Here is a 130,750-nt window from a genome sequence, read left to right as displayed (position 1 = left end):
CTATCTAAAAATTTATCTTTTCTTTCTGAATCTGAATTGTTTGAGGATAATTTTGATTTGTTACCGAAACTTATAATTAGACTGATTAGATGTGAAATTTTTGTTAACTTTCCTGTAATTTTTAGAAATGCTTCTCCTGAATTTTTTTTTTTTGAATTGATGCAGGGTCTGTGAGTTGAAGAAGGCAATGGAGAACAATATAAATGGAAGTCAGTTTTTTTTGGAGTTGAACATTGAACAAATGCAAACATTAGTACCTTCTGATTTAATGTCAGAAATTTAATTTTCCTTTTTTTTTGGCTTTGGTAACTTGTTGTAGTAGGTTGTTTTTTGTGATGAGTACTCTACTTGCAACTTCTCGAACTTGAGTACCTTTTGTGCAACTTTCTCCAAACTTCAGTACTCTCAATTTGTATTAACTCTATATACTTCAATCAAGGCTCAAATATCTAAAGTGGAACAATCAAAAGTTCAAAACCTAATAAGATGTTCGTGGTACCATCGGTACCACCAAGGCTAACGTTAATGACTTAATGTACTCATTTTCTATTTGTTGCTCTACCAAATGTGGAAATAGGCCAATAGGGTAAGAAATAGTAATTTAAATTATATCTTTACGCAAATGGTATAATTTGTTGTACTATACAGTATAATTTGTCCAAATTGAGGTACTTGAAGCAAGGTCTATTATATAGAACCTCAAATACTAAAATACCCAAAATAAATAACTTTGTAAACTGAACTCACAATATAAAATAATTAATTAGAATACCCAAAATAGATATATACATATTACATAGTTCCAAATAACCATTATACGGAGTAAATCGTTTTGTAAATCTCTCAGACTCAAAGTAAAATTATCAAAACTTGAAGTACATAATCTAGAATTATGCCAAGATTGAATCAGAAACTCAGATGCACCCAAATGAAACCTAAACCTAATTACCTAATGGTGGGCTCGGATTGCCCCTATCTCAAAATTAAACAACTTTTGTTAGTGTAAATTTTGACTTGGATTACTAGTCAAAAAAAAAAAAAAAAAAAAAATAAATAAAATTTTGACTTGGATTAATTCTGCTCGCTCCGACCATATCCCACCAAGTCTGTGATTCTGTGAAGTTTGTTATGCTTTAAATTTACAAAATTAAAATAAGACCTATTTTATATGAGTATATCATATTTATGAGTATTCTCATTTCATACTAAGGGCCTGTTCACATTTATTTAATTTCAGTTCAGTTCAGTTCAGTTCAGCTCAAATCAGTTCAGTTCAGTTCAGTTCCAATCAGTTCAGTTCAGCTCTTAATTTCCCTCTCACATAAAATATTCATTTCAGCTCAATTCAGTTCAGTTCAGTTCAGTTCCAATCAGTTCAGTTCAACTCAGCTCCAATCAGTTCAGTTCAGTTCTGTTCAGCTCAATTCAGTAAATATGAACAGGCCCTAACTGACACGTGTTAACTTGACAGTTGACACACTTGCTAATGACTAATTTGATCATTTATATACAAGTATATAACTAAAAGCTGAAATGTTACTCCATCCGTTTTATAATGTTAGTCCCGTTTAGAATCTTTTGACTACAAAAAAATTAGAGGTAATCTTTTAAATTCCTGTTTATAGATAAAAGCAAACATATCCTGATATTCATATGAGATATAGTTTTAATTTTTATAATCTAATATATATATATATATATATATATATATATATATATATATATATATATATATATATATATATATATATATAAGGGCGTTTTTTCCCGAGTTTTTAGAGAGCCACTTAGGATCTAATTTTCTCAGCGCGCCATGTAGGATTATAAATGTTAGTAGTAGCCAATTAAATAAGAGATTATTAATTTCTTTTAGAATTAAATAATTCAAATGTCACGTAAGCAAAATTGGCGAATGAGATTTTTAAGTTTAAATTAATTAAATATTATCTTTTAATATTAGGGATTTCACGGTTTGTTTGAATTTTCTAAAATATATTTTTTCTTGTATTTATGTGCTAAAATTTGTTGCATATTTAGATAAAATTCTTAATATCAAAAGATAATATTTTATATTTAACTAATTTAAACTTAAAAATATCATTTGTCAATTTTGCTTACGTGGCATTTGAATTATTTGATTGTAAAATAAATTAATAATCTCTTTTTAATTGGCTACAACTAAACTTTATAATCCTACGTGGCGCTAAGAAAATTAAATCCTACGTGGCTCTCTAAAAACTCGGGAAAAAACTCCCCTATATATATATATATATATATTAGATTTTATCTCATAAACACAAAAAAAAAAAAAAAAAAAACAAACAAATCGTACATCGCATGGGCTTAATCTAGTTTTTACTAAAGTGAAATTAAAGATACTTGCGACCAAAGATTTACATCGATATACGTAAATGAGACTAACATTATGAAACGGATGGTTCATAAAGCCAATTGATAATTGATATTATATTGTAAACTTTATACTGATACTTATTTTCCTGTATTAAAAAAAAAAACCCTATTTTCTTCACACATGCTAATACCTACTTGTATCACAAAACTATTATATAAAGGCAAAATGTTTTAATTATTTTGAATCGAAGGGATTACTTTGATCCAACTTGTATTTGTACGAGGAACATATAAAGCTATGTATGCATAAGGAAATTTGTCATTAAATTTTTCTTGATCTTTTTTATTATAGGGAATAACTGAATAAGCCTTTTAATAATGCATGACGAGAGTATTAATTGGGAGGATTTACAATCCTGTTATTATCATGAACAAGTAAATACCAACATATGCTATCAACTTATCAAGTATCAACTAGGGTTAACAAATAACAACAACTGGAGTACTGTTAAGAGTTAATTAATTTAGTCAAGGTGTGAATGTCCACACTCCAATTTCTTCATTACATTTAATGTAGTAGCCAATCCTAATTGCCACCCTCTAAGGTTATAGCCCACAATGTAATAGTGGTTTTTACTACTATAAATAGCCATGTAATTTCACTTGTATGACACACAAAATATTACCAAGAGTAATACATAAAAGAAGTAATACTTCTCTTATTACCTCCTTCTCATAATCCTCTAATTTCTATATATTTCATAACACGTTATCAGCACGATCTTCAATCAGGTATACTTATACCGATTATCCAATTTTTACAAAGATTCAATTTCCTTCACGAAATATATTTTGAGGAGTATGCTCTATAGTTGCCCATATGGGATCCTCTATACCAGAAACTCACAATATATTTCTCCACAAAATTACTCCACATAATTAGCCATGTTGATTAAAAATGAGGATATCAATACATACCTTATTTATGATATTTAGTTTGGTAACTCTCATGCATGGTTATAGAAAGTAATATATAATTACTTTTGCATGTGGAAATATTTGTTGTATGCATGTTAATAGAGTAAATTTCATGGTCACACAAATCATGTTTATACTTACTTACTTGTGCATAATTACTGAAATGAAAAAAAATGATGCAGCCTTTATATTTATTTAATTTTTAGATTACACACTTTTATGTTTCTTTCAGTTTTCGAACCCTTGACCTCATGAATAGATTAGGGTTCTCGGACCACTACGGCTTGCATCCCAGTGTGATACTTATTTACGTTTGTAAATATTTATAGTTTGATTACGATTATTTTACCAGTCTACTAGAACATTGTATGATATTTTTACAGTAGTGTAAAGCTGAAACGGATAATTTACCCCCCTATAAAAGGCGGATTACACCCCCTTATTTCACCATACAAACCTTATCCCCTCCTTAAACTTTACCCAAATTATCTCCTCTTCTTCCTCCTCCATTTACACCGGTCACACACCATGTTCCCCGTCGACAACCGACAACCACCACACCCCTTTACCTTTGAAGAAGATTTAAGGAAATTAAAACTATATTTAGTTTTAATTATGGCCCTAGTAGTTTTATTAATGGCAATGATGATTTTCATCATTTTACATAAGTAGCGCTCGGTTTTTCGACAAAGGGAATTCATGCATGTAATCTCCGTAGTACTTCAAGTTTTTTTGTCTTCTAGGTAGATTATAAGTGCATTTTGTTATAATAAATGTTTCTTTTGTCTTATCATTAATGTATGTCATTAATATTATTATTATTATTATTATTATTATTATTATTATTATTATTGTTGTTGTCGTTGTCGGTGATGTAGTAATAGTAGTAGTATTTATTGTTATTGTTATTATTATCATTGTTATTGTTATTATTGTTGTTGTCGTTACTAACGTAATTATCATGTTTAATTTTAGCTTAACTTTATGTACATCATAATAATAACCCAAGGGGGAGAAGCAAATATGTTTTAAATGGATTATTATTATGATTACAATTTGATTACTTTAATTATCACTTGCTTAATTGGCTTAATAATAATTACCTATTTGATTGTAGTTAAAATGGGAGACTTGATGAAAAGACAATTTGACGTATTAGACTTGTCCGGACATAATTATCTTGAATGGACAGTTGATGCCCAAATGAATTTGAAGGCTCAGGGATTGGAACATACAATCAAAGAAATTACCATCCCAGGAAACGAAAAAGATGCCCCTGCTCAAGTTAAAGTTCCAACTGATCAAGAGAAAGCAAAAGCTATAGTTCTCTTAAGGCATCATTTACATAACAGTTTGAAAACTGAGTATTTAATGGTGGAAAATCCCAGAGAACTATGGGATAGCCTGAAAGGAAGATATGACCACCATAAAAGGGTACTCCTTCCTTCAGCACAATTTGAGTGGACAAACCTGAGATTTCAGGACTTTAAATCTGTCAGTGATTATAATTCATCACTATATAAAATCGTATCAATATTGAGATATTGTGATCAACCAGTCACTGAAGTGCAAATGATAGAGAAAACACTCTCTACATTCCATGCTAACAACATTGTATTGCAACAGCAATACCGTGAAAGAGGCTTTGCAAAATATTCTGAGCTTATTTCTACATTATTGGTTGCTGAAAAGAATAATGATCTTCTGTTGAAGAATCACAACCTAAGACCAACTGGGTCTCAAGCATTCAATGAAACAAATGCTGTAGAAAGCTCAAATCCACCTGAGACAAATGTTGCTCATAGAGGTGGACGTGGAAAATATAATAACCGTGGCAGAGGTCGTGGAAATTTCCGTGGACGTGGCCGTGGACGTGGTTATGGCCGTGGTAGAGGCCAATTTCCCCTTAGAAACAACACTCAAAGGGGGCATCAACAAGGAACCAAAAATCAAGCCACCACAAAAGGAAAAGACACATGTTATAGATGTGGCATGACTGGACATTGGGGACGTACTTGTCGTACGGCCAAACATCTGGTAGAACTATACCAGGCTTCCATTAAAGGGAAAGAAAAACATGCCGAAACAAATTATGTTAATGAAGAAAATGTCCCTGGAATTAGCCTTGATGTGTCTGATTTCCACATAGACAATGGTGAAGCTGGTGGTGAATTTATCTTTGGAGAGAATAATCATGTTTAGATAATTCATCAATTACTATGATATGTATTATGTTTTCATTATGTACTTTTCTTGTATGTTTTTTTTTCATGTTCAAGTTATGTACTTTTAATTTTTCATCATTAATAAAGTAAGTCCAGTTTAATTATCTTAAACTAATCTTATACTTATTATTTTATGAAGATATGGATCTGCCCGAAGTTGGTTCCAAATTTCAATGCCTTTTGGACAGTGGAACAACACACACTATTCTGAAGGATAGAAAATATTTTTTAAAGTTAAAATTATTTCAAGCAAATGTTAATACCATTTCTGGGTCAGCCAAGCTAATAGAAGGTTCTGGAAAAGCTTGCATAATACTCCCAAATGGAACAAAATTAATCATTAATGACGCTTTATATTCGAGTAAATCTCGAAGAAATCTTATAAGTTTTAAAGATGTGCGTCAAAATGGTTTTCATTTAGAAACAATGATAGTGGATCAAAAGGAATATTTATGCCTCACGGCAGAAAAACATGGCAAGAAACATGTGTATGAGAAATTGCCAGCATATTCTTCAGGGTTATATCATATAGATATACGACCAGTTGAAATAAATTCGATATCTAACCAGAAGTTAGATAATAAGAATCTGCTAAATTTATGGCATGATCGTTTGGGTCATCCTGGTACAGGAATGATGCACAAGATTATAGCAAATTCAGTAGGACATTCAATTAGGAATGTTAAAATCCCTCGATCAGATGAATTAACATGCTCTGCATGTTCACTTGGCAAATTAATAATAAGACCATCTATGAACAAAATTGCTACTGAATCTCCAACATTTTTAGAGAGGATTCAAGGAGACATTTGTGGACCAATTAATCCTGCATGTGGACCATTCCGATATTTTATGGTATTAATTGATGCCTCAACTCGATGGTCACATGTAAGTCTCTTATCCAGTAGAAATGTTGCTTTTGCAAAACTCCTTGCTCAAATTATTAAACTAAGAGCACAATTTCCAGACCATACAATAAAAAGAATAAGGCTTGACAATGCAGGGGAATTTACATCCCAAACTTTTAATGATTATTGTATGTCGATTGGAATTGTTGTAGAACATCCAGTAGCTCATGTTCATACACAAAATGGACTTGCTGAGTCATTAATTAAGAGACTACAATTGATTGCAAGGCCATTATTGATGAGATCAAAATTGCCTTCATCTGCTTGGGGTCATGCCATAATACATGCGGCAACTCTAATTAGGTTGAGACCAACTGCTTATCATAAGTTCTCACCACTACAGTTAGTTTTTGGTCGAGAACCTAATGTCTCACATCTAAAAATTTTTGGTTGTGCGGTGTATGTTCCTATTGCTCCACCCCAACGAACAAAGATGGGTCCACAAAGAAGGCTGGGAATTTATGTTGGGTTTGAATCACCCTCCATAATTAAATATCTTGAACCAATGACCGGTGATTTATTTACGGCCAGATTTGCCGACTGTCATTTCAATGAGACAGTATTCCCAGCCTTAGGGGGAGAGAAAGTGGACCCACGAAAGAAAGAAATAGAAATCATTTGGAATGCAACACAATTGTCAATGTTTGATCCACGAACAAATATGTGTGAACAAGAAGTTCAGAAAATTGTTCATTTACAAAGCATTGCAAATCAGCTGCCTGATGCATTTATAGATGCAAAGAAAGTGACAAAATCACATATACCAGCTGAAAATGCCCCTGCACGAATTGAAATTCCTTCTGGTGATAAGATCATTGAAAATGAATCTCTAGCACGCCGAAAGCGTGGAAGACCACTTGGTTCAAAAGACTCTAAACCAAGAAAATTAAAAAGACCTGATGAGATCGACAATATTCCCCTTACAGAAGGTCAAGAAAGACAAAGTACAGATAAGAATAGAGAAAAAGATGATAATCCGAAAGGGGATGAACAAGATGACCATAACATCGATAACAATGAAACTTCAATAAACTTTGTTTCTACCAGGAATTATTGGAATAGAAATGATGTTATCGTAAATGAAATATTTGCATATTCCATTGCAATTGAAATGGCATCTGACGAAAATGATAGTGAACCAAGAACAGTGGAAGAATGTCGTTGCAGGCATGATTGGCCAAAATGGAAAGAGGCAATGCAGACAGAGTTAAAGTCACTCGAAAAACGAGAAGTGTTTGGAAAAATAACCCTTACACCAGAAGGTGTAAAGCCAGTTGGATACAAGTGGGTATTTGTGAGAAAACGAAATGAGAAAAATGAAATTGTTAGATACAAGGCAAGACTTGTAGCCCAAGGTTTTTCTCAAATTCCAGGGATTAATTATGAGGAGACATATTCTCCCGTAGTTGATGCAACTACGTTAAGATTTCTGGTAAGCTTGACAGTCTCAGAAGGACTAAAGATGCGATTAATGGATGTAGTAACCGCATATTTATATGGGTCACTCGATACAGATATTTATATGAAAGTCCCAGATGGACTAAAATTACCAGTAAACCACAAGCCTAGACATTTACTTTCCATAAAATTAAAAAGGTCACTTTATGGATTAAAACAGTCTGGGAGGATGTGGTATAATCGTCTTAGTGAATACCTTATGAAAGAAGGGTTCAAGAATAATCAAATCAGTCCTTGTGTTTTCATTAAGAGATCACAATCAGGGTTTGCAATTGTTGCAGTTTATGTTGATGACTTGAATATCATTGGAACCCCAAATGAACTTGAAATAACTGCAAAATACTTGATGAAAGAATTTGAGATGAAAGACCTTGGACAAACTAAATTTTGCCTTGGATTGCAAATTGAGCACTTAAATAATGGTATTTTCGTCCATCAGTCCAACTACACCGAAAGAGTGTTAAAACGTTTTTTCATGGACAAAGCGACCCCAACAAACACCCCGATGATTGTTCGGTCTTTGACTATGAAATATGATCCATTTAGACCTCGAGAGGAAAACGAGGATGTCCTTGGTCCTGAAGTACCATATCTAAGTGCAATTGGGGCTCTAATGTATCTAGCTAACAATACTAGACCAGACATAGCTTTTTCTGTGAATTTGTTAGCCAGGTTTAGCAACGCACCAACGAAGAGACACTGGAAAGGAGTAAGACACTTACTACGATATCTACGAGGAACAAAAGATCTTGGTTTGTTTTATCAATCAAGGCAAGATGCCACCCTCATCGGATATGCAGATGCTGGATATCTATCAGACCCACAAAACGCCAAGTCACAAACTGGATATCTGTTCACCTATGGTGGAACTGCAATTTCTTGGAAATCAACAAAGCAAACCTTAACTACGACATCATCAAATCATGCTGAGTTGATTGCCCTTTATGAAGCAGGACGTGAGTGTGTATGGCTAAGGTCAATGATCGGCAATATCCAAGAAGAATGTGGGATGAAAGAAGTAACTGAAAGTCCAACCACCATTTATGAAGATAATACTGCATGTATCGCACAAGTAACTGAAGGATATATTAAAGGTGATAGGACTAAACATATATCCCCAAAACTGTTCTTTACACACGATTTGCAGAAGGAAGGGAAGATAAATGTCCAACAGATCCAATCATCTGATAATCTTGCAGACTTGTTTACAAAGTCCCTACCTTCGAAGAGTGTTGAGCGGTTGGTCCACAAGATTGGGATGCGTCGTCTTCATAAACTATGTTAAAATCAGGGGGAGCATTATATGCACTGCACCCTTTTTCCCTTCGATCAGGTTTTTATCCCAATGGGTTTTTCCTGACAAGGTTTTTAATGAGGCAGTACACTAAAGCATATAGTAATATATTGTTGTACTCTTTTCCCTTAGCTATGGCTTTTATCCTAAAGGGTTTTACCTAGCAAGGTTTTAACGAGGCAACATATACCCTATTCTGTATGGACATTCAAGGGGGAGTGTTAAGAGTTAATTAATTTAGTCAAGGTGTGAATGTCCACACTCCAATTTCTTCATTACATTTAATGTAGTAGCCAACCCTAATTGCCACCCTCTAAGGTTATAGCCCACAATGTAATAGTGGTTTTTACTACTATAAATAGCCATGTAATTTCACTTGTATGACACACAAAATATTACCAAGAGTAATACATAAAAGAAGTAATACTTCTCTTATTACCTCCTTCTCATAATCCTCTAATTTCTATATATTTCATAACAAGTACAAAGTATTACCAAAACATTAATTGTCACAATGTGGATGCACCATTATTTTCAACAATCAACAGAAGTTGAAATCGGTCTTTTGCTTGCAATTGGGAACAAAATATTGTCTAATAAAGTCAATAACAATATGATAATTAACCACTTCTTTATAGTTTTCTCTTTAATTTATAAAAACTTTGGGATTAATGGAACACTAATCATGTTATTAATGGACAAAGGCAACTGGAACAATCCTGGAATTCACATGCCATACCTTACCACGTTTCTCTTTTTTAATTTTTTTTTCACACATGCTTGTAATTATTGATTTTATTTTAATTTTTAATGGTAATTGGTAACTATATCTAAGTTATAAATTTTACTGGTACGTATTTTTTGGTGTTACATAACTTTATCTTTTTATAATTTTATACTCGTACTATATACTTTGCTTTTTATGTTTTTGTTACTCTATATAATATACCCGTATAATATAAATATTTCGTATAATAAATACTTCCACAAAAATAATTTGTACCGTGAGCTGTAGGCTGTGTGATCTTCATCTTCTTCTTCTCTCAGATTTGTATCTTCAAATCCATCCAAATTTGTTTTTGTTATCTAATAAACCCTAAATAACCCAGGCAAAAGATATAAATTACAAATCCCTTATTTTTATCTTTTACCAAAAAGAATAAAATTTCAATCATATGATTAAATTAGACAACATCTCGTGATTGATTGGTCAATTGGAGTACAAAATTTCTCTCTCCTGGTTGTTTTTTCAAGTGGGTTCTTACTCAATTTCAACTCACATTCATTGATCCAAAATACCCACTTCAATATTTTTCCTAGTTTAATAAAAGATTTAGAAATCGATTGTTTCTATATTTGGTTGTGCAGAAAAATTGAGTGAGATCTCAAATTGGCATTAAAGTTTGGAACTTTGGACTATAATTTGAGTTGGGTTTGATTGATTGTTGATTTTTTTGGGGTTTTCGGATTGATTGAAGCAAATTTGGAGGTGGGTTTTTGATTTTGAGAGATAAAAAGAGGAGAGAATAAAGGGCGATGAGAAGTGAGCCTGAATATTGGAAGAAGAAGACACAATGAGTGCAGGCTCATTGGGTCTGGGTTTGCGTTCCGCAAGTTATGGATCATTGCAACAATTGCACAATAATTTGTTACCAAATCAATCTCCTTCGCCGCCGCCACCTCCGCCTTTCCTGCCCCGTAAACCAGTGAAGATGATGAAGGAAAAGGAGAGGATGTTACATTGGCTTTACAAAACTGTTGGCCGGAAAAAGGTTGGCATGCTCTTTCTTTGTATGGTTTCTGCGGCGGTTTTTGTTTGGGTTCTATATGTCGGCAAAGGTTTGAATTTCTCACCTTGGTTTTTATTTTAATGTGTTTTTTCTTGATCCTGCATTGTGTAGAATTGTTGTTTATTGCTGATTGATTAATTGATTTGAGTTTGTTTGATTATGTTTGATGTTTGTGTATAATTTTGATTGTGAGATTGGATTATAATTTGATTGGAAGTGGATTGACTTTGCTTTGTGAAATGGTGATGATCATGCATTGATTGATCCTTTAGGGCTTGTATATCAAGTAGTTAAAGATGTGTAATCGGGGTATTCGAACTTTCGAAGGCGATTATGTTTAGGATGCTTGATGATTTTGGGTATTATTGATTCTGGATCATGATGCATCAGATATATGTGCAATTGTGCAGTGCTAGAGTTAACAGCCTTATGAACCAGCTTTGAATTTTCTATCATGATCACTAGATTTTTACTAGAGCTACATCATACATATTGTGTATGGCTGAAATCAGGTATAATAGGTTTGTTCGCATTGAAGAATTTATTGATGGTGCCGTGTGAAAAGGGTCTTATAGTTTCTTGATCTTATGGATGATATGTGATGAGAATATAGCTCTTGGTTGGGTAACAGCCGTATTGGGATTCTAACTTCTTAACCTGTTTTTTGTTCCTGATAATGGCAAGATCAAAGTATTTCTGTCGAGGCTTTTGTTTACTGACCTTGGAGTTTGAGTGGCACTTATTAAACAGTGATATGTAAAATCAACTAATATACTGAACATGGTGGTTTTCCAGGCGAAGATTCCAGAGGGAATGAAGGTCCTGCTAGTATTACATTTAATAACAGAACGTCTGTAAGTCGTGCACGACAAACATACACTCTTCCAAGTAACAGCACACCAGCAAGTATTGAACCCTTGCTAGGTACTGCGGTGCAAGCTATTCGATATTTCACAGGATATACACTCCCTCCCGGGAATCCTTGTGAACACTTTGCATTGCCACCTCCACCATCTGATAAGAAACGAACTGGGCCCCGGCGTAAGTTTGATTTCCTTGGGATATTTTTGTGTCATTGTCGTTCCTTCCGACTATGTAGTCTTGGTATTGTTGTGGAAACCAAACTGTTAGATTTGTAACTTATAGCTCTATTTTTCTATCTCAGCTTGTCCAGTTTGCTACCTTGATCAGAAGCAAGCCATAGAATTAATGCCGGATGCACCATCATTTTCCCCAGTCCTCAATTTAACATATGTGTATGAAGAGAAATCATATAAAACAGAGTTTGGAGGCTCTGAGTTTGGTGGCTATCCTTCTCTGAAGCAAAGAAATGATTCTTATGATATAAGGGAATCTATGCATGTGCACTGCGGGTACATATTCTTCTTTCCATTCTGGTTTACTTAACTGCCCTAATATTTCTGTGTGCCTCCTTGCTTAGTTGTAATTTACACATGAGTGATTCTTGTGCATCATATATCTGTAGTTTTATTAAAGGACAAAAACCAGGTCGAGGGACTGGTTTTGACATTGATGATGCTGGTCTTGCTGATATGGAACAGTGCAATGGGATAGTTGTCGCCTCAGCAATATTTGGTACTGCTGTGTTTTGTATGTTTTCAATCGCCTGTTGCATATAATAGGTCTTGCTGTTTAAGTACATGTATTTTGTCAGGGAACTATGATATACTACAGCAGCCCAAAAATACCAGTGAAGATGCCAAAAGAAATGTTTGTTTCTTCATGTTTTTGGATGAGGAAACTGAAGCAGCTATGAAGAATGCTAGTGTTCTTGATGGAAGCAAGAGGGTTGGATTATGGAGAATAGTTGTTGTTCATAATCTTCCATACACAGATCCAAGGCGTAATGGGAAGGTAATTGATGTTTAGGTTCATACTTGTCCTTTAACTAATCGTGTGTTGCTAAGCTTCAAATGTCCATATTATTTGAATTTCCTCACCATTGATGCAGAAATTGCAAACCCGTTTCGAACATCATACTAGCAAACACTGGCTATAACACTGTGTGTATGACATTTACATTTGTGTTATTATTGTCATGTCTTGCAAATTGGTTGATTACCACTACAATGCAATGCTTTAGAGAATTTACGTTAACCTTAGCTTTAGACTTTCTGGTAGTATGTAGATGATTGACATTTGGTCCCATCTTATTAGCGACTGAAACTGAATTCACGTAGAGTAGGCTGAATTAGATGCCAAGAGGAATCTCTATGATTCGGAAATGAAATTCTGTACTTAGTCAACATGTTGTTTCTGTAAGGATGATTTAACTGTTGTATCAAGAGCAGGAGCAACAATGACAATGACAATGACAATGCAGTATTAGTGCTGCCTTTGGTGGGGGTATGCCATATGGCGTATGGGTATATCTAGCTGTTGCAAGGTTATCTCTAATTAATTTTCCGTCTATGTATATACTTGGGTTCTATCTATTTTATGGCTTTCAATATGACATGTATCACCACACCTCTACTTGATGCTCTGAGAACATATAATCCGCTTTGAGAAACCGAGATTTTATAGAAGTCTCAATTACAATTTATTTGATATTATAAGACGGATTGTTGTTATTGTTTTTCCCCAGTGCATAACGCTTGGCCTGTATGCAGACGTTCCAGTATTCTAGCTCATCTTGAAGATTGTTGTGCTTGTTATTTTGTCTATTGTTGACCAACCTTTTGATACTATCCTCACTTATCAGTGACAAGTGTGATTAGGTTTCTGACATCATTCTCTTCCTTGATAGATTCCAAAGCTTCTGCTGCACAGAATGTTTCCTAATGTTCGGTATTCCATATGGGTGGATGGAAAACTTGAACTCGTAGAGGACCCGTATCGAATTCTTGAAAGGTGAGTGCTATATTTTCAGATGACAGTATACATCCAATCTATTATAACTATTCAATTTAGATGAATCAGGTTGTGTTACAGTGTTGCACAAGTGAGTTATACTGATGAATTGTTTTCATCAAGTTGCTTGTTTGCTGCATCTTTTGTGAACTTTAATTCTGTTCTTTACTTTTTAATATCTTTTTCTCACTGCACCCCTTCCCCACCCTCAACTCCTCTTTTTTTCTGGTTTGAATGGTAAGGACTAAGGACAGGTAGGATTAGTTGAAAACACCTACTTACACTTCAGCATTCTTTGATCTTCATTCTCCTGTGGTCAGGGTCCAGTACAGAGTTTATTTTTGAAATCCAAGCTTTCATCTACACTTGTTATTCTTATCTTGTTAAGCCTACCTTAATTTATAAACCTGGTAGTTATTCGGAGAATGATCTATTTATTGTTTTTGTCTATTGTAATGGTTCCTGTTCTTGGTCACCTGATCCTTCGCATCCTTGATGATGAAAGTATCTTTTGTTATAAATTGTGGTTAAATTCCATTTGGTGGATGATTTGACTCACTGAGTACCTGTCTGTGGAAGTCTCCACAATGCTATGGAAGATTGGTTGTGACAAGCTAAGCTTGCTGTTGGTGATGAGTGAATCGATTAGAGACTTTGGAATTTTAAAAAGGAAAGTCATGTATGTCCAAACTAGGGGTGTTAATGAGCTTTGTTGGCTTGCTAACTATTCGAGTTTGCCTTTTAAAGCCGAGCACAATTAAGCTTGACTCGAAAAGCTCATTAGCAAACTCAAAGTACCATTAACTATTGTATTTTAGATATTATAATAGAAGAAGTATGAACGAAAGTTGATAGTAATGATATGTACATTATTGTTGAGAAACTCAAAAGCAATAATAACAAAAACGTAGTTACTCACTCCGTCCCTAAATATTAGTTCTATTTGCCCTTTACACAAGTTTTTAGGAAAATGAACAAAATAATAAGATATTGGGGTTTTAGTTTTCTTAGCATGTTCTTCATTATTTTGTTCATTTTCCTAAATTATGAAAAATAAAATGAACAAAATATTGCAGAACATGCTAAGAAAGTAAGAATATGATTAACTGGTGTAAGGCTTATGTGGGCAGGGTTAATCCAATATTCTTTCAGAATTGCTGCTTTATTGTATTGACCGCCAACTTTCATTTTTGAATTAGCTGATACTATAGTTTTGAATATCATGTCTTAATTTCATTGTAGGTTTTTGTGGAGACAGAATGCCTCTTTTGCAATATCCAGACATTATAAACGGTTTGATGTATTTGAGGAAGCTGAAGCGAACAAAGCTGCTGCAAAGTATGACAATGCCTCCATTGATTTCCAGATTAATTTTTACAAAAATGAAGGATTGACGCCCTATACTTTGGCTAAGCTTCCCATCACCAGCGGTAAGGCTAAGAGTGGTGTCCTTTTTTAGTTTTTTATTATATTTTTATTTTTATTTTCACTCTTTTCCTTATATGCATTTACAGAACTTTTATATCTTTAAGTTTATCAAAATGACACTTTGAGGTGTTTTTGATTTGTTCACTTAGGGATAACTGTGAGTTTATGTACTTAGGATGACTCAAAATACAGCCCTTACTTCTTCACAAGAATTTAATGAACAATCTTCCTCTATTGTATCCTCTATAAGAATATGTCTTGTCCCTTTTTCTTCATCTTCCTTGAAATTGAATGAAATTTAGTTCCAGTATTTCTGTATGATTTTATATTACCTCCATTCCTTTGAGTTTGTTATGGTTACTATTTGCACAATGATCGGACAGGGTAGGAAAAAGTGTAGCAAGTGGGTCATTTCTAAGAATATATAGGAAAGCTTGCACTATGTAAGAATTAGGCTAGGAAGTGTTGCATATGTGGCCGGGACTTGGTAGTGGTAAAAGTGTAAACAATGGATGAGAGAGGAAGTATGATCAACTCAAAGGAATAAAAGAAATTGGAACTTAGGAACAGAGGTGATATATGATTAATTATGTATGGAGTATTTAAGTAGGCACCCTTTTATATATTATATACCATCCCAACCAAAATACACTTTTTTCTATGTGTAAGTTGAAAGGAGAACAATCTTACTTCTTTTGACAGTATAGAATGGACAAGTAGTTTTTTGTTGAAAAATACTTATAACTTATCCTATAGCCTCTACCTACTCTTGAATATGGGGCGTCTCCTCTTGAACAAGGTCGTGTCAATATATTATTAAAATATTTACTTTTTGAAAGTTATGATATATCTAGTATTAAACATAAATATGCGCAGGGACATTTTAGATTAATTTTAGTAAGTTTGATAGTAGGCTTTTGAAATTTTGAGGGTTCACAAAAATTTAGGGTAACTATTGTGAAATTTCTGTTGATCCTCAGACTTCTGGTTTGAAAAACTTTATATGTAGTACTTGAACGCTGATGCATTTTCAATCATCATATATGTTTCACAGATGTTCCTGAAGGATGTGTTATATTACGGGAGCATGTCCCAATATCCGATCTTTTCAGTTGTCTATGGTTCAATGAGGTTGATCGATTTACTTCCAGAGACCAAATTAGTTTCTCAACTGTTAGGGATAAAATTAGAAAGAAGGTGGATTGGACTGTCAGCATGTTCTTGGACTGTGAAAGGCGCAATTTTGTTGTCCAAGTAAGCTCTTCTTTACAGCTTCAACCTCAATTTTGCTAGGGAACCACTATTATCCTGTTTTTTGCTTTTAACTTTGGATTATTGCTCTACTTGTATTTGTTAATACCTACCTCTAAATTGAGTTGCAATCATCAGGGTTACCATATGGACGTGTTAAAGCAAAAGCAAGCAGCAGCATTAGGTGCTCGACGTCATATTCCAGCTGCTATCCCCCCTCCTCTTCCCTTGCTGCCTCCCCCATCTCCTTTGTTGCCTCCCCCACCTCCAGCAACTCGAGCTGAAAGTTCTTCTAATCGACGGAGAGGAAGAGGTCGAAGACGGAATCGCAAGGTTGATGTTGGAGCTACTGGAATAAGCAAAGTCACAGGCACAGGCACAGATTGAGGTCAAAATTTTGTTTAGGCAAACAAAGTATACAGATAGTATGGTTTCGCCTTCCCTGCATTAGAGGAGAAAACACTCCGTTGCGCAGGGCTTGGTCCAGTTCAAGAAACATGTTGTACTTTTACCATCTTCATTTACACAGCTGTTACTGTTATTTTTTCTCCCAAAGAAAAGAAGATCTAAGAAACAAAAGGGAATTGTTATTCAATTTTTTTGTATATATAAGATACCACATTTTTTGTTTAATAAATTTGTCATTTATGTTTCCACATTTACCTATACCAAAGTATGATCTTATACTCCTGCTGTCTTCGTCTGCAGATTGTGAAAAGCGCGAAATTGATCATCTGACCATATTTACAGGAGAATGCCCATTTGGTTAGGAGATAGATATACCCTCTTCAGTATTCTCGTGTTTGTAATGACTAATTATTTGGCCTTCGCGTCGTTTATGTTAAATCAAATCTGTATTTGCACTGAATTATTATTATTATTATTATTATTATTATTATTATTATTATTATTATTATTTTTCGGTGCATAAGAGAGGCACAGCTTGAAAACACAATAGACTAATTAGAAATAAAACGCGGCAAAGTTACTCCATCAATATCAACAAGCTAAAATAGTTTAATGTATTACTTACTCAATTAGCATCTTTATTAAGTCATAAACTATTTGATAACATTATGGAATAAATGTTCAGGACTTGAGGTTAGCAATGTAATTAATTAGACCACGTTGAATTGATTGTTAATTAATATCTCGCTGCACTATTGTCAGGTCGCATAGACGTACAATCAAATAGCTGATTTTTTTGCTTAAAAACATTACAAAATGCTCAACTTAGCAACTTACGTACAATCAAATAGCCTGTAAAATAATATTAATGTTATTATTGCCATGATCTGGCGCAGCCAACTTGAGTCATTGGATCTGGAGATGTGCATTTCAGATTATATATACTAAAATATTATATTCAATAAAAGTTTGTAAGGATTAATACATTTGTATGTGCAATTGTGCATTGCTCCATGTGTACATGTAATAAATTCTTGCATTTCCCATTGCTTTTATTTATTGAGTTTCAATATTGGAAAGCTCAAAATTTTCCAAATTTATTAACAGCATATACCAGACAGTATGACGGTCAGACTAGGTATTAGTTACACATAAAACATGACTCCGTACGTATAAGCTAAGTAATACGTTAAAGGCTATCAAAATCTAAATGACAAAGAAAAGATTTTTCAAGTTTATTAGACTAGGGAGATTGATTGGTTCGGCTTTGATGATATACACAAAACTGTTTACACGAGTTTATAATTATATATGCAAGGGAGACTGATTCGTTTGGCTTTGATGATATTCGATCACAAGATTATACATTTAAACCCAAGCATAAAATAGGGATTAATATATACAAGTAGTACATAGTCCATGATTATACATGCGTACTAAGTAATTAACTTAAAGACTTGAAACATAAAAGAACACTAACCTAAAGAAAGTGCATGGATTTAGCTAGGAGTATTTTAGTGTGTGCAATCATCTCGCAACTCAATTCTAACATGCAGATCCCAAACTACTCCGTAAAATACTAAATTGGTTCCTTTTCTACCATTGAAACCCTAAGCCATTAGATGTTAGATTATATAAAACTTCTTAGTTCAGTGTATAGACTATAACACTTGATCTGATGACATGTATGAGAACATTTAAGCTCTAAATGACAAAATAATACAGTATATATTGTGAAGTTGTATGGATAATGATCTAAACTGTAAGACGTCTAAACACTCATATTACTAATAACGGCCAATGTCTATTATAAGTTTATAACTAGAAATAAGTACTTCAATAAATAAATTACTCCAACATAGGGCCTATTTTGTTTAGCTTAATTTTAGTTCAGTTCACTTCAGCTCCAATTAATTCAGCTCAATTCAGTTAAGTTGTTTTCAATAAATCGGAACATACCCTTAATTACTTCCTCTGTTTAATTTTGAATACTTGCAAGTTGCAACATAGCCTTGTGTGCCTGTGGCACATACTTTGAGATTGAGGTTATTTAATAATGCATGGTACCTAACCCTACTATAATCCTAGTGTTAAAATTATTTGGAAAAAACATCTATCACTAATCACCTCTTAACTACGTACCTAAAGGTTGTATTAAAAACAGAGGAAGTATAAGATAGGTAACACAAGACAGATGAGGGTAAAATCATATTATATGCATAGTAATTTTAATAAAATGCTCGATTGCTCAGTTATAATATTTCACTAGTGTGTGGTCCGGGCTAACACTTATTAAATTTTTAAAGTGCGTAAATAAGAATACAATGACAACAATTATTAGAACATGAATTAACTCTAGCGAAGATGGTAATACATGTGGTAACCAATTAATGAGCGGTTCAAATCTCTAAAATCATTAGCATGATGCTAAACATTGTTGAATGATAATATGGCACAAATACACAAAATTATAAACGCCTTTTAATATATAGTATAGATTTTCGGCACCAAGAAACATGCTCATTTATAAAATACTCCACACACGCACACAAAAAGATTGCCTACAATTCTTAAAGGGCTAAAGAGGCTAAGAGCACCACAACCCTGACCTGTCACGTGGGCAATTGACATGAAAATTAGTGGGCCTTGCTAAGGCCCAAACCATTACCGCGTAGCCATTGACTAGTCCGCACAATCTGTGGAAACACGACGTACGTCCATACCATGGCTGGAATTAGGGTTGTTAGTTCGGATAATCGGATCGGGTCTGATATGGTCGGGTTGGGTCGGGTAAATTTTTTAAATTGAGTTGTACTAAGTTATTATATTCACGCGAGTCTAAATCTAAATCGGATATTTTTCGGGTCGATTTCGGATTGGGTCGGGTCGGATGTGCTTTTGACACCTCTAGCTGGAATGCCCAAAGTATGCAGCCTCGCAATATAGAAGATGCACTAAACTTGGCTTACGGTCAACAATAGTTTGTACATTTGGAGACAATTAATCTTTTCGTTTTAAAGACAATGTAAGTTGAATTATCACGCATGTCAACGTATATTTTTAACGATTAATAACTTCAATTATCAACATTGTAAATTATAAAAAGTGGATATTAATAAAATATATATAAAGACAATTCATACAAGATTTCACATGATTATATTTTATCGTATCTATAAATCATAAAAGCGAGTTAAAGTGTAGTATATGAATAGTGTAAAAGTCAAACGGTGTCAACTGTAAAAATGGACGAAGTAATTATAGAACCCACAAATAGTACATGTACTATATAAGAGAAATCAACGACTGAGATGATGAAAATCTACTACAATCATCTATCTTGACAATGATGGCCACAAATTTAACACCACACAAATTTCTCGAGTAGTCCCCCTTTAGGCCTTTAATAATTTAAACGTTTATTCACACAATGGCCACCTTTTAAAATTTCAATAGTTAAACTTTAAACGTTTATCAAGCACATACAGTTTACAGTTATACAATTTCGATTCCATTCAAAATTTATCACACAATATAATATGTAACGAAAGTAGTACTAGTAATTATGTTGTTTAATGTGTCTATAAGTATTGATAATTTAATACGAGTATATAGTAGGTCAAAGATTTGCAATGACATGTATGTACAGGCGAAATGAAGCACTTATTAAAACAAACGGAAGGAGTAAATAGTTACTTCCAAATATAAGACATATTTCGCCTATAAATATTAACTGAACAATTCTTGACTATAAGCTATGCATGCAAAGAGCAGCGAAAACATGAGAGCAACAACTTTTAATATGCCAATTTTAATTACCTCAACAAAAGTAGATAATCAAGCAAAACACATGGTAAAATTTGAGCGAACTAGTGGTGAACTTTTTTTGAGCTCAAGATTATTTGGCGATTGTTGTAAGAGAAGACTACATGTAAAGATGAGAAGACGAACACCGAATGCAAGTGCAGCTCTAGTGTTTAATAACGACGATGAGGCTGTCGCGACGACCAAAGTGGCTGCGTTTCCGGCTATTGCAGAAGTAACAGTAAGGAAGAGTAAGATGGATCATTTGAGAGAGGTCGGGTTAAGTTGGATGAATGCCATGGTATATGATAAACGATCCACGAAAGTTGACGGGGGTGTCACTCTCCAGCTAGTCAGTATGGAAACTGATTCAGGTAAATAAAACCACCTAGTTTGCTTTAGCGATAGAGTATATAACATATTTGATATAGTATATAAAACGATACTGGGCTTTAACCATTAGTTTAAACTTTTGGTTGAGTTGATCATTTAACAATATTTCTAAGCTTCAAACATCAGCTTAAAAAGCTAATGATTGATGAGGCTCAGGAATACTCTATCAAGTATAAAACCATTTAAGAACTTCAATTATTTATTCAAGTAGATTTTTGTTGAGTTGGTCATCACTTGTATGTTATCAGAGCGAGCGTGACAAGAAGGTAAGTCATGGGCTCAAGTCTACAAGCTATTTTTACATTTCCTTGCTAATCTAATTAATTTACAGAAAACATAATGGACGCAAAAGTAAGCAAGGAAACTGTGTTACAGTGGCAAGATTCGAGCGTACGTGGTGAAGGAAAAAAGTTGTCACACAGAGTAACGTTCATGTTGGATGCCAATTTTGGTGTGCCTGGAGCAATTTTAGTCAGTAACAACTACGAAAAAGAGTTCTTCTTGGAAAGCATTAAGTTTGAAGGACTTGTTCACTTTAAATGCAATTCTTGGGTTCAGCCTCAGAAGATTTACCCAAAAAGACGCATTTTCTTCTCTGATAAGGTATGGAGTATTCTAGATTAACTTTTAGATCATTTTCGACTCAAATAACCAATATAACCATGCACTAGCTAATATTAACAAGCTAATAAGTGATTGATTAATCAACAATAGATGATTGCCAAACAATATAATGCATTTGTTTAGATAGGAGGGAAGAAAATCCATTTGTTGGAAACCTTAAGAACCAAGTTGCTCACCATAGTATGCAAATTAAAACATGTATCTGAACTTGGCACATGTGATGCACGATTTGGCATGTGATTATTTGTGGAAAAGATGTTCACCGTAACACATGTGCTGACATTGGCACGCTAGTCATAGGACTCATAGCACATCCATGCTAAGGGTCTAGTGTAGTATATGGTCTAAATATATGTACTCGGGTCTAGTGTAGTATATGGTCTTAATATATGCATTGGAGTATTAGACTAGAGTCTAATTTAAGAAACCCTATATGTGATGTGAAATCAATTATAGGGGAAATAATAGTAACTTTCAACTCTATAAACTTGGTTGAGCAGGCATTTTTACCAAATAAGACACCAAGAGGACTTCAATTACTGCGAGAAAAAGAACTAATGGAACTAAGAGGAGATGGAAGCGGAACGAGAAGACTATCAGATAGAGTTTACGACTACGATACTTACAATGATTTAGGGGATCCAGACAAAGGAATGGAACATGCTAGGCCTACCCTCGGTGGAGAAAACAACCCACATCCTAGAAGGTGCCGAACCGGCCGCCCTCCAACCAAGATTGGTATGCTACATATTCATTACTATCATTTTTATAGTGATTTGAAATATGACTAACATAATATTTTACGTTACATTACCTAACAACGTGACATAGTGTGCTCTTTTTTTTTTTTTATCATCGTAGATTCAAATGCAGAGAGTCCGGTGAGTGCGCGTTTTCCAATGTACGTTCCAAGAGATGAACAATTTAGTGAGTCTAAGAAAATGGCTCTAGAGATGCGGCAGACCAAGGGGAGAGTGCGTAATATAATTCCACAATTGGTTCGTATGATATCTGAAGAAAGTGGGGATACTTTCGAAGGGTACTCGGATATCAACTCTTTATACAAACAACAACACTTGAAATTTCATAACAATTCTCGGGAAAAACCATCATTGCCACTCTTCAAAGCCTTGAAGAACTCTAAAGAGCTCCTAGATGATAACTTCAAATTCGATCCTCCAAAGGTTATTCCGAGTAAGTGTAATTGAATTAGACATCTCAAATAGGAGGTACTATTATTCTAGATTTCTTATAATCCGATCACTATACATATATTGATAATTTGATATATACGTGAAATTAGTAAATGTGGCAAATAAGTCGTTCAGAAAGAATATAACTTCATTAATTAAGATCAATTAAGTTTGACTCAAGTTCATCAATTTTTTTGGGTGATATTATTAAAATTGTCTTCATAACCTCGATTCATTCTTTGGTTCTTTATAGGGGACACTTTTGTATTGAGGGATGATGAATTTGGGCGTCAACCAATTGCAGGCATGAATTCCCTCAATATAGAGAAGCTTAAGGTGGCAAAACACCCTCTAGCTTTCTACTTTTATGTTTATATTTTCACTACAATGAACGAAGTTAGAAGCAAACTTTGGTAAATTGGTACTCTCTCCGTCCCTAAATTACATTCCTACTTTTAACATTTATTCCTCACATAATACAGAGAAGTAAGAATGTAAGTTAAAGACGGAGGGAGTAGTACCTAGTACTATTTATAATAGTTATTTTTAATCACGGAGGTAGTACACTATGGGCATAACTTTGGTAGCTAATAAAAGTGTTGTATCGAAGATGTTATTTATATTTATGTTTTTCGTATTTCAGGTGTATCCACCGATAAGCAAACTTGATCCTTCCATATATGGGCCTCTAGAATCAGCGCTCACAGAAGAACATATCATAAGCAATCTCAATGGATTTTCTGTGCAGCAGGTTGGATAAACATTAGTGATATACATAATTGTTAAAATCTAGAAGTTAAACCTTCAAAATTAAAATAGAAAAGTTAAAACTTTTTAATAAATACTTACTGCAGTTTTTATATTATTAGATGCATTACTTTCAATTCACGAACTTAGTCAATTTTTGGAGATGAAAGAGATAGAGAGAAAGAAAAAAGTGAACCCATGTCACAGGAAAGAAATAGTGATAATTTATTAATCAAAAAGGAAAGTGATCGATTATCTAAACTAAAACTTCTAAATATAGATAGAAAGTGATGCATCTGGGAAAAAAAAAAAAAAAGTTAGTACTTGAAACTAATAACAATTCACGTTGCCATCCTTTTCATTAAGCTGCATAATATATATGTCACGTACCTTTAAATAATAATGAAACAATTCACTCCATCCTCAACATTTTGAAAAGCAATATTTCAACACAAAACAATTTTTAACAGTATGCTAAGACATGTATGTATGTATTATATAACTATGTATGTATTAAATCAAGCTAGATGCTTAGGTATATTTTATCGGTAATTTAGTTAAAATCCATAAAAGTCAAATCTGGCTTGTAATTGTAAGATGGAAGTTGCTAGTAACAACAAAGTTATTAATGTGTAATGACCATATATATTGTGATAAATACAGGCAATAGATGAGAACAAATTGTTCATACTTGACTATCATGATACATTCCGCCCCTTTCTTGATGAGATCAATAGCCAAAGTGGGAGAAAAGCACATGCAACTCGAACCATCTTCTTTCTAACAGAGATGGGGACATTGAAGCCCATTGCTATCGAGTTAAGTCGAACACAGGGTGGTTCAACGACTAAGCAAGTTCTTACTCCTCCTGTTGACGCCACCACCAATTGGCTTTGGCAGCTCGCAAAAGCCCATGTTTGTGCTAATGATGCTGGTGTTCATCAACTAGTCAACCATTGGTATGTTCATAAATTACCCTGTACATTAATCAATAACGACCTAATTTAACATGTGTAGTGAATGGTAATCAATTTGTATATATATATAATATTTATAAGACGAAAGATCACATTTTTATTATTATTAACATGAGTTGTTTAGGCCTACCCTACTGATATATAACAAGCCTTCTAAAGTTCGATCAAATTAAATCCAAATCATAAAAGTGTACGTAATTGTCGTAATGTAATGAATTGGTTCCTAATAACTTGTCGAATTGAATTAAGTTTTCTCATTGTTTGTTGAAAAAAAAAAAAAAAAAAAAAAAAAAAAAAACAGGTTGAGAACTCATGCATGCATGGAACCATTTATCATAGCAGCACATCGACAGTTGAGTGTGATGCATCCAATTTACAAGCTTCTTCAGCCTCACATGAAATATACTCTCCAAGTCAATGCAATGGCTCGTGAGACGCTTATCAATGCTGGAGGGATCATCGAGAACGATTTCACTCCTGGAAAATATTCGATGTTGTTGCCATGTGCTGCATACCGCGATTGGTGGCGCTTTGATTTAGAAGCTCTTCCCTCTGATCTTATTCGAAGGTGAGTTACTTAATCTATCAATACTATATATATACTAGTATGTTGCATGTTATACCATAGTCATCTTTCCCGTTTTAGAAAAATTCTTAGATTTTACCAATAATCGACCAATTTAATACATCCACTTTTTGAAGATAGAAAACTGCCTAAGAGGAATAACATAATTATGGTGGGTTACACATCCACTAGTCTTATTATCAATTGACCCATTTTACGATGAAGCAGTATTGTATTTGTATGTGTGGTTAGACTTTCCTCCAACGAAGTCATTTATCTTGCCTACTAAACATTTTTTTTCAAGTGCTCATAATCGTGATTTTATACTAAGCTAGATTATGCATGCACCTCAAATTCTCCTAGCTATAAATATGCTCAACTAATTAACCTATATATGTCCATTCCTCCTATAACTAACTTGTACCAATGTTTTTAGGGGAGTAGCGGTATCGGATCCAAACCAACCCCATGGGCTAAGATTACTAATCGAAGACTACCCCTATGCAAACGATGGACTTCTCATATGGTCCGCAATCGAAGAACTAGTCAAAACATACGTCAAATACTACTATACTAATGCACAACAAATCCAATTAGACAATGAACTCCAAAGTTGGTACAATGAATCAATCAATGTAGGCCACGAAGATCTTCGACATGCTAACTGGTGGCCGAAGCTCAATACCCTAGACGATCTATCCTCAATTCTTACCATACTCATTTGGCTAGCCTCCGCGCAACATGCTGCACTCAACTTCGGGCAATATCCATATGGCGGGTACATTCCTACTCGTCCACCCTTAATGAGGCGACTAGTACCCCATCAAAATGATCCGGAGTATAAGGATTTTATGGCTAACCCACAAGCGTACTTCCTTGCATCATTGCCGAGTTTAGCCCAAGCGACTAGATTCATAGCCGTAGTTGATATACTCTCCGCACATTCACCTGACGAGGAGTACTTAGGTGAAAGAGACCTTTCAACTTGGTCAAGTGATCCTGAGATTGTTGAAGCATTCTATAAATTTTCTATGGAGATGAAGAAAATCGAACGAGTAATCGAGGAGAGGAATGGTGATATGAATTTAAGGAATAGATGTGGAGCTGGTGTTACACCATATGAGTTATTTGTACCAAGCTCAGGACCAGGAGTTACCTCTAAAGGGGTTCCTAATAGTATAACATTGTGACTTAATTGTGATTCATATAATATATAAATTGTTACATATTAGCCTGTTTCGTATTGAATCAGCTTACATTTGTTTAGACATTAACTGATGTTGACTGAGTAATCATTTTGTTTAGCCATTATCTTATGGAGGCATGATTATACTCCATAATTATAGCATAACACTATTTATGAAACATGTCAAATGAATTGAATAGGGTATAAATCGAGTTTAATATAAACACATGGTACATCCATTTGATCCACGAACAATTAACTTTCAAAGCTACGCCACATTACAGACATATTTACATACCTATTTAATTTGGCCCATAGAATAAATGTTATATTATTAACCACATCTTGAACATCCAAGCCCACCGTTTGACTTAGGCATGCAAACCAAGCCCCAAGCAGCCTAATGGATTGATATATATATCCTCCGTCTTGTTGCAACATTTTGATACTAAGCTTGCTAATGCTTTCAACGTACTCTTTATATCTCTAATTACATACTTCCTCCGTTTTTTTAGTTGACACCGTTTGACTTTTATACTATTCATAGACTACACTTTGACTTGCTTTTGTGATTTATAAATATGATAAAATAGAATCATGTGGGATTTTATTTGAATAGTCTATATGTATATTTTATTAATACTAGGGGAGCCTACGCACGCGTTGCGCGCGACATAATCGATGTTTATGGTCGAGCTGTAATAGCTTTGTCATGACACCCAAAACCTATTGGCTATGCTTTTAAACACATATACTAAGAAATAAATTGTTGACAATTATATCTTTGGGTAGGTACGGAAATGTAACATTTGAAAATATATAGATAAATGTGATGAATGTTGTATAGTTGTGCAACATTCTAAACTTTAGTTAATCTACTTTAAAATAACGCCCACATAAAGCAACAACTTTTCGTTTTCCATTAACTAATGTTGTCATGGAATTAAACTATAACCTCAAACTTTATTATTCCATCCTCCATTTAATTTGTAATTGATTAATGGGTCTTAAGTAAAATTACAAAATTACACATGGTGGTATAAAGGTAAACAAACATTTTAAGGGGTATAATGGTCCATGCACTATTTATAAGAGTAATCTTCTACTTTTTATAAGGTAGGGATCCACTTTTTATAATTTTACAATGTTGATAATTGAAATTATTAAGCGTTAAAAACATGCGTTGGCAAATGTGATAATAGAATGGTGTCAACTAAAAAAACAGAGGAAATATAAAACAACACAGGTGGTCAAATAGAATAACGTAAATAGTGTAAATTTAGAAACGTTGTAACAAATAAGGGAAGTGAGTATATAATTTCTCTTTTTTTGACGAGAAGTATATAATTTCTCAATTTTATAATAAGTGTGATGATCTATGTACGTATTTTAAGGAGTTGATTAGAAGAGGTAAACACAAACATAGTGAGAGAGGTATGTGTAGTTAATGGTGTTTAAGTTATTTTAGCTACTACCTCCGGTTCGTATTATACGAAGTATACAACTTTGGTTATTATTTGTGAGATATAAAAAATTCCAAAGTTGCATATAATACAAACCGGAGATAGTATATATTTAATCTTCTTTGCTTGCCATTTGTTTTTTTTGGCGCTTTTTCTTGGCACAATAATAATGATGGTAGACTTTTAATTATTCATGCAACAGTTGAACCAAAAACTCGATGTGGATGCCTTAGCTTTTGGCTGTCTATCCATTGAAACTTTTCTCTATGCAATTATCACACTTTGGAATGACCCTTGCAAATGAACTATCTAGAGGTAGACCAAATGGATAAGTATCACTAGGAATCTAGTACTCCATATTACGTTGGTTCAAATTCATGTAATTACGCTTATTTTGTTTTGTGTCAATATAATTTGATCCTGTTAGACTCATTCTAACATATTATTTTTAAATAATAAATTTTCAGGCTGCAATCTCCCATTTCCTCTCTATTTTCTCACATCTCTCTCTACTTCTAGGGTTTAGTTTTTGGCTATTTAAGTCGGAAATAACCATTTAATTTCTTTCTAACTCTTTTATTTAATTTCTTTATTCCAATTCAATATATTTCTTTTGTTAGCTTGAGATGTATGTACTTGCCTGCATTTTAAAATTTTTAACAAGACACATTATATAATAAATGCGGTTCACCGAAAATCAGGAATAACTAGAACCAAAATATACAAATCGAACATGAGACACGACCTATGAGTCCATAACCCACAACCATTTCTACATACTACAAGTCTACAACAACATGCCATTATTGTTACGTGTAATTTGTTATACTTGAGTACTTCTATTATTTGTCATGGAGAATATCCCTGTTCCACAATGCAAAGTGGTCTCAAGTAAGGGGCCCACATATCAAGCAAGTTCCAAATTCAATGTCAAGTAAATCTGTGTTAGTGCGCCCACTAAGTATTAAAAATTGCTGTTAAGCTAATGGAGTTGGCAGTCATAATAGTGACTCCACTAATACCGACGGACCAACCCCTAATGTAATATAACCAACCCTAATAATTAATTAGTCTTGGAATTAAAGCAAAGAGTTTTCTATCATAGGAAGTGCCTTTTACCTCATCACATTCTGTCTAGTGTCAAAGGCGGCCTCGAATATTGTTTTTGTTTATTCTTCATTAATTAAAAAAAGACTAACTTTTTTGTATGCCAAAATGCCATGCAATTAGTTTAACAGTAAAACTAATACTTATCCAATAAATTGAGACGGATCTAACAATACTACACACGTATTTTCTTAAATAAAAAGATACGAGTAAAAAAAAAATACTACATATGCATGATTATATCTTCCTTATGCTACCTCCGTTTCTTATTACTTGCAACAAATGAATATTTTATATCTCACAAATAATACTCATTTGTTGTGAGTAATAAGAAACGGAGGTAGTATATAAACCATTAAACGTCAAAATAGAATGTGTGAATAGTGCAAAAAAAAAAATCAAACTGTAACGACAATTGATCAATAAAAGAGAGCATTAATCCTTAGTCATTTTATACGTACTTTGGTTCATTTATATTGCTTTACAAAAAAGCTAAATCAGTAGGACTACTAGGACATGCATGTATGAGGCGAAAAGAAACATACTTTCCTATTAGTGATGCCTACCCATCTAGTTTTTTCTAAAATATTTGAAACAACATAAGACAGTAAAATACAGTCACTTGATCCAACGTTGCCATGATGCCCATAAATCATAATCTACGTAAGAGGTTTATTCGCCTTTCTTAAAGAGTAGATACGAATTGAAGTACCTCAATTCAATTACGTGTAGTTTATTGATCTAAATAAAAGAAACTACCAAAAGTATATGTAAGTCTTTAATTACCTGTCTTAACAAGGTGATTTAAAAAGATTAGATGTATGATGACTTATGTACTAACAAGGTGTAACTTTCTTTAATTTTACGGTGCTTATATGCTGCTATGATATGATATAGCCACGTGTGCTTAATTGATTATTGGGATTGCGGCCTAGACAGACTCCTATGTAGTCATGTGTGCTTGATTACTAGATCACGGCGGCCTAGCCTCCTATAATGTGTGCTTATTACTGGATCACGGTGGCCTAGCCTCCTATAACAAACTCGGTGTATTATTATGAGGTCAAATCGTAAATAAATTTTTGGTGCCATTTATTATGAGGTTTAAGGTTTAAAACTTAGCTTACTTACTCGTATATATATATCTTTTATCTAAGATTTGTCAATAGTGTAATTAGTAAGATATGTATGAGGCAAAATTGCAAAAAGAAACATAGCGCCAATTAGTGATGATGTCTACCCATTTAGTACATTAATATCTTACGTAGGTTATAAAATTGAATTGACCTAAAAGCAACCAATGTTCATTCCTCATGAATTAATTTCCAGTGTTTACAATATGATATAAGGGTGCGCTAATTATATTGCACGGTGAACCTAAGCCCAAAAACAGACTTGGTTTGGAACCTAAACAACTTCCCTTAAACAAACCATTATAAGTATCCAATATTTTAAGTAGAGAATATAATTGTTTCAAAAAGACAAATAAAAGTTGGAATATGATCAAATTAAACCTATATACCTTTTCTTTTAATTATTGGATGTAATATAAAGAAAGAGTTGTGGATTTGCTCAAATCTACAAAGTTTCTCTCTTTATTTGAAAAAAAAAAGCCACTGTGCTAGCAAAGTGGTCCAATTATTTTGGGTGTCTCTCTACATTTTAAGCTACGTAATTCTTCGTTGAGAACATGGGGTAGGACCGGAAACTGATTTTGGCACACCCTTAATTGATTTTGGCACACCCCTATGTGAGAGCACAGTTTTCTATGCTCTTCTCACATAGGGGTGTGCCAAAACCAATTAAGGGTGTGCCAAAATCATTTCTCGGTAGGACCTCTCAGGGTGCTTATTGAAACTTTAAGGAAACATGCTTATATAATCTCCCTTTTATCAAGTAGCCACTAGAAATTATACTTAATACTTTACCCTTATTGCCCTTTTGAAAACAAAAATTCATGCTTTAATTTGTATTTATTGCAATAATGTTTACTCCTCTTTACACATATTTTCTCGTTCACAAAATATCGTTAATCCCTTACACTTGTTACAGTTATGAAAGTAACGGCGATTAATTGTAGGAGGAGAAGGTTCACAAGCACAAATTTTAAATTTATGTAAGTACTAGCTAGCTTGGTAATGGTGTCTCGAGAGGTATCCGTGTATGATATTTAGTTATAACTTATTAAGATCGAAGGGCGCATAATACTCATAACTTAAGAACGAGCTAGGTTTTTGCTAATATGGGTCTGTTCAGATTTACTTAATTTCAGTTCAGTTCAGCTCCAAATTTCCCTCTCTTCTAAAATATTCATTTCAGCTCAATTCAGTTCAGTTCAGTTTAGCTCCAATCAGCTCAGTTCAGTTTAGTTTAGTTTAGTTCAGTTCAGTTCAGCTCAATTCAGTTCAATTCAGCTCAATTCAGTAAATATGAACAGGTCCTATATCACTATCCTATTTCAATAGCTCAACTTCTTCCTTTACAACCAAAAAGTGCATAGATTTTTTAATCAATAAAAAAAGAACCATTAACAACTACTAAACATAACTACAGTTGTATGAAGATTTTTATTTGGATATTTGTCATTTTCATAGCAAACTAAATTAAAAGTTACTTTGGATGTTTGTATGATGCAATTGCCTTTCCAAAATTCCAAACAAGATTAATACCCATATGCTGTTATGTTATACGGGTATATAGTGACTCTTCAAGCAATTGCAAAGCTAAAAATAGGTCAGACCATCATAAGATTATAAGAGAGTTTAAACATCAATTATTTGATGTACAAGTACATCTTTTATTCAAACCATGTTTTTTTAAACAAACAATGATATCAGCCAATAAAGCATTTATATACTGTATTAAGATTGCATGATGGATGTACTTGTAAATTATACGAAGTAAGTTAGTTGCTTTATACATATACACATAGTATACTTTTTAAATAATACTTCCTCCGTTTTCTTTTAGATCCAACACACCCTTTAGCGCAGTAATTAAGAAAGGTGGGATTTACATGATATAATAAATTTTAAAATAAGATGAGTGGTTGTTAGGAGTGTAATTTAGTGGGCCATGTGCTTTAAATAAGGGATATAGTATAAGTTTTCCCTAAAGTAACTTTCCTTTTATAGTGTGTTGCAAGTATTGTGACATTTTCTTTTTAGAGAAGTGTTGCAAGTAAAAGAAACGGAGGAAGTATTATATATTGAGAGTGTTAATTAGGTTCTAGTTCTTTCCTGCTAGCAAAGGCTCTAACTTAATACTTTTAAAATAAAATTTTATTGAAATAATTTACTTACGATTTAGATAAAGTATGTTAATTTTTAATGCTCACGGAAGACTAATTAATATGCATCCTTAGAGAGTTATAGAAAGTACAAATCCAAAAATGCTTAGTTGGTTATCTTAGGGCCTGTTCTCTTACGTTGAAGTTCAGTTCAGTTCAGCTCAATTCAGTTCAGTTCAGCTTCAAATTTCCTTCTCTTATAAAATATTTATTTCAGTTCAGTTCACTTCAGCCGAGTTCAGTTCAGTTCAGTTTAGTTCAGTTGAGTTCAGTCAATGAGAATAGACCCTTAATATATACTTTGTACAACTTTCAATCAGCTTGACACCTATAGAAAAGCAAATTGAGCGACATACTATTTAGCTAATCTTGATCATTGGTCACCAGCCATATCCAAATTTTTCAAGACAACAATCTAATCTTAAATAGTAAATTTCATTTACTTGGTGTTCTCGATAAGTTAGGTTACAATATTGAACGAAAACTTTCATAACTTTTTATTATGTATATGTGCTTCTTTCAAGAAAAAAAAAAAAAAAAATATTGAAGAATTAAACATGGCTGTAATGAAACATGTAGACATCCTCATTGGACGATCGGCATAAACTCCCTTTTTATGAGTTTGACCTTGTTAGTGTTGGGAATATTCTGTTCCACTTAATGATATGCTTCTTTGCACTTAATTGTTTGTTGTACAATGTTAATCAAAATATTTATGTGGTACTTTCTGTGACGTGCGCAATTACCAAAATTTTAATAGGGATTTCAATTCAATATTACGAGATAGTGACTCCAAATTTAGATTAAAGATGTAACTCAAGTTTGGTGGATAAACTTTTATGACATGAAAGCTATAGTACTGATCTCCATATCTCATTCACAACAGAATAAAAATAAACAATTTTAAGTTTCTCTAATGTTGCATACGAGCCTATTTATATAAACAACTTTGCAAATACATTTTACTTTGACACCTAAATTCTTATTAGATTCGTAAGCACGACATGGTATATGAGCACAAGTAGTCAATTGCAAGTATGCACCCTATGTATGTGTCACATTGTTGTGCATGCATATATTAGGTCGTGTGTCTAGAACGCAATACTGTTGGAAAAACACAATAAAAAAAACAACACGGCACAACATCTAACACAACTTTTGACACAATAAAGTAGTGCTAACTAATTAAGTTAAAATTGGCATAAACATGTAATTAACCACACATGCAAGACACGATGGACACATTTTCTCGAGCCATGCATGCATGCTCCAGCTATTTGAAAATTTTAGCACATCACAAATTACAAGTAGCTAAAATAGGTAAAAGCGGGCCGATTAATCCAAAGTCATGCATGTAGGGTAAGCACAAGCTAAGGCTTTTTTTTTTATTATTTTTTTTGGAATGATAAGAAGAAGGGTTTACTTGAAGGAGAAAGATAAGGAAAATCCCTTAAATGATTCCATAATATTTAATCCCGGCCTACACCTTAAAAATAATACGAGATGAGAAACAATGTCACTACTCCACCACACTACCACCTAATAAACCTTCACACATAACGTTGATTGGTGTAACTATTTCTGAGCGGAAAATTGCAAATGGATGGGACATGTAAAGAGGTCCATAGATTGTAACAAATCAGCAAGTTGATACCCAATAATGCACAAGAATCTGTTATTGTGTTTTTCTTTTGTTAATTGCCAATAAGGAATACACTTGTCAAACGATAGGAATATGAAAGGTAAGATTACCATTGTTTAACACGACATCACACAATGGAAGAGGCAAAATGGAGAGTCAAAAAGTCAATGGCTATAGTGGTAATTAATAATGTACTTGTATAATTTTTTTTTAAATATAATCAAAAATTAAAATTAAAATGGAATTTCTAAGAAACTATCACTAGCCCAAAGACCTCCAAAACTAAAAGTAAAAGAAAGAAATAAACTTTATTTCTTTTTCAAGTGGCTACATGATGGCCTATGCACCAAATATGGGATACATGTGCTCTAATATAAACTATGACCCCCAAATAATCTCTTAGGAGGTTAATCATCCTTCTTTTCTTTCTCTCTTTTTAATAAGCTACCACAAGTAAAATTGTACGGATAAGAGGCTTGTTTTAAGGAGTTATTAATATACTACATAAGAGGCTTGAACTAATGATTTATACGAAGTACTTCGTATTAAAATCTTTTGTAAAATAGGTCACATGTTCAATTTTCTCTACTTCCATTTGTAATTTATATTATTGGTACAAAAAATGCATGTTTATAAATGAAAAACTATAGCCAATTCACTTTCGCATTATCAATATACTTTAAAGTTTATTTAATGTTACCATGGAGTAATTTTTTTGTTGAAATAAATTTGGTTCAGCTACAATTATATATATATATATATTGACCCCTTAGCATATAACATTTCTATAAAAACCCTTTAACAATTGACTTTTCTAGACTAATAGAGCAAAGGTCATTGACACTCGGATAAACAACATAGAATTATTCATAGAATTAGAAATAGCCCCACAAGTATAACCCGTGTTCCTTTTTTATATATCAAGAGGAAGTCAATATATATATGGTTGCTGATAGCTATATAATCTTACTGCTCCACAAAGTATTGGGTGAGTAAACTTATACGAAGTACTCGAATAAAATGTACAAAAACTTATACAGCAAGTATTCGAATTTAATTAGCATCCGAACTCATACAATACTTTATACTAGTACATGTGATATGGGTGTCTAGAATTATAAACCTAAAGTTTATATAATTGAGTGTAATTTTTTTTGCCATATACTTCGTATAATAAATACTACGTAATAGAAATAGCAATAGATAAATAAGAATAAGATAATGATTGGTGACGATTGACGCTCGTGACAGGGAGATCCAGTTGGTATATACTTTGTGAGTTTCCCACTCTCCTCGTACTATTTATCATCCATTTCTAAATACAGTAATACTTGAATTGGGAGTTCATACTACACTGTATTACCAATCAAATACACAAAACAGAAAAAATTCTTCAAATTGTGAGATGTTGAATTATGAAAACATGATGGGTGATTTTTGGGGAGGAGCTTCTTATGGTCCTCTCTAGTCTAAACTACCCAACTTTTCCTGCTTTCTTTCTTCCTCTTTTGCCCACAAGATTATTTTTAAGGAAAAACTGAGGGAAATTTATGAGCAAACAGACAAATTATCATCTGGGTTTCAATCATTCTATCAGCTTTTTCTGAAAGGAATTTTCTGGGATTTTTTTAGCATCAATTTGTGACTTTTTTTTGGGTGTTTTCATGAATGTTAAAACAGGTAACTTTCTGTATTTTTACTCGAAGAAAGCTCAATTCTGTCTTTTTAATTTTCCTTCTGTTATGTGGATTTATTGAAATTATGATGTGGGTATGTTTGTTTGGATTCATTGTTCTGTTTTTTTCACTTTATCTTCCGTTTATATTGTTTGAATTTCTGAGGTTTTTATGAGAAATTCTTGTTTTGCTGATAAAGGGGCAAAGATTAAGGTTTTGTAATTATTGGTGTGTATATGGCAGATACAAGGAGTGATGTAGACGGAATTCAATCTCGACCTCTTAGGTTCTTACTTTAACCAACTAAGCTAATCGAAATTAAGGGTTGATTCAAATGGTCCTTGGTTATGTGTTTTAGAATTTCAGATAGTGGGATATTAGCAGGCTTTTAGGAAATTTGTATAATTGAAGAAAGGCCTGCCTTTTTTTTGCAATATAAAATTTTAGAAATCAAACTACTTTAGTTCTAATAACTTTTAGCTTTGAATCTGCTTTTTACTTGTTTTCAATCACTTCAATACCTAAAAATGCATATTTCTTACCTGATTTACACTAGTCAATTGTAATTGTGAATCTGCCTTTAAACAACAAATTGGTTATGATGAACAATTTTATTGTCTGTTTGGTTGAGTTTAACAATTTAAATTTTAAGCAGCATATTTCTTGTTAATATTGGTCTTGTAATTTGAAAGTTGATGTGTGTTAATTGCAATTTAAACTTGTTTAAATTTCTTTTAACAGTGATAGATAATTATGTATGTGCAAATTAGCAACTTTTCTGTACATTTCTAAATATGGTTTGAGACTGATGTGATTATATGCTACTTTTGTTTTTTGAGTTTATTTCTAGCTAACAGCTAAATTTGATAGAGACTAAAGATAAAAACACTAAGAATTATATTTTGACAGGTAGAACGGAATTTCTGAACTGGTTGCTGTGGCTATTTTGTTAAGGGCTAAAGTGTTAAATGCTCAACTGCTCTCGTCTCAGTGATTTATTCTACAGGGCAGATTCGTAGTTGTCTCATCAGTCGAGTCAAGTTGCAGTGAGCAGATCCTTTCTAACAGTGTAGTTTCTGTGGATGTATTGACTCCCTTTGGGGGCAAATCTCCTTTGGCAATATAGTTCTGGTTAACAACTAGAACATCAGTATCTAAGTTCATCAGCTACATAGCTAGCTCTCCCCGGATAAATCTCCTTTGGCAATATAATCTGTGCTTCAAAAAGCATAGATTTAAACAAAAATATACAATACAAACTTAGCTCATTAGGGCAAATCTCCTTTGGCAAAATTCAATTCAGTTAAGTAACTCTTTGCAGTGCAATATCTATAAGAAAGGTCTTCATCTGCTGGCTAGTGGTTACTACTCCTTTCTGTTTTCCTGTCTTCTATCCCAGCTATAGGGCATATTTTTTTGACATTTTCGTTCCTTCTCCTTATTCGTTAGAGAATATGTTGTTGAAACTATCGTACTCACAGTTCTCTCTTTGTTGTTGAGTAGACTTAATCTTCCTCCCAAAAAAAAAAAAAAAAAAAAAAAAAAAAATTGTTCACTCCTAAGGCAAATCTCCTTTGGAAAAATTCAGTCCATTTTGGGCAAATCTCCTTTGGCAACATTAAGTCCAATTTGTTGGGCAAATCTCCTTTGGCAACTTTAGTCCCTTTTGTTGGGAAAAATCTCCTTTGGCTGTAGGAGTCATAAATAGACTCTTATTATCCTTGGGGGCAAATCTCCTTTGGCAAACTATCTCCAATTGGAGATACATATCTCTTGCTTTCAACAAAGGAAGCAAATTTACTGGAACATACAATTATCCGGTCACTTCGAGAAATACTATTTTTGCAGCACCAATTGACTGCCCATTTTGCTCAAGAAGATCTGTTCCTACTAAATCTGAAGGTATGTATCTCACTCGTATTGTATAGTATATTAAGCCTATGTGAAAATTGGGAACTTCATATGAGATTGTGGTGATTGCAATAATATTCACCTTTTGACCTGAATTTATATGCCACTGAATTTTTGAAAGGTTGGAGTGAGAAACCTGTTATCTTATGTTTCCAGTCATGTATTAATGTGTTACGATTTTATATGGTGTTCAAACAGCAACAAGGATCATGGCAATGGAACTGTTTGGTGATTCCGATGTTGAGAGTTTCAGTGAGACTAGCAGTGATGATCAAGATGATATATTTTCCATCTACAGCGGACACGCTCAGAGTATCTTGTCCAATCTTGAAGACAGCATTGAGAAAATAGATGATTTCCTCTCATTTGAGAGAGGGTTCACTCATGGGGATATTGTACGCTCCACAGGAAATCCATCAGGACAAATGGGTAAAATAGTGAATATCGAAATGTTTGTTGATTTGGAAAATGTTTTTGGTGAAGTCATAAAAGATGTCAATTCTGAAAAACTATCAAGGATGCGGTCCATTTTGGTTGGGGATTATGTGATTCATGGTCCATGGCTTGGAAGAGTAGAGAGAGTGGTTGACAATGTTGGTATTGTATGTGATGATGGAACTAAGTGTGAAATCATGGCAACTGACCAAGCACAGTTGTTGCCGCTTTCTCCCAATTTACTCGATGATTCACTCTATCCTTATCACCCTGGACAAAGAGTAAGTTTTAGTCACCCTACTGGGTCAAAAGCTACTGGATGGTTATGTAGGAGGTCTAAAAAGAATCAACACGAGGGGACTGTTTTCTCTGTTGAAGTTGGACTTGCATACATTGACTGGATTTCCTCTGCTATGGTTGGTGTTTGCATGACCTTACCTCCCCCAACCCGTTTGCAAGATCCCAAAAATTTGACCATGTTATCGTACACCTCACACGCTAACTGGCAACTTGGTGACTGGTGTGTCCTTCCATCAGAAACTGGTTTGCAGAAAAGTGAATCGTATTCACATTTTGATGAGATTTTTTCAGTTGTCAAGAAAAAAATCAAATTAGATGTCATGTGGCAAGATGGTAGCTGCTCATTGGGGTTGGATTCACACACTCTCTTCCCCGTATGTGTTCTAAATGCTCATGATTTTTTTCCTGAACAATTTGTTTTGGAGAAGACTAGTTCTGATGATCTAGTTGCGCCAGTAAGTCAAAGATGGGGGGTTGTTAGATGTGTGGATGCAAGTGAGAGGACTGTCAAGGTGAAATGGGAAACCACTGACAGTGTTCCTAAAGATGTCAATGAACGAAAAGTTGAAGAGACTGTGAGCGCTTATGAATTGGTTGAGCACCCAGATTTCTCCTTTAATCTTGGTGACATTGTGTTCATGTCAGATAAGAACCATTACGCTGAACAGTTGAACAAAATGAGCATGGAAAACTGGACTACATTGGGAAGTGACAATTATACTGTTGAATTGAGTGAAACCCAGAGGAGACATTTCCTATCCTGTATTGGCTGTGTTGTTGGCTTCGACAATGGATATATTAAGGTTGAATGGGCAAGTGGAGTCACAGCAAAGGTATGCATTTCTTTGATCTGCTTGTTGTTTGTATTAATCACTTTTTACTTGTAATCGTATAGGCTGATGTGTTTGAAGCTGGTTACTTTGAACTCTAAAAAAGTGAGAAACGGAAGTCTGCTGCATGTATTCAGTTTAAAATTATTGAAATTATGAAAAAGTTTCATATAATTAACATGTAGTATATATGCTTAGATTTCAAGCCTACTATTAGTAGCGGTGTCATGAGGGCCTCTAAGCTAACTAAACAGGAGAACCCTTTTAAGCTTTCTCTATCAGATGATTGAAATGTCCAATCATTTTTGTAAAATTCTTCCATTTTAGGTGTCTGTATCATGTGACTTTGTAAGTGAAACTGCTCCAATGGGTTTGACATATAGGGGGATACTAACTCTGTGATTTAAGAAGATAAAGTTGCAGATACCCTTAAAATTTGCATTTTTAAAGGGAATGTTCTCTGCCATCAACTTAATGTTCATGGCAACCTTGCTGTTTTATTGTTTTTAGGTTGCTCCTTATAAGATACTTCGCATGGAAAAGGATGATGGATCAGTTGCAACTCATATTTTCCCAGAAGGAAATGTTGCTGATTTCAGTGATGAGATGGCTGACTATGAGAAACAATCTGTGAACAATCAGGTGAATTCTTCTCTTCTCTCCCTACAATTGCTTAGATGTATTTTCTTGTCTCTGTTGTGCTCTGTTTATATTCATACATCAACATTGCTTCAACTCAATGACTCTTAACAGGCTACATTGGTCAGTAGGGTAGGTCGTATATGCGCAATCTTATCTCTATGATGCCATAAAAGCTAATAAAGTCAACCCCCTGATTAGAAACTAAAAAGCATAAACCCCATGATTAGACAGCTCTTCTTATTTGCTGCTAACCTCTCAAGATCTCCTTACTTTTTGTTGCAAATCAATGAAGCTCCCCTCTTTCATACTTACTCTGAATTCATTTTTCATCCTTAATGTAGATGCTTAATATATGTTAACTCTGAACTATTTGTAAAACATATAAAGGCCAACCATTGTAGACTTGTAGTGTTACATATCGATTTCACCTTTTTTAAAAAATCTTAATGACGAGTTCTTGAATTGATTTGGGTCTGTATAAGCTGATGTTCTGTTACTCATTTTGTTGTACTACCTGAAAAAAGTTAATAATCTGCACCAAAACCATGTTTAATGATTTGAAGCCTCTCCATGTTCAGGATTCATCAGAAAACTCTTGTATTGATGCTATAAATTGTCAAAACGAGCATAGGATTTCCCGTTTCTTCAGCCTTTCTCAAGCTGCAATGGGGCTCTTTACTAGTATTGCTGAAAATTTCTTCAAATCACATGGTTCAACATCCCTACCACAACACCTGTCATGTTCCCATCCAATCAGTGAAAGCAATATTGGAAGTTTTGACGAGGAAGACATCATCGAGTCTTGTGACATTAGCCCAGATAACCACACCATGGAATTCAGTGACTTTGATGCTTATGGGAGCATTGATCTGAAACAGAAAGTTGACAAGAACTCAGAGAATATGGAACTTCTGTCTGTAGCTAAATCTAAAGCCGTAAGGCAGTTTAAACAGTTCGACATTGTGAGCGATTGCTCTGACCATCACTTTGCTGATGCAGATGGCAAGGGAGCAGCACTATCTCAGGCAAGACTATATAGTTTTTTTAGGAGCTGAAGTAGTTTAACGTATCACCTTGAAAACAAAGGTTGATTTTCGTAGCTAATAAGTAATAATCATGTTTACTAATTGCATTCTGCAGAAGAAAAAAGGTTGGCTGAAGAAGGTTCAACAGGAATGGAGCATTCTAGAGAAAGACCTTCCAGGTAAAACCAGCATCATAGAATTTTCCTTTATTGTTTCTTTTGTATTACATAACGTTTGTACATTCTTCCTTAACCGATAAGAATACTTTTACCAAAGCAGAAACAATCTATGTTCGGATTTATGAGGAAAGAATGGATTTGATTCGTGCTGCCATTGTTGGTGCTCCTGGAACTCCCTACCATGATGGCCTCTTCTTCTTTGATATATTGCTTCCTTCTGATTATCCTCTAGTACCTCCTGTAAGTGATTTCACTCTTATAGTCCTTTTTTATGCTAAACCCAGTAGTTTGGTCGCAAATTTGAGTGATGCGTAAAGTACTGGGTGGTGGATGTGACCGTGCCGTGCAATATGACACGTCTGCAATCAAATATAATCAGCATATTTATCATTAAGGCCTTGTTCTACTATTTTTCACATCCAATAAGTTATGACTAGGTTTATTCTACTCCCTTCGTCCCTGAATTACATTCCTACTTCTAGCATTTATTCCTTACATAATAGAGAGAAGTAGGAATGTAATTTAGGGACGGAAGGAGTACAACATTGTAAGGTTCAATAAGCTCAGAAATATTAGTGAAAATATTATGGTCTAATTTTCACAATATCAGATTTGTGTTGGAAAACAAAGGGTTCGATTGCTTATATAATGCAAAATTATATATATGACATGAGGAGAATCTGATACAACATTACATTGTGTAATATGACACAGATGGTGCATTACCACTCTAGTGGTTTGCGTCTCAATCCAAACCTTTACGAATCAGGAAAGGTGTGTCTCAGCCTCCTCAACACATGGACTGGCACAGGATCTGAAGTGTGGAATCCAGAAAGCTCAACTATTCTTCAAGTTCTTCTCTCTCTTCAGGCCCTTGTGCTTAATGCAAAGCCTTATTTTAATGAGGCAGGGTATGACGAACAGATAGGAAGAATAGAGGGAGAGAAGAACTCTGTCGGCTACAATGAAAATGCATATCTGGGTACATGCAAATCTATGTTATACCATTTACGAAGGCCACCCAAGGTATGATGATCGCTTCAGAGTTACAAATATAAATTTCAAATTTTTGACATGTATACTCGTGGAATTGGCTTGCAAAGATAAATTTATTCATGTTTTTAAAATCTTTTATGATTTTTTTAAAAATTTATTAAACTTTATATTTTTCATACTAAGGGTAAACTTATCAGTTGTATAACTCTAAGCGTGATTAAATACTGCAATTGACAGCATTTTGAAGAACTGGTCGAGGAGCACTTTGAAAGACGTTCTCAGCATATTCTATCAGCTTGCAAGTCTTATATGAAGGGGGCACCAATTGGTTTCTGTACCAAAGTTGAAAACGAAAAGGGAAACTCATTGGGTTTCAAGATTATGCTAGCTAAGCTCTTCCCCAAGCTTGTGCAAGCCTTTTCTGATAAAGGAATTGATTGCAGCCAGTTTGTCGAGCCAGAGAAATAAAGAGACAGTGACAATAGATCAATGTGTTGGCCACTGGCATTATCTCACGGTGTTGAAGTTATCGTTTGTACAATGTGTAAAATAGAAATGTATTTTTTGTGCGCGTTCCACGGGATTTGATTGGAAGTTGGTGTAAAATAGGTGAATGAAATGTTAAGATTGTAGAGTGTATTTGTGAGGAAGTTTACTTTTGTCTGTGTGTACTTGTCAAATGTATGATATGTTGCGAAAGCATGAATAATGTTTTTGTTTGATCTAATTGTAATATATGAATTGAAGTGTGAAATGTAAGAAACTGGTCTATGCTTTAAATTATTACTTATGCTTCTTAATATACTACCTCTGTTACAGGTTATGTGCAACGATTAGACATTTTCCCTCTCTACTTTATGTTAAATCGTTGCACATAATCTGTAACGGAGGTACATTTTAGTGAGCACTTTCTCAAGACTTTTGTTGGACTTAGAATCTTAGATGAAGCTGTGTCAAAAAAAAAAAAAAAAAGAATCTTAGATGAAGCACTAGGCCACTGATTTCATTAATCAAAGTTGAAACGACTCATAAGTCATAATAACTTAATAAGAGGCCTCAAACAATTAATGCAATTTTGGGATGATTTGTATGATTACGTTTTGGTTGGGATTTTGAGAATAATGCATTGGTATTAGAGACTACAATTGACTAAATCACCTCAAAATTTATTACACAAACTAGACTTGTACTAGACTTAACCTCGATTTATACTGAGACTATATTACTTGATTTACATACGGAATATAATACTCGTAGTAATTTATGCTTCCCTAATTCCTTAAAAATTGACCACCTTGGGAGACATGGACCACTCAAAACACTAACTCGGTAACCTCTGACCGAGTAACTTCTGACGGATCGAATAATCTCATACTGATCGAATAAGTTTGACCAAGTAACCCCTGACCAAGTGATCCGGTCACACGGTTTGATCAGCCACATATGAAACTTTGTATAGACGGTCAAAGAAATTTAAATGAATATTGCAAAATTTTCAACGTTGCAATTAAATTAAAAACTCAATAAGTACTTCCTAACCCTTTTTTTTTTTTGATTTTTAATGCTTTTTTTATTGCAAACGAGGTGACTAAAATAAAACTCGAGAAGTACTTCCTAACTAATGAAACATCATCCTTGTCAAAAAAAAAAAAAAAAAAAAAAAAACTAATGAATCATCAATACAGAGTACTCCCTCCGTCAATAAATTACATTCCTAATTCTAGCATTTATTCTTCACATTATAGAGAGAAATAAGAATGTAACTTAAGGACAGAGGGAATACGGAATAGTGTTTGCCGGGTCAGAGACGGTATGAATAGTATAAAACTGATATACTAGTACAAACTACTACAAAATGAGTAAACCAAACCAAAACCCTTAAATCATTGTCTTGTTTTACTCGCTCAAACACAAACAATGGACACTCTTCCTCCATTCTTCTTCTTCTTCTCCACTACAAAGCTTTCTCTCTCTTCAATCTCTCTCCTCTTTCTCTCTCTAACAACCATCTTCTTCACTCAAACCTTCTCCTACCAAATCTCTTCCTCTTCTTCTTCCTTTCGCACCAATTCAATCCCTTACTCCGACCACTGCGGTCAACTCGTCCCTGAGTCAACGCCCACTCACCCTTTCTTCACCGCCCAAGTTCCCGCATTCTATAGTGCTTACGTCATCAATGGCGATCAATTCCTCGGACCCAATTCCCAGATCACCGCAAATCTCATCCCACAAACCGTTTTCAATACCTCCTCATCTGGGGTTTTCAAAATTCAATCATCAATGGTTATTAGAATCAATTGGGCTCGATTTCGAAACTCGAGGAATTTGATCAGTGTTCATGGCGGTCCTCGGCTTCGAGGTTCTTCGAGGAATGTGAGGTTTCAGCTTTCTGGGTTTTGGGATTCGGCTTCTGGGCAGCTTTGTATGGTGGGATCAGCTTCAAGGCGTGTGATTAATGGTAATAATCTTCATTTTGATGCTGTTTTTAAGTCTGTTTATCCTAATTCTGCTGTTATTAATACTAGTTTGATTACTGGAACTTTGGAGAGTTTGGATTCTGAAGGTAGTGATGGTTATTTTAAGCCCATTTCGATTATGAGTTTTTCTAAGATGAATTATGCTTATACATTGATTAAGGATGATGTTGATAATGTTAGTGATGTTGATATTGGTAATGATGATAAGTCTTTGGTTAATGGGGGAAGGAAATTTGGGAATTGTTATCAATTTGCAAGCTTAGAGGAGAATTTTGAGTTGGAGTATAAGAGTGATTGTGATGGTAGGAATTGTAGTAGGATTGATGGGATTCTTGGGTTTTTGCCTAAGTTTATGTCATTGAATGAAATTGATTGTTCGGGGCCAAAGATGGTTAGGGTTTCCTTTGGTTTTTCGAATGTTAGTGATATTCGGAATGGTTATAGACAGCCATTGGATCCTAATAGGACATTGGTTGCTGAGGGATTGTGGAATGTAGGAAAGGGACAGCTTTTCTTTGCTGCTTGCCGGATTTTGAATTTCACGAATGAGCCTTTGAATGCTACGATTGGTGATTGCTCGGTTAGGGTGAATTTTACATTCGCGGATACTTTGTCCATTAGAGATACTGGTGTAATTACCGGGCATATTTGGAGCATCAAGAGTGCAGATGAACCTGGTTACTTTGATAGGATTGAGATTCGTGCTTCTGGAACTAGGAGAGCTGCACTTCCAGACATGAAATATATGTATACTGAAATTGATAGAGCCAAGAAATTTTGTGCAGAAAAGAAAGGCAGTAAGCAAAAAGGAAAGAGTTTCCCTGATCCTTATTCCCAAGATATGAAATTTGACATGGAAGTCAAAAATACCAAGGGTAAACGGGCCTGGGGCAATGCCTACCCTGTGTTTGTTGGTGATCGTTTTGTGCAGAATATTTATCCATACTTCCATTCGCGCCTAATACCGATGCCAAAGTCTGCTGTGAATAATAGCTACCATGGTATTCTAAATATTGCCTATCGGATAACTTTTACCCCTAAAGATGAGTTTAAGGTGGGGGGTAGATCATTCACTATTAACGATACAATACGAATATCTGCTGAAGGGATATATGATACTGATGCTGGACGCCTTTGTATGGTAGGCTGTTGGAATCTTAAAAATGATGGCAGTGCTCCACTAAATGCAAGTAAACTTGACTGTGATACTTTTATCAACATTCAGTTTCCTCCTCGTGATTCAAATGTTAAAGACATGGTCAAGGGAACTATTGAAAGCAAACGTGAAAATGTAGATCCTCTCTACTTTGACCATCTGGATCTTTCAGCTACTTCACTGACAAAGTTCCAAGTAAAAAGTGCTTTTTGGAGGATGGATTTCGAGATTGCTATGGTTTTGATTTCTAACACTTTAGCATGCGTCTTTGTTGGGTTGCAGCTATTCCATGTTAAAAGGAATCCAAATGCCCTTCCATATATTTCACTTGTAATGCTCATTGTGATAACCTTGGGACATATGATTCCCTTGCTTTTGAATATGGAAGCATTTTTCTTATCCAGTACCAGCAAGAGAACTGTGCTTGTTGGAAGTGGCGGATGGCTAGAGGTGAATGAAGTTTTAGTCAGGGTTATAACCATGGTTGCATTTCTTCTAGAGTTTCGTCTTCTACAGTTAACATGGTCTGCTAGAGCTGGTGAGGAAGACAGCCAGAAAACCTTGTGGGAAAGCGAAAAGAAGGTTATATACTACACTTTGCCTTTATATGCGGTAGGGGCTCTGATTGCTTGGCTTATACTACTATTGAGGGGTTCACATACTGTACCGTATCAGCATATCAATATAAACTCAAACCCTTCCCTTCCATTCTGGCGTGATGTGAAGTCATATGCTGGTTTCATTCTGGATGCCTTTCTTCTCCCTCAGATTATCTTCAATGTATTCTCTGATTCAAAGGAGAGAGCTCTTGCTGTTCCATATTATCTTGGGACCACAGTTGTTCGACTGCTGCCACATGCTTATGATCTGTTCAGGGCTCATAGTTCGTCATGGAGCTTTGACCCATGGTACATTTATGCAGACCCAGGAATGAATTTTTATTCCACTACATGGGATATCCTTATTTCATGTCTTGGCCTGCTATTTGTTGTCCTTATCTTCTTGCAGCAGTGGCTTGGTGGAAGGTGGATTATTCCTAAGAGATTTAGCAAGACCGTTCAATATGAAAAAGTGCCTGTGGGACTGTAGGAGGGAATAGGTGATACAAAGCAATGTCCATAAAAGCTTATCGTGCACCATTGATTTTTATTCTCGGCCCCTGTTGTTGGGGGAACATATGTCCGCTCTGGTTATGTTAGATGCAATTGAATTTGGTACAGTTCTGATACTCCTGTATACCAAGGCAAAGTCTGGTATGAAACTGCTTTACTGTAACATAATGTGAGATGGGAGTAATGAATCCATATTTTGGATAGCTTTCTTACTTTTTGGAGGTTTTTAAGATTTCACAATTTTTACGAGGCAAAGGCAGTCTCGTTGAAAACTTACTTTGTTATACCAAGAATGTTTGTTGTCCACTTGAATTATCAATTATGAGTATTTAGATCAAACAGTATATGTTACAACTTACAAGTATGAAATATCTTGCTGCTTATTTATGTAGCATTCCATCTTCTCGGATGTGCTTTGTTTTGTTTAGTTACTAGTTTACTACTCCTTCCACTTCTCTTTGATGTGCTTGATTTGGAAGCTTGCACTTATTCACAATTTGAAAGAATCTTCTAAATTGATTCAATCACATGGGAAAAAAAAAAAAAAAAAAAGGTCACAAGAAGGGCCTGTTCTGATTGACTGAACTGAGCTGAATTTAACTTAACTTATTAGAGCTAAGCTGAATATTTTTATGAGAAAGAAATTAAGAACTGAACTGAAAATAATATGAAGAAAGCAGGCCCGGAATTTATGTGGAGTTTCATCTCAATGAGTGTTTAAAAAGTAATAGATTTTCGTAATTTTTACTAACAGATAATTGGAAGATATTAATGATCCTTGATGTTGGGTTAAAATTAGTTATTTCTAGTGGAAAATATTTTCCCAAGACTGCCACATTTTTCAAGATTGGTCATTTTCCTTAGGACAAACTTTTAAATAAAACGGATGTTCAGTAAATTTTCCTTAGTTACGGTATTTAAGGTCCATTAACATTATCAAAAGCTCGTTCCAGAAAATAGCACTATAATTCACTCACAAGTCACAAGCTATATGGTAGAAGAGGTCAATATCATTGCTATTGATCACTTTCTTTTGTGCTACCAATAATCAGCACAAGAGCATGATCCATCTTTAAAATGGTGAAAACGAAGTTTGTCGCGAACTATAATTTCTCTATTAGTAACACTAGAGATAAACTTAATAGCTAAATGGCAGTCCTCGCACATACGCAAATTCTTCACAATCCTAATCACAGACTCCTTTTTAGCTCTCAACAACCCAAATGCTAGCGCGAGCTTCTCACTATGGTATCTAAGAGCATACTCTCGCTCTTCTTCTTCCAACTCGTGAAGGACCGACTCTTGTGCTGAGACATAGCCAACTTCACTAATCTTCCTTATCAGATCATCCAAGTACTCATATATCTCACTGGTAACAGGATTCGACTTATCTCCCATGCTAAACAAATAAGTCCTTTGATCAACCTCTATTATGCTATAACCAACATGCTTCTTCAAGCGTTTTCTGATCATTACATTCCTAATTTTCTCTACTCTCTCCATCTTACCAGCCAATGCATATACGTTCGATAACATAACATAATGCCCTGGATTGTCTGGCTCAATAGCTAAGAGTTTCTCTGCAGCTTCAACTGCCAAATCAAAATTTTTGTGCATCTTGCAAGCTCCAAGCATTGCAGTCCAAATCGCCGGACTTGGCCTTTTCAGCCCTCGAACATAATCGTATGCCTCATTGAGCAACCCAGCTCTCCCGAGCAAATCTACCATGCAAACATGATGCTCAATTCCACGCACCACACCATGATCATTTCTCATGCTCGAAAACACTGCCCGCCCTTCACTTACCATACCTGCATGAGCACAAGCTGATAGCATAGCCACAAAAGTAACCTCATTCGGCGATGGACCATTACATTGCATTAGATTATAAATCTCCATAGCTTCTTTACCATAGCCATGAATTCCGTATACTGATATCATTGCGGTCCATGCCACAACATTCTTCTCTCTCATTACGTCGAAAACTTCCCTCCCTTTCCTCACATTCCCACATCTACCATACATGTTTATCAACGCAGTCCCAAGAACAACATTCAACTCAAACCCATGATCAACAATGTACTCATGAACCCAAGAACCTAACTCAAGTGCACCCAACTGAGCACACGCCGATAAAACCCCAACAAAAGTAGCCGAATCAGGATCAACACCCGACTTTCTCATCAAATTAAACAAATCAACAGCATCTTTAGAAAACCCATTTTGCTCATACCCAGATATCATGGCATTCCAAGCAACAATACTTCTTTTCGGCATTTTATCAAACACCTTACGTGCAACCCTAACCTCACCACATTTCCCATAGAAAGCAACCAAAGAAGCCTGAACAAAACAATCTGAAACAAACCCATTAACCACAGCATGTGAATGCACAGATTTACCCAGCTTGAAGGCGGAAACAACAGCACAAGATTTGATCAAAGAAGTGAAGGTGTAGTTTGAAGGGGGGATGAGAGAGAAAAGCATACGCTGGTAGAAGAAAACGGCGTCGTTCAGAAGACCAAGTTTGGAGGAGATTCGAATGAGGGAGTTGAAGAGATAGGAATCTGGGTTTAAAATGGAGAGAGAAAGCTTTCTGGAGTAAGCAATGGAGGAATGAGAAGAACAAGCTAAAATGGCGAGCTTAGTGAGGAGGGATAAGCTGCGGTGAGCTCCAGTGGTGATAAGGTGGGCGTGCACCTGCTTGAGCTGTTTCAGACGAGGGCCTGCTCGTTCTAGAGCTTGATAGGCTGATAATGGCGGTGATGATGATGGTGATGATTGAGGGTGATTTGTTTTGTCCATGGAAGATCTGCCATGAAAGGAGAGAGAAAGTGGCTTAGATTATAAGGAGTATTAAGGTTAAGCAAGATTATATGAAGCCCCAATGTTATATTTGCATGATACCTTGGCATTGTTCGGCACTAACATGAGTCTAGTAACTTGTTATTTATTTGAATTACGAGTAGTATTTTTAGGGCATGTTCTCATACGTTGAAATTTAGTTCAATTCAGTTCAGTTCAGATCCTAATTTCCTTCTCTTATAAAATATTTATTTCATTTCAATTTAGCTGAGTTCAGTCAATGAGAAAATACCCTTACTTGCACCTAAATTCAGATGGAGAGAAAATTTGTTGATTTTTAGTTTTTGACTGAAACTGAAACAATTATCAAAATACTGTACATTTTTTATATGGATAAATTGCAAGACTGACTGGCTGAGTATTTCAAATGATTCAGTTTGCATAACATGTACTGTATTATTTACTCTTTGCAACAAAAAATGTTATACTACGAACTACGTAATAAAATTGTGAGAGATGAAAATGAAACTATAAGATGCAACACATTATATAACCTTTCTTTGTCAAAAAAAAAAAAAAGGGTTTGCAAAATACTCGTTTTGCATTCCACTCCTTTCACAAAGACCTCAGGAGGGTTATCTAGGAAAAGTTCATATACTACGGAGTAGTAGATAAGCATCATACTTATCCCATGTGATTGTAGCTCACCATAAAAGGCAGATGTCCAACACTAGCTAAGAGCTTAGATGCAAGCAGGTCAACACTTACTCGCCGACAAGCTCAGAAGGGGATATTGGCTATCAATACTAGAATACACACCCCTCAATGACATTTTTGGTATAGAAGCTACAGACTTATCCCCCAGCAGTCATGCAATTTACAAAGCCTTTCAGCAAAAATCAAATTGGAATAGCATAACGAAATTTATTCAGGCAGGCACACATGACACATCCTATATACTGTACAAAACTTTCACAAAGTTCCCCACAATAGCTGGCTAGCTGCTTACTCAGGAACAAATGATCAATATGAAGTATTAAATAATACTCACAGCATGCTTTGTTCAGCCAGTGATTGCTGCTGATCTTTGAGTAACGGTATCTCAATCATTTGAAGCCATAAGAAGTCTCTGATGCAATTATATACTCTTATAATAACATTCAACTTCACTGAAACATCTGCAGAACATGACTTCTAATCACCTTAACGTCCTTAAGCTGTCAGCTGCCTGACGTTAATTGTAAATAAGGTTGAACGTAGTAGAATCACCACATTGGAGCCTTTTACTATTGCTTAAGCAAGCCATAGGAAGGCCTGAATGACTAGAGAAACCTACAGAATCTAATATGTTGCTACTATCAAGGGCAACAAGAGAATCTAAGACGGTATATTACAGTTACGACTAAAGCTCTTTAGAATAAAGTTCAAATAATCGTACTCTTCTTTCCCAAGTATGTAAAGACAATTTACTACTTTTACCTCATGAATGAAGAACTTTAATTCAGAAAATAAAATAGATATACATAGCATACCTGATGAAATTAGGTACAGAATTGCAAAACCAGAAGAGTTGCAGTTAAGCAAAACCAAGCCAGCAGAATGACTGTAAAAGAGAAAACATTCTTGAAGACATGGGTTTCTACAATCTATTTGCACTCAATATGAGTTGACATAAGAAGAGAGAAGTTCAAGCAAAATAAACAGTAGCAGAAATAAAAACATCCATTGTTTCTCTCTATCAAACTTTCTCAACGCCAACACACACTGAGAGCAAAAGTGAAAATAGTTCAGAGCTGCTGAAGTATGTGAAAATCAAAGTAGACAATTCCTCTTAACCAGAGTAAATAATTGCTCACACTACCACATGATGTTCTAAAAGTATGACTTTCACTTTTTTTTAAAAAAAAAAAATACTATGAACTTGTGATTGAATATTTATACGCTTTCAAATAAAGTAATTGATGAGGAGGAGATAGATATATCACAATTGTTATAACGCATAATTTTCTGAGTTCAAGTCATGTTTAATTCTAAGTCTCTAAGACACCGTGACATTTCAAACAGATTGAGTTTTTTTAAAAAAAAAAAAAAACAGATCTAAGGATGCTCCCTTCTTTGCTACTTGTATGTCTTATTAAGTGTGTTTGAGAAAGACAAAAAATAGGACACATAAATAAAAATTAATAATTAGATGAATAAATGCTGCACAATTCCCAGAATTATTGCTTCCAGCAAGGAAATTCAAAAAAGGAATTTGCTAGAGCATGTAATAGAGACATATTGCTTGACAAAGAACTGATACAGACATACAGTGCCATCAGTTCTAGCCAATCGTTTAAATTTTATTGCAAAGCTATAATGGAGAAATTCAGTGCATGAATAAATACATTGCAATGAATGGATGCTCTAAGGTAAGTATTAGTTTCACACTTGCACTTGATGACAATTATAATTCGTACTTTTATTAGAAGCTTTGATATAGTGCTGCAGAGTTTGGTTCGAATGAATTTCACTTGACCATATAAATAAAATCAAAACATGGATAATATATACAAAAAAATCGGCCACAAACTACAGCATGACAGAATGTGGCAAGGAAATATCCTTTCTATTGAAAATCTAACATAGCTACGACATCAGAAATTGATATTTAACAAGGAATGAAAATTTAAAATAAAACTAAAGAGACAGCATATTACTGCACAACCAAAATTAATAAAATTTCCTTCTCGCATTTAGGTTAGTGAAGGGTGAATCAAGTGATACATACAGCAAGTTCCTGAATCAAAGAAGCAAATTGCTTGCCTATCTGCATTCATTTCCATACCCTACCAATGGCGCAAAATCTGAGAAGAATCACAAAAAAGGAAATATCATTTAAGTAAACGAGCAACAGCTAAAAGCAAAATTTTTAATTAAATGCACATATCCGTCTCTGACCAGAAAACTTTTAAAAATTCAGTTGTAAAGCAAGATAGCCAATTGTCATACAAAATTTCAATCATGACATTGAGATTAGATGATACTACATTATAATAAGTACAAAGTGATGGCACAAACTTTTAATAATGGGCAAGGAAGTAGCCGTTGGTTAACTAGCATCCAACTTTTGGACCAAAATATTTTGGACAGTTGCAAGAATATAAATATTTAATTTAGAGAGTATAATTATTCTGTCCATGGTAATTGATATTCCAAAGTTCCTTCCCTGCCTCTTTCATGTTTAATAGGTTGTTTAATAAGGGCATAATGGTTATTTTAGACACTCTGAGCGCCATTGTACAGAGTTCCTGACATTGACGCATTATCATCGATCAAGAAAGGAATCCAACAGGAGCTACACATAAATATTTTGTGCGATTGTCTGGCCCTTAACACAATCTTTACTATAAAATAGTTGGTTCCATCTATTAAGCATATAATTTTCACTATCCATATTCTTTTTCAAATATTACTAATACTATTTTGGAGATGCCACTAATTTCGGATCAGCATGGGTGATGACACTATTAAATATAAAAAAAAATTATATGAAATGTTGACATGGATAGGAAAAGAACGGTTTGAAATTTCAAATAGCATCTACTGACATTGCCATTGTTAAACTACTTTAACGAGAAAGGTTTATTGTATAAGCTTAAAAGCGACAAGGAGGTAACAGATAATCTATAAATAAGTATTGTAAATATAAAATATAATTTCTTTTCAAAATAAATTTTAGGTGTCAGTCAACTTGGTCTATGATTTATTAAGTTTCCATGTACAGTATTAGAAGAGAATAGCTATGAGAAGAATATTACCTCTATTCACACTTAATCTGATTTATCATTTGGCAGTAAGAAGTTGCGAAATTTGGAGGCCCCTGCTGAAACCATCATTGAAAAGGATCCTAGTTTGCATTGACTGGAATCCAGGCATCCAAGACAACAAAGCCACGGGAACCATAACAATCATGCCAAATGTCAAATCATAGAGTCGAGCCAAGGAAACCACCGTGTCCCAGACAATTGAAGTTTGCAGAAAGGGACGGAGCACCTGAGCAATTTGAATGATGCCCCAGCCCGTTGGGATAAATGCAAGAGCACTGGTCAGGAGATCCATAACTTTAAACCTGGTGAATTTCAATAGAATGACAATCACCAGTATAGTGAGGGATATGACAGAAGACTGTATTATCCTGAAGTAGATATGTTTTTTAGCACCATACTTGTCCCGGGCATATGCTACGATTACACACATCCCAACAAGTAGAAAAAAGTGGAGCCAAGAGAGCAAATAAACACCGATACTGGTCTTGCCAGCAGCAATATTGAGCTGATACACAATGCCGTACTGAAAAAAGAAGAAGCGAAGGTCTAATAAAATCTCCAATAACTTCCCCCACAAACCAGTAGTTTTGAGATGTTCCTGCTCTTCATACCACCAGGTTTCCCAGCTCCTTTCTGCCTTAGTGGACACTCCACTACCATACCATATCCATGTTATGAAATCATCAAAGTCATATACAGTCTTTAACCAATCAAAGCCAGACGGGTTAAAAACAAATGGGGCCAAAATCCATGAGACTACAAGGAACCAACTAGAGATCGACATGGCTATGTAAACAAATGTACTTGTGGCCAATGGGCTGTGAGAAGCATAAACAATCAATATCACCCCAAGCTCAATTGCCTTCACAAAATGACTGCGAGAATAAAGCCTATAGTTCTCAGCGAATCTCTTATGCTCCACAACAAACCCACGTCCAGTAGCACGGTACTTAGCACCTCCATGAAGAATTGTTCGGCCAAAATAATGGCATCTAGTTCCCATTGAGAAGGTGTAAAATAACGAAGCTAGCTGCAGCTGCATTTTCACAAAGTCCCATATTGCTGGAAGAAAACCATGCTCCAGAGAATTCTCCACAATCATTGGGAGAGCAGTGAAGAGGCCGATTTGAATGATAAACTGCTGGTTCACAATAGCACCTAAGGCTGCATTATTGCTGCTATGTTTAACAGCATGATCCTCCACACCACTAAGAGCAAGATATAAGCGGCCCCACAAAAAGGTATAGATGGACAGAACCACCATCATTGTATTGAAATAGAAACCCACCGTGGTATAGAAGACTGAAAGCATCCGAAAGAAGTCCAGCCGATGGCCCAACCTATACACATCCCTGCTGAGAACTTGCTCCCCATTTCCACTAGCAACCTTTGCTTCAAACATAGCAATCTGATTCAACCCTACATCCCTTCCTTTACCCACCTGTATGTACTCATGATGAGTTATATTACCACTTCGAAGCGTGCAGTTGAAACCAGCAAATATGTCCTCACTCAAGTTGATCAACTTAGACGCCTTGCTGATTCCACCACGAGTAAGAAACCAAAACCTATCAAACACATCTGGGTGACCATAGTGCATACGCACCTTAAGAGGATTTGCCAGCACACGTTGGCCAAGGGTGACAAAACTTGTCTCCTGAGCAGACATGAACCAAGCAAGAGAGGACACAGAACCTGTGAAGATGTTTTCTCGAACTCCGAGAATCGTTGGCTTCCTGATCCCGTAGTACTTGTTGAATTCCTCCAAGAGGTTGCGTATCTTAAGAGCTTCCTCAAAATAATTGTCTTGATTCATGTCAATCGTCTGGAGAGCATCACCTCGAGTGAAAATAATGGCATGATTCTGGTTCTCGGGCTTTCCTTCTCCCAATTTCACAGGACCAGGCAACTTGATCCTATATATCTCCACTTCTCTTTGCAACTGCTGATCGTACTTAACAAGAACAGAATAGTATTCTACAACATCCCTCGCCAGGTGTACCTCATCAACATAAGCAACTCGAAGAGCTTCGTCATTTTTCATCAAATACAAGATCTCCTCAGCACGTGAGTCCCCAGCCATTTTGTGAATCCCGTATACCTGACAGGTTACCACATAAGTAAATTTCATCATAGCGGTCCCAAACTCATGGCCTTTGTATAGGATATTCACACCACTAGGTGCTCTTCCAAGATTGCGTGAAGATGGAACTCTGATTGAGCCTAAGCCTCTAATTGATCCTAAGCCATCCCAATTGTTACTCAGAGTCAATGAACCATGTGAGGCAATTTGCTGACTACCAGCCCTTATATCCACTTCTGATGCTGAATCCAGATAGGCAAGCATCTTGAGCGCCTGATAATAATACATCATTCCCCTCACAGTACGAGAAAGAGTTTGGCCTCGGTATGATGCCCAAAGACGCAGTTCCTTGACCTTCATTGTCCAGATTTCTCTCTCATCTTCCAAGCCTTCCCTCCTCATCCGCTCGATGAAGTTATCCCACTCATCCTCATATATTTTCTGCAGATAGAACAAGATGGAAATGCCATCCTCATTCGCGCTTTTGAGTTTGCTAGTTCCATAAATTACGTCTTCATCATAGTAAGGCGTCAATACACTGAAGGCCATCATCTTCTCCACCTGAGGAGCGTGGGGCATGTTCATGAAGACAGAGTTGCTAAAAAAGGCAATGCGTCTCCGAGCCTCTGTATTTTTTGGTACATTGTGCATAGAATCCCTAGAAGTAAGAAGTGTATGCAAACGACGCAGCTGTCTGTAATAGAACACATCCTCCTCACCAGGAAGTTCAATAGCATTCTCAAAAAGAAACCCTGCATCTGTGGCAGGATTTTGACGTGCTAAACCCACTGCCCTCAACTCCCCCACGGACCTCTTAGTTTTTGAAAATTCACGAACACAAAGCTCATATGACGCCTGCAAGACCTTAATTATATCATCATTATCCTTCTCAGGACTCAGAAGAAGCTCTGTAAGAGTTACCAATTTGTCATGAATCTGCGGTAGCAAAGTCAACTTATAGAATGCAGTGAACTTCTCATTCTCCATATAGTATTCCATCTCTTGGAAAGCATTAATAATGATTGAATGCTCTTCTGTACCATATTTAACAACATGATTGAGCAGCAAATATTTGATGCTATCATAGGCCTCTATGATTGCACACCTTCTGTACTCGCTCTTGCACATCTTGTGCCAAACCCACCTGTCTTGATCATTTGCCATCTTTTTTGCCTGGCTGACAGACAGAAGAAGCTCATTACAAAGAAGAATGCATGGCCAGCGAATAACCCTGATATTCCAACAGTTGGGTGAAAGCTCCAACAGTTCCACTTCTCGATCACCAAGAAGATCTTCTTCCCTCATATATTTAATTATCTCATTCCATAACAAGGCAAAACGTGTTGCCTCCACCTGGCTAGATTCAATCTTCTTGTAGGCCTTCCCAAATCCATAACGCAGCCTCAGTCTTTGTACCGCATCCCTAAGCTTGTGCACAATATTTATCACTTGCACTGTGGGCAGCTGCTCCTCTGGCATGAGATTGAACTGCATGGCACTAGCAAAGAACTGGAACCTAAGCCTGAGCTGCCAAATATTCCTAATCTCACCCAAATGAGAGAATAGTCCAACATATGCACCAACAAACGAGGAGAAGACAGAATACCATATCTGTAAGTCCACGAGATAGATGATAATAACAGGAAGCCACAGCAGTACAACTGCTATTCTGTTAGTGTTACTGAAAAACTCATGCCAATTATAATGTACACCCCTCAACCTCAAGAGGGCCTTTGTTGGGCCTATCAAGGGCTTGATCTGAAGAAAATAGCTAAATGCAAATTTTGCAGCCAAAATAAAAACCCAAAACAAAGAATACTTAACGTTGTCGATCAGCCCTTCCCTCACACCACGACCCACAAAAGTCCGCCTATGAAACCACCAAGTTACCAAGTACAGCAAAGGAAAATTGACCTCCTCAAAAAAGTTCCTAACCCATGGAACAACAAAAAGAACCAAGGCCAACAATTCCGGGATAATAAACACAAAGGCTGCCTTAAGAAACATGAGTATTCTCTGATTTGCCTCAGAAGACCACCCCCTACGACGATCCCTATCCTTCTGACTCCAAATCCTAACATAGAACACAGAGAACACAACAATCCAAGCCACAGCCACCATGCTCTTAAGCACCATCCTCACACCAAGCAACCACTTCTCCCGAGTCACCAAACTATACTGAGTCCCAGCATCAAGAATCGACTGAACCAACCTAAGCCCTGCCCACGTAATAAAAACCGTAAGCAACTTCACCTGAACATCCCTCTTCCCAATCGCCTCCCACGGCCAATCCGTCCCTTCCAGTGCCACAACAATCATAGCATGTAAGAACAACAACAACAACACCCAAACCCTATCAAAACTCCTAAACACATTCCAAAACGACCTTTGCTCCACAAACCCCGTCTTCCCTACCCTCTCCGCCTTACTAGCCGTCGTAAAATAATTACTACTCCTATCCAATGGCCACTTAAGCGACTTAAAACACCTCTTCCTCCAAAAAAACTCATTCAAATCATCATAATTCCGCCACGCCGAGTGTGGCTTCCTCCCACCCTTACTAAAACCAACCTCATCCCGAATCGTATCGTAAAGGGGTTTCACAACCTGATCAAGAAATGCATTCTCACCACTAATCACCGGCAAATACGGCCGCCCCGTTTCCGGGTCATCCCGATTATCAATTATCATATTAAGTTCATGTGCCATATGATGAAAAATATAACAAATACATTCAGGCATAAACCTTAAATTAGCAGATTCACCCCAAATTAACAAGTAAAGAGATACATACAACAACTCCCGCCGAAATTCATCGCTTCCTTTTCGGAACAGTGGGACTCGAACCTTAGACCTCTTCCCAACAAACGAGCACCACGAACTGTAATTCGCTAGAAGCTTCTTCCGGTACTTCCGAACAAGGTCGAAATCCAAAACGGCGGCGTTTGGAGGTGGTGGTGTCATCCGCATTTGCGAGTTCGCCAAATGAAGAACAAGGTGCTCTCGTTGGTTCCGAACGTTGTCGTTTTGAAACCCAAAAAATAGTCCCAACCAATCTAGGAGGTCATAGTGTTCGTGCCACGTGTGAAAGGGTGGTTTCCGGAGATCCTCGACGGCGCGTAAGGCTGACGCGGCGGCGCGTACTTCAGGGTAGCGCGTGGAAGGGTGGTCAATTAAGAGGTCGTGAATTGGGATTATGTTAAAGGGTTTGTACGAGGTTGGTTGTGGTGGTACAGGCGGCGGCGCGTGGGGAAACGCGCGCGTGGGATTCGCTCTTGGCCGGCGATTCATTGCTTTTTTTTCAAAAAAGATTGTATCTTTTTTGTTTTTTGGGGTTAAAGTAGCATGGAGGAGAGAGAAAGAGGAAGAGGGTGTTGTGAAATGCAAGTAAGAGAGGAAGATGAAGTGGGGTTTGTTAATGGCGGAGGAGAGAGAAAGTGGGGGGGGAGAAAGAAAGACTGAAGAATGACTGTTAATGTTCGTGTGTTGGTGTTGTGTGGAGTAATGTGTAGGTGGGATAAATGTTTTTTTTTTTTTTTTTTTTGGAAAAAAAAAATGATGGAATCGAGAATCTAAGAGCATCTCCAATGGCAAGCTACAATGCTTTGTAGCTTGCTTTTTCACATAAATTTCTAAGCTACAATACTTTTTAAGCAACAACTTGTTTCAATGGTAAGCCACAACATATCGTAGTTTGCAAAAAAAAAAAAGTTTTAAAAAAAAATAGATAATTATACACATGTTCCAATATGAATGGAGATTATTTGTCTCTTTTTCAATCAAGCATGTAGCTTGGTTGGGCTACAATTGCTAGCATGTTGCTCAATTTTTTATTCTCCAATGATAAGCATATAGCTAGGAACTTTATTTAAATTGCAAGCAAGTCCTTATAATTGAACCATTGGAGATGCTCTAACGTTGACTGCTATGGTGTAAGTTGTAGCGTAGGAGAAACAACTTTTGTCATTTTAAGCGTTACAGAAAATGAAAATTGTGCACTAATAACGGATGTCACTTCTTTAATCAATCTATTCGTCTAATTCTTGGTACAACAAATTGGACTTAAATTTTAACTCTATAGAAAATAAATATTCCATTTCTTTTTAAATAAATTTATAAATATGACCAACTTGCAATATACGAAGTACTCCGTATACCTTTGGTTCAAAAAGAAAAAAACTTGTAACATTTGTAAATTCTAAAACTACATGTAATGATGTAAATACAAATTTTGTGAATATTTTAGATGGGTAGAATCGTAGAATAGTATTATTGATTAATATATACAAGTTCTTTCGAAATTTCACTTCTTTATATAATACAAATATCATTCTTAGAAAATCTCACATGGACAATAATTATCTCAAAATTGTTGGATTTCAAAAGGCATAAACCACAAACTTAAGTACACTTAATTAATTGCTTTTAAAGAATATCAATCATTCATTATGCATGAATAGATCTAGATTCATAATGATTGTGACTCCATATGAATCATTTTATGAGCTTTAGCTTCATTACTTTTTTATCTGAACACTTCATAAGTAGTTTTAATTCTTTTTAACAAAAGTCTAAAGAATGTTTACAAATTGTACTAGTACTCCGTATATGAAATTGGCTTAGGGTTTCTTTTTTGGGCAATTGAATTTGGCTTATGCGTCAAGTATAAAAAAAATTAAGCGAATCAAATAATGTAATCTGGTGATGAAATCATGAAAGCACTTGTAAAAAAATGTCATGAAGTCATTTTATAATTGAGATCCAAAATTAGATTTCTTCTTCTACATGATTGCTATTTGCTAATGTATGATATGTGTCATAGGATCATGCTTAGCCTTTCTCTCTCTAATATGTAGGGCCCTTGTGTTTTTATGATTTTATCCTAATAATTGTCACAAATTTGGTCATGCAAATGATACGATGATGCGGTTTTTTTTTTTTATGCCCACCTGATTCAGCGAACTTTAGCTCTAACTACATCCAGATCCGATGCGGGTCGCACACCTGATTTATAGTGGGTGAGTCTCCAACCTGAGTTTGGGCATACATTGAACCTTAAATTCGAAACCTCCCTTAAACGACATCAAGTTGCTTACCACTTGAGCCAACTCTTGTTGGTGATGCAAATGGTTTTATAAAAGTAATATACTGCGTATATACTCGTAATTTTCTATCTTATTTGAGGTTCTCAATTTTGAAGTAAAGAGTGTAGTGAGTTTGCTTTGGTTAAGCACTTTGAAATAATTTAATTAAGCACTTAAGCTATGGGAATTTGTTCTATTTTATATGAAGGATGAAAGTTTTTGGACGAAACAAAGCCTAAGTTCATGTGATGTGTACCTAAACACTCCGTACAATATACAAGTATACAACTTAGAAGTTCTTATGAGGGCCACTATGGATGAATAAGCTTGGAACCGTTTAGATCAAGGAGGATGGAGCTTGAACAAAATACATACAATAGATATAGACAAATGAAACCAGAGGGAAACATGAAGATTATATAATCATTTAAGCTATACACTGGTGTATCAGTTAACATATCCTCAGTCACTTACAATGACTGATACGAGTACTGACATCCTTAAAACCGATAAGTTACAATGAATTGCCACTAACACTTCAAGAGTTATGCTTTCGAATGGAATCAATGCTTCGATTTACGCCATAGGTAAGGAATCAGAATTTTCAAGCTAGAACAGAATCGGTTTGATGCTGTGGTCTCGTGAGCTCCCCTTCCAGAAAGTTGCAACAAAATTCAGTGCATGTAAGTGAGATCAGTATACATGTGGGCAGTCATGTTCAGAGAATGAAGCATAGCTTCTCCTCTTTTGTTGAAATTCAGTACACAAATTCCGCCATTGTTCACATCAATTGCACGAAATCTAAATTACCATGAAATAATCAGCCTGTTATTAAAAGACACAGCCAGAATATATAGATAGAAAAGCTTCTCACGCATAAATTGCCATAGCATACCTTTCTGGGCCTAGCCCTAGAGCTGTGCAGACGAGTGCCCTCAATATTGATTTGTGAGTGACCACCAAAAAGCTCTCCCCCTAATAAACAGAAGAAATTAACACATCAAAGTTGATAGCACTGCCACACACCATAAAATAGATTTGAATGTCAGCAAGCTCACAATGTTCACAATGATTAGAGCAGAAAGGGCTTACAGGATTTGACAAGATTTCTCTCCAAGTTTTAGCTGTTGTCACCCACAAATCCCTAATAGGATAGATGCCGTTCACATTGAAGTTTACAGGATCTTCCCTCCAGGTTGTATATTCCTTGGGATATCTCTGTTTAGCAACCTCTGCCTCCAAATGCTGAACATGATTCAATTTCTCTCTTTTGTCCGCAAACTATAAGTGCAAATATCATAATCTCATACAGAAATTTGAATAACGAATACATGAATCTGCATGCTTAGCTCTCGTGTTTTCTGAGATGTTTTAATCTTTTAACAGGATTTTTTTTTTTTTAAATTTTCCGTACTCATACTAAACTCCAGCACAAAGAAATGTATGGAAAGTATGAGTCCAATTCAAATCTGATTTGCTATATAATGAGTGAAATTTTATCACTAAACATCAGGAACTGACCATTTTTCATGCCCTCCAAGAAAAAAAGATGAACTTCCTTCAAAGAATCATAGAATATAAGTGGTTCTTTTCTCCCTTGCCATAGTATTTCAGCAGTCGACTGCAATGAATTGACACAGATGGAATATAATTAGATTATGAACTACCTAAAGTTTCAGATTAACTACTGATACAACTCATAAGACCTCAAACCTTAGCACGAGAGATTGGACTTGCGAAGCATTTATCAAAATGTATATTTGCTAACGCCTTCCTACATCTCTCCGCCTGCTTTGCTCCCTCATCTGTCAGAACAGATAAGTCCGAACTTCCCTGGCGTATCAAAATTGGATCAATCTTCAGATATATTACTATTGGTAAACATTAAAATTATTTACCCAACAACTTCATTATATGCATACGTGATCATTTTCTTGAATCTCAAGACTCTCAACATATGATTTATCCTCCTTCTAGCATTGAAGGCTGCATAGCTTTTCACTTACATCAAGCAAAGTTTTAAGAGACTCAAGTAAGGCATACTTGCAAAATATTTGAGTAATAAATGCAAGATGAAAAACTTACAAAAATCTTTTTGCTATAATATATTTTGGTTATGCTAAAACATCCCAATATAGAAAGTAATAACAGATAATGAGCTTGGCTGCTTAGGAAGGCTGCTGCATCATGTTCCATATTCTATCGCCTACACCTACACCCTAATTGAGAAACTGGGATTTAAGGAACTCTCTTTCTCACTCTCTCCACTAGTCCTAGACAAAACTACATAGCTTAATATTACCCAGAAAAGGTGCTTTGCTGAGAACTTCATGCACAAGGGTTCAAAACTAACAAGGTAAAGACAATATGATTACTGCTAAAGACAAAGATAAGACTGTTATAGCAGCTTGTAAGATAGTTACGACGTAATAGAACCAAATTTTAAAAAAAGCCTTGGACAAGAAGCAACAAACCTGAACTCTACTTTCAGCATTCCATGAGCTAAGGCCATGCCTAACAAGTGTTATCTTCTTTGGGTAAGGTAATTGCTCAGATGAAAGAGAGGTAGTTGCCTTCTGAAAATCCAATGCACCACCTGTGAGAGAAATAGCATCCTTAAAATTCTCTGTTCCATAGACACAATATTTTGTCAACTTCAATTGGAAAAAGGTAAACATTTAGTTTATTTACTAAAAAATTCTTCAAACAAAACTTTGTGAAAAAGATGGTAAAAATAGAAGGGAGAGCCCATGGTAAGAGCCATAGACAAGGTCGACAGCATCAGTGGCAAGAAAAAAACATGCATAAACAGCAGTCACCATCTATCACAGCTTATTGCAAATTCCTTGGTGCAACAATGGGTATAAGAGGGTTTCTGAATAGTGCAACCTTTCTCACTCATTCGTAGAGGTTATATTACAGTTGATTTTATTCATATGTCAAGTCATATGAGTATTTGCATGACACGAAATTGAGCTTGTATTATTTAGACTACAAATATACGCTCCCCTTTCCAATAGTTTCTTGCGTCAAAGTAATCAAATTTTCCAGTAGTTTCTTGGCTCAAATACACATGTTCTCTACATATATGATGACCTAAATTAGGAAAGTCAAATGCCAATGCCATGCCCATGGTAAAGCTATTTCACCCCAAGCAAGTCCAATATCACCATGGTAAACAAAAATTGCAAATCAAGTGGAACTATTGTAAATAAGTCAACAAAAAAACCTAGTCAGCATAACATTTTGGTAATAATCAACAAGGTATGCTCCACAATTATTATGAAGTGGTTGATTTAATCATAAAAATCTCATGCTTACTTTGTTCGTTTACTAATTTACATAAATACAACTTGGTTTGCAATCAAGGTGATAAACTTGATTTTTCTTATTTCACCCCATGATATTTCTTGTTCTTCATACATTTCCATCAGGGGTTGGTACTAAGTGGAGATGGAAACTATCAATCGGTTAACGAAAGGAGCTTCACACCTTACTGAATTGGATACCATTCTCACTGATGCGATTGAGTTGGGCTCGTCCTATTCTAGTCTCCATTGGATGCATGTGAAACGAGAAGGAAATGAAGTGGCGCATAATTTAGCAAAGTTTCTTCCAAATAGCTTAGAACAAGTTTGGGAAAATTGTGTTCCTCATGATATTGCTCATTATGTACTCATGGATACACTTGCTATTTAATAAATGAGTTTGCTCCCCTTCAAAAAAAAAAAAAAAAAAAAAAAAAGTGGAGATGGAAACTTATGAAGAAAAACACACGCTACGAGACGGAATTGTAATACCATGGACATAGCATGACACTTTCCTAGTATTCTAGTAACCATCATATAATACCACCAACCAAATTAGCAATTAGAGGTGTCAAGGTGAAAAATGAAAGTTTTGAGTAAGAATTTGTTTTAGTCCAAGTGATACTAGTACAAATCTAAGCCAATCATAAACTATGTTATAAATATGAAAATAAACGTATATAATATAATTGATAATCACAAAGTCTAATTAAAGTAGCAACCGATGCAACGCCCGGGCTACACATCTATATCTATATCTATACTTAGTATTTAAAAACTATAACCAAGAAATTAAGAAAGACACATGTCCCTATCCATTCTATTACACTTCTCTAACCATAGTGCCTTTTTAATTCTTTCATTAAAGTTGTACTTCATCTCTTCATCTTCTTCTCTCTCCTTTAATTCAACCTTTTCCTATTATCTCTCTTTAATTTTAGCACTTCCACCTTTCTATTTAAGCCTCCTTTTCGATTAATGTTCCAAAATTTAAATTTCTTTAATCATGTTTCCGATTACATGTTATACCCTATAATGACTTATTGATATTTCCTCACTTATCTCTCAATACAATTTTATATGAATAACCCGTGCATTGCACGGGCCAAAAGGCTAATTAGTGATAAATTGAAGAGCCGAAGATGGTAAATTCCCACACACATTAATATAACCTACACTAGTCACAAATTCACAAGGTTTCCAAAAAAAAAAAAAAAAAAAAATCACAAATTCACAATGCATAAAAGACGCACCAGATTCATGGCAAATTTGTCACATTTCACTGCTAAGCAAATCGATATCAAAATCACAAGATCAAAAACCCTAAAATAATAAATCCTCCTACAAGAAATGAAAAAATTAAAGGTGGGTATTAAATTTGTTTAATCATTTTCGGAATTATAAAATCCTAGTAAGTCGAAACAATTAGAACAGCAGAAAGTAATGGAATTGAACAATGAAAATACCAAAAATTAGTGAGATAATTAAAGAAATATACCAGTAATTGAGGAGAAGTTAGGAGATGAAGATGAACATTGAATCCGAATTCTTGATCTTCTTCCATAAATGGGATTGTGCAGCTTAGAAATGTGGGTGAAATCAGTAATTGAAGGAAAATTGAAATGGGTTGATGCTAGAATTGCTCCTGCAATCGGTACAATACTCATCTTCAGAGAAGATAAAAATTAAAAAATTTCAAACCCAGATTAGTATGGATTTTCAATTTGTTTTTCTCAAGGAACAATTTTTTAATTTTATTTTACTTTTTTTATTGAAGAACTCAAGGAACAATAGCGTCTTGTTTTTTTTTGGTGCAAAACAATAGCGTCTTGTGGTTATGCTAAAGAACATTCTTTTTCATATGTTCCGATATTGTCTTGTTTTCTGGTCTTCTGGGCATGTCAATTGGGCGGGTTTGCTGGATAATCCGACTTTCGACAAATGAACAAAGGTATAAGCTAATCCCTCAGTTTTTTTATATGGATCACTTTTTTTTTATGGGTGTTTTTTTTATATGCATCACTTCTATATTTGGTAAAGTTATACTACTACTATATTTTATTATTTCTCTCTCTTACTTTAAACCCCACTCAAATTATTTTATCATTTTTCTCTCTTCTATGTCCCCACTTAAATAATAAAATATCTTTTCTCTCTCACATATTTTCTCTTATATGGGCCCCTCATACTTTTATTATAATAATCTATCCACCCACTTATAATATTATATTTATCTCACTATGTGCATTCCCAAGTGATGCATATAAAAAAAACGGAGGTAGTATTCTATAAAGTTGAACTATTCTGTATAATTTTAGATTGAATAATCCGACTTTTTCAACAAAGATATAAGCTATTCCGTAAATTTGAATACAATTTCAAATTGGATAAGAATTGAGCAAAACCCAAACTAAAGTCCAAAATTTCACCATATAGAGTTTGGTAGTGGTGTGATGATTACAAAAGTATTAATTTTGCTTGTATCTATCATGGGTGGTGAAACAAGTGTGATTTTGGGATTGCATTTATAACATGCATCTGCCCCCTGTCTAATCGTCCGCCGATGTAAAACATTGTCTTAAGGAGAACAAAAAACTTGTGATAGTTCCTTTAACCTCTAGAAAACACTCACATTTTGAATTTTGATTTGTTAAAATTTTTTGACACATAATGAAAAATAAGATGGATATGTAATCTGAGTTATTTGGATTTGTTTATTCCTCAATGATACAGATTGACAATTATTAATATTTGAAGTTTTTTTTTTAATTGATGTTTTCATTTTATTTATTTATTACTATATTAGAGCTGATGACTTTTTATTTATGTTGTATAAATTAAAATGCCGTTAAATCAAAGAGGAAAAAAAGTGTACATATATCTATATCATAGTGATAAATAATGGAGAGTATCCAAAATTACATGAAAGTATGGTAGTAATAATAACTCACTAAAATTTCATGGTATACATACATTACATAACTAATAAATTCTAGCTAGCTAGAAAATTTAGGTGGAAGCAGGAAATAGAGGACTAAGAGCAGCATGAAGGGAGTAGAGAAGGAGCACAAAATAGATGATTGCAGCAACGAAGCCTACGGCGAGGGCAGCGCTGGTCTGATCACAAAATTTAGGGACTTGCCCGCATATTGCTAGCCATCCTGCATGAGTATTCCCTTTCTTTCCTACGTATGCTATTGCCAATGCTGCCGATGCTGCTGAAGTCAAAAGCAGTGTCACCACCTGCACGTTTTGTGCTCGTAAATTAGTTAATGAGTACGTTTTGCACCAACAAAAAAACTCGTATAACTTAAGGTATGTATAGTAGTTATATGACCCATAAGGAACTTATCGACTTATCATTCACGTGGTACAAAATCTACAAATTCCCTTACGAACAACAAAATTGAAACCTTATTATCCCTGAGATGACCCACATGTCTATGATCTAATAAAACATTTATACGTGCTTCATGTAAGGAAATGAATTCATTTGTTGAGTGCGTTACAAGACTATAAGAAGGAACAAAAAAAAGGCAATCTAAAGTTTGAGGAAGAATGCCTTGTGATATTTTGTGCTACTTTTATTTTCAAGTTTTTGAAAGCCTCTACGAAGAGGATTGTTTGTTAATACAAGTAAATTTATAAAGCCTTCAAATTTTTTTCAAAATTTTTAATAGACACAATTACACAAATACAAGATTATAAGTCCCTTCCATTTAAGAGCGATTTCTCTTCTATAGGACACAACAATTTTCTTGTTGTACGTTCTCAATTATTGTGCACAGTATCACTATTGAGTATTGAATAATTACTCAATAATTATACCTCCTACATAACTAATACGAATAAAAAAAAATTAAAGATTTGACTTATTTGAAATTACAAATAACTTTAATTATCAATAACTTTAATTTCTTGCAATACATTACCCCTAGGCTGTCCTCTTTTCTCCGTTAACAATTAAGATAAATAATTTTTTGCTTTATTTATTTATTTTTAGCTGGTTTAAAATGACAGGAAAACAGAGCAATTTGACCAAAACAGAGAGAAAGCAGAATTACCATGTCTAGAACCAGAATAAGGCGCCATAGCAAGTTCTTGAAAGGCAGCAAAAGAACCACCAGAGAATAAAAGCTTACTACTGCATACGCAATCACAAAGTACCTACATTTTCACACCCGCATTTTCAAAAAATTCACAAATTAAATTATTAGTTCAAATCACACTATCCATACAACTATTAATCCTAAATCGAGAGAGTATCAAATAACGATACATATACTAATCCATACTATAATGACTTACTTGAAAGAGGGAGAATTTGTGAATTTCGCATCGAATTTGATTCCCAAGACAGAAGCCGAATCATGGGCAGTACCCATAACAATAGTTGCAACAATAGTACAAGCCAAAGCTATAAGCCTAAGAACAAAGGTAATAATACCTTTAATCTTGGTCATATTACACAAATCATATAAAAATATATCTTGATTAATCAAAGATAAATATCTTCTATATATATTCAACTAATTTCCCCTGAATTATTTGGTTGATGATGAAAATAGAATAGAGAATTATGCAAAGTTTCAAACACTTATTAAAATGAAATAGTAGTAATATTTATGTGTATAGTAGTTTGGTGTACGTAAGTGCTGAAGAGAGAGAAAAATTGGTAGGTAAGGCAGATAAAAAGTGGAGCAACGAGCATATACATACATGTCTAAATTCCCTACTTTTCGGCCTTAAAAATGAAATTAGTTTTCTTATTAGGTTACCTAGCAACTTTTAATTTATTCTCCAAATTAATTTTTTCTGTACTTTTTTCTTTTTTGTATGCTTGTTAATGGAAAGATCTTTAAATTTGTAGTGATTGATGTCAATGTGTGTTGTTCTCAATTATTGTTTCTTCTTTACCTTGTTTTCTTAGGTTACCTAGCAACAAATTTTATTTTTGCATTGTCTTATAATTTGTTATGTTAAATGATATTTAGAATTTACATGATCGAAAAGAATTTACTCTAAAACACTCCAATAACCAAGGCAAAAGATAACGTATTGGTTGGATATTACTTCAAAAAGTAAGCATTTTTATACTATGTATGTTTGTAACCATCCGTATAACTTTTATGTTTTTTAAGACAATATTTTTCTGTCTTTGGAATATATTTACTATTCTTTGAAACTCATACATTCACTTAATTAAAAATAAATAATAATAATAATGTCTCCATCAATTGCATTGTCCACAGGTTAAGGATTGTTCAACTTGGCAATTGATATCCTAAGATAGGTCTAAATCCAAGTTCATCTCAATCAATTAAGTAACTTATTGTTACCAAACTTTTGACTATATCATTCAACTAACGTGTAGTAAGTTTTATTTATCTCGATTTCTTGCACCCTAATAAATCACATTAGATAATTAGGGTCTGTTCTCTTCAGATTATTTTCATTTCAGTTCAGTTTCAAAAAGTTCTGTTCATTTCAATTCTTAATTTCCTTCTCTTATAAAATATTCAGTTCAGCTTCAATAAGTTCAGTTCAGCTCAGTTCAGTCAATCAGAACAGGCTCTAAGACATAATTAGACTTTTACGTATATACTGTACGGTACAATACTTTGTGAGTTTGTGTTTTAATGTACATATAGTTGAAGCTATTAAAAACCCATTTTTACTTGTTTAATAATTAATATCCTCAAACAATTCATTAATTAGATATTTCTTCGACTTTTTCCCAGGTTTGAAGCATCTACCTACTGAGACTCCCTCTTGTCAAGAGTTAGAGGACGACGATTCTTATCTGAGCTAAAAACTAACATAAACATTATCAATATTCAAGACAGGAAATAAGATTTTTATGAAAGAAAAATACAGTGTAAAGTGTAATAATAAACAAAATAACTCTAAAAGCAAAATAATCACATCCCATTGTACAATTATATAAACAAAGTTAGAGTACATAAAGATGTAATTACGTGTGTCGGCAACATTAAATAAAATTGAAGAAAAACCAAGTTTAATCTTCATTTAAAGTACATTTATAAAATTGAAGAAATTAAAAACCAAGTTTTAAAATGTATTTGGAGTACATTTGTAAAGAAAATGTGTCATTTGTGGATTGGGCAGGTGAAAATCGACAAGTCAATTTCACAAGTCGATTTCACGAAAATCTATGCAATTATGCATGGTAGCATGGCATTAATAGGCTAAAATTCCCAACACCGTTCATAAATATTTCAGGTGAACAACCACACTAAAATAAGAAGTATTTGGAAGTTGGAAAAACCAATTTTAGCTAGCACTTAAGAGTTAACACTTTTAACATTTCTTCATGTTCTACATACACACCGTGTTTTTTGGTATGAAGCAAAGTAAAACTGCATACTCTCTTTGTTTAATATTACCTAAGTTTATGTGAGAGAGACCTCTTGGGTGCTGTGATACAAGAGGTCGTTTTACATTCTTGAGATGCGAGGTTCAATCCTAATTAGCAACAAATTCCACCCCTACCCTTCTAAGGCATTGCTAGCTAGGTTTCTTATGATGGGAGACTTCGGCTAGGGCCCGGTTGATCTTACCATGTAAAAAAAACTGTCAAATGTTTTATTTTTAAAGAAGAGTTTAATTAGTGATGTTTTAATTGCAAGATTTCTTTGATATACTTTGCCTATTGTCTTATTATATACTTTGAGATTGATGTCTATTGCCTTATTATGTACTTTGAGATTGATGTTACACAAACCTATTTTATTTATGACTATTACTTTTAGCATTAAGATATCTAGTGCTTCAATTCTTGTGTGCGGCTGGCCACACTATATGGCCACTAGTAAAAGAACAAAGTAACCCCTATAACACTAACCCGGTAATCCTTGTAATACTTACCAAGTACGAAGTAACTTCTAAGTAACCCCTATAAAACTGAACGAGTAACCTCTATAACCCTTACGAAGTAACCCTCATGATGGATGGCTACACCGTGTACGTGACCAGCTACATATAAGACTTTCTATAAGAACTTTGCATTTATGTCAAAAAAATGTCAATGCAAAAAGCAAATTTAATTCATATACACACCTTTTGTACTTAATACTCTTTATTATAGTACTCTCTCCATGTTTTTTTTTCAAGTGTTACACTTTGATCGACATATTTTTTTAAGACAATTTGATTGACTTAAATAAAATAAGAGGTAAGTAAGGTTTTAAAAAATCCAACGTGTCCACGACTTATGATTTGAAAGATTATAAGCCCGTCAAAGAGAGACATTTATTAAGCAAAGACAAATAATTCCCGAGGAAGTACTGGACGAAAGGGGGGAGCGTCCACTTGGACCAGCGCAACAATAAAATAATAATATCTACAATTAAAAATAAAGGACAAATAAAAAAAAAAAACTCCCGTTTGGTTGGGAAAACGAGAACGGGGTGTGTTTTTGGGGGGAAATTTTCCGCCAAAATGCAGCTGAGCTGCTGATGTTAGTTGTTCCCAAAATTGAAAAAAAGGAAGAGAGAGAAAGCTAGCTAAAGTTCATTATTTCAGCCAAAACTTCAAGAACAAACACGAAGAACGAAATTCCAAATCTCAACTAAATTGATCTAATTTGGGAAACTCGAAAACGACATACCAAATCTGGTAAGCACACTTTAATTTTTTTTGGTCTTTTTGTTATTAAATTAGTGTTTTTGTTATTTTAAGAGTTATTTATTAATGTATTATACTGAATTCTAGGTTTTCTGAGTTGGATTTTCGGGAATTGTTTGCTAAACTCGACAATTATCATCAATTTCAGGTACTATACTTTAATAATGCTTAATGTTTTTGCTAGGGTTACTATATAGTATTATGTCAATAATTTCTAGGGTTTGTAGATAATAATATCATAATATTTCAATTGTTTCGAGTATGAACCATGAAAATCTGAACTTAATTGTTTGGGTTTGGTTTTTGGAATAGTTGAAGTGAATAATTATTAGTTATGTGTTTGGGTTTGGTTTGGTTTGGTCATTAGTTCATGTGACTAGTAATTAGTTATTAGTTCATGTGACTAATTATCAACAAATATAGTGCACATGTTCCAACCAATTAATCACTCCCTAGATGGCATGGGAAGCTGAAGAACAGGGAAAACCCAAGAGCAACTCGTACTTGACTCGAGGTTAACGAATAGTAGTTGAACAAGCCCTATCTCGACTTGATAATATAGATGGCATGGGAAGCTGAAGACGAAGATTGTTACGAGGCTATATAGAGTATTGGGCTTTTAAATTACAAGCTAAGCCCAATAAATTGAAGTCCATTACCAAACCTAATTTACGGGCCGAACCGGCCCGGTTCAGCAAACCACCGCCCTACAAACCCACGAACCGCTTGTGTTCGTCTATAAAAGCAGACCTACCCCCGATCTTTCACCCCCTTTTTCATTCTTCCTCTCTCACTTTCTCTCTCTTCTTCGCAGTTCAATCTGCGAAAAATCGACTAAAATCAGACAAACTATCAAATTTAAATAAAATCCCTCCAAATTTAAACAATACCCACTTCGATTTTCGCATTTTTGTAGGACAATTTCATCTGGGTTATGCTATTTCAAGAACCCTAAAAAATTTTCGATTTACAAAATTAGAAGCTCAATTTAACTAACTTGAATCGGTTAAAATCAAAAGGGGAAGTGAAAATGAATGGGGTTGAATATGAATACGAGAATGAGAATGAGAATGAGAATATGATGATGATGGATGATGAAGAAGACGAAGAAGATATCACCCAAGAAGATGCTTGGGCTGTTATCAGTGCTTATTTTGAAGAGAAGGGGTTAGTGAGGCAGCAGCTTGATTCGTTTGATGAGTTTATTCAGAATACGATGCAGGAAATTGTTGATGAATCCGCTGATATCGAGATTCGGCCTGAGTCCCAGCACAATCCTGGCCATCAGTCGGATTTTTCTGAGGTTTTGTTACTTCCCCAAGTTTTTTAGTTTCAATGTTTTGGCATTTCTGTCGAAATTTGCTATCTATGGATTGTTTGAACTTTGGTTTTCGGGTTTTTAGTTGAATTGGGAGCTTGTATATGTTGAATTTTAATGTGGGTGAACAATGATTGAGTGTAAATGTAGATGTATGCTTGTTGTTTGAGGTAATTGGTTGAACTTAGATCGATTTTCTTGGGAAATTATTGTTGGGAAACTGTGAATTGAGTGGAGAATTAGGAGCTTAAGGATTTTGAATTTAGTGGGAATTTGGTTATTGCAAAAGCCAATATGAAGCATCCAAGAGCTACTCAAATGGGAAAGATTTAGTTATGTCGTGCGAAAATGTATGACATAATGTAAACATTTATGGATGATTTCTGGACTTGTGAGTTTGTGTTTGTTGCCTTATTGTGAGTTGCCTTTGTGTTTAATTTCTTGACATTGTAGAATAGAAAATTATGTATTTTGATGATTGAATTAAGAGTGGGAGTGGCTTTTATTGATATTCATTTCATGTCACCTATGGAATTGTGTACATGGCAGTTAAAATAGAGCTTTTGAACATGGAACTTTTATTGCATTTTAACATGAATTTGATTAATCATATATGTCGATAGGTTCATTATGGGCCTTTTAGCATAAGCTATAAGCATGACTAATGGCCTGTTCTCATACGTTGAAATTCAATTCAGTTCAGTTCAGTTAATTTCCTTCTCTTATAAAATATTCATTTCAGTTCATTTCTATTCTATTCAGTTCAGCTGAGTTCAGTCAATGAGAACAGGCCCTAAATAGATACCTTTATTACCTTCAAACTCTTCCGGCCCTTCCCCTTAAAATATTTCAAGTGTATAAATAGACATCATTTTTTCATGTTACTTAGTTACTTCACCAACCAATGTCAGGGGGGTTGGACTTTGGCTTACTGGTAACTTTGAATTAAGTTTGTACCTGAAAGAAATATTTACAGTTCAGACTCTTATTCCTTGCCTTATCAAATTTAGATTGTATGAGCTAGTAGCAAGTCCGCAAATAAATGGCTAAACTATCGGTGATCAAGATAGTGCCCCTGCTTTTTCTTGTGTTTCTTTGTAAGATAGTGCCCCTGCAATGGCCATTAACAAAGGTTCCATTATTCTGACAGCTTGCTTTGCCATGTCTCTTATTGTGACTTATGGTTTCGTCTTTGGGCGGAAATGGGATGAACCGAAATTATTGAACTGCACAAATTAGAATTGAATTCAGTCGTGAATAAAGGTTTTTAGATTCTCTCATGGCATCACTATGCACTATAATTGAGCTTCACTGTTGATTTTATTGCAGACAATATACAAGATAAAATTTGGCCAAATTTATTTGAGTAAGCCTATGATGACAGAATCAGACGGTGAGACAGCAACCTTGTTCCCTAAAGCAGCTAGATTGAGAAACCTGACATACTCAGCTCCTTTGTATGTTGATGTCATTAAAAGAGTAATTAGAAAAGGGCATGATGGTGAAGAATGTGCTGAAACACAAGAGCTTCCGAAGGTGTTCATAGGAAAGGTATTTCCTTGAATTGGCAGTAGTTGTTGATGTACTTGGTTACAATAGTAACAATGTAAATGTGCTTAATTGAGTTGAGTCTACTGATCAGGTACCCATCATGCTTCGTTCAAGTTATTGTACATTGTATCAGAATTCAGAGAAGGATCTCACAGAGCTTGGTGAGTGCCCTTATGATCAAGGTGGATACTTCATCATCAATGGGAGTGAAAAGGTGCTTATTGCTCAGGAGAAGATGAGCACGAATCATGTCTATGTGTTTAAGAAGAGGCAGCCAAACAAGTTTGCCTATGTAGCAGAAGTTCGATCTATGGCAGAGTCCCAAAACAGGCCTCCCAGTACCATGTTTGTGCGAATGCTCTCTAGAGCTGGAGCAAAAGGGGTAATAGGATATTATGTGCAATATTTTGGCTGTTGAGAGTCTTTAGATAGTTGTTAGGTTGTGTTTTTTTTTTTTTTTAATTTTAATTTTTTTTTTTATTTCTTATTTTTATTTTATTTTATTATTATTTTTAAAAAAAAAAACATAAGTTGATACTTAATGTCATGTGTTTCTGTGGTATGACTGCAGGGTTCTTCAGGGCAATATATACGCTGTACTTTACCTTACATCAAATCAGATATTCCTATTATTATAGTTTTTCGAGCCTTGGGCTTCGTTGCAGATAAAGATATTTTGGAGCATATTTGCTATGATTTCTCTGATACTCAAATGATGGAGTTGCTTCGCCCTTCTCTGGAAGAGGCATTTGTGATTCAGAATCAGCAGGTTGCCCTTGATTACATCGGTAAAAGAGGAGCTACTGTTGGTGTTTCCAAGGAAAAGAGGATTAAGTATGCCAGGGAGATTCTTCAAAAGGAAATGCTTCCTCATGTTGGTGTTGGTGAATATTGTGAGACTAAGAAAGCTTACTATTTTGGATACATTATACACCGGCTTCTATTATGTGCACTTGAGAGAAGACCTGAGGATGATAGAGATCATTATGGAAATAAGAGACTGGATCTTGCTGGTCCGTTGCTGGGAGGTCTCTTTCGAATGTTATTTCGAAAGTTAACCAGGGATGTTAGAGCCTATGTTCAGAAGTGTGTTGATTCAGGAAAGGATCTGAATCTTAGCTTTGCTATCAAAGCTAAGACAATTACTAGTGGGCTCAAGTACTCTCTTGCCACTGGAAATTGGGGGCAGGCTAATGCTGCTGGAACAAGAGCTGGAGTTTCTCAGGTGCTGAATCGCCTTACATATGCCTCCACCTTGTCACACTTGCGTAGGTTAAACTCTCCCATTGGACGTGAAGGGAAGTTGGCTAAGCCTAGGCAGCTGCATAATTCACAATGGGGAATGATGTGTCCTGCTGAAACACCTGAAGGACAAGCTTGTGGACTAGTGAAGAATCTTGCGCTAATGGTGTATATAACTGTTGGTTCTGCTGCATATCCCATATTGGAATTTTTAGAGGAATGGAGTACAGAAAATTTTGAGGAAATTTCACCGGCTGTGATCCCCCAGGCTACAAAGATTTTTGTGAATGGTTGTTGGGTAGGAATTCATCGGGATCCTGAGTTACTTGTCAAGACATTGAGGCAACTAAGGAGAAGGGTATGTTTTCTACCTTAAGATTAGATGGTATGGCAGAGCTGGTTAGATGTTTGTGTTACATTCTGTAATCTAATTCCTGGCTATTTTTTCCACTGCTAAGTTTATCTGACATGTGGATCTGATAGCAGAGTGAAGTTGGACTCAGTTTGGTGTATTCTTTACGTTCTGAAATTGCTGTTTTGATAATATTTTGAATTGTGAAATATATTGCTCTGATTACTGATCTTTATTTTGTTTTCCTGATATCAATATGGATTTAATGCATGTGATTGATTTTTATCTCTGCCTCATATATATTTACTATACTCAGGTTGATGTGAATACTGAAGTTGGGGTTGTTCGAGATATCCGGCTGAAAGAATTGCGTATATACACAGATTATGGTCGTTGCAGTCGCCCGCTGTTCATTGTTGAGAAACAAAGTCTTCTCATAAAGAAAAAGGATATCCGGGCATTACAACAGAGGGTATGCTGCATTATTCATTTATCTGATTACTTGTACTGCTCGTTTTACCTAAGTGGTTTGTGCATTTTAAAAATAATTGGCCTTTTTTCAGGAGACACCTGAAGATGGTGGTTGGCATGATCTCGTTGCAAAGGGATATATTGAATACATTGACACGGAAGAAGAAGAGACCACTATGATTTCCATGACCATCAATGTGAGCATACACTAGAAATCTTAATGTGGCTTTGCTCTCTTTTTGTATTTCTTTGTTGTAAGGAGGCCTTGTTAGTCAGTGGTTGAGTACTGAAATTAAGAACTTGTTTTCATAATTTGATGATTCTAAACATCTTCTTGAAGGACCTTGTGACAGCACGGCTTAATCCAGAGGAGGCGTACTCTGAGACCTACACTCACTGTGAAATTCACCCATCTTTGATATTGGGTGTCTGTGCCTCTATTATTCCATTTCCTGATCACAATCAGGTAATCTGGTATTTCTAAGTTTTTGAAATGTGACCAGCTTATTGTGCTTCAGTTGCTAATATTTTTGTTTCTTTCAGTCCCCACGTAATACATATCAATCAGCTATGGGGAAGCAAGCCATGGGGATCTACGTCACAAATTATCAGTTCAGAATGGTATCAGTGTATCCCTTATGTTGAGATTATTACCATTACATCATTCTTTGTGATGTTTAATTTCATTTGCATATTTTTCTGCCTTCTTTAGGATACATTGGCCTATGTCCTCTACTATCCTCAGAAGCCTCTTGTTACAACACGTGCCATGGAGCACTTGCACTTCAGACAGCTTCCTGCTGGCATTGTAAGTTACTCTAACTGCAGATCCATGATTAACATCTTTCACTGCTGGAAGTATTGTTGACATTTGCTTGTTCCTCTTTTTATTAGAATGCTATTGTTGCCATCGCTTGTTATTCTGGCTATAACCAAGAAGATTCCGTTATTATGAATCAATCTGCAATTGATCGTGGATTTTTCCGATCCCTATTTTTCCGATCTTACAGGTGAGTAAATTGGTTTGGTTTCCTAAATATCAATTCCTTTGGTTAATTTGGTAGCTAGGCATTCTTGTGAAGTAGTTGCTCAATTGTACCTGTGTCTTGCATAGGGATGAGGAGAAGAAAATGGGAACACTTGTCAAGGAGGACTTTGGGCGTCCCGACAGATCTAATACTATGGTAGGTGCTAAGAAGCGAATCTACATGGTTTTGTTATGTTATGATGGTTTGATACTGGATGCATTATTTTGCAGGGTATGCGACATGGGTCTTACGACAAATTAGATGATGATGGGCTTGCACCTCCTGTGAGTATATTAACTGCTGTCATGAAAGGGATGTCTTGTCTAAACAAGTTTGCAACTTTGTATCTGAACTTTTCTTATTGGGCAGGGTACTAGAGTTGCAGGTGAGGATGTTATTATTGGAAAGACTACTCCACTTGCCCCGGAAGAAGCTCAGGGGCCATCTGCACGTTATTCTCGACGTGATCATAGTATTAGCTTACGTCATAGTGAGACAGGGATGGTGGATCAGGTATTTCTATGATTCTATATCTATGAGTAGTAGATTACCATTGTAATCCAAATGTTATCTTTGTATATGGTTCTCAGAACTTTTGTGTTTGTAGGTTTTACTCACAACCAATGCCGATGGCTTGAGATTTGTGAAAGTGAGGGTGAGATCCGTGCGTGTTCCTCAGATTGGGGATAAGTTTAGCAGTAGGCATGGTCAAAAGGGAACAGTTGGCATGACTTACACTCAGGAGGATATGCCATGGACTGTGGAAGGCATCACTCCTGACATCATAGTGAATCCTCATGCTATCCCATCACGTATGACAATTGGCCAGCTTATTGAGTGTATCATGGGTAAGGTTGCAGCTCATGTTGGAAAGGAAGGAGATGCTACACCATTCACTGATGTCACTGTAAGTCTTGTGTTCTTTCACCATTATAGTGCTGTGTTAGAATGTTTTTCTCCATTTTATGTTTAAATAAAAGTATCAGCAATTGACTTGATGAAGAATAAAGTATCAACTGTTATACCCTCTTAGAGTTTATTTAATGAGTATTTGACAATCATAAAGAGGCACTCTAATACAATCTCATGCAAAACAAAGAGGGTATATCAGTGTGTATTGATGACTGACTTCTACCCTCTTGGCTTAATAGGTGGACAATATCAGTAAGGCCCTCCACAAATGTGGGTATCAGATGCGTGGTTTTGAGACCATGTATAATGGTCACACTGGACGAAAGCTCACTGCAATGATATTCTTGGGACCTACTTACTACCAAAGACTTAAGCATATGGTTGATGACAAGATTCATTCTCGTGGCCGAGGTCCTGTACAGATTCTCACCAGGCAGCCTGCTGAGGGCCGATCTCGTGACGGTGGTCTTCGATTTGGAGAGATGGAGCGAGACTGTATGATTGCCCATGGTGCCGCCCACTTCCTTAAAGAAAGGCTTTTTGACCAAAGTGATGCATACAGGGTTCATGTATGTGAAAAATGTGGGCTCATTGCCATTGCAAATCTAAAAAAGAATTCTTTTGAATGTAGAGGCTGCAAGAATAAGACTGACATTGTTCAGGTTGGTTCCTCAATCCACTCTTTCCCCTTTTATTTTTTATTTTTTTTTTCCTTTTTTCCTTTTCTTCCTCTCCCTTATCATGCTAATGGATAACGGCTTATGCAGGTTCACATTCCATATGCATGCAAACTGCTCTTTCAAGAGCTCATGTCTATGGCTATCGCGCCAAGAATGTTCACCAAGGATGTTAACAAGATTGCCAAGGATCAGAGAAAGAAGGGAGCATAAGGCGCAAGTCTTGTCTTTTCAAACTATACTCTTAATGCCTAAGGCGAAGTTGCTTGTTACATAGGCCTCCTTCTCCAAAAGCAGTTTAAAATCTCTCATAAATCCTATACATCCAATCCATTTCTTTCTAAAGCAATAGTATTGTATTATAAACTTACACAATCTCATATCAGTTAATTAACTAGTTTTAATCTTTGTTTGGACGAGTTGATCTGAATCCTTGATCCACCAATTTTGTAATATACGCCTGAACTTGTGATGCTAATCTGTTTTCTATATCACAAGCGTATTATAGTGTTCTGTGAAGTGTAGCTACTAGCATTGTGTTTTAGCTCTAAGTAGTTCATTGTTATGCTCTTTAGCGGCTAACTATAGCAACTAATAATGATATGAAATTGATACGAGTAGTGTTTTTCATTCGTATACTAATCACTAAAAAGAGAAACTAACTTGATTTGTTACGTTTCCTATTACAGTGGTTGGAAATTTTCCGTTTTATTTTTGCGCTTATATGATGTTATGCTCTGCCCTTTGTAATTTTACCTACGTAGTAAATCAATTTGGTTGTTCTTCTTTTTCCTTGCTAGTTCGATACTCTAATAAAGTTTAGGCAATACTTTAAAGATTCAACATTATACAAGACCTAATAAATTTACAATCGATCTTCATCCTTCCACATTCCACCCCCACACAAAATGGTAAACAAGTCATACTCTAAAATTATGAACTATGGACTTCTCTTTAATATCACCATTTCGTTCTAATACTTTCAAATAATACATGAATTCGGAATTTATAAATAAAATGACGAAAAAAAAAAGGTGAAGGTATGAGCTTTAACCTAAGAATTAATTGTATGCTAATACAAGATTAAAAAGATTAGAAACTTAAAATGCACTTGTAACATCATTATACAAGCTTATTTAAGACATTAAAATCTCATAAATTTTTAAGGTTGTTTATACAATGAATCAAGAAGAAGATACTCCCATGACTAGTCAAGTGCAGCACCATCCTACCTCTCCACCATCACCATCACCGCCACCGCCACCGCAACAACAGCCTCAAGACGACCTAACTGAACATCTACCACCACAACAACAACCAGAAGATAACGTCGAAAAAGAACAACCAAAACAAGAACAAGTTGCCGAAGCAGATGAGGTTACATCAACTGAAGAACAAATTACCGAAGCAAATGAGGGTGAATTAACTGAAGAACAACCTAAAGAAGAAGAACAAATTACTGAAGAAGATGACGGCAAATCAACTGAAGAACAATCAAAAGAAGAACAAATTACCGAAGCAAATGAGGGTAAATTAACTGAAGAACAAATTACTGAAGAAAATGAGGGTAAATCAACTGAAGAAAGACCAAAAGAAGAACAAATTACAGAAGCAAGTGAGGGTAAATCAACTGAAGAACAACGAAAAGGAGAACAAATTAGTGAAGCAAATGAGGGAATACATCACCAGAAGCAGAAAACGTAAACGAGGAGAGAGAAAGTGAAGCAGTGTTGAAAGAGGATGATGTATCAACCAAACCAGAAACTGAAATTCAGGAGAGAGAAATTGAACCAACAGTGAAAGAGGAGACGGAAAAAGAGGAGAGAGAAAATCAGAAAGAGGAAGAAACTAAACAATATGAAGACGACGAAGAAGAAGAGGGTCCGCCGCCAGGTTGGGATCCGCTTCCGCCGCCGCCTCCCCTGCCTCCGTCGTCCTCTCTACCCGGTTCGTTTTCTTTTCTTTTTTTTCTTTAAGGGTATTACGGTAAATTAATAAATTGAAATTGATTGGGGAAAAAATAAAATTAAAAATGCGGTGAGCGTGGATCGAACACGCGACCTTCAGATCTTCAGTCTGACGCTCTCCCAACTGAGCTATCCCCGCATCTTGTACTTTTTTATTCCTATTTAGTTTAACAACTCAAACAAACTATTTCTCCATTAGTAATGATTCCACTGCTATAGAATTACTGACCTAATTTGATTATTTCATTGGTAAATTTTCTCGTGTATCATCAATGAATTGATTAGTGGGAAGGAATTTGAATTTACATCGTCAAAATTGGATTATCTGATGGTAGCTTTGTATAGATTTGTTTTTGCAAATCACCATTTTATTAAAGGAAATTTTTCTCAAGGGAAAATGCATCCAAGAAACCTAATTCAGATTGATAGTCATGTAAAATTTCAGCAACCAGTTCACAATTACTCGTACATCATATATAAAATCCACAATTTTCCATCATGATGTAATGTTTCAGAAATTGTGGACTATGTTAAAATTCTTCTATGAATAATAATGACACATGAAAAACCTCAACTCCTCTAAATTTGTTCCTTTACGTTTACCTTTTGTGTTCAGCTAATTGTTCTAAAAGGTATGAAATCGAACATTGTTATGCAGAAAGGAGTCAAAAGGTTTGTGGTTCCTGTCGTCGCCTCCTTTCTTATCCCCTTGGATCCAAACATGTCCAATGCTCATGCTGCCAGACTGTGAATTATGTACTTGAAGGTTCTTTCTTGCTCAGCCTCTTGCATAAAGTTCAATTCAGTCTGTGCTTATTAGATTTGTATGTGAACTTGATTAATTATGATACTTTTGTAGAGCATCAAGTCGGACAAGTCAAGTGTGGAAACTGTCAAGTGCTTCTGATGTTCCCTTTTGGAGCTCAATCTGTTCGGTGTTGCTCCTGCCATTCTGTCCTATACATAGGAGTATGTACTTTATTTTGTAATTAACGAGTTCTTTTTAACCGCAACAATCATATACTCGTGTATGAACACATTTTGCTTACAAAGGATTTTCTCTTTTATGTGTCTACAGGACCATAACAGGCGTCCTCCTCTGTCTGTACAGCAGAGCCAAGCTTGCCGGCCTTTTAGCATTTCTCACTGAGGACTAACATTTCTAGCTCTATATCTTTTTTAATTGTAATTCCAATTCAATCAGTTTATACTCATGAAAGTTGGTGACTAGATGTCATGGCTACGCTTAATGCATCACATCAAAGTAACTAATGTTGCAAATGCAGTCATGCATCATTTTGCAAATGTAGGCTATGTAGACGTCATGGGATGAAAAATTGAGATATTATCTTCAACGGAGTACATTACAGTGTAATTCCTTATGGTTAGACAATTGTTTTATTGGTACGATAATTAAGAGGTCTTATAACCAAACTGCATGAATTCTGTTGCACCACATTCATCATCAAAGGCGTGTATGTAAACAATATATAGCATAGATTTCTGTTGCAACAGACAATGTATTTTGCTGCTTCATTAAAATTCAAAATAATGAACCAGGACTCACACCTGATCGAAGATGAATGGCTACTTGACTATACGATAACGTTGCAGAGTCAATAATAGACCTTACCCTACACTACAATCTATTTCCCTGTGCTTTGACATTTGTTATTAAGCTGATCAAAGAGTCTCCTAACAAATCTGCAGGAATTTCTAATAAATGTATTTCAACAACAGATGGGAAAATTTTCTACAATGTAGATAATGTATGTCTACTCCATTAGAGTTCAGTCACTACCCATGTTGCAAGACTGCTTGAAGGAAAGCAAACAGCTAATCGCCTATACAAAGACATTGCAGAATCAAAAGTTTTGCCATCCTCTACATAAGTAAGTGAAAGATAAGGTCTTAAACCATAACACTCTTTTACTCATCTTGTAAAAATTCGTCATCTGAACCAGTCTCGAGAAAGGATCCCAGAGTCTTCCTTAGAAGGCTGAAAGTTCTGTCGTCCTGTTCCAAAATAGAGAGCAATTTGTCTGTAAGAATTTTCCCGACAATTGGAACACTTAAAAGAGACATTAAGGTACTAGTATCTGATGAAAATATAAACCCAACCCACCTGTTTCTTCTTCTTCAAAGACTCCTCCAGCTCAGCAATTTTGTCTGCGCACGCCTTTTCCTTTTCTTGTATCATGCTCTTCTCTTTCTTCCCTGAAATCAAACAAGATGGGGATGTGTTCTCTTGTGAGGAACTGCAATCATGAAATTAGAAGGGTGTCTTGTAGCTCACTTTGTTGTTCATATCGCACAAAGAGCCTTTCCTTCTCTTCTTCATATTTGGAAATGGTATCTGCCAGGAATGAAGTATATAAACATCATTAATTGAAGTATCCTACAAGGTTTTCTCTAAATGCATTTCAAATTAAGAAAATCACAGCGGCAATTACCATTTAGTATACTAGGTAACACCAGGAAACTATACATTAGAAAACCATTTCATTTTTATTAAACAAAGCAATTGATCTGTTTCCAGTTCTGCAGAAATCAGGGCCCCTAAGCTAGACACAAAAATCATAATTAGCATATTCAAGAGCCCAGGATTTGGTTGTCATTAAATTATGTATGTTGCCTCATTATTCGTATTCATAATAGAAATATGAGGAATTTTATGCTTGTAGCTGTATTATTCAACAGAAGTGCTGCTCAAGAGCAATGAGCCAAATAGAGGGAATACAGCAATCTTCCTTGTCTCAACAGCTAAAAACGAGAAACAATGACTGTGTAATGCGCCCAAGGGAGTGGGGGTTGCAAAGGGCTGTTCAAACTGAAGTTCTGCCAAGTAATCTCAATTCCAATTACTAGCATCACCTTATAACATTTTACTGACAAATTGAGATATGCTTCCTTTTCATAGCTTGTCAAAAATAGGACAGTAAGTAGTAGGTTAACAAGAATTTTTACCCTTCAGTGATTGCAGATATGATGCTTTCTCTTTGGTGAATTTCTCATAAACTCCTTGGAAATTGACAGTCTCCTCCTTCAGTGCATTTTCACACTGAAAAACCAAACAATAATATATTCATCAAATATTTGTTGATCTTCCTGTACCAAAGAACAAACTTAATTAAACCAGAAAGGCCGAGGATTGAATTTGGTATCGGTATTTGATCACCTCCTTTGAGCTCTTTGTCAGTGCCTTTGCAAAAGTTTGCCTGAATATACAAAATTCAAAGGTGAAACATTAGTTATATCCACTCAATTCAGTGAAATCAACATTGAAAATTCTCCATGTTCTTGCCACTCAGAATATTAAACCACAAAATTTCTTCTACCTTTCTTTTTCAATCTTTGTCTTCAGCTCCTCAAACATAGACTTGATCTCAGCAGCAACACTGATCGAAACACCGATTAATTTAGTTTCAATTTATATTTGCTAATAACCAGCAATCAAAACAATACTACTCGTAGCAATTCGACAAATATCCAGTATCTAAAATGATTAGTCACATATTTTGAAGATGTCACTGGAAATTCAGCGGGATCGAGTTCAAATTTGATCAGAGAATCTAAGATATTTAGTTCAAAAGGCCAATTTACTACTCTCATCAAACTATATGAGTAATTTCACCAAATTTATAAATCAGACATATTGTCAAATTTTCTGGAGAAAATCCGACGCATAGTTGTAGAATTTGAAGTTAATTGCAATCAGTAACTTCAAATCATATAGAAAGATCTGCTTGATAGTAAAATTCAATCGTCTTCAAATTTAAATCTATAATTTTAATTCATTCATCAATCAAACGTAATAGATTGCGATTAAAGCTGAAATGAAGGCAACAATTCGAAAATTCCAGATAACAAAATTTCACTTGAGAAATTGAACGACTGAAGCAGAAAAACAAAGCAGACCTAGAAATCGTTTCTTCCTTCTTCTTCTGACCGTCTTTTGCAGCTTTTTCTCTGATTTGTTGCAACGCTGAGAAAATTCCTTTGATTTCGCTGAAAATTAAGCCGAATTTTCCAAAATCAACCACAAATTTCGAAAAAAAATATCAAAATTAAGCGATCAAAACAACGAATTAGAAGAAGGAAAAGACCTGGAAAGCTCGTTGTCGAAAATGTCGTCATCTTCCTGAAATTCTCGCTTTCGTTTATCGGACTGCTGAGCTTCAGCTTCTGTTCGCTTCTTGCCGGTTACTTTCGCCGCCGACATTGCAATCAGATTATAATTTTAGAGAGAGAAAGAAGAGAGAGAGAGAGAGTTTGGTGTTGAGTTGAAAATGGCGATGACAATGGAGGTTGAGTTTTTGAAAGTGAGAGAGATAGAGTTGGAGTTCCCGCGATAAAAAATCAGTATTTTTTTGAGTTTGATTGAAATGTTTGGATTAAATCAATAGATGACATGGGTTAACGATTAAGCGGGTCAGGCCGGACCGATAGTGATTATGGGCTGGCAATTCATGAAATGCAATGTATGCAATATAATGATTAGCCAAATTTCGATTCTCCATTTTGCTCAACAATATTTTGGGGGTTACGATTTGCTTAGCCTCTACATGATGAGAAGGTATTGTGCACAAATTACGTGCGATAGCTTTAGCTGATATGTTTCACTTGTTGGCTGGTATGTTTTTTTGTAATGTTTGATACTCTGTATGTTTCTTTTGTTGGCTGCCATCAAGCATCAGTTGACTGATATGTTTCTTTAGTTGGCTGATATCTTTATTTTGTTGGCTGATATGTATATTTTGTTAGCTTAAATGTTTTATTTAAGTGGCCGATATGTTTATTTTGTTGACTTATATGTTGCTTTTGTTTGCAGATTTCATCCTTTTGTTGGCACATATGTTTCATATGTTATTAGCACTTAATAGTTCTCTTATTAAAAAAGTCCATTCCAATCCGAATTTATAAATAAATATATACATATATGTATATATAAATTTATGAATAATTCGAAGCAATAATAATAATAATAATAATAATAATAATAATAAATACCTCAACCCATATAACATTAGTAAGCCCAAACCTAATAGCCCACTATGAATTTTTTAGGAAATATTTTTCTTATAATTAATTCGGATTTGTTTTGTTTATTAGAGTTATGATTCTGATGAATTTCTTAGGAATTTTTTTTATTATTATTTATTTGGATTGGATTCGGACTATGAGATTTTAATTTGGGTTGGATTGGATTGGATTTTGAAAACTTTTGATTTGGACTATAAAATGAGAGTTCAAATATATTTCAGATTGGATTGGACTAGGTTTCAGTCCCATCCAAATTTCGAATGGACAACCCTAGCTATATAAGAGAGATGTTAAGTATTGAACTAATGAGAGATTGATAAACGATAGCCACATACGATTGGTTTATGTTTAAGTATAAAAAATCTTGATGATTAGGAACAAACAATTACATTAATCAAAGCAATTATGTTTAATTAAAAAAACAGGTCAATAATATATTGGGTTTAAAAATATTTTTGGCTTAAAATTAGGCCATGTTAATATTAGACCAATTCAAAAACAAATAAGATTGAATCTGCTGGTTGTCAGACCAATTTTGGGTCGGTTTGAGTTCAAGTCAAGTCAAACTGGTTAAATAATCATCACAATTGGAGGTATCAATTCGAGTAATTGGTTCGATTTTGGTGAGATTGAGTCTATTTTAAATTCAAATATGGTTAATTCATATTAATTTCAGCAAATCGATCAGTTAATTAGTTTTTGACACTTCTGTGCACCATATTTACAATACTTCTCATCTACTCTGATCCGTACAAAAAACCATCAGGTACACAAAGAAATAAGATCTTGAATGAGTCGATTAACTTGCTAAATTAGTTGTGTCAGTTGGTTAAATTAAGCATCTGCCAAGTGACTAAAGACGTTCAACCCACGTACACTCAACTTAATATAATAATACTCCGTAACTTGTAAACACTGAATTAATTAATAATGATTAAAAGACGTTTAAACAATCTATATTCGGTGTTTCATCCTGCAGTATTAGACTATAAGTAAGTTGATGATAACGTAGAAAAGGGGACAAAAGTATAGTAATATTGGTATAGTAATACGTAATTAGATCTTAGTTCAACCTCATTGCACATGATAAACCAACCTGCATTAGTTGATGCATGTGGGTTTGCGACCATTTATTAAGTTATTGGTGCTGTCGTCTATATTAATCATGTTAACTTACTTGGGTGATCGTTATTGTATAGATGAGGTCAACAATAATATGGTTTACTAATAGCTTAATTAATGAATAATTAAGAATTAGCTAGAAGGTAGAGATTAGCTTTGCAATTCTAGGTGACATGACAAAAGCTAATTTCACAATTAGCTTGTCATTTGAGTTGCTCTAATGCCTTAATGGATTACATTATGGAGTAGTGGAAGTAATTTAAATTAGTACTGTAGTGTTTATTCTTTTTCGATCTAGGTGGAAAGATTCTATTACTTTAACATTAGTGCTTGAAATAAAGACTAAAGGCCAATTCATAATATTAGATAATTAAGTGAGAATGATTGATGAATTTTTAATAAGAACTAGATTAGAATTTAGTATAAGAATTTCAAAAATCACAAAATGTTAACAGGAAAATCACAAATTTTGCCAGTTTAAGTGGGTAAACTGACTACTATATAATATGTAGTAATATAATATCACTGTACATAGTCTTCAATAATTTATCAAAAAAAAAAAACAAAAAAAAAAAAAAAAAACAAAAAAAAAAAGAAAAAAAGCTTCAATAATGTGATTTTGCTCATTTGAAAGACTCTTTAAGTCTTTATATTATATTATGAGATGAAAATACAGTGAAGTTAATGAGAAAGTTCTTGATTATTATTATTATTAATTTTTTTTTTTTTAATTATAGGTAAGAAGAAGAATTGTTCTATGAAAAAATATGTTAGACACTTTGAAAATGGAGAGGATAGATAAAGTCCTAAACTTCACAATGCCTTATTTAAGAATTGAATCCCCAACCTTAAAATCAAAAGATTTCATCCTTTTCATTAAGTCAACATATTGTTAGTACTACGTAAGAAAGATCAATAGATGATAAAATGCATGAAAACTTTTACTCGTATATTTGTAGCAATAAAATGCTTATGTTGTTATAGACTTATACATGATTGTTTTTTTTTTGAAACCTTATACATGATTGTTTAAGTGAACGGTAGTTTCTTACTTCGTATTTGTTACTCCCTCCGTTTTTAAATACTTGCTCCATTTTTCATTAGCAACTGTTTTTAAATACTTGCTCCATTTCCTTATTGTAAAAAACTTTTATAATATTTAATTCATTTGTCTCAATTAGTAATCCAATATAAATCATACGGAGTATTTTATTTAATTTGATATTCTTTTTCCTCCAATTTTCTCACTTTTTTTTTGAAGGGTTTCATTTTTCCCACTTACTTTTATTTTTTGTAATTGTTATTTCTTCCACCAACCCCACTACCTTTCTATTTTATTACTTTCTCCGGTTTCTTAAACTCCGCGCATGAAGAAATGAAACAAGTACTCAGTATTTAAAAATGGAGAGAATATTACGTATCAAGTAGTACTCGTAATTCGTAAACCACAATCGTAAAGATTAAGGTCTGATTTGTTGTTACCAAAAAAACAAAAACAAAAACAAACGGTATAATGAGTTACGATAATGCGTGTAGTCGTGTAACCACGTCTTTCTCCTGAGTCCTGAGTCCCCACAATCTTAAAAGACGCACTTAATTAAAAATCCTACCTGCTGAATGCTGATGCTGCTCACTATTAATAAACCCACGCAAACTTACAACGACAATTGCCAGCTGACATTCAATTCCAATTCAATTCAAAACGTCTCCTTCATCCTATTCACATTCTCTTTACCTCTCCATCTTCCCATTTCTCTTCTTTCTCTCTCCTACTTTTCCTTCCTCCATTTTTCATTTTTAGTTTTTACACACTTTCTCTCTCCTTCCTTCTACAATTCCTGGTATTTTCTCTCTCCTACCTTCTTTTTATTGCGTTTAATATTTCTTGCTGCTAATTTGATTAATCGTGCCTGTTAATTGCCTTAGCTCTAATTTTTTAATTTGTTTATTTTTATTTTTGTTTAACAAAAATTTGGAGCGAATTTTGATTTTGATTTTGATTGTAATTCACACATTTTTACTTCACAGTTTGCGCTATTCATGGGCGTTATTTTGGGTAGCTTTTCCTATATTCATGATAGAAGCAATCATTTCAGATTTGTTTGAATCATTTCAATGTATATTTTAGTAATACTATCTCCGATTACTTTTATATGCAACTTTGAAATATTGATTTTATATCTCTTAAATAATATTACTCTAAAGTTGCGTATAAAAGTAATCGGAGATACTGTTAACTTTTTTTATTTATTGATAATTAGATATTTTGACACTTACATTTGTGGGTTGAAAACCGGTGATAAAAGAATTGTTCAAAAAAAAAAAAAAAAAAGAAAAAACGGTGATAAAAGAAACATAGGAAGTATGATGTGAACATAAATTAAAAAAAATGACAATGTAAGAGGTATTTTCTTATTTGATTGAGAAAAACACGGTGGAATCGGCTAGTTTATCTGTTATGTGATGAGGTACGAAGGACGGAATGGACTTTACTAAACGATAAGTTTAGTGACGATAAGATATGATAAGTCAAATTCAGGTGAATAGAACACACTACGGGTATCTAAATTGGTTAATATGTTCTCGTAAATTATTAGGATCGTGGGAAGTTCGAAGTTGGATGATTTGGATCTATGGAATAATGGAATATTATGGATTAAGCTAGGGTGGTGTTATTAGTATTTGGTATGCTTTCGTTTTTCGAACAGCAGGGTACTAGATAATGGATGGAGGAACTGGCTATTCGGTTGTTCGGAAGGTTAATTAGTATTATGTCATGACTCACATAAGCTAAGATCGATAAGTCTTATAATTAATGCTGAGTTTGTCTAATGTACCATCTAGAAGGTTTGATAGGAATATTATATTTTTCGAGAGTGATGGATTGATTTACTTTCTAATCAGTTTGGACATTGACTTGACATAATTTAGATTTTAGTGTGTATTGGTGATTTAGTCGTTGTACATTGTAGTTTTTTTGGTCCATAAGAAAATGCTAGATGGATTGAATTTCTGCAGGGGCTTCATTTGGAGGTCCCAGCCAAATTAGTCAAATGATTAGAATATTTCTGGTGATTTAGTTCATGTACCAGCATTCAATGTGAAGTTTTGAAATTCCCTAGTCACTTGTGGCCTAGCTATTTGTTGTCGTAGAATTATAATCCAATTTGTTAATCATCTCCGTAATGTGGCTTCTTATTACAAAAAGAATATGTTTCGCCTAAGCAAATATCCGTACAATTAAGAATCATAGATTGGTGGTAGTTTTGAGACATTGGTAGGCATATGGTAATACAAATTTTATTGTTAATTTATCCACTCGTATCAAACAAAAAAATTCTGTATGGGGTAAACCACCTTGCCCATATTCAGTGAATTACAATTATGTTGATCAGATTGATGCACAAACCATGATATCAATAGACGTGGCTGTCCTTATCTGTAAGTTCTTTGAACAGTCCCTACAATTAATTCAATGAGTCTGATTAATTAATGGGAATATCGTATGGTCTTCATGTCGCTGTTCAGGGAAGGGGGGTTGTATTACATTTTCGATTGTTGATTAATGTTGCTGGGCAGTGGGTACATGATTTGAGGGTGCGTTAAGGGTTGAAGAAGAACTAGATTTTGCTAAAGAATAATCCAACATAATTTTAAGATCTTTGTCTGGAAATGTGCAACCTTTATGTCATTTGCTCTCTATTATTGTCATGTACTCCGTATGTCTTTCCTTTGTAATAGGGTTGTTGTAGATTGTAATGGGATGTTTTGTTCTTCCTTCTAAGAAAGGGTTATTTTGAAGCTTCATAAGTTCTTTTCTCCATCAATATTTTCACTGGATCAAACTTGAGGTAACGTAGGCAAGTTGAATCTCGAAACATAAACGTATAGATAATCTAAACTTTTATAATTTCATATTACTTGGAATTCTTATGATTTACGAGGATATGATCCCTAGAATAAGGTCTCTTTTGAATTATTTCAAGGGCGGATTCAGGTAAGAAAGAAGCTAACATTTCGGATTATTCGTATTCCTTAATTAAAACCCCAGGAAGGCTGGAAATTCATGTCCGTTGTCTTTTGTGGGGGTTGCTAATTTTAGGATCTGCAGCATGAGAGGAGTGCTAAATTACTTTGCTTATAAACTCATTCTTATCCATCCAGCGTAATGGGGACAGTGGTCCCTGGAATTAATTCTATATTTAAACACATAAATGAATATCTGATACTTTTAATTTTATCTTCTTTAGATAATTTGGATGAGCTATATTAGGCTTTTAGCCTCCTTGAACATGATCCAGCTATGCTATGGGCCCATTGATGTTAGTTATATATCCAAATTTTGCTGCATACTTGATTGAAGCACGTAATATCTATAATCATATGCTAATGCATGTGGTTTATATCTAATATTCTTCCATCTCCATCAAACCTTTCTATATTTTTATTTTTCTAATTGTCAATGTGCAAGATATTTTTCCTGTTGATGATAAATAAATAGAGTTGTTTCAACTCATGTAGCCACTCTGTTATTTCTTTCAGGATATAGTTAACAGACTGTTAATCCATGGAAGTTGATATGCGGTATGATCAGAAATGGAAATCTATCCCAGCCGCACCAAATGAAGCCGAAAATCTCAATGGCTCTTTTGACTGCAATATCTGCTTGGATTTTGCTAATGAGCCTGTAGTCACCTTATGTGGGCACCTATACTGTTGGCCTTGTATTTACAAGTGGTTTCATGTTCAGAGTGCCTCTCTTTCATCAGATGAGTATCCACAATGCCCAGTTTGTAAGGCCGAAATCTCTCACACCACTGTGGTCCCTCTATATGGCCGAGGCCAATCTCTAAGCAGCCCTGAGCTAGAGGCTAAGGCCTGTTCCCGGGATATGGGCATACCTCCGAGACCACCAGCTTGTGGGACCCGTGCACTGCTAAATGCTGCTGAACACCCCAATCACCAGCTTCTCCCATACCGAAATCCTTATCAACGACCCTATGGTACAGGCTATCTTGGGTCTGAAGGACCAATTTCTTCCCCTTCATCACTCAGCCAAAGGAATGATAGAATTGCAAATGTCTTTCAACCTGCTGTTGATGGTCTGTTCGGGGAGATGGTCTATGCAAGGGTGTTTGGCGACTCACAGAGCTTGCACACATTTCCAAATTCATATAATGTAGTAGGGGGCAGTAATCCAAGGTTAAGAAGGCAAGAAATGCAAGTTCACAAGTCCTTAAATAGGGTTTCAATCTTCCTTCTCTGTTGCTTTATACTTTGCCTGGCTTTTTTCTGATTTATATGTACTTTTGCGCAGGCAGATAATTATTTGTACCATTTTGTATATAGCAGAAAAGTTATTAAGCCAACATGATTCATCGACATTGCTTCATATACTAATTTACTCTGAGTGTTGATTACCGTAAAAAATTTCGAGGTTTCACTTTGTGGTCATCTGTTCAATGAAGCAATATCAAATATGCTACTCCTTATAAGATGTTACATACTAATAAACAGTATGCACTACATTGCAGCTAAATTAAATCAACTGTTTAGTTGCATTGCGGCCCTTTGTGAATTACAATGTGATTCCTAGGCGCTCTACAGCCTTTGGAAAGACCTCCACAGTGTGATCCCCTGACCTTAGTGATTAAAGGTGAGCCGGGGTACCTGAAGAGGATTCAACAACGCAAAGCAGCATAATAAACATTGAGCCTACGCACACGAGCCATGAGGTCCTTTAGTAAATCTCATCACAACAAAGACTCTTGCAGGTGATTTGTTTAATTCTGAATATCTTTCATTTTCTCTCTGTTTTTGCCTTCCCCTGTTTTTACTGTTATGGTGTTGGCACAATGAGATGATCCATTTTCGGAAAACATATTGTGATTATTTATTGAGCTTACTAAATATGCCGTCGACTTAAATCTTAAGATTAGTCCTATATACCCCGTTCCCTTCATTGCACAACTCAAAGAAGCTCATAGAAGTCATTTGTCCTTGAGTAACTAATATTTTTACTTATCCAATCACTTCTTAAGATTAGTTGCTATATACCCCCTTCCCTTCATTGCACAACTCAATTACTCAAACAAGCTCATAGAAGTTATTTGTCCAATTGTCCTTGAGTAACTAATATTTTTACTTATCCAATCACTTCTGATGAGGAACAATATTGTCCCTTGCCCTGGACTCCCGGTTGCTCTAGGATAGAACAGAGATTTCTCGTGTCTTTCCCCTCCCATCCAAACAAGTATTCCATTTTTCATCCTCAAAGTCTTATACAAGCCTGAATTTGGTCATAAAAACAGTGTGAGGCACTCGGGACCCAAAAGGTTTGAGGAGCCAAGGCGCAACACATGAGACAGAAGTCTGGTGCATCAGACATTAGTTTCTCTCCTCTAAGTGTTATCCAACCCAGAAATCAGTTCTAAAAAGTACGAGGCATGCACTTGGATCCAAAAGTTTCAAGGAAGTGCGACGAATAACATGATGTGGAGGCATGCCTATCACACAGGCGATAAGTATTTATGGAGGGAAACTGATGAGCTAAAAAATGGTAAAGATACTGAGAATCATGAACTTCTGTACATTGGTACTAGATGACACACTACGCGTATCCAACTGACCATTATACAGGTTCGATATGTTAAGTTTCACTTCATGTGTTTGGTATCTTACACCTTAAAAAATCGGAGAGCCCATGAATGAGCAGGATAAAAAAAAACTAGCATTAATATTTTGTGCACCATCATATATTGCCTAGAATCTATTTAATGAAGCCCAAAAGAAAGCTGTATGTGTAAATGAGCTTATTCAGAGTGTAAGAGCTTTAGAAGTGCAATAGATTCATGATTTTATTGCTATATCTTACGTTTACATGACTATTACATGACCTTCATTGAACTACTACCTCGTAGTGCTATTCAAGCACCAGGGTACCACTTTTAGCTACTTAAACATACATTATACATAGCATAGAGACATGAATACACTGACAGATTGACTTCAGTAAAACTTGCTCACAGACTGTCTCTTTTCACGGTGTTCACAGATCACCAAGCCATTATATATCCGAGCAGCCTCAAAGCTGTCGATGACCTTCTCTTTTTGAGGGTGAACATGAATATGGTGAGTTTGCCCTATTTTCCGCCCATTTCGCCTTTCTAGTTTCTCCAACAACATGAAACCTTCTATGCTAACTTGTGCAAGCTTGCTAGGAGGTGCCATTTTTTTTTGGTATTTACTTCTTGTTAACTCTACCAAGTTTTCGTCTTAAGTGACACTCTTTGTTGCTGTGTTATGTTCAGTTACATGACCTCTATATATAGCACAGATCGATCAGATTCTACGATTTCGATGATAAAAGAGTGAATTCTACAGCATATAATGCAGAAACTTTACATATTCTGTATTCCTTAGTTTTTGTGGTGTAAGTAAGCTATTTAGAGGATAAGAGGCAGTACTTCTAGTTGACTGTAGTAAGAATCTCTTTGATTCAAACTGCTTAATTTAGCAATATACTGATCGACATAGAAGAACATCGAATCGAATTACGTGTTCTGCAAAATATGTACAAATGGAGGAAGCTTGTGGAGCTCTGCAAGAATATTATCAAGCCGTCCAAACATGTTCAGATTAGAAATTCCCCTGCATAGAAGATAAATTTTTAGATATTTTCATGTTTTGGGATTATAAGGAATTATTTTATGTTAAATAAATGGGAAAAAAATCAAATAAAAAACAGAGATAATACGGAATGATGTGTAGTATATGCCTCAAATGGGATAATCAAAATGATGCACCTCATAAATTATTCCTACAATTTTCTTATTCACATTTGGATGTATCTAAATTAGGTACTTCCACACAAAAAATAAAGAATATGTTCTAGAAAGTTGATTTAGTGACTTTGAAATAATGGCAAGAGATTTTTTTCACCAAAAAAAAAAAAAAAAAAAAAAAAAAATAGTAAGAGATCAGATCACTAATTAAAACTTGATTGTAGGGTACTCCGTACCTATTTCTAGGTACACTCAATTGTATAATAAACATGTTAAATAATTCTAATGATTCTTAATAGAATTGAGAAATCTAATTATGTAAGACTTACTTCCTCTGTTTTTTCATACTTGCAACACACCTTTTATCACGCTTTTTGAGAAGGTGATTAAACTAGGTAAACGAATGAATTAAGCTATGAAATTTAAACCGTAGCAACTTATCCCTTTCTTCTTTTAAGTGGAAAAAAAATTTTGTAAATTAATTTATTCGTTTATCTAGTCTAATATCTTCCTTAAAATATGTGCCAAAGGGGTGTGTTGCAACTAAATAAAACCGGAGGAAGTATGTTTACTTAAAAACACATTAGTCTATTAATTAAATAAAGTGTTTCATAGATCTCGATCGGCTTATTTTGTTTGAATTGACTCCATTTATCATTCTCGGATTTGCTTGTCCCTTGAATTTCTTCTCTTCCTTTGCTGTATTTTTCAAATTAACCCTAGATGAAGCTAAGATTCAGTGCATGATCAATGCCATTTTTGTTAACTCGAATGAAAATGGAGAAGAGAATAGACCCCTAATTAACATGGTAGCTAAGCTAGCCCCTAGGATAACAAGCTGCCTTAGTCGTAGGTGGTGCAACAATAGCCAAGGTGGCTGTATGGTGAAAAAGTAAAGCTCAAATTTAGTGAATTAAGGGGAAAATAAATTTAGGATCAGAGTTAAACTTAATTATAAAGATTTGGAATCGATGAATTGAAGATTCATTTCTTAAAATCTTAATTAACACCATACTTTTTGCTAGCAATATACTACGTACGTATAATTAATTAGTTATTTATGTATGTACTGAAACTCCACATCCACTAAACAGTTCAAAAAGTATATATATCTTCAAATTTGTAAACATTAAACAAAGAAAAAAAAGTTTGTGATAATTAAGAGACTTTTATTGTGATATTAGACATATATACTTTAGTACATGATGATATTCATTAAACTTCTACCACATAGTGCTTCTCAAGCACCAGGGTGCATCGATCTCTAGCTAAATACTTAACATATTACAACAACTTCAGTAAAACTTGTTCATAGGCTGCTTCTTGTGATAAGATTCGCATATCATCACACCACCATACTTCTGAGCTGCCTCGAAACAGTCCATAGTGGTGTTTCTATTATTTCTCGGAGGGAATTGGTGAGGAGCTTGCCCTGGCCTTTGTCCATATCGTCTTTTGTATGCCTCCATCATCATGTTCGCGTCCTTGTGAACTTTTGTATAGTAGTTGCTGCTAGGAGGTGCCATCTTTTGTATTTTTAGTTCTAGCAACTAAGTTTTTTCTTGGTTTAGCAAGAGTAAGATTTTCTTTGGTGTGTTGTATGGATTATGAGGAGTTACCTGGTCTATATATAGCCCAGGCCAGCAGATTAATGTAGAGAATCCATACTTTTTATGCTAAAAGATTAGATTCTTTAACATAAATCTAATAGAATATAGTTGCATTATCTTAAAATTTAGGTTCCTTCATTTTGTAAAACTTGTTACTTTCTTATAGGATAGTGTCCAATTAATAATAACTTACTTCAGCATAAATTATCATAACACTACAAGATACTCATCACAATATAGGAGAATATTGTGAATGATATACATTATGTAAATGGAAGAGGGTTCTGGAATACAATATTGTTAGAATCCTGCAAGCCATAATTCAGATATTTCTAGATTAGGTTTTCCCTGCATAGGTTAAAAAACTAGTGTGAGATATTTTCATACTACGTATCTTTCAAGCTAATAATACTCTATTAGTGAATACTCTCCGTAGCATATATTAAAATAATGTCATCGTCGTACCCTTGTGTGGCTTTCGTTTGGTGGCGGGATTGAGATTCCAAAGGCACCAACGTCGTCTTGGTTAGGTGTTGGTTCACACAAATAAGGTATAAGGTATAATGTATAAATTTGGACCGACAAAAGGTCACAAAATGCAACCAACCCCTATTCTTTCAACCCTAATCCTGAATTTATTTGAATAGATTAGAAATTCCCTTGACTAGAGGAGAAATTTTTAGACATTTTCATGTTTTGTGATAGTAAGGAAATATATATATTTAGAAAAAAAAAGAGATAACAAGGATCGATCGATGTGTAGTACCGATGAGATAATAAAAAAGATGTATCTAAGCAAGTACAATGGTTGGCTAATTTATTTAATAGCTTGGATGCCACATCATCTTCTCCAGCTACAACAATTCAAGCTATTTGTTGCTCCAATGGTTAAGCTAGTTGTAAATTAATTTATTTTTAAATTAATAATATTTTTTTATCTAATAAAGTATTTTCCAAGCTAATTAGCTCTACAAAGCTAATTTGCTTGCCAAAGCTAATCAACAACATGTGCAACAATGGTGTAGCTACTAGCTTAATATTTTTTAATATTTGCAAGCTAGTCCCTAATAATTTCTTACACAACTAGATGTATCAAGAATTAGGTACATCGACACCCAAATAAAGGAATCCTATGACTCTGTTTATTTTCTTCACCTTAAACCTAAATAGAAATAGTATGTAAATACTCTAAGTAAAAATACATGTTAATTAATAAAAACAACTTCAAAGGTGGGGCCTAGTCCCTCGTGTGCAACAAAAATAAACAACTTCAAAGGACAATTACATAGCAGAACATAAATAAAATATTATTAGGTTTTAAACAATTGAATATAATTAGGTTTTAACCAATATAATAAAGTTAATATAATTTTAGTAAAAAAAATTCAATTTTAACAAGAATAATCCAAGTTGAGGGAGATCAAGACCTTAAGAAATTGGATTAAATGACAATTTTTTGAAATAATTGCAAGAGACAACTAAAACTAGAATATGGTGTACATGTACCTATTTGTGTTGTAAAATTGTAAGTACACTCGAGTGTATAAAGTATAATAGGCTTGTTTAAGGATCCTTAATAAGGTTTATAATTAAGGGTCAATTCAATTGAGCCTTATGTTGAAAGTGCAATCCATTTAATTTAAAAGGACTTGTAAATTAAAGTCCACTAGCCAAGCGTTGCATAGATCTCCTTATTTTGTTTCTCCTTATACTTCTTGGAATTGATGTGTTATGTTATGTGTGTATTGAATGTTCTCCTCTTCTTTGGCTTAATTTTTCCTAAATTTGAACCCTAGCTAGATTGAACATTCATTGCATGATCAATGCCCCTACCCCTTTCAATATCTAGCGAACCATTTTAGTTAATTAACTCGAATGATTGAATATGGAGGACGAAGTTAGTAGTGCTCAAATTATTGGATATATCAAGGACCATAAATTTAGGATCGGAGTTTAACTTAATTATATAGATAGGGTTATATGATTATTTTTTAAAACAAAAGGTGGTGATTATTAGACATACACAAGTATATGATTCTGATAACCTCTACCACATAGTGCTTCTCAAGCATGCACCAGGGTGCTTCTCTAGCTAGGTACTTGACATACTACATGACATACATATTGACACATACGAAGTATATATTTACAATAATTAACTTCAGTAAAACTTGTTCATAGGCTGCTTCTTTTGATAAGCTTCGCATATCATCAAACCACCATACTTCTGTGCCACCTCGAAACAGTCCATACTGTTGTTTCTCTCTCGCGGAGGGATTTGGTGAGCACCCTGCCCCGGCCTTTGCTTGTATTGCCTGTCGTATTGCTCCATCAACATGTACGCGTCCTTGTGAACTTTTGTGTAGTAGTTGCTGCTAGGAGGTGCCATCTTTTGTATATATTTTGAGTTCTAGCTACTTAATTTTTTTTCTAGTCTTTAATAAGAGTGAGATTTTCTTTGGTGTGTTATATGGATTATGAGGAGTTGCCTAGCCTATATATAGCCCAGGCCAGCAGGTTGTTATTGAGATTTCATACTTTATACATCAAAAGATTAGATTCTTAAACAAAAATTTAGTAGAATAGTTACATTATCTTAGATTTATTCCATTGCATGATCATTTTGTAAAACTTGTTATTTTCCTATAGGATTATTGTGTCCAAATAATACTTACTTTAGTGTAAATCATCATTAAATTACAATAGATTATTGTTTAACTAATTAAAGATAAAGGAGAATATTGCGAATGATGTATGTTTTCTACAAGAAATAGAAGAAGATTGTAGAATGGTGCAAGAATATAATCAAGCCTTTCAGATATTTATAGATTAGAATTTCCCCTGCTAAGAAAAGGCTAAGATATAACTTGACGGAGCTCCATTGATGTATAGTCGCAAAAGAGATATAACTTGATTGATCATCAAATTTGTAAGACGAATCTTCTAAATCTGCACCCCTATACCAACAGACGCGCAATTCCACACATTTACAAGACGAATCTTCTAAATTTGTTTCCCTGCACACACTAAAATCAAACAAACAAACAATACTAAACCCTATATGGAGGGACTGACAAAACCCTACATGGAGGGACTGACTATAATCACTATACTATTCAAAAAAAAAAAAAAAAAAAAAAAAAAAAAAAGAAGAAGAAAAGGCTAAGATATTTTCATATATATCTTTCTTACTTTCTAGTGAATACTCTATTAATATTTAGGGAATACCACGTAGTAAGCCTGTCTAAGAAGATTAACAGTGTTATAACGTGTCTAATTTAACATTATTACAGTATTGTGTTGATGACGAAAATATAAGATTCCAAAATACGTCATATTTAACAGTTTCATATAACGTGTCAAATTATTTAACTACAAACGTTACAAGAAAAACTTTTTTGTTTTTTATTTATTATCGTGTTGATTGGTAAAAGTGATATACTTTGATACCAAGTGTTTGTTCTTGTCTTTAAACTTAAGATGAAACTTCAAAGTTGGCTTCACTGACCAAATCGGCCAAATTGGTCAGATCAGATTCTATATATTAAAATCATGTAATAGTAAAAGCCAATTATTTAATTTGTATACTCTATGTTTTTTATAATTTGAGTTAGGCAGTGATTATATTCACGTCTTTAACTTTCTCATTCAAAGTGCATGCATGTATGAAGGAAGAATATGGGAAACCTCTCTGAATGATATATTCTTACAGACATATGTGTTGATTAAGCTACATATATGACAGTCTAGTCAAGCCAGCCATGTATGACTAGATAAAGAGAATTTTCTCAGGTGTATGTTCATAACTCTCATGTTACTTTTAAATACGTATATGAGATAGGGATAAGAATAAGGATAAGGAAAAACAAAAATTATAAGAAAAGGTTTAAATAGTTATATCACTGCAAAATTAGCTATGGTGGGATTATCGACTACAAAAAATAGTATGAGATGCTAAGAAAAATAAGTTGAAAAAAAGAAAAAAAAAAAAAACTTCAACCAACTCTAATTCTCCTGTATAATCCATATTTATTGCTCAAGTGAGCATAAATTTTCCAAATAAAACATGTAAGTGTCCCACATTGAGAAAATAAGAGAGAGTTAAATATTTTATAAGGTTAATGGACTGCTACTCTTATAATCCTATTGCCATATGATTTTGGAATAGAATTGAACTTATTTAAACTTGTGAAGTGGACTCTCTCTCTTAGTTACAGTTGCGCCGCTCGTATATAACAATAAGCTCAACTGCTCAAGTAATATTATATTCACTACGGATTACTTAATATGCAACTAATCCACTTTATTTGAAGGCGGTCTCTATTTATCCTTCTTTTTCCAAAAGTGTAACATAAATTTCACATTTAATTTGCATATGAATAGAGGTATCAAAAATTAATTTGATCGACCTTATTTAAACAAAATAAGATTCAAATCTTAACCTGTGTGTACACAACATTAACATGAGTAGTCAAATTTGAAATAGATTCGATTCGATCTTATGGAACTCAACCGGTTACCCTAATTGATACAATGCACAACTAATTGATCACTAATATATGTTTGCATATAATATATATATAATTATAAATGTTATAAATATCGTTGACCAATGAGGTTTTTGGTCTTGTGAAGACTGTGCTGTTTAGTGCCCTTATCTATATCTATATGCTGTACTAATTAAAAAGGAATTGTTTTTGGAGGAAATTTTTCAAGTGAGTTGGATCTTCTTATCTACCTCCACTTATCAAGGGTTGGGTTATTATGACAAGTAAGAGCAGAGGAATCAATGCCCCCTAGCGAAGTATTAGTTCTAGAACTAAGAAGATCTCCAAAGGCAAGCTAAGCTATTGTCAAATTAGCTTTTTCATGTCATATAAGATTTCAAGCTTATTCATTTGTGGGGTTAAGCTACCAGCTTATTATTATTACGAGCCTCGATATCTTAATTAGTTTTTAAAAATTAAATTTTATTAATTATTGATGTTATTTTTTGTAAACGATTTTCACAAGCAAATTGTATATTTTAACTTTAATGATCAAAATAATAGCAATAGACTTTTGAAATTTTCAAGCAAGTCTATACATATAATCAATGAAACAAATTTCTCTTTGTAGTAAGAGTAGAGGAATAAATGCTCCCTAACAAAGGGCATGTTCATATTTACTGAAGTGAGCTGAACTGAACTGATTGGAGCTGAATTGAACAGAACAGAACTGATTGGAGGTGAATTTAACAAAATTGAACTGAACTGATGAACAGAACTGATTAGAGCTAAACTAGAACTAAACTGAGCTGAAATGAATATATTATGAGAGAAGGAAATTAGGAGTTGAACTGAACTGGATTGAAATTAAGTTGAAGTGAATAGGCTCAAAGTATTAGCTCTACAACTAAGAAAATCTCCAAAGGCAAGCTAAGCTAATTGTCAAGTTAGCTTTTTCATACCACATAAGATTTCAAGTTCATTAATTTGTGGCTGTTTTGTACCGCAATGGTGAGCTATCAGCTTATTATTAAAACGAGCCTTGTCATCTTAATTAGTTTTTAAATTTTTAATTTTATTAAGTAGTAATGTTATTTATTGTTTGCACCAAAAAAATAATGTTATATTTTGTAAAAAAATTTCACAAGTAAATTATATATTTTAACTTTAATAGTCAAAATAATGACAAGATAGTTTTAAAAATTGCAAGCAAGTCTGTACATACAAGTATACAACCAATGAAATTGTTCTTTGTTGTAAAATGGCCACAATGATAGCTGAAATTTCAATTCGGGGCCTTTTCCCTCCAAATTTCTTCGAGCTTAAACAAAACTAATGTAACGAATTCTTCGTATTAACTTAGTTTGGGTAGAAATTTTAATTTTCCTATCAAACCCTCGACCAATTACTTAAATACAATCATACAGGTAGTGTATTAACGTTAAATTAAATTTTTTTTTTTATTTTTTTATTTATTAATACGATTTATTTGATGAAATCTGAAATCCTAAAATTGATAAGCTAAGGTGGATACACAAAATTACCTGGTCTTTTAAATCTTTATTTAAACTATCAATTACTCAATTATATTTCCCTAAATCTTTCTTTTATGTTGTGATGTTTCATCACCCCATTTTAAAATTCAACGAGTGACTGATGAACACCGTGTCAATAAAATAAAAATATGTTTCTACTTAGCCTCAGAACATTCATGGATATATAAGAACACATACCATTAAACTTACACCTTAATACACATTATTGTTCGAGATAAAAACTTAGAACATGATTTTGTTTATTTAGACATGTACAACAATATGCTACATTCTGTCATTCTACATGTCTACACATACCACTTAGTACAACTTGGATACTAGGGTACTTCTTAACATCAACTAGTTAAATAATTTACATGCATGCATATACATAACATTATAATACATACTGCAAAGCTAGCTAGTTATCTTAGCTAGTGTTCAATAAGCCCTTCCGTATGATGGTTTCTTGACATAGTGTTCCGATATCATCACACCACCAAATAACCTAGCAGCTTGCGCACTATCAATAACTCTCTCCTTTTGGGGACGATAATAACCATGAGTTTGTGGTCGAGTTTGATGAGGTTGAGCCCTCGGTCTTTGCCCTCTCTTTTCGTCGAATTGCTCCAACAACATGAAGGCATCATTGGCAATATGAGGGGGAAGGGAAGAATGAGAAGCCATGTGAGCTAATTTAATTTGTAATGTGTTTTAGCACTTGAAATTATAGAAGTGAATGAAAGTTTATGTTTTTTTTGGATGATAGGCTAACAATCATGCTTGGCATATATATAGGCTAGAAATAGTGGTTATGAAGCATTATTGAAGCTAATTTAAGCTTAACTAGCCTTCTGTCCCGTGCAATGCACGGGTTGTTCATAGATAATTGTATTGAGAGATGAGTGATGAAATATCAATAAATTAGTATGGGTGTAATGTGTAACAAAAACCATGATTAAAGAAATTTATTTTTTTAGACTTTGATTTAAAATGAAGCTTTGTGAAAAAGAAGGTGAGGGGAACTAAAATTAAATAAGAAAAGGAAAAGGTTGAATTGAAGAGGAGAGATGAAGATGAAGGGTTTAATGAAAGAGTGAAGAAAGATATTGTAATAAAAAAAAAATTAAACATATAAGATGACATGTGGCACATTGGCTTGGAAAAGAAGATGGAGAAGTGTAATAGGATGAGGACACATGTCTTTTTGGTTTGAGTTTTAAATACTAAGTATAGATATAGATATAGATTATATTCCTCACGTTGTTTTTGTTTATGTTAATTAATTACCATTATACAAGATTCCAATTTTAATTCATATAGTCTTTTTTTTTAACCTTTTAATGGGAATCTAGCTAGTTTTGTATTCGCCTTTTCCTTTATTGGCGATCAATTATTGAGTCTAATTATTTATAAGAAGAATTCTCTCTTTATCTAAATAGAATAGAATATAGAAGTCTAAAAGTTGAGAGAAGAAAATGACTACACATTGGGGAGGGGGTTGGTGGGGAAGATTAGGATAAACTAAAGACAGAAGTTGTATCTTTCGTTCTAGAATACATGCCCTTAACGCATATTCTGCATTTTTGCACGATACATAGAACTATACCATAATGACAAGCCATATTTGGTTAAACACTATTAAATGTTTCAATGTTGTATGTAATATAAGTTACACTTGGAATAATATTGATGTATACTTCGCATAATTTTACTTCTTACACACTTAAGTACAGGAGAAGTAGGGCATGTTCACATTTACTGAACTGAGCTGAATTGGTTGGAGCTGAACTGAACTGAACTGATTGGAGCAGAACTGAACTGAACTAAACTGATTGGAGCTGAACTGAACTGAGCTGAAATGAATATTTTATGAGAGAAAGAAATTAGGAGCTGAACTGAACTGAACTAAACTGATTGGAGGTTAACTGAAATTAAGCTGAAGTGAACAAGCTCGTAGCTCAATTACAGAGATGTCAATGAGTTGATGGATATTAACTTGTTTGGGTTAATCTTGAAATTAATTAAACAAACGAGCTCAGATCACTGAACCGAGATTTCATATTATTTGTCTATTGATCTCCGAGCTTGACTAATTTGAACTTTGATTGATCAAGCATAGTTAAACCCTGCTCATTTAGATTCAAGCCCATGTTCGAGACCATCCCAGGCCATAACCTTGTGTATAAACATTATTGCACCGTTGCACGCATTGTGTGCATGCGCATATAAGCACATATGGCCTCTATCCCTCACAATTTCGGAGACCTTTAGTCGTGCGTAAGGAAGCATGTCATGTATGTGTTCCCGTGTTGGCACATGACCCTCACACACGCTGCCTAGTAAAGTAACGGATGCACCTTTACGCTAGAATATTTTGTAGTGATTTTGGTTTAATTTGCTAGTAATCTTTTTGAATAGAAAATTAGTTTGTTCACACTCTACATAAATATTCACTATATGATGGTGAAGTATATGAGTATAATAAACGAATCTAACCTAACCTTAAGGTCCTTAATTGAGCTTCATGATTATAGTACCTTAATAATCTGTGTTGAAGACTTGAAGTGTTTGTTTAGCTGAGAAGTAGTCCCCCCCCCCCCCCAAAAAAAAAAAAAAAAAAAAAAAAAAAAAAAAAAAAAGCAATAAATAAAAAAGAGTGATTGCTTAGAGAAAGGGAGAGAATACAAATCTTTTAAGATGCATTGTAAATTGTAATCTCGCTATTCTTTTTCTCTAATTATTGGATTACTACACCATTGGTTGCCGTTGCCACTACCACTAACAAGATTAGATATATTTAAAGAATTAATCACTGATTATTGATTAATGATAGATCTTATACTCTAATAATATCTTGTTGCTAGGTTCTCATGATTTAGATTCTTTGCAAATGATACCAAAGCTTTTAAATCTTTTCTATTACGAAGTTAAAAATAGACGTTTTTCTATTTATAATATAAATTGAAGCTAGTTCTTTACGTTTAATTTATTAGAGATGAAATCAAGTTGATAATTTGCAGCCGCCACTCTTTCCCTTTCCCTATAGGGTAATAAACAAATAATTCCAGGGTTCATAAGAACTTACAATTGTTTATCTAGATATTCGTTGTTTTTATTCATGTTTATTTGTCGTGGACATTGTTATTGTTTGAATGTACTGAGTTCCTATACGATAAAATTAAATCTATTAAAATTTACTGAATTTAGTATATTGTGAAATCGGCTTTTTATTCAAACTCCGGTGCTGAATATTTGGATGCAACTCCGGAAACTTTAATTTATTAACTATTTAAGTTGGTTGACATCAATAAAGAGCACGCTCGCTCTAGCTAATAGACTCATTTTTCCAAAACGATTACTCTAAGACGTTACCTCACATATGATGATGATATGAGGATTGTATTCATCAGGTCTCAATCTACTTTAGTATGGGTGGGCTAAAACTTTAGGCAGGATTCTTTCTTAACCAAACTGAATTATTGAACAAGAATATGAGAAAATTCGATCTGCAAGACCGATGGGATCAACTTGTTGATTAAGCTACAAATGTCATTCAGTCAAGCCGACCAAATTAAATTAATTTGATTAGATATAAATTCCTACGCATATTCGAAGATTGTAAATCTTAACAACCACAACCACAACAACAAAAGGGGGGAAAAATCAACTTGCCTTGTATACATTTGAGTGTAAAAGTGAGAAAGTGACTAGAGATTATATATATCAATACATGGTAACAATTTTACGTGGATGGCAATATGTATGAGTAAACTATTATGTATCGATACTAACATAGGAATAAAGTAAAAATACGTAGTTATTTCTGAAACAAATGAAAATGAAAAGTAAATACTGTAGCTATTTGAGAAATAAAATGACAAAATTATACATATTATTGTCAATCAAAAAAAGGTTAATCATTCCAAATAATATTGTAGCTAATGCAATGCAAGTTTATGCTATGAATCACAAAGTGATAAGTTTTAAAAACAGTACTCCATATATGATGAGACATATATGGGAATAAAGGCCTACTCTTTTCAGCTTAATTTCAGTTCATTTCAGTTCAGCTTCAATCAGTTTAGTTCAGTTCAGCTCTTAATTTCTTCCTCTCATAAATAATTCATTTCAGCTCTATTCAGTTGAGTTCAGCTCCAATCAGTTCAGTTCAGTTCAGCTCAGTTCAGCTCAGTTCAATAAATCAGAACAGGCACTTAAGTCTCAAATCAACGGCAATTGAGGTTATTATTTTTTGTCTGTTTACAAATGTATTACATATATGATATTTTTTTGAAAATATTAATTTGGTGCAAACATTGGTTACAACTCTTGCAAGTATAGATTAGTATATGTATGTAGTAGCAATAATGCCCGTTTATATTATAAAGATGATCGAGATGACATACGTATTACATGATGCCCTAAATTAAACTACCACACCACTTAGTACAACTTTGATACTAGGGCACTTCTTTAACGTAACTAGTAGACATATATACGTGTATTATTACATAAAAATATACGTAGTTACATACACTACATGTTTTTAGTAATAAGCCCTTCCAAAGGAGGATTTCTTTCCTTTCTTAGCATAATGTTCACAAATCATCACTCCACCAAATATTCTAGCTGCTTGCTCACTATCAATAGTGTTCTCCATGGGTGGACGATAAACATGGACTTGTGGCCGAATTTGAGGTCGAGTAGCCCTCGATCTTCGTTCTCTCTTCTCGTCCAATTGCTTCATCATTATGATGCCCTCCCTTGCAATATGAGGAGGAAGCGATGGAGATGCCATGAATTTTTTTTTTTAGTTTAATTACTTGAGAAACTACAAAGATTTTCAATTAGTTGAAAGTGTTTATATGTTTGATGTTGGATGCAATGTAATGATAGATGTATGCATTATGCATATAGTATTTATATACGCAAATTAGATTCCATCGTAACGCGTATGATTTTACTAGTCATATAGAAAATATGTTGTTAAGTTAGTATTATTCCATGTTGATAACATTTTTTATAATAAATCGGTAAAATAAAATTGGACATATAATATATAAGTAATCAATTAAGTATAGAGCTTTTTAACTTTATATTAGGAATTTAGTTGATAGTTCACTATGAATTTATTCTTTATTTGTTTCATATATGAGTCTTATATATTTATACTAATCTCTTCATCTTATCCAGCTAAATAGGAAGTCTAACTTCATGAGAAACGAAAACGACTAAACAATAAGGGAATATTTAACAAGTGGAAGGGAAGAGTTAATCACAAGTTTAAGTCACATGGTAAATTACTTTAGTTTATTTACAAAAAATTAAAAAGTCCCTTTCAGAAATATATTCCATGTATAATTGAAACATAATTCGTTGGAATTTGTTATATACACCCGGATGCACTATACACACAACTAATCCTGGATTAGTTTTTGCTCTTCATTTGATGATTAAATGAAAAACAAACATTAAAATGAGAACAAAATACTCATAGGTGCATAGTGCACTCGAGTGTATATAAATATCTCCCATGTACTTTTTCCATGTCAAAATAATTACAACACTCAATCTGAATAAATTTTTTGCTCTATTCATATACAAATAAAATTTTGACCACATTTTTTTTTTTTACTACTTTCACTGTATTTAATTGATTATTAAATTGTATCACTTTTTAATTAAGCTATGTATCCCAACTTACAGATTTGATGAGTACCACCCAATAAAATTTAAAGTCATCAATTAATCTTTTAAAAATATTGTGTGATTAGCTCAAATTATCAAAGTAGTGCGACAAATATCCATATTTATAGTTTGTGATACATAACATTTTGTTTATATGTTCAGATACATAATTTGATATATTACTGGTTAAAGTTACACATCAATGAGCATAAAAGCCAAACTATTACAAGTATCTTTCCACAGTATAAGTACGTGGTGGGGACTGGGGAGATCTTTCAAGAATAGTATAAGGAAAAAGAGGGAAAGCGACCATTCAAAATAAAGAAATGGCCGGTGTTTAATTATGAATTAGAGAATACTCGCAAAATCGAATTAACTAGGGAAACTATAAGAAAATTAGGTTTTGGAAAAAAAACAAAATGGGAAGGTGAGATGCCTTCGGTAAAGACCTTAAGGAAGCACATACAAAAAACTATGGAAGATTCCAGAAAGGAGAGAATGTTTTTTTAAGTAGTATTAAAATTTCTAAATAGATAAAACGAATATTTGATGAATGTATTTTTGCTTGAACCAGATATATTCCTACAATTTTGTTAGAGGGGTATAGCAAGTGGGAAGATTCGGGCTCTATAACGGGCATGAAAATGAACCAATGTACGTGTTATGGACTTATGGTCCATGATCTCTATATATTAGGTATTTAGGTTACATGACTGAGATAATGATGTCTAATCTAAAATATTTATAATGTTTGTAGTTTTTATTTTCTCTTTTACAATAATTGGTGTACGTAAAATTGACCCGACCTCTTTAAATCCGACCCGAACACTTAAATTACTTGATACCATTTCGTAATTACTAAAGATTAAAAAAAGGCATTGTCTTGATTCACAATGCAAGATCTACTCGACAATCGTAGTTTTTATGAATGAAAATTTTATTTAATTCAATTTCTTATATATTTGTTAACGTCGAATCTCTATTGTAGATGTCGTAGGACTTTTAATTAATGAAATATTTTTGCTATTTAAAAAAATATTGATGTAGGATGGAGACACTAAATCTTTTAATTAATGACTTTTTAGGCGCATAAGCGTTTGCAAATTGCAATAATGTCATCTACAAAATCAACTCAATAAATCATTAAGAATCTTCACTAAGTGGACAATTGGCCTCTTTCATCTCCTATATATATGCAAGATAACGTTTTCCTGGCCCAATAAAACTTAATTTTTTGTTGAGTGAAGCCCAATAAAACTTAGAAAACAAACTCACGTCAAAAAAATTATAAGGAAAATTTATAAAGCCGTGATAATTGTTGACATGAGCAAATTTTTTAAGGAGAAAGACCCTACTCGAACTTCAACCCTCACGGATTTTTTGGTTCGGTATTTGCAGGTCAGACATTTTGAGAGTGAGGGGAAAAAGGTAAAGGATCCCCACCCTCAAAGTGGGAATTGAACGCCCCAACCTCAAGGTTGGAAGGTACAATCTTTACCACTAGACCAAGCTTAGCTTGATTCGTGTTCAATGAGATGACTTGTCCAAATACTAATTGAATTGAAATTTTGTAGTTATTTTTGCAAGTTGATGATGAAGTGCTAAAATTCATTTTAAAATCTTTAAAATAAAAATTATTTTAAATTGAAATTGAGTTGTGCATAACATAATTCCATTTATTTCAAGGAATATAGGCGTCTATATAAATAATTGATAAACTTAGATAAGTTATGGTTATGAAAAATCAGTTCAAACAAATTTTGATAGAATAAAAGTTTATTTTCAAAGTTTATAAGGTTTGCTCATCAAGTTCATTTTACAATTAAAATACCATTTTGTATGTTCTTATATAAGTTTAAATAAGCTCATATTAGGTTAATACAACACACCATGAATCATCCTTTTATATAATAAAACTCGAATGTGTGGAGAAGCTATATAATAACAACTAAAGGTGAAAAGAGTTGGTATAAACTAAAATTTTCAGGATTCATTTTATCTATAAATAAATGGACTACAAGCATAATTTTACATAATTTTTTGCAAAGAAAGAAACTCATAAAATCAACCTCTTACTTACTCCCCCTTTTACCCCTAGAATTAACCACTTAGTCTTGAAGTTTACATACAACAAATTAAAACAAAGTCTATAGACCCAACAAAATGTAGTAGAGGAGTGTGATTGGTAGCGCGATTAGCATCCCAAATATGACCCTGCATAGAAATTAGATATAAATTAATTAATTAATTAAGATAATTAATCAAGAGAATTTGAGCATAAACATAAAATTAAAATCTAGTAGAGAAGCTTATTACCCTGTGCTAAGAATATCAGGATGAACATTGTACTCCTTGGCAAACACAAAGGGAACAATTCCTTGTGGGAGTGCTGCCTGTATTTTGTTCAACACATTAAACCAAAAAAGACATGAGATTTACATTCAATAATATTGATCTTTTTTTGTCGAATTTGATTAAGTACGATGTACTCATAAGATGAAAGAATATAATTAAGCTAAGAGATATTACTAAAATGGATTAAAAAGTTATTTCACCCGTCACCAATTGATTTAGAGATAAAAATTCGCTTAGGTTTCTAAGTTGTTCAATCTTAACTTCTCAAGTTTTAGTCTCTTACTTGTTTTTTTACGCAAGTTTTAGCCTCTTACTCGGGTAACATATACATGTCCAACATAACAATTTAAATAAGGGTAGTCTATCATTTAATGGCATTAATGAATCATTATATGCATTGAGATGAATATTAACATGAATAAACTTGTAACTTTTCACGACAAGTACGTTATAACTTTTTGATATGAATGTGAATTAATTAATAAGCTAACTCATTAAAGCTAAATGAGGTATTAAAGTGATTTAATTTTTAGTTATTAAACCTAATTTTTGGGAGTGAGAGGAGGGATATTTGATAGAAATCTAAGTGAGACTATTTTACAATTAAATTGAGACAGAGAGAGTATTACTAAGACGGAATTAATTTAATTTTAAAGCACATACTCTAAACAAAAGTAAGGATACTAATATACTATACTCTTAAAAAACAAATTAAGAGGATGATGAGTACAATAATTAATTAAGTGATGTAAAAAGGTTGATTATATATAGTAAACAAAATGAAGTGGGATAAGAGTGAGAAGTGACCTGGACGATGGCAACGTGTAAAAGAACACCACGAAGGCCAACAACAATGGAAGCAGCAGCCATGACAGCTGGTCCTGTTAGGAATCTTACTGCCATTGAAAATGTTGCTACCGAATTTCCACATGCTATTATCCTTGGTTGCAATGCCATGAACAATCCTGTACGTTTAGAAATCCCATTTTTAATCACCAACATATAAATATCTCAACTTTAATACTTGTATAATTAATCAAAAAAATATGCATATTCCATCGTTATGAAAATTCTTTTAGTAAACCAACTCAACTAAAAGCTTAAACTGATGGTTAAGACTTAAAAATATGTTTTATACTCTATCACGCCCTTTACATGTGAGCCCTTTGGATTTGAAATGTGGATGCAACATGAGTTCTCCGCATACATACCCTGTGCGAAATATTCCACTTGAAAGTAGGGGTGGGTGAGATTCGAACTTGTGACCTTTGTGTCACGCTGGCTCTAACGGATAATTAAGCCCTAGGAATATATGTTTTATACTGTATCAAATTCATGTACTGTACTATTAATTCTGTCAAATTAAAACTTAGTTGTCACATTAACAGTTCAAATGAATTTAACTTTTCCGTAATTAATAGGAACTTTAATTTCATATATTCATTCTTTTTCACAAAATTATTACATTAAATAATTACATTGCAAACCCATTAATAATCTATTTCTTTAATTATATCATGCATTTTTAATATAAAAAAATGTACCCTAAGATTTCCATGGTATGATATGATGATACCCAAGAACATGATTTCCAAGAAGTATAGAAAAATAACAAAAAGGCCCACAGTAAGATATGATTACAAGCACTAGGAAAAAATAAAATTGATGAGATGCACTTGCATTAAGATCAGTTGGCTAATACTTGCTGGTTAACAACTTTTGACAACAAAAGTAAAGAGAAAAGAGAAGAGCGCATGTCTCCTGATCTGAAAAGCATAAAGTATAGAAAAGAGAAACACAAAGACAGATTAAGAAATTGTTGTGACTGACCTAGACTGAACATGGCCATGCCAAGCCCTGCATCCGACAATATCGATATCGACTTTGCTATTATGGCCGGCATCTCTACGTGATACCTATAACATGTTATCACCACACACATATATAATTAACAAACTCGGGTTACATCGTTAACTTTAAGCAATAAAGCACGTTTAATTTGATAAACAGTAATAAATGATGATAAGAGTAATGAATATATATCATAAGGTCACAACTTTTGTTCATGTAACAACCCGTGCATGACTAGAAATTAGTGATATGCACTAATCCAAAGCAACAAATAATTCATGATGATGAAAAGTGAATTCCGATTACATGCTAAAAAAAGTAACGTTATTACATATGTGATATGCAGTAATAAATAATAATAACAGTTATTGATTATTACACACACAAGGTCACAATGACTTTTGTTCATGTAACAACCCGCGTGTGACCAAGAACCAGTATCTTTTATCCAAACACTTACATCCAAGGCAATAGATCCATGATTAATAATGAAGATATTCCAATGAATAATACAAGTAATAATAAAAGAAAAAGCTAGATACCTGAAGGAGACCAAGGACCAAGTAAGGCCAATTAAACTTGAATAAGTGTTGGGATTTCTAATAAGTTTCCTCCAAACCATGATGAGTATGAGTCTTGTCATAACACTTGCTGGTGGTAAAGTCTTGGGCTTTCCATCATCCACTTTTGCATGCTCTTTCATTTCTCCTTCTATTCCTCTATTTCCAAAGCTAAATTCATCTCCATTCATGTATTCTTCTTGGTTATTATCTCTTCCACCCTCCACTACATTGACCCATTAACAATATATTAAAATAAATTTTAATGAAAATCTTCTATAATTTGTATTGGTAATACAATTTGAATAAGTATACTACAAATGAAAGAGAATTTATCTAACACGTACAAGTTTTTAAGACAAGAATAAACGTTTAAACACGTCAATTACAAAGTACCTTATAATATTCATATTACGACAAATATTTTGTACATGTCCATCGAGTATTCAAAGTATTAAACATTTGCGCATTTATATCTTTTATTATTTTTAATATCAGTGTAGCCGTATAGGTGTACGATGAGTGCAAACTTACCTTAAAAATATACTCCCTCCGTCCCAAAAAGAACGACTCATTTGAGTTGATTACGCGGGTATTAAGGAAGTTAAGTAAAAAGAAGTAAAAGTATATTGGAAAGATAAATATACATGGGGTTTGTAAAAAAATAGAGAGAGAAAGTAATAAAATAACATGGAAAATCAAATTTTTATATGGGGAAGCTAATTTTGCACAAATATTGTAGCTAATTGGTGGGTGTTTTAATGCAAATGGGTCATTCTTTTTGGGACAAAGTTTTGGCCAAATGGGTCGTTCTTTTTGGGACGGATGGAGTATATGGATACATCTCAAATTAAAAAAAATAAATAATTATGATTTATTTAATTATTGATAATACATTATAATCCGTACTTTAAAAAAAAAAAAAAAAAATTGATATGTTATGTGTAGAATTCACTTTTAGAAGTCAAAACACTTTTCAAATGAGTACTCTTTACTCAAAATAATCATCAATGTAAAAACTAGTTCCAATGATAACTAAAGTAAAAAAGAATTGAATTTTAATTTGCTACACTAAATTAAATACTTTTGATAATTAAAGTTCTATTTTCACTTAACGTCAATGAATAAAATTGTCTTTTTTCAATAATTACACTAGTCATTCATACCATATCATTATTCCCACCCCATAAAGCTCCATTTTCAATTCCAAATTATCCATTTAAATTTACTTGCAATATTTTGGAGTATCGATTACAAGATTCAAAAAATGCATGCGACATTGAAGAATCCAATGAAAGATGGGTCAATATATTGGGTAGGGACACTATCGGAGTGGCAACATTATCTTACAAGTGATTAGCAAAAAAAAAAAAAAAAAAAAAACTAATCAAGGTAGTAAAAATAAAATAAGATGTTGCAACATGAATATATACTTTCTCTATTCGAAATTAAATGTTACACTAAGATACTAAAATTCAAACTAATAACGTGACAACTAGTAAGTACGTACCTTTACTAGGAGACACATTCATTCGAACTTCCTTAATAGATTGATCAGCTGCAACACCATAGTGATCATGCCCACCAAATACATCCGATACAGGGGAATTACCAGCACTCCATACAAACATATGAAGATCCTTCCCCGCTTCATCTCCACCCTTAGCCTTCTTCGCGGCCGCGTTACTATTATTATTAGTAGTCGTACTCTTGGTCGTGTTCGTGTTTGTAATACTACTCGTTTTAGCTATTCCGGTACTATTATTATCCTTCTTAGTAGGAGAAAACATCCCTGGATTAGGCGCAGGATATTGTGTGTACTTCGGCTGTTGAGGCCTGTTACTATTACCCCCACTATCTTCCTCGAAGTTAGAAGGTCTTGGTGTGGGACCCCTAGAGGTGGTCAAACCTAACTCGTAAACATCTCCTGCACCAAAGTTTGACCTCCTACCACCACCACCGGTCATCGAGTAGAAATCGGTGTGATTAAAACTCGACCCTCGCGGTGTCGGGTTCCTAGACGATTGTAACGAGTAAATTTCAGCATTGGTTAAGTTCGACGGCCTAGGAGTCGTCGAAGAAAACCCGTGTGACCTTCTAGAGAAAATATCGGACCGTGACGCGTTAGACCTGCGCACGGTCACGTGTAACTTTCCATCCTCTTTGATTTCGGCCTCGGTTTCGAGCACCTGCCGCCCGCCTAATGAGACGACATCGGAGTCGACATGGATCGACACGATGGAGGCGGCAGAGTCCGGAAACTGTTCGGATATGAGCATCCTAGCTGCTCGATATTCGAACATGAACAACATTAACGTGTACCAAATGATACATTGTAACACAACAATTTGTACCATAAGACTACCCGAAAAATCCCCGTACATTCCTTTTAATAAAGGGATACCCATAACAAGTGTGTTTGGAAGTGTGGACAATGAAAATAACGTGATCGTCCACTCGAGTGAACCGCGCTTGCTTACCCTACCCCAGATCGCAAGCGCGGTCAGGACGATCACTTTTTGAAGAGTATCCGCCGCAATGAACCTTAGGTTCATCGCGTACGGGTTATTACTCGAAATAAAATGGAACGAAAGAAGTGGAACCGCAAATAACGCTACAAATCTATTAATACCCGAACATTGATCGGGACTAAAGATTTTCCACCACTTAACCGAACCATAGGCAAGAATCATAGCCACGTAGAGCGGCACCATGGCCGTCATTACATGGTAGAAATCCGATAGAGTGATCATCGTAGTGTTTTTTTATTTTCAACACCTATCAGAAGGGAAATTCTCAATGGTAACCCTTTATCGTCGCAGTTAGTTAGTTAGTTAGCTAGCTAGAGCTAACATAACAAATATAGATAGATTTATGAATAATAATGAGTGATGAGAAATAGTAATAATGGAGGTGGTGGAGATGATGATGAAGAATGAAGGTATTGAGAAAGGTGAATTGGGAAATGGAAGAGGGAGCATGTGGGGGTTTGTTTGGGTAAATGGGATAGATAGATGGGTGGGAAGAATTCAGAGTATGGGTTTTTGGCGTGGTATTCTTTTGAGTAAATAATATACAACAAAGTACAATTTAGGACTACACAAAAATAATTATAGCTTAGTGTGAGTGTGTGTGTGTATGTTTGTGTGCTTTCAGAGTTGCGCGACTGCCAAAGCCTTTGCACTTGCTACCCACCAAGAGGTTGTACTTGGTGAATGGTGAGTGAGAGTTGGTTTATATTTTAATCCTAACTTTTATTCTTTCTTGTTTAGTTTATGTTTAGCTTTATGTGTCATTGTATATATTTTTTGGTTCTTTTTTAATCGCAATGTATCTATCCTTTTTAATAACATGCATTAAGGGTCTGTTCTCTTATGTTGAAATTCAGTTCAATTCAGCTCAGCTCAGCTCAGTTCAATTCAGTTCATCTCTTAATTTCCTTCTCTTATATTTCAGTAGAACAGAGTAGGTATCAGCAGAGCAGACTACAACAATTCAAAAGATCATGGCCGAAGAGTTATTATGTACTCGATCTGTACGTAATAGTAGTACTTGTATATGTTAATGTGTTAGTCTATATGTATATTTTGATTTTCAAAATGTTTTGAGTAACTTTGTATACGTCAATACATGAATGGCGATGGAATTATATATACATTCATACTTGGAACCTTAATACTTTAGCTGTTGAAAATTCAAGTTATTACTCCATGCAATAAAATATTGTATTAGATTGTGTTAATTTCACCTATGCTTCACTTATCTAACCATTACAATCTTGTTTGAAACTTTGAATTTAATTTAATGGGTTAACTTAGACCTAGGTAGCCCTTCTTGTGACCCATGAGCTAATTGAGCTTAATAATCCATATTAACATGAATGAATGAATATACTTAGTTTAACATTATTTTTTGTGTAATCTCTATCTATGTTTACATATAGAGATTTTTATAATGATAAGAATTTCCTTTATTACTCATAGGATTTTTTAAGCTAGAGATGATGTAGCTCAGACTGTATCACAAATACCTAGAAAGTTATTCGGTTATTGATAATTTGTTTGCTTGCATTTTATCTGGCTTTATGATTTAACCATATAATTTTTCTTTGCTTCTTAGTTCTTATGTAAATGCAATGAAACTCCCAATAAATTGCATACAAATGACCATTTGATTAATGTACTAGTATATAATATACAATACAAGTATATATGTAAATCTAAACTAAAGTACACAAAAGAAAGTGTATCTACTTTCTTCACTAAGGATAAGAGTAAAAGGCAGTGTCCAACTTTGAAATTATTGAAACTTTGTAACATAATTATGTAGTATATATCATTATTTCAAATATATACATCATAAAATAAAGAATGATCAGTTATAGTAGAACCCTAGCTATTCAATTGCCGCTTTCAAATGGTTTATTATCCTTACATATATAGTCTATTTTAAACGAGAATAAATAATACAAAATTTAGGGCCTGTTCTCATTGACTGAACTCAGCTGAACTGAACTGAACTGAACTGAACTCAGCTGAACTGAACTGAACTGAACTGAACTGAACTTCGGCTGAACTGAACTGAACTGAACTGAACTGAATTGAGCTGAACTGAACTGAACTGAACTGAACTGAACTGAACTAAATTTCAATGTAAGAGAACAGGCCCTAAGTAATTAGACTTAGATTATTCGTCAAAAATAAATAAAAATTAAAAATTAATAAAATTAGATGAGGTGAACATATGTAAATAAAAGCTCTTTCTTTGTGAGCAAACAACCTTTAAAGAGATGAGTTATGCTGAGATATTATTAATTAAATTTGAATATAATATATAGATAATGGTACTATTTAATTATTTCTATACTAGAGTACTAGAGTTAGTGAAGTTAAGTTTTACTGATTAAAAAGGAATTATAAAAATTAGTAAGTGGATGGTAGACTTTATCTAATAAAAATAAAGTGTTACAATATGCTATTTTGATAGGAACTTAAAATACTTCTATATGTTATGCATATGTAATGTGGGCTAAGGTTTTCTGTTTTTAGGCCTCTTTCACTTTATGTTTTAAGAGTACTATATCAACTTTGTAAGGATTTAATCTAGCTATTATTCAGTAATCTCTTCTTTCCTTGAGATCAATACAAACTCTTCACTCACCTCTCTGTAAACTTTGCTAGCTCATCGTTACTAAACTATGTATTATGTGTTCTTGTTTATCGATTACATTAAGGCCTGTTCTTTTCTGATTATTTTCAGTTCAGTTCAATTCAGCTCCAATAAGTTCAGTTCAATTCTTATCTTAATTTTCTTCTCTCATAAAATATCCAGTTTAATTCAGTTCAATTCAGCTCAGTTCAGTTCAGTTAATCAAATTAGTCCCTTAAATCTTTCTCGCGTACAATGTAACAAGGAACTAAGCACTCCATAATAATATTGTGCGGTAAAGACAAATCCAAGCTGAAATAAAGAGAATAATAATGATTTAGGGAGGTGGGAAATTGTCGTTTAGCAAATTGGTATAGAGTAAGAGATGAATTTAGAAAGGGGAGTAGCATTGGTAAGTAAGTAGATGGCTCAACCATCAAGATATGACACATTTAAAAAGGAAAAAGAAGTGCACATAATTATAATAGAAAAAGAATTTTGGTTGGAAGTGGTGTGTCTGTAAGCTCTTGTTTGTAGAGCTTTTGATTTTATGTCTAACTACAAAGACACTTCCCTCGGCCATCCTACTCTTTCTTCTTGGATTCGCCCCCTTTTTTTGATTTTCGATGACCAATAACCAATAGTTGAGTCGTCTACACTGTCTAACTTCTCGTGTGCATTGTGCTCTCTCATATTTGTTTACCATTTTTTATGATTAATTTAAAATTAATCACAACATTTGAACTGATATACGGAGTACTTTTTTTTTCTATGTCAAGTTAATTGTTGCAACAATATGCGCTAAGGAGAAAATGAAATAGGAGTGAACTATACATGTTGTTGATACTTCTACAAGTAGAAAGATGGATCGAAAGAAATTTATTAATTATAAATGGTTGCATAAAGTAGATAGTATATAATATATAAAAAGATAAATAAAAGGTTATCATAGAATTGAATGAATATAGTAAAAGTGATCGATAATTTGAGAAGCATGGATATAAACGATACTCCGTATGTAAGAAAAACTCGGGAAAACAAAGGTAATATATGTTTTGTCAATAAACAAGTTTGACTATTAGTATATGCAACTATTTCTTAACATAATTATAGAAAAATGATTGATATTATGAAAATTTAAATTGATATTATGCTTATTTACATAGGAGAAAATGGAGAGAAAAAGTAGGAATGAGAATAAGTTTCCTATTATGATTAAGGAACTATGGAAAGGGAGAGGGAGAGGGATCCATTAATCATCCCTCCATCCTTTATTAATATTGTAACACCACTATCCATTTTAAATCGGAAATATTAACATTATGCTTATTAGATAGGAGAAAATGGAAACAAAAGTAGGAATGAGAATAAGTTTCCTTAATATTGTAACACCGTCCATTTAAAATCGGAAATATTGGGGTTGGGGGGGAGGAGCTATATTGCATTTCCCATGATTCGCATCCACCTCTCTCCTTTTCCTTTAGAAATAACTAACAAGTGTATTGAGCCTAACAGTTGTTATAGATTGACAAAATATCTGAAGAATGACTTATATAATATGATCATTGATGGATTAGGCCACTCCCTTTATTACCAATTAATTTTAAGATAGAATCTTGTTGAACCTGTATGTGGTAAAATTATATTCTTGCGAAAATTGTGAGTGACCTGATGAGTAATGACCTATTCGGCTACTCCATAATAAATTATTGATAGCAACCAAGAAGGGAAGACCTAATGATACCTCTTCCATAAAGCTCATACAACAATTTTATTTACAACTAGTGTGTACCCCGGGCGATGCCTTGAGTTGCATGCCTCGGATGTCACTTTTTTTTTCTTAACATCATATGTATTTGTATTCAAATCTTGTGAACATAAAATGAATTATATTTCCTCTATTTTACTTAATAATGAAAGGAATATATAATTTTATGTGAAACTTGAAACATTAGTAATAGTTGGTTGAGATGTATGGTAATTGTATTACATATATGTATTGAAAGTTATGGGTTCAAATCTTGTTCAAAGCATATTTTATTATATGTTAAATAAAGTGGCTAGCTTACGTGGCGCATATGCTTTGGATGATGACGTGGCATTGAGACATAGCACGCATACTTTAGAGAATGCCATGTTCATCGTTCCTTTTAGGAACGCCTTTTAATATATAGTATAGATTAACATTTTAGACTCAACCCTCTCTTCTAATTCATTTCCAACCAAAGCAATTTAAGTAGAAGTTTGAACAAGTCAAAATATCGCTTAACAGTTAAAACTACCAAAATTTATCTTACGCCCAATTACACCAATGTTAAAGTTTGTTTTTTTTTTTTTTTTTTTTTTTCATTTGATTAATTTTACTGAAGATGAACAAATTGATCAAATAGAAGTTTAGAGTACACCCAGGTGTAAATCAAATGTTCTCAGCCATACCCCTAAAAATTATTTATTTGAGTGAATAATTCAGGTTGACAACCGTGCACAAATATCCGTTGCAAGTGAAGTCAAGTACCAATTATGTAATGAGAATCATGATCAAGGTGATCATGATGATCTCACTGCAGAAGATCAAGACCACACGTTGAAGCATACAGCTTTTGATCAAGCTGAAGATGACACAGCAGCATTTCCCTAAGGTTTGGATTGATGAGCTGGCATAATTCTGTTATGACTGAATTCCCACGGATTGATGAGCTGGCATAATTCTGTTATGACTGAATTCCCACGCTTTTGGTGATGTATTGAGTTTGTTAGAAGATTCTCTTAATGACGTATGCTATATATCTACTAGCTTGTATGAAGTCAGAAGAGATTTTTCATTCTAATAAAAATTCTCTCCTCTTTTCTACATTTTCCTCTGTATTTTTCCTGAGTTCTGAGTTCAAGAACTCTAATATGGTATCAGAGCAGAAGATTTCCTGCTAATTTTTCCGCTTAATTCACAATAATTCATTCAATTCTTCACAAAATTCATCCAACTTTGCATTTGATCAAAGATCAAGTTCATTTTTCAGTTTTTTAATAGCCAAAATTCAAGAAGTTTTGCGCTAAAATTTGTCTTCAACATCACAAATCTGTGATTAATTTGTTCTTCAAGATTATCAGCAATGGCAGCAGCATCAGAATCTGCAAACAATTTCACTTCAGTAGTTACTTCAGATCCTAGTTCAGTTTACTACATACATCCGAGTGAGAATCCAACAGTTTCTTTGGTTTCAGAGAAATTCAATGGTAATAACTATGCAGATTGGAAGAGAGGCATGGTTTTGGCTCTTTCTATGAAGAACAAGATGGCTTTCATTGATGGATCTCTGCCTAAACCAGATCCTACAGCTTCAGAATACAATGCTTGGACTAGGTGCAACAATATGATCATTTCATATCTGCTGAGATCTCTGGATAATACTTTGTCCAAGAGTGTTCTCTATTTTACTACAGCACATGAGATCTGGAAGGATCTGGAAGATAGGTATTCTATAATCTCAGGACCTCAGCTGTATTCCCTCCAGCAGTCATTAGGTCAAATAAGTCAAGATAATTCATCAGTTGCTGAATATTTCACTAGGATTAAAGGTGTTTGGGATCAAATTAGTGCAGCAAATCCTATTCCTGTGTGTTCTTGCAATGGTTGTTCCTGTAGCTTGACTAAGAAGTTTCTGAAAGCTCAGCAAGATGAGAGGTTAATTCAGTTTCTTATGAAGCTTGATCTTAAGCATGCAAGTGTTAGAACTAACATTTTGATGATGAATCCTCTTCCCACAATCTCAGCTGCCTACAATTTACTGATTCAAGATGAAAGACAGAAAGAAATTACTGATGTGTATAACAAACACTCAGGGATGGCTTTTGTAACTGGTGATAATCATAGGCTTGGCTCAGTTAATTCTGATGCAAAGCAATCCTATGCTGGAGGTTACAGGAAATCTAACTTGTTTTGTGAGTACTGCAAGATGACTAATCATACAGTTGATAAGTGCTACAAATTAAAAGGTTATCCTCCCAGGCCTCACCAAAGCAGATTTTCCAAAGGAAAACGAGTTGCAGCTGTTGTATATGGTGAAGATGATTCAGATCATGAAGATTCTGATGCTGCACATATCTCCAAAGAACAGTTCAACCAGTTCTTGAGCTTCATCAAACAGAACAAAGCTGATGAATCTGGAAATTCAGCTGGAATGGCAAACATGGCAGGTATAAACACTTGCTTAATTACTTGCCTTAATTCCAAATGGATTATAGATAGTGGTGCTACAGATCACATCTGCTCAAGATTAGATCTCTTTGATTCTTATGTTCCTTTTGATAAACTGCCTAATAAGATTACAGTAGCTGATGGTAAAAAGGTTGAGGTTCAGCATATAGGAACTGTAAAATTTGGCAATGGCATAGTATTAAATAATGTCTTGCATGTCCCAAACTTACAGTTTAATTTGATTTCTACACATAAATTGTGTAAGGACATGGGTTGTGAAATTGTTTTCACTCATGACAAGTGCATGATTCAGGATTTTCAGAAAAATTCCCTGGTTCTTGGTAACTTGGAGTCTGGTCTTTATGCTGTTGATAAGGATCATATGGAGAACACTCAGACTGTGAATCTAGCAGTGGCTGAAGAAGCAAAACTTCTGCATTTAAGATTAGGGCATTTCCCATTCAATAAACTGCATTATTTGAATGCAAGTATTCCTTCTAAATGTTGTTTAGATTCTGTTTGCCAAATTTGTCCCATGGCTAAACAAACTAGGAAACCTTTTCCTATCTCTAGTTCTAAGTGTAATAAATGTTTTGATTTGTTACACATTGATGTTTGGGGGCCTTACAAGGCTATGACACATGATAATTGTACATATTTTCTCACTATAGTTGATGATATGTCAAGACACACTTGGACTTTTTTAATGAAAAATAAATCAGATTCTGTTGACATTTTGGATTATTTGTTTGGTATTATCCAAAATCAGTTTGAGGTTCAAGTCAAGTCTATTAGAACTGATAATGCCAAGGAGTTATGTGAGGGCAGAATTTTGTCAGTTTATCAGAAGTTTGGGATTTTTCATCAAACTAGCTGTGTAGATACACCACAGCAAAATGGTGTTGTAGAAAGGAAGCATAGACACCTTTTGGAGACAGCTAGATCATTATTTTTTCAGTCAAAATTGCCTATAAGGTTTTGGGGAGAATGTCTTTTGACAGCCACACACTTGATCAATAGAATGCCCTTGAGTAGCATTGGGTTTGTGACTCCATATGAGAAGTTATTTTCAATAAAGCCTAATATAGATCATTTAAGAGTTTTTGGATGTCTTGCTTTTGCCAATACTCTGAAAACACATAGATCTAAGTTTGATCCTAGAGCTTCTCCATGTGTTTTCATTGGCTATCCAACTGGACAGAAAGCCTATAAGTTGTTGAATCTTGAATCAAACAAGATATTTGTTTCAAGAGATGTCACTTTTCATGAGAAGCATTTTCCTTTTCATTTCTCAAACTCTTTCCAACAACCTGATCCTATTTTTCTCCCAGCAGACACACCTTTTAACTTTGGAAATGATCTTGAGATTCCTGATATTTTTCAAATTCCAGACCTAAACTCAGGAACAGGACAACAGAATTCTTCTGATTCTGAGTCTGTAATTCCTGATTCACCTACCTTCACTCCACAAAATGACCAAACACATATCCAAATACCTCAATCCCACACCCAAATACATACTCAAACACAAATCCAACCTGTTTTACCAACAAGACAATCAACTAGACCCACAAAAAGACCTTTTTGGATGGATAAATATGTGTGTGTTGTGTCTGGTTCAACACATTGGTGCAATTTGGTGACTTTTGATGAACTTCCCACGCCTTGTAAAGCTTTGATAACTAGCTTTTGTTCTCTCACTGAGCCTGCAACATATTTTGAGGCTTCTCAATACCCAGAATGGGTAGCAGCTATGAACAAAGAACTGGAAGCCCTAGTTGCTACTGGTACTTGGGAAGTGACAGATTTACCTAAGGGGAAGAAAGCTATTGGATGCAAATGGGTGTTCAAAATCAAGCTGAAAAAGGATGGAACAGTCGAAAGATTCAAGGCAAGACTAGTAGCTAAAGGGTACACTCAGAAATATGGGTTAGATTATGATGAGACCTTCTCACCTGTTGTTAAGATGGCTACTATTAGGTGTCTGTTGGCTATTGCAGCAAGTAAAAGTTGGCCTTTGTTTCAACTTGACATTAATAATGCTTTTCTCCATGGCACCCTTAATGAAGAGGTTTATATGAGAATGCCTCCAGGTCTTCCTAATCCTCAAAACAAGGTTTGCAAGTTGCTGAAATCTCTTTATGGGTTGAAACAGGCCAGCAGACAGTGGTTTTCTAGGCTGAATTCAGAATTACAGTTGAAAGGTTTTGTTCAGAACAAGAATGATTACTCTTTGTTCATCTACAAGACAGACATTGATATCTGTATTGCTGCAGTCTATGTAGATGACATTATTTTGACAGGCACAAATGTCTCTATTTTGGAAGATTTGAAGGAGCATTTGCATTCTGTTTTCAGTATAAAGGATTTGGGTGAACTTAGCTATTTTCTTGGCATTGAGATTACTAGAGTCTCAAATGGAATCATTCTTAGTCAGAAGAAATTCACAAAGGAACTCTTGGAAAATTGTGAATTTGATGTCTCAAAGTCTGCAAAAACACCATTGCCTGTCAACTTGAAGTTATTTGCAGAAGAAGGGGAATTCTATGGTGATCCTAGCAAATATAGGTGTTTGGTTGGTAAATTGAACTTTCTTACTCACACTAGACCTGATCTTTCCTTTGCTGTTCAATCTCTCAGTCAGTTCTTACAGTCACCAAGACTTCAGCATGTTCAAGCTCTAGTACATGTTCTGAGATATGTAGCTGGTTCCATTGGTCAGGGTATCTTGTTACAGTCATCACAGCAGCTGACTCTGCAAGGTTATTCAGACTCTGATTGGGCAACCTGTCCTAATACTAGAAGATCAGTTACTGGCTACCTTATGTTACTTGGTAAAAGTCCTATATCTTGGAAGTCTAAAAAAACAAACTACTCTCTCTATGTCTTCTACAGAGGCAGAATACAGGGCTATGGCTGCTGCTTCCTTTGAGATTACTTGGTTAGTCAGATTATTGGCTGATTTGGGTGTGACAGATCTGGAACCTGTCAAGCTAAATGTTGATAACCTCTCTGCTATTCACTTGGGCAAAAATCCAGTTCAACATGAAAGGACCAAGCATATTGAGCTTGATTGCCATTTCACTAGGGAAAAGGTCTTGGAAGGTCTTATTGAGCTCACCTATCTACCTACTAAAGATCAGTTAGCAGATCTTTTCACTAAGTCCTTACCTTCTCCTCATCTTCTGGAGTTGTTGTCCAAGCTAGGGATGTCTTTCACTCAGTCACCTCCTAGCTTGAGGGGGGGTAATGAGAATCATGATCAAGGTGATCATGATGATCTCACTGCAGAAGATCAAGACCACACGTTGAAGCATACAGCTTTTGATCAAGCTGAAGATGACACAGCAGCATTTCCCTAAGGTTTGGATTGATGAGCTGGCATAATTCTGTTATGACTGAATTCCCACGGATTGATGAGCTGGCATAATTCTGTTATGACTGAATTCCCACGCTTTTGGTGATGTATTGAGTTTGTTAGAAGATTCTCTTAATGACGTATGCTATATATCTACTAGCTTGTATGAAGTCAGAAGAGATTTTTCATTCTAATAAAAATTCTCTCCTCTTTTCTACATTTTCCTCTGTATTTTTCCTGAGTTCTGAGTTCAAGAACTCTAATATTATGTTTAGTTATTTCACGGGTAGTTTTCTATAATTATACTGTATATCTTTATTGAAAGTAACCCAAGTTTAATTTGCTACTCATTTAATTAAATCAATCCTGGTTGTTAACAAAGATAAAACATAAAATAAAGACTAACTTAATCCTTACTGTATAGGCTGTTCCTCAAACATTTTATGTCTAGCCCAACACCAAGTAGGCCCGTGAGCACATTAGGTTTTGGGTCTATAATCCGATACTTATATTATTCGTAAACGATATAAATGAAAGGGGTACGGAAAGGGGTACATACTTTGACCTGTTTTTTCACCCGAATTTTTAAAGAACATCAAACATCTATAATCGTGTAGTATAAGTTTGTAGTAATTCTACTTAATCTAGAGACAAATGTGTAAAGTTCGTTGGAAATAAAAAGGCTAGAGAGACATTTAATTAAGCAACGCGTAATTATATTGTAAAGATAACAATACAACATAATCCGATACCTAAGCTACTAACAGTCTAACACTCACTCATCACTCCGTACAAGTACTTTTATTTGATTACATATATAACCTTACATAGTTTTAGTAGTAAGCCCTTCCAATAGACGATTTCTTCCCACGACTCTTGGCATAGTGTTCACAAATCATCACTCCACCATATACCCTAGCAGCTTGCACACTGTCAATAGTTCTCTCCCTTGGTGGACGATAAGCCTGGTATTGTGGCCGGGTTTGAGGTCGAGCCCTTGATCTTTGCCCCGATCTCTGCTGCTCGTTGAATTGGTCCAACGACATAAAGGCTTCCCTAGCAATATGAAGGGGAAGGGTAGGAGGCGCCATGTTAGTGTTTTAGGACTTAATTGAAGAATAGAGAAGATTTTATAAATGCTAGATGAAATTATGTTGTTGTTAGATAGCAAGCTAGCTTAAATGCATGGCCTTTAAATAGGCAATTAGCTAGAGAATCTACTATATGTTGTGACTAATAATAGAGGTTATGTTTCTATATTGCCAATATACGAGTACTATATTCCATGCACGTTGATAACATTTTTTTACGAATTGAGAGAATAATATATTGTACTTACTACTAAGAATGAAGTATACTTCGTATATATATTTAATACATATCAATAATTATGGTATATATACCTTTTCAACTTTTTATATCTAGGTATATATATAATAAGTTACAAGTTCTTCCACATTGTCTTTTTTTTTTTTTTTGACAACTTCTTCGCTCTTCGTTCTTCGTTCACATTGTCATATAATGGATACATTATGCCAACTACTTTAATTTGGGGGACGAACTTGAGGCCTTTGGATTGATTCTAATCTACTACCCTATACATATTACATACACTGCATTTTGAATAAAAGGTTTTGGGTTGATTTGTTTTTTTACTTGTATAAGATTTGATTTGACCTAGTCATTTTATCTTTTTGTTTGACAGACCTCACACTGTTTTTTTTTTTTAGGTAAACACTGTATTTGTATGCTAATATAAGTAAAAATATATACATGTGAGTATATACTTTCAAGTATGATTTTGTTAGATATTTGGTATGGACTAATAAATTTAATAAAATAAATTTAATTTTAGGCCCTGTCCACTTCGTTCACTTCACCTTAAAAAAATAATGTTAAGTAATTTCAGTCAGTAATAAGTTCAGTTCAGTAAAATTAATTTCAATTCAGTAAAAATAATTTCAGTTCAGTAACAATAAGTTCAGTTCAGTAAAATTCAGTCATCTTACAGAAAAATTATAATAGAAAATCAGTAAAATAATTTCAGTTCAGCAAAATAATTTCAGTTCAGTAAAATTAATTTAAGTTCAGCAAATATAACTTAAGTTCAGCAAATATAATTTTGTTTCAGTAAAAATAGTTTTTTTTTTTGATGAAGAAGAATCAGTAAATTTTTTTTTTTTTGTTTTTTTTTTTATGAAGAAGAATCAGTAAAAATAATTTTAGTTCAGCAAAAATAAGGTGAAGTGAACGGGATTGTGGCTATTTGAAAACTATCCGTAATAAATAAATCAAGCAAACTTAAATAAGTTAAATTTTCAAAAAAAAAAAAAAGAAATTTTTTGGCTAGTACAAAAAATATGGCGGGTTAATCTAACCTAGTCTAATAAAATAAAAATAATGTAATAATATAAGGTGAAAAATATAGCATATAAGTTATAACTTTCCTTTCACAAAATATTAGGCGACTTTGTTTCACCGTGAGTCCACCTACCCAATACATAATATTTGAAAAAAAAAAGATACATACAATATAATAATCTATTAAGTAATACATGAAAAGGTCATTGTTTATTCATGATCTCTCCTTTTTTGTTTTGATAATCTCATGATCTCTCCTGATCCCTTCATATAATCATATCCATGAGTATGTAGTTAATGTCAAAAAAAAAAAAAAAAAAAAATGAAAGCAATAATAATGGAACTAATGAGGGAACAATTTGAGATCTCAAGTGGGAAGCTAAGGAAGAGTTAAGGACAAGCTAGTTAGATAAAGACACTTCTACCAATTATTTTCCGAAGTACGAAGTAATATTATTTTTTATTGAAATATATTCCTTGCATGTATTATTGAAATATATGTGAAGAAGAGGAGATCTTTCAAGCTAAGAGAATAACACAAATCCTTTCCATAGTTTCCAAAGATACGTTTTTTTTTCTTTGAAAGCTCCAAGACACTTCTCTTATCAACAACTTTTCAATTGTAAATTTAGGATATCTTAGCATGATCATGCATCTAGAAAAACTCTTTATAGTTTCTAAGATTTCTATGTCATATTATAATATATTTATACTTTTTCTTCTTTGTTAGCTATTTTACCTAAAATAAAGTGCATAAACACGCAATCTAAAGATATAATACTAGTTTGAAGTCGGCTAATGCCCCTGATTATTACAATCATCTCAATTTTATTTCATTCTCATTTATTATTTATTATATGAACCAAAATTTACCGAATCTTAATTTACCTATCAATAATGTAACCCACCCCAAACATGATGACTAGATACAACTCATATACAAAGTTTAGATTGACCCTAACTTGATCTGAATACCTATATTGAGGGTCTGTTCTCATTGATTGAACTCAGCTGAACTGAACTGAGCTGAATTTTTTTATAGGAAATTTTGTCAGAAAAAACCTTTTATAACAACTATTTTGCTGTGAAAAACCTTATAAAAATTTTTTGGCAAGGAGAAACCAGATTGTAAAATATTTTTGTTGAGGACAACCTAAGATCTCTAATCACTCAATTAACCTCTAATTTTTCATTAATTCTTCTAATTACTCTTAATTATTTCTTAACTATTTAATAATTAAGTTAATTTAATAAATTTTTTTTTAAAAAAAAAAACCAAAAACAACCCTCACCACCACCAGTCAGCCACCCTCTCCTTTTCCCCCTCCCATGGCAGCAGCCCCCTCCCCCCAATCCCCAGCCGCCGCCTAGAACCCCCCACCCCTGCCGACCAACCTCGACCACCGAACCAACCCTAAGCATCGTTCTCCACTGCGCGAACCGACCCTAAGCATTGTCAAGCATACAAAATCATTCTCCAAAAAAACTGTCATACAACTTCAAACAATTTCAACAATCTCATTCATTCACATTCTCTCTCATCATTTCACCTTCAATCAATCAATCCTCTATTGCATTTTCAGGATCTGATGAGTTCCGAATTAGAGTAATTTCTTCGATTTTTCCAGAAATTTGCATAAATTAGTAATGAGAGGAGCAAGATTGTGAGGATTGTTAGGGGAGCTTGGGTTTAAAGGTTACCAAAAATTGGACCCAAATAGTTTTGAATGGCCTTTTCAATACGACGATGCTCGACCCATTCTTGACTAGCTTTGCGCCAATCTTAGGGTTAAAGAGGGTGGTGCGGCGAGGGTAAAGGGGAAAGGGAGGGGGTCGGTTTGCCAGTCAAGGTTGGTCGGTGAGGGCGGGGGGTTTTCAGGCGGTGGCTGGGGATGGGGGAGGGGCTGCTGCCACAGGATGGGGAGAAGGAAAGGGTGGACGGTTGGTGGTTGTGAGGGTGGTGTTAGTTTTTTTTTAAAAAAATTATTAATTAACTTAATTATTAAATAGTTAAATGAAAATTAAGAGTAATTTGAAGGATTGAGGGAAAAATTAGAGCTTAATAGAGTGATTAGAGATCTTAGGTTGTCTTCAACAAAAATATTTTACAATCTGGTTTCTCCTCGCCAAAAAAATTTTATAAGGTTTTTTCCAACAAAATAGTTGTTATAAATGGTTTTTTCTAACAAAATTTCCTTTTTTATATGAGAAGGATATTAGGAGCTGAACTGAACTAAACTGAATTGAGCTGAACTGAACTGAACTGAACTTCAACGTAAGAGAACAGGCTCTGATAGCTCTAGATCTAATATTTTGCATTGATACAACATTCTTGAGCTTAGCTTTGGGCATATACTTTGTTTATTTTTATGTGCATTAAAAGTAAGCTAGTAGTTTTGCTTACCAAAAAAAAAAAAAAAAACCTGAAATCAAGTGATATGATTCGAATGAAATTTTCGAGCCTTGGTAAGAAGAACAGTAACATATAATTGGAAATTGAAGATAAATATTCTTTATGCTCGTTAATCAAACCCGCTTAATTAAAATAGAATATACTGATATTTTAACATTATTTATTAGATATTAGAATCTCCAATAGCTAGTCCTTTTCGTTTATGTAATTTTAATTTAGATAGATTAGATACTCAGTTCTGCTCATATATCTTTCAAATAATCCCATTTTGTGTCTAAAATAAGAAGT

General features: G+C 34.2%; 11 protein-coding genes, 2 non-coding genes and 2 pseudogenes across 16 annotated transcripts; 7 read left to right on the top strand and 8 right to left on the bottom strand.

Annotated features, from left to right (window-relative positions):
- Nucleotides 1-10,196: 10,196 nt before the first annotated feature.
- LOC145610320 (putative hexosyltransferase MUCI70) lies at nucleotides 10,197-17,212 on the top strand. The gene is made up of 9 exons (XM_081665647.1): nucleotides 10,197-11,054; nucleotides 11,801-12,046; nucleotides 12,171-12,378; nucleotides 12,492-12,601; nucleotides 12,681-12,880; nucleotides 13,776-13,879; nucleotides 15,122-15,309; nucleotides 16,362-16,561; nucleotides 16,697-17,212. The coding sequence occupies exons 1-9, from the start codon at nucleotides 10,790-10,792 to the stop codon at nucleotides 16,943-16,945; spliced, it is 1,770 nt and encodes a 589-aa protein (XP_081521773.1). The 5' UTR covers nucleotides 10,197-10,789; the 3' UTR covers nucleotides 16,946-17,212.
- A 3,691-nt stretch (nucleotides 17,213-20,903) lies between these two features.
- Nucleotides 20,904-26,459, top strand: LOC145612661 (linoleate 13S-lipoxygenase 3-1, chloroplastic-like). Its single transcript, XM_081667985.1, has 9 exons — nucleotides 20,904-21,144; nucleotides 21,495-21,766; nucleotides 22,288-22,525; nucleotides 22,649-22,981; nucleotides 23,234-23,316; nucleotides 23,624-23,731; nucleotides 24,391-24,686; nucleotides 25,006-25,272; nucleotides 25,706-26,459. Exons 1-9 carry the CDS (start codon nucleotides 20,904-20,906, stop codon nucleotides 26,457-26,459), a joined length of 2,592 nt encoding a protein of 863 aa, XP_081524111.1.
- An 8,793-nt stretch (nucleotides 26,460-35,252) lies between these two features.
- Nucleotides 35,253-42,733, top strand: LOC145610096 (putative ubiquitin-conjugating enzyme E2 24). The gene is made up of 9 exons (XM_081665359.1): nucleotides 35,253-35,636; nucleotides 36,542-37,534; nucleotides 37,742-39,111; nucleotides 39,619-39,750; nucleotides 40,329-40,775; nucleotides 40,891-40,954; nucleotides 41,055-41,194; nucleotides 41,669-41,980; nucleotides 42,188-42,733. The coding sequence occupies exons 3-9, from the start codon at nucleotides 37,753-37,755 to the stop codon at nucleotides 42,416-42,418; spliced, it is 2,685 nt and encodes an 894-aa protein (XP_081521485.1). The 5' UTR covers nucleotides 35,253-35,636; nucleotides 36,542-37,534; nucleotides 37,742-37,752; the 3' UTR covers nucleotides 42,419-42,733.
- Nucleotides 42,734-43,817: 1,084 nt separating this feature from the next.
- Nucleotides 43,818-46,898, top strand: LOC145611515 (uncharacterized). The gene has a single exon (XM_081666854.1). The coding sequence runs from the start codon at nucleotides 43,868-43,870 to the stop codon at nucleotides 46,670-46,672; it is 2,805 nt and encodes a 934-aa protein (XP_081522980.1). The 5' UTR covers nucleotides 43,818-43,867; the 3' UTR covers nucleotides 46,673-46,898.
- Nucleotides 46,899-47,733: 835 nt separating this feature from the next.
- On the bottom strand, nucleotides 47,734-51,143 carry LOC145612109 (pentatricopeptide repeat-containing protein At2g33760 pseudogene; annotated as a pseudogene). The gene is made up of 2 exons (XR_014106535.1): nucleotides 51,033-51,143; nucleotides 47,734-49,507 (listed from the first exon to the last, which is right to left on the bottom strand). The product of XR_014106535.1 is annotated as a pentatricopeptide repeat-containing protein At2g33760 pseudogene (transcript).
- Nucleotides 51,144-51,937: 794 nt separating this feature from the next.
- Nucleotides 51,938-58,868, bottom strand: LOC145611157 (callose synthase 11 pseudogene; annotated as a pseudogene). Its single transcript, XR_014106335.1, has 2 exons — nucleotides 53,301-58,868; nucleotides 51,938-52,346 (listed from the first exon to the last, which is right to left on the bottom strand). The product of XR_014106335.1 is annotated as a callose synthase 11 pseudogene (transcript).
- On the bottom strand, nucleotides 55,615-55,694 carry LOC145612883 (small nucleolar RNA J33). The gene has a single exon (XR_014106794.1). It is a non-coding gene; the product is annotated as a small nucleolar RNA J33 (small nucleolar RNA).
- Nucleotides 58,869-60,859: 1,991 nt separating the features above from the next.
- LOC145612106 (putative 2-carboxy-D-arabinitol-1-phosphatase) lies at nucleotides 60,860-65,611 on the bottom strand. Of its 2 annotated transcripts, none has more exons than XM_081667476.1 (7): nucleotides 65,283-65,611; nucleotides 62,951-63,102; nucleotides 62,190-62,309; nucleotides 61,998-62,097; nucleotides 61,569-61,708; nucleotides 61,372-61,451; nucleotides 60,860-61,277 (listed from the first exon to the last, which is right to left on the bottom strand). In XM_081667476.1, exons 1-7 carry the CDS (start codon nucleotides 65,449-65,451, stop codon nucleotides 61,151-61,153), a joined length of 888 nt encoding a protein of 295 aa, XP_081523602.1. In that variant the 5' UTR covers nucleotides 65,452-65,611; the 3' UTR covers nucleotides 60,860-61,150. The 2 variants fall into 2 exon arrangements, with proteins under 2 accessions (XP_081523602.1, XP_081523603.1); XM_081667477.1 differs by having other exon boundaries at nucleotides 62,951-63,072.
- Nucleotides 65,612-66,699: 1,088 nt separating this feature from the next.
- Nucleotides 66,700-68,247, bottom strand: LOC145612567 (CASP-like protein 1C3). The gene is made up of 3 exons (XM_081667914.1): nucleotides 68,093-68,247; nucleotides 67,849-67,951; nucleotides 66,700-67,027 (listed from the first exon to the last, which is right to left on the bottom strand). The coding sequence occupies exons 1-3, from the start codon at nucleotides 68,245-68,247 to the stop codon at nucleotides 66,794-66,796; spliced, it is 492 nt and encodes a 163-aa protein (XP_081524040.1). The 3' UTR covers nucleotides 66,700-66,793.
- A 3,954-nt stretch (nucleotides 68,248-72,201) lies between these two features.
- Nucleotides 72,202-79,495, top strand: LOC145610312 (DNA-directed RNA polymerase II subunit RPB2-like). Its single transcript, XM_081665639.1, has 16 exons — nucleotides 72,202-72,734; nucleotides 74,079-74,300; nucleotides 74,392-74,682; nucleotides 74,872-75,900; nucleotides 76,211-76,366; nucleotides 76,458-76,562; nucleotides 76,706-76,831; nucleotides 76,909-76,986; nucleotides 77,078-77,173; nucleotides 77,260-77,375; nucleotides 77,480-77,549; nucleotides 77,624-77,677; nucleotides 77,763-77,906; nucleotides 78,001-78,300; nucleotides 78,545-78,967; nucleotides 79,073-79,495. Exons 1-16 carry the CDS (start codon nucleotides 72,462-72,464, stop codon nucleotides 79,193-79,195), a joined length of 3,606 nt encoding a protein of 1,201 aa, XP_081521765.1. The 5' UTR covers nucleotides 72,202-72,461; the 3' UTR covers nucleotides 79,196-79,495.
- Nucleotides 79,496-80,166: 671 nt separating this feature from the next.
- Nucleotides 80,167-82,461, top strand: LOC145612431 (uncharacterized). The gene is made up of 4 exons (XM_081667803.1): nucleotides 80,167-80,929; nucleotides 81,608-81,715; nucleotides 81,809-81,918; nucleotides 82,028-82,461. The coding sequence occupies exon 1, from the start codon at nucleotides 80,186-80,188 to the stop codon at nucleotides 80,684-80,686; it is 501 nt and encodes a 166-aa protein (XP_081523929.1). The 5' UTR covers nucleotides 80,167-80,185; the 3' UTR covers nucleotides 80,687-80,929; nucleotides 81,608-81,715; nucleotides 81,809-81,918; nucleotides 82,028-82,461.
- TRNAF-GAA (transfer RNA phenylalanine (anticodon GAA)) lies at nucleotides 81,016-81,088 on the bottom strand. The gene has a single exon. It is a non-coding gene; the product is annotated as a tRNA-Phe (tRNA).
- A 271-nt stretch (nucleotides 82,462-82,732) lies between the features above and the next one.
- LOC145612660 (uncharacterized) lies at nucleotides 82,733-85,213 on the bottom strand. Its single transcript, XM_081667984.1, has 9 exons — nucleotides 85,056-85,213; nucleotides 84,868-84,957; nucleotides 84,288-84,347; nucleotides 84,128-84,167; nucleotides 83,917-84,010; nucleotides 83,246-83,305; nucleotides 83,075-83,166; nucleotides 82,911-82,965; nucleotides 82,733-82,833 (listed from the first exon to the last, which is right to left on the bottom strand). Exons 1-9 carry the CDS (start codon nucleotides 85,169-85,171, stop codon nucleotides 82,733-82,735), a joined length of 708 nt encoding a protein of 235 aa, XP_081524110.1. The 5' UTR covers nucleotides 85,172-85,213.
- A 3,568-nt stretch (nucleotides 85,214-88,781) lies between these two features.
- On the top strand, nucleotides 88,782-92,496 carry LOC145610351 (E3 ubiquitin-protein ligase RMA1H1-like). The gene is made up of 2 exons (XM_081665689.1): nucleotides 88,782-88,955; nucleotides 91,657-92,496. Exon 2 carries the CDS (start codon nucleotides 91,682-91,684, stop codon nucleotides 92,408-92,410), a length of 729 nt encoding a protein of 242 aa, XP_081521815.1. The 5' UTR covers nucleotides 88,782-88,955; nucleotides 91,657-91,681; the 3' UTR covers nucleotides 92,411-92,496.
- A 17,686-nt stretch (nucleotides 92,497-110,182) lies between these two features.
- On the bottom strand, nucleotides 110,183-116,155 carry LOC145610110 (putative auxin efflux carrier component 1c). The gene is made up of 6 exons (XM_081665373.1): nucleotides 114,498-116,155; nucleotides 112,970-113,213; nucleotides 112,407-112,492; nucleotides 111,384-111,541; nucleotides 110,538-110,614; nucleotides 110,183-110,435 (listed from the first exon to the last, which is right to left on the bottom strand). Exons 1-6 carry the CDS (start codon nucleotides 115,738-115,740, stop codon nucleotides 110,369-110,371), a joined length of 1,875 nt encoding a protein of 624 aa, XP_081521499.1. The 5' UTR covers nucleotides 115,741-116,155; the 3' UTR covers nucleotides 110,183-110,368.
- Nucleotides 116,156-130,750: the final 14,595 nt, after the last annotated feature.

This window comes from Chenopodium album, chromosome 24 (genome assembly GCF_948465745.1).
Source record: "Chenopodium album chromosome 24, dcCheAlbu1.1, whole genome shotgun sequence".
Lineage (NCBI taxonomy): Eukaryota > Viridiplantae > Streptophyta > Magnoliopsida > Caryophyllales > Amaranthaceae > Chenopodium > Chenopodium album.
This window is presented reverse-complemented; position numbering and strand designations above follow the sequence as displayed.

Coding starts and splice junctions, on each gene's coding strand:
- LOC145610320 (XM_081665647.1), top strand. CDS start 10,790: ATGAGTGCAGGCTCATTGGGTCTGGGTTTGCGTTCCGCAAGTTATGGA. Junction 13,880..15,121: donor CCGTATCGAATTCTTGAAAG/GTGAGTGCTATA, acceptor ATTTCATTGTAG/GTTTTTGTGGAGACAGAATG. Junction 16,562..16,696: donor GGCGCAATTTTGTTGTCCAA/GTAAGCTCTTCT, acceptor TGCAATCATCAG/GGTTACCATATGGACGTGTT.
- LOC145612661 (XM_081667985.1), top strand. CDS start 20,904: ATGAGAAGACGAACACCGAATGCAAGTGCAGCTCTAGTGTTTAATAAC. Junction 22,982..23,233: donor TCCTCCAAAGGTTATTCCGA/GTAAGTGTAATT, acceptor GGTTCTTTATAG/GGGACACTTTTGTATTGAGG. Junction 25,273..25,705: donor CCCTCTGATCTTATTCGAAG/GTGAGTTACTTA, acceptor CAATGTTTTTAG/GGGAGTAGCGGTATCGGATC.
- LOC145610096 (XM_081665359.1), top strand. CDS start 37,753: ATGGCAATGGAACTGTTTGGTGATTCCGATGTTGAGAGTTTCAGTGAG. Junction 40,776..40,890: donor AGGGAGCAGCACTATCTCAG/GCAAGACTATAT, acceptor TGCATTCTGCAG/AAGAAAAAAGGTTGGCTGAA. Junction 41,981..42,187: donor ATTTACGAAGGCCACCCAAG/GTATGATGATCG, acceptor TGCAATTGACAG/CATTTTGAAGAACTGGTCGA.
- LOC145611515 (XM_081666854.1), top strand. CDS start 43,868: ATGGACACTCTTCCTCCATTCTTCTTCTTCTTCTCCACTACAAAGCTT.
- LOC145612106 (XM_081667476.1), bottom strand. CDS start 65,451: ATGAGTATTGTACCGATTGCAGGAGCAATTCTAGCATCAACCCATTTC. Junction 62,310..62,950: donor ATGCTGAAAGTAGAGTTCAG/GTTTGTTGCTTC, acceptor TTGATACGCCAG/GGAAGTTCGGACTTATCTGT. Junction 61,709..61,997: donor CTTGGAGGGCATGAAAAATG/GTCAGTTCCTGA, acceptor ATTTGGAGGCAG/AGGTTGCTAAACAGAGATAT.
- LOC145612567 (XM_081667914.1), bottom strand. CDS start 68,247: ATGACCAAGATTAAAGGTATTATTACCTTTGTTCTTAGGCTTATAGCT. Junction 67,952..68,092: donor ACAAATTCTCCCTCTTTCAA/GTAAGTCATTAT, acceptor GTGAAAATGTAG/GTACTTTGTGATTGCGTATG. Junction 67,028..67,848: donor TTATTCTGGTTCTAGACATG/GTAATTCTGCTT, acceptor CAAAACGTGCAG/GTGGTGACACTGCTTTTGAC.
- LOC145610312 (XM_081665639.1), top strand. CDS start 72,462: ATGAATGGGGTTGAATATGAATACGAGAATGAGAATGAGAATGAGAAT. Junction 78,301..78,544: donor CACCATTCACTGATGTCACT/GTAAGTCTTGTG, acceptor TTGGCTTAATAG/GTGGACAATATCAGTAAGGC. Junction 78,968..79,072: donor ATAAGACTGACATTGTTCAG/GTTGGTTCCTCA, acceptor CGGCTTATGCAG/GTTCACATTCCATATGCATG.
- LOC145612431 (XM_081667803.1), top strand. CDS start 80,186: ATGACTAGTCAAGTGCAGCACCATCCTACCTCTCCACCATCACCATCA.
- LOC145612660 (XM_081667984.1), bottom strand. CDS start 85,171: ATGTCGGCGGCGAAAGTAACCGGCAAGAAGCGAACAGAAGCTGAAGCT. Junction 84,348..84,867: donor AAGGAAGAAACGATTTCTAG/GTCTGCTTTGTT, acceptor TGTTTCGATCAG/TGTTGCTGCTGAGATCAAGT. Junction 83,306..83,916: donor ATATCTGCAATCACTGAAGG/GTAAAAATTCTT, acceptor CATTCCTGGCAG/ATACCATTTCCAAATATGAA.
- LOC145610351 (XM_081665689.1), top strand. CDS start 91,682: ATGGAAGTTGATATGCGGTATGATCAGAAATGGAAATCTATCCCAGCC.
- LOC145610110 (XM_081665373.1), bottom strand. CDS start 115,740: ATGATCACTCTATCGGATTTCTACCATGTAATGACGGCCATGGTGCCG. Junction 111,542..112,406: donor CATGGCCATGTTCAGTCTAG/GTCAGTCACAAC, acceptor CTAAACGTACAG/GATTGTTCATGGCATTGCAA. Junction 110,615..111,383: donor TACACGTTGCCATCGTCCAG/GTCACTTCTCAC, acceptor AACAAAATACAG/GCAGCACTCCCACAAGGAAT.